The sequence below is a fragment of the Pistacia vera genome, unplaced genomic scaffold, assembly GCF_008641045.1.
Source record: "Pistacia vera cultivar Batoury unplaced genomic scaffold, PisVer_v2 Contig395, whole genome shotgun sequence".
NCBI classification, from domain to species: domain Eukaryota; kingdom Viridiplantae; phylum Streptophyta; class Magnoliopsida; order Sapindales; family Anacardiaceae; genus Pistacia; species Pistacia vera.
In genome coordinates, this window is record NW_022196218.1 from 110,054 (window position 1) to 254,232 (window position 144,179).

Consider the following 144,179-nt stretch of genomic DNA (forward strand, 5'->3'; position numbering starts at 1 on the left):
CCTTTTCAAAATAAAATAACTTTCTTTAAATAGTAGCCTAAAACCTTAGGACAAATAGCCAACAAAAGCAAAACGTGTCGTTTACAAAACTGATTTTTTCTAGTTTCGCTGTGGTGAAGTTAGTTAAAATCGTGACACTTAAACATTCCAAGGGAAACTTTGCTGTGGCAAAGTAAAAACCTTGCCATAGAGAAGTTCTGTCTTTGAGGCCTGAAATCATTGAACTGCCCTCCGCTTGTCTTTTCACTTGAATCTTCACTCTTCTTGGTCTCCGGTCAAATCAAGCTTCAAGAGTGCTTCCAATCAACCTCAGAACTTCTCCAACCTTCTGAACAACGATCAAAACTGGGTCAATGAGCTAAATTTGTGATGTTTCTCTACAGTTTAGGATTTAGGCCTGAAACATAAAATAGACTAAATTAAGTAACAATTCAGGCCAGAATCCGATGAGAAGTATTAAAAATCCTACTAAAATCATAAGAAAAACAATATAATCTTAGGATTATCAGTAAGATATTTGGGAGTTCCTCTGATTACCTCCTGTCTACATCACATCGACTATATGCCTCTTTAAGAGAAAGTTGATCATCATCTTGACACTTGGAAGAATAAATTTCTATCCTATGTTGGTCGTCTTCCATGCATGTGTATTGGGCCTCCATCTTTGTGCTACCCTCTTCAGTGACTAAAGCTATGGCAAAAAAAAAAAAAAAAAGATGAGAGCCTTCCTCTAGTCAGGTGGTGATTTGGTAAAAGGTCAAGTTAAAGTTGCTTGGAAGGATGTATGCAGGCCTAAATCCAATTGAGGGCTTAGACTGCTCTCCATTTGGAATGTCTCTTTGATGGTGTTCCATGCTTGGTCGATTGTTTCAAGGAGAGAATCCCTTTTGGTGAAATGGATTCACTCTTATCAGTTACAAGGTCATAGTTTTTGGACTGTTGTTTTTTGGTGGAGCTCATGTCTAGGTATGTTGTTTTTTGGTCAAAGAAGTTTTATGAGTGGCTGCTTTTTAAGCTGGCAAGGTTGGTATTGCTTTTTAACTCTTCAAATTTTGGATGTCGCCAAGTCTTTTCCTCTAAGGGAGCTATTGCATTCTTGCTTACTTATTTGAGTGTGCTGGGCGAGTCTTACTGTTTGGTCTGTAGTTACTTCCCTGTTGAAGTCCTAGAGGCTAGGAAGAAGGCTTTTATTGTCGCTAACTATAACATTTTTTGGAGTTGTTTTCAATTGGGAATTATTTATAGATTGCAGGCTATTGCTCCATCCTTTTCTTCTTATTTTGGTTGTGCAAATAAGCAGGATTTTAGTAGTTGTTGTGCAGGCTTTTGTATATCAAAGTCCAACATCGTTTTTATGTTGCTGGTCATTTTGTATAGTCCTCTTTGGGGCTTGCTTGGTGGTTTTTATGGATTGTAAATCCATGCCACCTCTTTTATTTTCTTTGGATTGGTTGGTTGGGCTTGTCCAAGGAACTTCACTTTGTAGGGGTCCTTACTTGTAAAAACTCAAAAAAGAAAGAAAAAAATTGTACTCTAAATTCTTCTCAAAGGAAAAAACCATACCCTAAAACCTCAATTCATTGATTCCCGTAAAAAACTCAAATCCATAATCGAAAAGCTAGCCTTACCCCCTTTTTTGATTGACCCAAATGACCTATATTTCTTACACAACACTATCGGCAAGATCCAGCCAGTAGTGTGCCATTATACCAAATTCCGACCACCTTCCAGAATCTGGCAAATGTGGGTGGGTGAAGGTGTTTTTGTTAATTTTTAAACTTTTTTCTAGGGGTGTTTAACTAAATTAATAAACTTAAGGGGTCTAAAAGAATTGAATAAAATATAATAGTATTTCCTAAATAGGATTGGAAATAGGGTAGAAAATAGTAGACCAAACAGACCCGTCATTGTTCTCAGATACCTCAAACAACTAATAACAACCCTAAGAACAGTACTTTTAGGCATCATTTAAATCCCATCTATTCCATTTTATTACTTGTCTGTAAGCCATTCAGCATACAAATTTACCATAATCATGTGCTTCTAATCAATTCACTTAAAACGGTTCCCTTGCTAGTAAAGGGTTTTCCTAACAATTATGACATCAGTACTCTTTAGAATGAGTTGCCTGAAGCGGCAACTAAAAGACAGCTACACAAACTTTCAAACAAATATGAGAATATACACATCATGAAGACAAATAACAACTGTGAACTTTTACCCAAAAAAAAAAAAAAGAAGTTGAAGTTTCAAACAGAATTATAACAAAGAATTGTAATATATATTAGTCCTAGGTCATTATAAATGGGATAATTTTAAGGCAATCTGGAGGTTTATAAATTCCTAAAATGGCTTTTACATTTAAATCATGGCTTCAATATAAATTTTTGTGTGGGCATCCACTATGTAAACCCAATCCACAATATTCATACTTAGAAATAGTTGTGTCAATATTGTTTGAGTGCACTTTCCCTAAATTATAGGAAAACCATCCTCTTAAAATATCTTCGATTTTAACAAATACTCACAAGAAACATTACTCTAGATCTAAAATTTAGAATCTACAAGTTTGATTTCATTAAACTGCGTTGAAATTTCTCTCTAATTCCTAAGGGAGACTTCAAACATAAAAAAGTAAACCAATAGAAACCTCTGTATGGTCAATGAAATCATCCCAATTCGATGAATCAAATTACCCTAACGCAACACTTCCTATAAATTAACATACTTCAATCAACAATAAAAAATTAAAACAAACAAATTTAACACATAAAAATAAGAAATTTAGTGAGGTCCAAGTTTGGTTATCAACCAAAACTTTTTCACAACTAACCTCAGAGCTAGACTGTAATTGTTTCTATGTCAAGTCAAGCTTCCCTTTCTCTAACGTAACCGCACCAACTGCATCGTACTATCCACCCCTCATAACTGGACCAAATTCAACATCGAACTTGATGGCAAAGCATTGGGCGCAGTACACTACTAGAAAAAACCTCATCCTTGACAAAATAATTTGACAGATTTTCTTGACCATTCCCAAAACTGTCAAGAATTTGAAATATTCCTTGACATTATAAATGATCTTTGACATTAACTGTAAAGGATTTGGTAAAAAATAAATTTTACGAATTTTATTCTTGACAGTTTAGTCTCAATCCTTGATAGTTTTTAACGGTCAAGGATTAAGTTGAAAAATAAATAAATAAAAGAACCCTTAAACATTTGCTTACCCGATAGTGAAGCAAAAGTTTCCCACAAACTCACTTTTTATTCCTACCATTTTTTCCCTAAAACTTTTGCTTACCTGTTATTTCACTCATTTGTGCAAACTCTCACAGTCAACCTACTTTCGGCAATGGAAATATTATCTCTCTCTCTTTTTTTTTTCTTTTTTTTTTTTTGGGTGAGGAAAATTAGTTTTTGTTGGTTCCATGTGTTGAAAATTAGTTTTTGTTGGTTCCATGTGTTTACTGATAGTAAGTATATGTTCGTTCACAATATTGGTTTGTTAGTTTCTTATGACCTTTCATCTTCTCTATAAATTATTATATTCTCAATCTTATTAGTTATTATGTCTATCTGCTAATGGGATGATGGGAAAAGTTGAAATGATTTTGAGATAGTTCAGTGCTCTGGAGTGCCATGAATAGTTGTTTCATGGATTGGACTTGTCAACTGTGTTCACTTAAGAGCTATTTGCTTGCAGATAGCCTCCACTATAGCAGAAGTTGAATTATCTCCTACCTTTCCCATCTAACTTGGTTTGGCCTTAAACTACTTAGTCTTCTGTTATGAAATTATGAACTCTGTTGAAAGGTACACAAACTATTATCTTTTGTTTGTATTAAGGTGAAAGACTGTAATAAACAGAAACTGAAAATAAAGAAAGGTAAAACACTATCTTCGAGGGTCAGTTCCTCCTATACAAATTCCCCACTAATTTTCCATAATCCCTCACTACTCTCCTGCTCTCTGTTTATTCTCACTCAAGATTCCCTTGTCTAACAAACTCTAACCATTTCATCACACTCGTTGTGCCAAATTGCCATATGTTAACCTTTCATTGTGCCATTTTGCTTCCTTGCCACCTATCAAGCCTTGTCACGCCTTCCCTTTCCTTTTCTGCACTTTTTTGTTATACCATTTGATTACCAGGTCTCCATCATTACCCTCCCCATGGAGTGCCACCTGTCCTCAAGGTGGAAAGAAGGAAACTGGTGGCAAATAGCATCGTAGGCTTCCCACATGTTATCACAGGCTGGCAAAGTCTTCCACTTAATTAATACTTCATAACTGCCATCTAACAGATATTGTTTTTTAATGGCATGCTTGGGCTCTACTTAGAGCATTAGGTTACAGTCAAGGATGTTTGGAACGGGTTGTGCCAGAATGGGATGGGAGGTGGCTTTCTTGAGTTGTGAAACATGGAAGATGTCATCAATATGGGCTGTAGGGGGAAGATTTAGCTTGTCAACAACTTGACCCACTTTTTCTAGAATCATATAAGGACCACAAACCCTGGGACTAAGCTTCTCATTGACTCTCTATGCCAAGGATTTGAGACAATAGGGCTGAATCTTTAAATAGACAAAATCCCCCACGGCATAGTGAACTTCTCGTCTTTTCCCATCTGCATAAAGCTTCATGTTATCTTGAGCCTTAGCCAAGTTGGCCTTCAATTTTTCCAAAATGAAGTTTCTTTTAGTCAATTGTCAATCGACGTCATCCACAACAGAGTTGTTCTCACTATAATTGAGGATAACTGTTGGATCTCGACATAAAAGGCTCAAATGGGGGTTATGCCTGAAGAAAAATTGTACATGGTGTTAAACCAGTCCTCAGCCCATGCTAGCCACTTAGGCCAATGTTGTGGTTGGTGTCCCACTAAGTAATGCAAGTAAGTCTCCACACATCGGTTCATGACTTTCGATTGCCCACTAGACTATAGATAGTAGGCACTACTCATATGAAGTTGTGTACCCGATTGTTTGAACATTTCTCCACAAAAAATACTCATGAAGACTCGGTCCCGGTCAGAAACTATGGTGCGAGGGAACCCATGTAGCTTAACTACCTCCTTAAGAAAAAGGTTAGCTACGTCTTTAGTTATGTAGGGGTGCCTCAAAGGGAGAAAATGACTGTATTTTATGAGACAATCAACCACCACTAAGATAGTGTCTACCCGATGAGCTTTTGGAAGGCCGATTATGAAGTCCATTGAAATATCTTTCCAGACTTGAGATAGGATAGGTGTTGTAATAGTCTGGCAAGTTGTGGTGCCTCATATTTATTTTATTGGTAGGTTAGGCAAGCTTTCACAAATGCTTGAATGTCTTGTTTCATCCCTTCCTAATAAACCATATGTGCTAGTCTTTTGTTGGTCCAAAAAAACCTAAAGTGACCCCCTAAAGGAGAGGAATGAAATTCCCACAGAAGTTGCTAAACTTGTGAAGACTTAGGGAAGACCAAACAATCATCATAGTACAATTGATGGCCGACTAACCTAAAATGTGGATGACTGTGAGGATCCGTGATTAAATCTTGGTAAATCTTCTTCAACTTGACATCTTGTCGAATAGCCTCTTCCCACTCATCTCTTTTTGGTAAAATAGCATATGGATATGGCATTGTACTCTGTTGTTTCATCTCGTCTGGACAAGGCATCTACTATTTTGTTTTCTAACCCTGGTTTATATTGTATTTCATAATCCAAACCCATTAACTTGATAATCCATTTCTATTGTTCCTCCCCTTGCAACCTCTACTCATTCAAATAGTGTAAGCTACGTTGATCAGTCTTAATGATGAAGTGCTTACCTAATAGATAGTGTCACCACTTTTGGACAACTAAAATGATGGCCATCAATTCTCTTTCATAGACTGACCTTAACCGAGATTGTGTAGAGAGTCCCTGACTAAGAAATGCTAGCGGTCTACCGTCTGGCATTAGAATAGCTCTGATTCCCTACCTCGATGTGTCATCTCAATGATAACTGTCTTAGAGAAATTGAGCATTGCTATGATAGGTACCATGGTCATGACTCGTTTAACTTCCTCAAATGCTTTATAAGATGATTCTGTCCACATGAAGGCATCCTTGCATAAAAGATTGGTCAAGGGTGATGTAGTCTTGCCATACCTATTTACAAACTTTCTGTAATACCCAGTCAAACCCAGAAAACCATGAAGCGCCTTGACATTTTTTTGGAATTGGCCATTTTAAAATGCAGTCTACCTTGAAGGGATCAACCGCAATTCCTGGGGCAAAAATTATATGGCCTAAATATTCCAATTAAACCTAAGCAAGTTTGCATTTCTTATATTTACCACCAATTGATGTTCCATCAATACCTAAAAGGTGATTCGAAGATGATGTAAATGTGTCTCCAAGTTTGAACCATAGATCAAAATATCGTCAAAAAGGACCAAGATGAACTTCCGTAAGTAAGATTTAAATATGTCATTCATAAGAGCTTGGAAGGTTGATGGAGCATTTGATAACCCAAAGGGCATGACGAGGAACTCATAGTGTCCTTCATGAGTCCAAAATGATGTCTTGTGGGTGTCCTCTTCTCTAACCCTTATCTGATGATACCCTGATTTGAGGTCTAATTTTGAGAATATGGTAGCTCCTCCCTACTCATCAAATAACTCATCTACAGTTGGGATAGGGAATTTATCGATGACAGTGATCTTATTGAGTGCCCGGTAATCCACACAAAAGCGCCATCCTTTATCGTTTTTCCTTACTAATAATACCGGATTGGAAAACGGACTAACACTTGGTTTAATAATCCCAAAAGCCATCATCTCCCTCACAATCTTCTCTATCTCATTTTTTTTATAGTACAAATACCGGTAAGGCCGAATATTATGGACTAGAGTACCTGGTTCAAGCCTAATGGCATGGTCATGTGCCTTGGCAGGTGGGAGTCCTGGTAGAGGTTCAAACAAAGCCTCATGATCTCGTAACAGTTATGTGATGCAACTATCTTCCACTACGCTACTTTCTTCCTGTAACTACTAGTTCCTAAACTCAACCAAATATCCTTGCCCCTTGGTCCACAATGTCTTAAGCATCCGTTTTAATGATACCATCATTTTACACAGTGAAGGATCCCTAACAAGAGTCACCATTTCTTCAAACACGTTGAATTTCAATACTGACCTTTTCCAATCGATTGTGGTTTCCCCTAATGTTTCCAGCCATGCAATCCCCAAAATAACGTTGGCACTGCTCATATCATAGGGAAAGAATTTCTAAACCCGAGTGATATTTTACAGCTTCACGACACTCTCCCTGGCACCTCGCATTATATCCATCTCTAACTCTGACTACAAAGGACCTTGTCTGCATTACTAGAATATTTAATTCCTCCACAATCTCCCTATTGATGAAATTATGGTAGGCTTTACTGTCAATTAACACAGTGACCTTGCTGTCAATTAACACATTGACCCTATTTCCCCCCTCAATTTCAGTGTTTTTGGCCCTGCTTAACCCAACTACATAACTGATTTAGAGTTCGACCATGTTTGGAGCTTCTTCTTCGGTCGTATCTTCCTCTGTGACTATTTCGTTCACCTCTAGGTCATCTTCATCAACCAACAACACCTGAAATAGCTTATCTTCACATTAGTGGCCAAGCGAATATTTGGCGTCACACTGAAAACATAAACCCTTCTCCCTCTTCCTTTGGATCTCGCTTTCTGTCATCTTCTTAAAAAGGTAGTCTCACCGAAAAAAGCTTGGCTTGAAGTTGATAAAGGACAACGAGTTAGGCCTGAGTTGGGTTTCGATTGGGGTTTAATGGGTGTTAGGTAGGTTTGCAGTTGTAGATCTGGTTGATTCAATTAGGGTTGGGCTTGGGCTTGGGCTTGGGCTTGGTTTAGTGTCATTAGGTTAGGTCAAGTATATGTGTAAGCTCGTGGCCTAGCATTTGGAATGGCCCATTTACTCTGTCGGCCTAGCCAATACCTAGCCTCTTCAATAACCTAATTCCTCTCTTCCACCCTTTGGACTAAGTTTGTCACTTCGGTAAGTGAATTGGGTTGGGTCAGCAAATTGGGTTGTTGGAGTTTGATTTCGGCCCGAATCTCTGGTTTCAACCCATTCAAAAACACTGCCTTCAAGACTTCCTCTCTTTCCCTTGATGTCAACGCGGCAACCTCCTCAAACTAGCGACAATACTCTAGCACTGTCCCACTTTGCTTCATCGCCATTAATAACTCCAGCAACCTCACCTCTTGGGTTCCACTAAATCGCTGGAACAGAGAGACCTCAAACTCCAGCTAGGTGGTCAACGCCATTCGTGTCTCCATCCATTGATACCAACGGAGGGCTTCCCCTTCCATGTATAATGCCATCATCAACACCCTTTGTTCCTCATTGATCTGGTTAATAGCGAAATAATGTTCCACCAGAAAGATCTAACCATGTGGTTCTTCACCGGAAAAGATCGGCAACTCCAGTTTCCGACCACCTCATTCATTGTGGTTCCAACCTTCTCCATTGTGGTTCCATCTGTCTCTGCCATGCTTTCAAATATCTCGATGAAACTTGTGTGACCTCCACCGTCCCTATGAAACTCCTGCTCAGTTAAACCTCCACCATCGATTCCTCTTTGGCCTCTAGTTTCTTCATGATGCTCCTATTCATTTTGGCCTTCCCTACCTCGACTTGAATTCCTAACTAAGTTTCTTCTATATTCTTCTCCTTCTTTTTCATCTTTTTTGTGCATCCAATTCTGCATATCCATCAATATTCTCTCATCGAATTTACTGTCTCTGACACTTTAGCAACATCTTTCTCAACATTGTCCATCATGCTTTCCATCCTTGTACCAACCATACCTTGTAATCGCCAAGCTCTGATACCATTTTGATGAAAACCATGCTCCCAGACTCACGTTTAAAAAATAGACAATATGTAAAACACAAATTATCAAACCACAGAGTATTCACCAAGCAAAAATGGAAGTTGTATTAAGGAAAAGACTATAATAAATAGAAAATGAAAATAAAGAACAGGTAACACACTGATCTTCGAGGGTTAGTTCCTCCTATACAAATTCCCCACTAATTTCCCATAATCCCCCACTACTCTCCTGCTCTCTTGTTATTCTCACTCAAGATTCCCTTCTCTAACAAACTCTTAACAATTTCATCACGCTTGTGCCAAATTGCCATCTGTTAACCCTTCATTGTGCCATTTTGCTTCCTTGCCACTTGTCACGCCTTCCCTTTCCCTTTCCCTTTTTGCCCTTTTCTATTATACCATTTGGTTACTAGGTGTCCATCAGAATCTCGTTATATATATTTTAACTTTTCCTTTAGGGCATGTCACCTTGCAAAGCAAGCTTTTGATGAAGCTATTGCGGAATTGGATACATTGAGTGAGGAATCTTACAAAGACAGCATATTGATTATGTAGCTATTAAGAGACAATGTCACTTTGTGGACTTCTGACATTCCAGAGGATGGAGGTAACTCATTCTTTTCTCCTGAAGAAATAGTATTCCAGCACTTTTACCTCTTGATAGATACGTCAAGACTTCTTGCATTAAAAATTAGTTTATTTACTATCAATTCTCCTCTAAGCCCAATATCACCGTATTTCAATAGTCAAATACTGCTGAATTTCTCAAATTCAAAATTTATAATTTAAGCACATTAGTGATCATGTACGGTCAACTTTTGGGAAGTTTGATTGGATTACTATCCTGGAATTTTTCTTAGGGCTACTTGTTGATATTATAGAATTTTCCTTTTGTAGTTTTTATGGGATAGATCTACATTTGAAAAATTAAGTTGTTGGATATGATTTCATGTTTTAGCATTTGTATCTGGCAATTACAATGAACATTTATTCTTTCAAGTGTTTGCCTAAAGTATAGCATTCTCTAGTGCTCATGAGCTTGATAAGTGATTGGTATCACTGAATGGTGCAAGTGAATTAGGAATGTGCTAGGTTCATAAATGAGTTTAGGTATGGTTTGGATATCTAGAATATTGGCCAGTGATTATTCAAATGTACTTGAACGTTAGTGTCGAATTTATTTCTTCTAAATCTTTGTCCTTGTGCTCCATCTCGTATATTTGATTTCATTACCAGAATTATCTACAAAAGTAGCTATGCCCTTGATGATTGTGTTCTTTCAAATTCTAGTCCATGTGCATTATTAATGCTCTATCTCGTATATTCCAATCAATTTTCTCATTAATGAGGTATCTTCTTTTACCGGATCTTTATCTATGCTTGGGATTCGCTTATCTTTGTTTTTCTTTTATACAAATTTTTAGTTAGTGATTCCATTGTTTATCTGATTGTTCAAATGGTGGAAGAGGCCTGGAAGATGGACATCTCTAAATCTGGTGAAGGCCTAGAGTTAAAAAACAAAGGTTGGTTATTCTTATCTAGCCACACTGTGCAAGCTGTGTGGGTCATTTTACATTTTGATGGGATAACGAAGTGTGGTTTCATTTATTTCATTTGTAGCTCTTTTGTGTCCTTGGTGAACCAGCTAGTGACTTGGTACCTATAGCATGATAGCAAAGAAGTTGCAATGCCTCCATAACTCCCAGATGTTCTTGCTTAGTTTTCAAGAGACAACATTCAAGTGTGCTTGTCCTATTTCTGTTATGTGGGTTTTGAGAATATCAGACATGAATGTTGAAACACATATCTATTACATGTCTTTAGCATAAGCATAAAGTATGCTTAGGCTTGTAGTGGAGAAAATAATTATTGTTATGTGTTTGTAAAGATAATGAATCAAATGCAATCTAAATGATAAAAAATTGTTATTCAATTTTATTATTATTATTTTTTATTTTTTATTTTTGTGAAAAACTTCGAAAAATAAAACCAAGTCCTTGACAATTCGAAAACTGTCAAGGATTTACAGTTTTTGAACTGTCATGACCCTCCCTTGATAGGGGCTTCCTTAATAGTTAATAACAGTCAAGAATCAGGGTTTTTCTTGTAGTGGTATAACACCTCTCCAAGCCAGTCACTGAACTCTCTCTGCCATCAACAACCGATGCTAACACATCATGTTTCAAATGTCTACGACCATTAAGAATATTTTGTTGGAGTTGTCAACTACTTCAGCATTAATGGGTTATGTAGACGCATTCAGGGGTCTTGCTAAAGGATTTCTTTAAGTTATTAATTCCTTATTAGGTTGGGCTTAGGAATAGGAATCCTTGTAAAACTAGGTTTTGTCACTTAAACTTAGTATATAAACATATTTTTCTCTTATTATGAGTGTGATAGCAAATCATAGGGTAATTCATTCATTGTAAACGAGAGAGATGTGAGAAAATACTGCAATAATATTGACTCGGCTAAACGTAGCCCATCTTGGGTGAATCAGGATAAATCGCGCGTGTTATTTTCTCTGTGTTTATTATCTGTGATTTGCTTTATTGTTGTTTTGTTCTTGCTGCTGTCTCTATTTCATTCATATTTGTGGTTTATGATGAGTTATAACTAGCAACTGGATGGCATATTTCTATGATTCATTCAGGCTAAAAAATGACTAACATATGTAAATAACATTTATGATTTCAAACAAAGATGGCATTGTGTATGAGATTATGAGTGTATTGGCTATTGCGGCTATAGAAAATCATAGTCAGAGTAAAATAATAAATTGTTAGGATTAATTCCAGTTGGATAGGTGAATGCACATGCACAGATCATGAACAGATTGATTTTTAAACTAAAAAATATTTGGTTTTGAAATCCTAGCGTAGATTAGGGTGTCGAATGAAATTGAAAAAGGGATTTAGAATTTTTTATTTTAGGAATTGAGTTAAGCCAGTTTTGGCACAAAATCGGTTGGACCAGTGGTTCGCTACAATAACCCCGGTCCAATCGCGGGTTATACAAAGTTAACTGCAATTCCTGGTGTTATATCTCAACTTACCCGACTCAGCCACCAGTTCCCGGTTTGATCGGTTGAACTGGCCGGGTTTTAAAACCTTGATTCAACCCCTCAATATCCGAATTATTTTAAACATTTTGGCAGACAGAATCCCTTTGATATAATACACAAGAGCCACTATGTGGATAACAATATAAACATGTAGATAAATGACACAAGGAAAATATCTTGTATTCAGAAGATTCAAAAGATTCCTACTTTCATTTACGTCCTTGTTTTCCAGGTTTACAATACCAGTAACACCATTGAATACAACTTTCTAACAAGAATTCCCGTAAAAGGCATCACCACCATAAAACATAAAATTTATAAGGCAAACCAACAATAAGAAGAAAATAAAAAATTATTGATAAATCTCATGCACCAAAAATGATGCAAAATGTTTTGATGTCACGACTGACCCTGTACATGTATTTTTACTACATGCTTAATTGATGACAAGGACATGTAAAGGGCCATCAATGCAATAACCAACAAGCTCAACAACATTTTCTTTTTTAAGTCTTGATACCATAGAAACCTATAAAATCATGAAGGAATAAATATTTATTGCAACACAATAGAAGAACTGAAGATAATGGACAATAATAAGCCAAACATGTGCTAGCAATTCCAGGTCTGGTTGCTTACTGGAATCTAATTTCTTGACGGTTGCAGATTGCCCACTTCTCAAAACATCTTCTAAGCACTTCAAAATTCTAAATAAACTCAAATTAAAATAGATTAAAGTACTCAACTACCCTGTTTTAACATGCTGCCCCAGCTGATATTACTAATTTTATCGTTTTTTTTTTAATTTTAAATCAGTAAAAAAAAAAAAAAAAAAAAAAAGAGGGTCATTATACACTAAAATTATTGAAAAAAAACATATTTCAATGGCAATTTGAAATCCCACATCGACCAAATCTCCATTAAAAATCGTTACAGCAACTGCATATGTAACACCAGACCATATTTTTCTTGACTACAATGTTGTCATTTCAACTGTTCCAACAGGTAGATCCCATTGACTGGCCCTTATTTGCCTCCATATTCTTTAAGATATTATAGTGAAAAACCTACTCTAATGCTCTTTTTGCTTTGTCTTCATCAACTACCGTTGAAAGAGCACATGCTCGTGCATAACTACATTAGAGACATGCCTGGTAAGTTCTTGTCTTATCAGATTTAAACTAAAAAAGAATATATATTGAGAAACAGAAACATGTGGAACACTATAAATAAATCAAGATTTATCATGCCTGGATAATTGAGAATATCAATGAATGAAGTTAATAAATTGCAACATACCATTGTCCAGTAAACTGATTAGCTTGAATAGATGAACTTGAGTGGCTACCATTATTGTCGTAGTTGAAGTAAGAACCATTCCACAATTCCTCATATACAACTTTTGCTTACTGAAATTTACACCAAAAATAATCCTCAAACCCTTAAGATCTACTACATGTGCAAATCCCAACGCAACCTGCAATGCTGCCACCTTCAATTTATGTACTTATAACAGAGACAGACCACGTATCGTATGTCTCATAAGGTAAGCTACCATTCTCGATCATCCTTATCACCATTCCTATCAAATTCGAATAGATAAAAGTGTTTACTAAACCTTCTGCTTACCATAACCAATATAGAGCATTTGGGCAGCTGGATGAACTTTTTCAGGATTCTGCTCTAAGAAAAAGTTTAATACTCACTAAAGTTTTATCTAGTAAACTTCAATTTCAATTTTTGACCGGAAATTGAGGAAGCTCATTCAAACATTAACTATAATTTTTGGCCTTCATTAGTAACTGCATGACTAAGGACATTGTACATTCAATTGGCTTCACATTTCTCTCCACCATCTTATGAAGGAGTTCAACAACTTTTGTTATCTCATTATTCCTGAGGAAACCAAACATAAGCATAGTAAATGTGACCACATTTGGAGCACAACCACTTTCCTCCATATATGACAACAACTCATTTGCCATTTCTAGTTTTCCATTTCTACACAGCCCGTTGATCCAAAGGCTATATGTTACAACGTTTGGCACCAGGTTTCCATGAAGAGAAAATTTCTGAAATAGGTCCCAAGCAGTTTCGAATCTCCCTATTTTACATAATCCATCAATGAGGGAATTCAAACCTTCAATGCTAACTGCAAACTCATTAATTACTAGAGTATTAAACATTTCCAATGCTTCCAACACGCATCCATTCTTGCAAAGTCCATCAATGAAAATGTTACATGTCTAGGAAGTAGGGAAAACATTGTTAAGTTGCGTCTCACCAACTAATTTTCGTGCATCTTTCACCTTAGCTATAAGAAAAAAGCCAGTTAACAAGGTGTTATATGTAATCACACTAGGCCTAATTCCTTGTGAAATTATCTCCCGATAAAGACTAAGAGCTTCATTGACTTCTTTATTCTTGCAATACCAATTGATTAAAGTAGTGTAGCAAACAACATCAAGTCATACCCCTTTCTAGTTATAAAATCAAACAACTAATTTGCATCACCAATTCTATCTGCCAAGCAATAACCGTTCCTTAAAATGCTGTAGATATAAATGTCAGGAACCACACCACTCTGAATCATATGTTCCAAAAATAATTGTCTAGCCTTCTTAACCAATCCAGCCTTACAAAGACCATCAATTATAGTACTATAAGTAACAACATCTGGCCTACAAATAACACCAGATTCTTTATTCCACGTCCTACTCCAGAGAGAGATAGAGCTGATGCCCCTGCTAATAGAGAAGTGAGAAATAAGAAAACGTTTCAACCCAAGAAGAACAGGGGGGATTGGCAGAATGAAAAATAGAGAACTAGTGAAGTTCCCCAGTGCCAGAAGTGTGGAAGAAATCATTTTGGGGAGTGTCTTAGAGATTTAGGCCGAAATGTATGCTATAGATGCCGGCAGCCAGGGCATATGATGAAAGATTGTAAAGCCCTTCCTACACCTGCAGCGCAAGCACCTAGAGGTACCAATGCTCGAGTATTTACAGTAGCCTAAAGTGAAGCTGAAGCTAGCCCATCCGCAGTTACTGGTTAGTTATTATTTCATTCAGTTCCCCTTTATGCATTAATTGATTCTAGAGCCACACATTCATTTATTACACATGGGATTTTAGAGAGATTAGGTTTAATACCTATTAGAGTGGATTGTCCCATTAAGATAGAGTTACCAGATGGTGTAAGTGTAGTAACTCAAGAGATGCTTCTAGGGGAGTCCGTAGTGATCCGTGGAAGGGAGTTGCCAGTGGATTTGATAGTGTTTGATATGCCTGATTTTGATGTTATTTTAGGCATGGATTTCCTGTGGAGATTTGGAGTAGAGATTGATTGTTGGAGAAAGAAAGCAAGATTTAATCTTGATGATGGAGATAAGTTTAATTTTGGCGAGGGTCACTAGCTTAGTATGTTAATCAGCAGTGTAAAGGCTAGAAAGATGCTAAGAAAAGGGTGCTCAGGGTATATTGCTCATGTAGTGCACAGTAGTGATGTCCCACAACCAAAGATTCAGAATGTGCCAGTAGTTCGAGAGTTTTTAGATGTATTTTCAGAAGATTTGCAAGGTTTACCTCCAGAAAGAAAAGTAGAATTCAGTATTGAACTAGCACCAGAGACTGCACCAATTTCTAAAGCCCCTTATCGGATGGCCCCAACCGAGCTTTAGGAATTGAAAAAGCAGCTTCAGGAACTCTTAGACAATGGTTTTATTTGACCTAGTCATTCTCCCTGGCGTGCACCAATTTTGTTTGTGAAAAAGAAAGATGGATCTCTACGGATGTGTATAGATTACAAAGAGCTAAATAAAGTGACAGTGAAGAATAAATACCCGTTACCCCGCATAGATGATTTGTTTGATCAGCTGAAAGGAGCATCAGTGTTTTCAAAGATTGATTTGATGTCGGGTTATCACCAAGTAAGGGTTACAGAGCAGGATATTGCCAAGACTGCTTTTCAGACCAGTTATAGGCATTATGAGCAGGATATTGCCAAGACCGCTTTTCATATTAGACCAGGTAAAAGCAATTCTGGAATGGCAGCAGCCAAAGAAAGTAAAGGAAGTTAGAAGTTTCTTAGGGTTAGAAGGCTATTATAGGCGAATTGTAACAAGGTTTTCTTAGTTGGCTAAACCGCTTATAGGTCTCACTAAACAAAAAACTCCTTTCATTTGTTGAATGCCTGTGAAGAAAGTTTTCAAGAGCTAAATAAAAGATTGACCACAGCTTCTATTCTTGTGTTACCACATGAGGGTTTAGATTATGACATTTATACAGATGCCTCATTTCAAGGACTTGGTGTAGTATTGATGCAGTTGGGTTGTAATGCTTTCTTTCTAGCTAGTATACTCGTAAAATAATCACTAAAACTCATTAAAAATATATATAAGAAAATACACACACACACACACACACACACACACACATACGAGTAATAAAGTATGGGCCCATATTTAATTTTTCTTTATATACAAATGTTTAAAAAAATATTCTCAAAAATAGCAACTTGACAGTGTAGCCCGACCCTTCCATTGTGTGACGTTCCGAGCGACCGCAACTCACCTATTACCTGCAAAACATTAAAAACAACGGAGTGAGCACTAATGGCTCAGTAAGTAAACCCACTATGTTACCCTTCTCTCTCTCCATTGCTTAAAATTTTGAATTTTCTTTCCTTACATCACATTTCCCGATTATTCTCTATTCTTTCCCTGTTCTTCTCTCTGTTCTTTCTCTATTCTTTCTCTATTTTGCTCTCTATTTTTCTCTCTGTTCTCTAAATTTTTCACTACCCATGATAATAAGCATGGTATTATGCATATTCATGATGCAAATGCACAAATGCATAAATTATGCATTTTCTTTTCTATTTTTTCTTATTCTGTTTTCTGTTTCTTTTTCTTTATTTCTTTCTTTCTTTTCTAGTCTTTCTTTCTGTTCTTTTTTCTATTTTTTTCTTTCTTTTCTATTCTTTCTATTCTTGCCGATTGGACTCGGTTGAGGCATGGATTTGGAGCCTTGGCCGTGTGAGTGAATTCTCTAATTCTGGGTACAGTCCTGATCCACACACACTTCTAACGGACTGTACATTTCTTCTTTCTGAATTCTGAGGCCGATCACTAAAGGCGGCGTGCATGTGGGACTATGTCACTCACAACTCCCCATCGCAACAAACTTCTCTTCTTTTTATTTTTTATTTTTTATTTTTTACCCTTCTTTAAGAAGAATTCAGATTTGAATATCTTTAATATTCTCATTTCTTTCTATTTTCTCTTTAATATATTTTAGGGCATTTTCATGCTCTTATGAATATGTAATGCATGTAGATGGTTCATGCTTATAATTCTTTCTAAATTCACATATTTAAATGCAATTATGCATTATGGAATGCAAACATGTCCTTCTCTACCATCTACACACATCCCAAGGTAACACATAATCCTACTCATACATGCACTTCTCCTTGGCATTTCATCAACAATTCATGTGCACAAATCACATAATTTGGCTACACTTGTATCTCTATTTTAGGCCACCAAAAATTTGGAATAAATCCTCCAAATTAACACCAAATCTGCCCAAAATACCCACTTCAAAATTTTCACTTCAATTCTTCCAAATCTCATCCAAACATTCATCAATAACAACTACACCAACACAACTTCTCATGGATAGTTCTAATCATTATTCAACACTAAATCCATTAACAATTCTACATATACACATATATATCATAAAGAAAGTTCTCTACACACCATAACTTAATCATACTTAGGGTAGGATTTACTTACCTATGATATGACAAATTCAACCCTTTAAGAATCTCCTTTGATCAAACTCTCTTCCTCTTAAATCCTATAGCATAAACCATCAAATCAACACTTTAAAAACTAAAATTATGTAACGCCCCACTTAGGTACGTAGCTAACGTTTCTTCTTTTGCTCTTTTTGAGTTGGTTTATTAGTATTATTGTTTGGTTGACCTTTGATTGAGTGGTGTGTTGAATACTTGCCCTGAACTTGGTTGAAATAGAAGAAGTTCAGTGTTCTAGGCTTCGCCGGGGCAAAGAAGAATCTTCGCTGTTTCCCCTGTTTTTTCTTTTTTAAATGGCTTTGTAAATGATGCTCTTTGTGTATAAAAGACTTATTACAATTAAAAAGAAAAGTTTTGGCCCATTTTCTATTGCTATATGCATTCATTGTACTAGTTTCACAGTATTTGTTACATTTTTGGTATCAGAGCAAAGATTTTGGGATTGAACAGGTACTATTCTATCGCCACAACGTCTTATAACGATTGTGTGAGTTAATTCTTTCCTTACAGTATTTTTTCTCGAGTTCATTGGTGTGATTATTTTGTGAAGCATAGTTTCAATCGTGGTAAGGTGTTGGTGAATGAAGGAGAACCTTCTAACCCACCAGAGTCTACGCCCCCTCGTTGGATAAGCTAGATTTCGTGGAATTATACAGCAAGTCATGGCAGAAACCCAAGGGAGATTGAAACCCCCATACAGGTACCGCCAGTTGCGCATGTCGAAAGAGGACAACCGGTACCTCCCCCATACAGAGCAGAGTTGAACTGATTATTGTCTTTCCAGTCACATCAACCCTCAGAGTTTAAGGTACTACGATCCAGTAATAGCAGAAGAGTGGTTTGGGTCGGTAGAACACCACGGTTTTTTTCCCATATCAGACGGGGAGAAGATCCGGTATGCAGTTTCTTGTTTCGGGTAATGCCCGAATTGGTAGGATTAATGGAAGAAACTCATGATGTGACAGCAATGACTTGGGAAGAGTTCAGGCAAGAGTTTGAGGCCGAGTATAGAACAGAGGACCAAGTTCATGAGAAGGTCCAAGAATTTATCAGCTTACAGCAAGGGACTAGTGCCGTGAAGGAGTACTCGGTGAAATTCAATTCTCTTGCAAGGTTTGCACCCGGAATAGTTAGTACTCCAGCTTTGAGAAGAGATAAGTTTGTGCACGGATTGAAGCCAGAGATAGCCCGGGATATAATGACAAGTTCCAACCCTCCTCGAAATTATAGTGAGGCTTTCAGGCGGGCAATGAAGGCGGAGATTTTTGAGAATAAAATTTCCCCAGTAGGTTCCTCGACAGGAGGACCAAGTGAGCCACCCTCCGCCCCCTAGAGAGAGAAACATGAGGGTGTAAAGGTAAAGACATGAAGAATCAGAAGAAGAAGTTTTAGTATAGACAGAACAGAAGAGAGTGGAAGAATAAGCGGCCCCGGACAGAAGGGTTTCCTCTTTGCCCTAAATGTGGGAGGAATCACCCAGGAGAATGTCTGAGGGACCAGGGAGTGTGTTATAGGTGCCGACAGCTAGGGCACATGATGAGAGATTGTAAAGCTCCTCTTCCACCAACTACACAGAGTTTAGGAGGTACTGCGAATGCCAGAGTGTTTACTGTGGCACAAGGGGAAGTAGAGGCCAGTCCATCAGCAGTTACTGGTCAGTTATTATTTCATTCAGTTCCCTTATATGCTTTAGTTGATTCAGGCGCCACTCATTCGTTTATATCATATGGGATGATTGAGAGATTAGGTTTGAAACCTATCAAAGTGACTCAACCCATTAAGATAAAGTTACCCGATGGGGTTAGTGTTCTGACTCAAGAGATTTTGTTAAGAGAGTCCATGGTGATCCAGGGTAAAGAGTTAACAGTTGACTTAATAGTTTTTGATATGCCCGACTTTGATGTGATATTGGGCATGGATTTCCTATAGAGATATGGAGTAGAGATTGACTGTCAGAAAAAGAAGGCTAGATTTAATCTCGATAGTGGAGATAAGTTTGGTTTTGGAGAGGGCCATCAGTTGAGCATGCTGATTAATAGTGTGAAAGCTAGGAAGATGTTGAGAAAGGGGTGTTCGGGTTATATTGCCCATGTAGTGCAGAGTGGTGATGTTCCACAGCTAGAGATTCAGAGGGTGCCAGTAGTTCGAGACTTTCTAGATGTGTTTCTAGAAGAGTTACCGGGTTTGCCTCCAGAAAGGGAGGTAGAATTTAGTATCGAACTAGCACCAGGGACACACCTTTGGAGCACAACCACTTTCCATATATGACAACAACTCATTTGCCATTCTAGTTTTCCATTTTACACAGCCGTTGATCCAAAGGCTATATGTTAAAACGTTGGCACCAGTTTTCATGAAGAGAAAATTTCTGAAATAGGTCCCAAGCAGTTTCGAATCTCCCTTTTACATAATCCATCAATGAGGGAATTCAAACCTTCAATGCTAACTGCAAACTCATTAATTACTAGAGTATAAACATTTCCAATGCTCCAACAATCCATTCTTGCAAAGTCCATCAATGAAAATGTTACATGTCTAGGAGTAGGGAAAACATTGTTAAGTTGCGTCTCACCAACTAATTTGTGCATCTTTACCTTAGCTATAAGAAAAAAGCCAGTTAACAGGTGTTATATGTAATCACACTAGGCCTAATTCCTTGTGAAATATCTCCCGATAAAGACTAAGAGTTCATTGACTTCTTTATTCTTGCAATACCAATTGATTAAAGTAGTGTAGCAAACAACATCAAGTCATACCCCTTTCTAGTTATAAAATCAAACAACTAATTGCATCACCAATTCTATCGCCAAGCAATAACGTCCTTAAAATGCTGAGATATAAATGTCAGGAACCACACCACTCTGAATCATATGTTCCAAAAATATGTCTAGCCTTCTAACCAATCCAGCCTACAAAGACCTCAATTAAGTACTATAAGTAACAACATCTGGCCTACAAATAACACCAGATTCTTTATTCCACGTCTACTCCAGAGAGAGATAGAGCTGATGCCCCTGCTAAGAGAAGTGAGAAATAAGAAAACGTTTCAACCCAAGAAGAACAGGGGGGATTGGCAGAATGAAAAATAGAGAACTAGTGAAGTTCCCCAGTGCCAGAAGTGTGGAAGAAATATTTGGGGAGTGTCTTAGAGATTTAGGCCGAAATGTATGCTATAGATGCCGGCAGCCAGGGCATATGATGAAAGATTGTAAAGCCCTTCCTACACCTGCAGCGCAAGCACCTAGAGGTACCATGCTCGAGTATTTACAGTAGCCTAAAGTGAAGCTGAAGCTAGCCATCGCAGTTACTGGTTAGTTATATTTCATTCAGTTCCCCTTTAGCATAATTGATTCTAGAGCCCACATCATTTATTACACATGGGATTTTGAGAGATAGGTTTAATACCTATTAGAGTGGATTGTCCCATTAAGATAGAGTTACCAGATGGTGTAAGTGTAGTAACTCAAGAGATGCTTCTAGGGGAGTCCGTAGTGATCCGTGGAAGGGAGTTGCAGTGGATTTGATAGTGTTTGATATGCCTGATTGAGTTATTTAGGCATGGATTCCTGTGGGATTTGGAGTAGAGATTGATGTTGGAGAAGAAAGCAAGATTAATTCTGATGATGGAGATAAGTTTAATTTTGGCGAGGGTCACTAGCTAGTATGTTATCAGCAGTGTAAAGGCTAGAAAGATGCTAAGAAAAGGGGTGCTCAGGGTATATTGCTCATGTAGTGCACAGTAGTGAGTCCCACAAACAAAGATTCAGAATGTGCCAGAGTTCGAGAGTTTTTAGATGTATTTTCAGAGATTTGCAAGGTTTACCTCCAGAAGAAAAGTAGAATTCAGTATTGAACTAGACCAGAGACTGCACCAATTTCTAAAGCCCCTATCGGATGGCCCCAACCGAGCTTTAGGAATTGAAAAAGCAGCTTCAGGAACTCTTAGACAATGGTTTATTTGACCTAGTCATTCTCCCTGGCGTGCACCAATTTGTTTGTGAAAAAGAAAGATGGATCTCTACGGATGTGTTAGATTACAAAGAGCTAAATAAAGTGACAGTGAAGAATAAATACCCGTTACCCGCATAGATGATTGTGTTGATCAGTGGAAGGAGCAACAGTGTTTTCAAAGATTGATTTATGTCGGGTTATCACCAAGTAAGGGTTACAGAGGCAGGATATTGCCAAGACTGCTTTCAGACCAGTTATAGGCATTATGAGCAGGATATTGCCAAGACCGCTTTTCATATTAGACCAGGTAAAAGCAATTCTGGAAAGCAGCAGCCAAAGAAGTAAAGGAAGTTAGAAGTTTCTTAGGGTTAGAAGGCTTTATAGGCGAATTGTAACAAGGTTTTCTTAGTTGGCTAAACCGCTTATGGCTCACTAAACAAAAAACTCCTTTCATTTGTTGAATGCCTGTGAAGAAAGTTTCAAGAGCTAAAATAAAGATGACCACAGCTTCTATTCTTGTGTTACCACATGAGGGTTTAGATTATGACATTTAACAGATGCCCATTTCAAGGACTTGGTGTAGTATTGATGCAGTTGGGTTGTAATGCTTTCTTTCTGCAGTTTACTCGTAAAATAATCACTAAAACTCATTAAAAATATATATAAGAAAATACACACACACACACACACAACACCACACACATACGAGTAATAAAGTATGGGCCCATATTAATTTTTCTTTATATACAAATGTTTAAAAAAAATTCTCAAAAATAGCAACTTGACAGTGTAGCCCGACCCTTCCTTGTGTGACGTTCCGAGGACGCACACTCACCTATTACCTGCAAAACATTAAAAACAACGGAGTGAGCACTAATGGCTCAGTAAGTAAACCACTATGTTACCTTCTCTCTCTCCATTGCTTAAAATTTTGAATTTTCTTTCCTTACATCACATTTCCCGATTATTCTCTATTCTTTCCCTTCTTCTCTGTTCTTTCTCTATTCTTTCTCTATTTTGCTCTCTATTTTTTCTCTTGTTCTCTAAATTTTTCACTACCCATGATAATAAGCATGGTATATGCATATTATGATGCAAATGCACAAATGCATAAATTATGCATTTTCTTTCTATTTTTTCTATTCTGTTTTCTGTTTCTTTTTTTTTATTTCTTTCTTTTTTTTATACTTTCTTTCTGTCTTTTTTTCTATTTTTTTCTTCTTTTCTATTCTTTCTATTCTGCCGATGGACTCGGTTGAGGTAGGATTTGGAGCCTTGGCGTGTGAGTGATTCTCTAATTCTGGGTACAGTCCTGATCCACACACACTTCTAACGGACTGTACATTTCTTCTTCTTGAATTCTGGGCCGATCATAAAGGCGGCGTGCATGTGGGACTATGTCACTCACAACTCCCCATCGCAACAAACTTCTCTTCTTTTTTTTTTTATTTTTTATTTTTTACCCTTCTTAAGAGAATTCAGATTGAAATCTTTAATATTTATTTCTTTCTATTTCTCTTTAATATATTTAGGGCATTTCATGCTCTTATGAAATGTATGTAGATGGTTTCATGTTATAATTTTTCTAAATTCACATATTAAATGCAATTATGCATTATGGAATGCAAACATGTCCTTCTCTACCATCTACAAACACATCCAAGGTAACACATAATCCTACTACATGCACTTCTCCTTGGCATTCATCAAACAATCATGTGCACAAATCAACATAATTTGGCTACACTTGTATCTCTATTTTAGGCCACCAAAAATTTGGAATAAACTCCTCCATAATTAACACCAAATCTGCCCCAAAACACACTTCAAAATTTTCACTTCAATTCTTCCAAATTCATCCAAACAATCATCAAAAACAACACACCAACACAACTTCTCATGGTAGGTTCTAATCATTATTCAACACTAAATCCATTAACAATTCTACATATAACACATATATATGCATAAAGAAAGTTCTCTACACACCATAACTTAAATCATACTTAGGGTAGGATTTACTTACCATGATATGAGCAAATTCAACCCTTTAAGAACTCCTTTGATCAAACTCTCTCCTCTTAAATCCTAGAGCATAAACCATCAAAATCAACACTTTAAAAACTAAAATTATGTAAGCCACTTGAGGTACGTAGCTACGTTTCTTCTTTGCTCTATTTGAGTTGGTTTATTAGATTATTGTTTGGTTGACCTTTGATTGAGTGGTGTGTTGAATACTTCCCTGAACTGGTTGAAATAGAAGAAGTTCAGTGTTCTAGGCTTCGCCGGGGCAAAGAAGAATCTTCGCTGTTTCCCCTGTTTTTGTCTTTTAAATGGCTTTTTGTAAATGATGCTTTTGTGTATAAAAGACTTATTACTATAATAAAAAGAAAAGTTTTGGGCCCATTTTCTATTGCTATTATGCATTCATTGTTAGTTTACAGTAGTTGTTACATTTTTGGTATCAGAGCAAAGATTTGGGATTGAACAGTGTACTATTCTATCGCCACGACGTCTTATAACCGATTGTGTGAGTTAATTCTTTCCTACAGTAATTTTTTCTCGAGTTCATTGGGGGGATTATTTTGTAGATGAAGCATAGTTATCAAAATCGTGGTAAGGGTGTGGTGAATGAAGGAGAACCTTCTAACCCACCAAGTCTACGCCCCTCTTGTTGGATGAAGCTAGAATTCGTGGAATTATACAGCAAGTCATGGCAGAAACCCAAGGGAGAGTTGAAACCCCCATACAGGTACCGCAGTTGCGCATGTCGAAAGAGGACAACCGGTACCTCCCCCAGTACAGAGCAGAGTTGAACTGATTTATTGTCTTTCCAGTCAACATCAACCCTCAGGTTTAAGGGTACTACGGATCCAGTAATAGAGAAGAGTGGTTTGGGTCTGTAGAACGAGCCGGGTTTATTTCCCATATCAGACTGGGAGAAGATCCGGTATGCGAGTTTCTTGTTTCGGGGGGTAATAGATTAAAGTTCTCAATTACCCCATTTTAACATGCTGCCCTAGCTGATATTACTAATTTTATCGTTTTTTTTTAATCTAAAATTAGTAAAAAACAAAAAAAGGGAGGGTCATTATACACTAAAATTATTGAATCAAGAATATATATTATTACACATTGTTACAACTTAAGACCTTAATTCAATTATCACACCAACATAAAACATATGTATAGTAGAAAACAGATTTCAATGGCAATTTGAAATCCCACATCGACTAAATCTCCATTAAAAATCGTTACAGCAACTGCATATGTAACACCAAACCATATTTTTCTTGACTGCAATGTTGTCATTTTAACTGTTCCAACAGGTAGATCCCATTGACCGGCCCCTATTGTGCATCCATATTCTTTAAGATATTATAGTGAAAAACCTTCTCTAATGCTCTTTTTGCTTTGTCTTCATCAACTATCGCTGAAAGAGCACATGCTCATGCATAACTACACTAGAGACACACCTGGTAAGTTGTAGTCTTATCAGATCTAAACTAAAAATGAATATATATTGAGAAACAGAAACATGTGAAACGCTATAAATAAATCAAGATTTATCAGGCCTGCATAATTGAGAATATCAATGAATGAAGTTAATCAATTGCAACATACCATTGTCTAGTAAACTGATTAGCTTGAATAGATGAATTTGAGCGGCTACCATTATTTTCGTAGTTGAAGTAAGAACCCTTCCACAATTCCTCATATACAACCTTTGCTCAGGGAAATTTACAACAAAAATAATCCTCAAACCCTTAAGATCTACTACATGTGCAAATCCAAACGCAACCTGCAATGTTACTACCTCCAATATATGTACTTACAATAGAGACAGATCACGTATTGTATGTCTGATCAGGAAAGCTATCATTCTCAATCATCCCTATCACCATCCCTATCAAATTTGAACAGATGAAAGTGTTGACTAAGCCTTCTGCTTACCGTAACCAATATAGAGCATTTGGGCAACTAGATGAACTTTTGCAGGATTTTGCTCTGAAAAAAAGTTTAATACTCGCTAAAGTTTTATCACGTAAACTTCAGTTTTGCTTTTGGACCAGAAATTGAGGAAGCTCATTCAAACATTTACTATAATTTTTGGCCTTCATTAGTAACTGCATGACTAAGGACATTGTACATTCAGTCGGCTTCACATTTCTCTCCGCCATCTTTGGAAGGAGTTCAACAACTTTTGGTATCTCATTATTCTTGAGGAAACCAAACATAAGCGTATTAAATGTGACTACATCTTTGAAAGAATACGCAACTTCATTTTTGGAGCTTGAAGATGTGAGGTTGTGTAAGTGAGCTAACAAAAATAAAACATTAACTTTTGAAAATGGGTTTTGAGAGAATGAAGACGAATGAAATGGGGATCTGGATCTCAAAGCCATGTATGAAGAGTGTTTTTGTGGATCTTTTTTTCTGAAGTAAGGTCATTGCAAAAGGCAAATTCATTAAAGAGAAATGTTTTGACAAATTTCACAAACAACCGTTAAGGTTTTCAAAATTGCAAACTTATGTCAAGTATCGATCTTTCCTATTCAAACCACCTTTATGATTTCGAAAATTGTTCACTTGAAGGTTAAAAATGTAAATCCATGTTCAGGCATTTTTCGGTTTGAGGTGGTTTTCTACTAAATCCAAAATTATCCAGTTGATCAAACAAACTGATTTATATAAGTATTCAATTTTACCCCTTTTTTTAATAAAATTATAAGATTTAAATAAATCATGCTATTGAAATTTGTATTTAATTTCATTGTTTTAAAACCTGGCCTAGCTCGGCCCGGCCTGGTTGGTTTAACTATTTGAATTGGGACCCGGAAGCTTAAACGAGTCGGGTTTATGTTTTTCCTATTCACCAAAAACCCTAAGATTTGGGAGAATGATCTGCAAACAATTGCCGACCGAGATGTTAGGGATTTTGAAGAGAAATTGCAGGTGAAAGCAGTGGTGGTGACGGCGTTGATTTTCGGTGAGTAAATTGACTAGAAATCGAACAAAACAAGCAGCGACAACCACCAGCTTTTGCCTGCGATTGGCAAGGATAACGGGGGTGGCGTGAGGTGGGTTTTAGTTGGGAGGAAAAGGGGAGTAATTTATGGGTGACAGGGAGGGTTGTCGACGTTGGCGTCAATTAGATCTAGCTTGGAATGCCGACGTCGGCATTAGTGAGATTTGGTCGAAATCGAACCTATTTCGGCCAAACCTTAGGTATATTTTAAGGGGAATGGGCTCAAGGGACGATTGGGGTTGCATCAGGGGTGTCGCCGCCACCAACCAATCGCCGGCCGATTTGTATTTGGGGTGTGTTTGCTAAATTTCAAACGTATATGGATGTAACTGTAATTTTTAGGGGTGTATTTGCTAAATTTTAAAAGTTTTTGTCAACCGGTCAACCTGGGACCCGACAACCTGCAATTTTTAATTTACAATGATGTATAATTTTTTTTTTTCTATTTGTTCTTCAAACTTTTAAATATACCAAAATCAATATTTCACATAATCGAATGTGATATATTAAAAATTCAAGGGATATTGTTTTTTACTTTTTAGAAGTTACATGAATAATATTTCGTTATCATGTTAATAAGATTATTACGCTAATTATATTGCTGAAATATCTATATTACTAAAATAATAGTACGTATAGTTTAATATAATTACTAGTTTTGTATTATACAATAGAGTTATATTGACATCCTTGAGGTTTAATATAATAAAAATAATCAAATTTATAAAATAATAAAAATCTCTACTGTTAAATTATAAGAGTTAAAATAATAGAATCAATGCAATTTAATAAATATTTATTAATTTTATAGATATATGTTCTAGCGGACTAATAGTTTATTAATAACGAGGGAAATTTTATTATTTCAAAAACCTTAAGTGAATTTATGTAATTATAGTGAAGCTCAAAGGAGTTGATTTGACGTCCTTAACACTTTATGATACTATTGTAATGTTCTATATTACCTTATCCACAACTTGCACTATACATTAACATATATGATCAGCACATATCAAGTGATTAGACAGTCGTACATACATAGATCTCAGCAAAGAGCTTTTGGTATGAGTGTGTTTCTTATAACATTGTAATCTCTATTATGACCCCAATTGCTTGTAAAATTTGGAAATAGTGGTATCCATCAAAACTAAATTCTAAAAACAGTTACGAAATTTCTGACAACAATGTTTGGCACTAGGCTTTCAATGAGAGGAATTTCTAAAATAGCTACAGAGCAGTTTCAGATATCCCTGTTTTACATAATCCATCAAAGAGGGAATTCAAGCTTTCAAGGTCAACTGCAAACTTATTATTTAATAAAAGTATGAAACATTTCCACTTCTTCTAAAACAAATCCATTCTTGCAAAGTCTTGGTAGCCCAGAAATCAGTAGATCGACGTGATCTCAAGGTCATGGAATCTTGAAGTCTGACTCAGTATAACCTCGTCGCTACCATCCAATACAGATGTTCGATAGACTAAGGGATAAGCCTTATCTCAAACATCTCAGGAGGGATAAGAACAAATCAATATCTGTGCGATCCCAACGCACAATCACTAAAATCACGAAATCACTAGCCAAGTCTGATGGCAATCCCAAATTTCTTTCTACTTCCTTTGGTGTAAACTTGTATAAATACCCCTTCCAAATATGAGAAAGGGGTTAGCAAATTCCAAATATGAGACTCATGGGCGTGAAGTTAGAAGACAAGATGATTCCAGGAGGCGACATGAGAAAGAGCCCATGGGGGAACAAGTTAATAATGGTCACCGGGGGGAATCTCGCACTTAGTGACTTAGTACATATAAGAAACAAAAAATGAAACATAATTCATAGATCACTTAAACACTCTCAAGTGCTCGCTTAAAATTAAGAAGGAATATCATACAAATACCATGGAATAACGTTTAATCCTATTCATGGGGATTGTGTAAATATTCTATTCCGAAAATAGAAAGTGAAACAATTAGATCTTTTTTGAAGATTGGTACTAATTCATGATCTAACATGTACAAAGCGAAAACTTCACTCTCGATTCTACGAGAAATTTTATGAAAGCATCCAATAGAATCATGAAGAGTCTAAGTGAAACAAATATAATCATATGAGACATGGATATTCATTCAAAACAGACAATAAAAATGAATATATGTGTGTGGAAATTTTAATTAGGTGAGCATATAGATGATATTCTTCACATTCTTCCTCAGACATTTTCCAAACCAAAGACATTTTTTCACATTTTCCACAAGTATGAGATGCAAGGCCACTGCTGTTTCAGTAACAAACTCAATAGTGCTCTAGTGGTCCATCTTTCTACATTAGGATTTTCATCTACAAAAAATAGTAAAATGGATTCTCCGCTAGAATAGAATCAATAGGTATAGAAAAGCAAGGAACCTAACAGTTGCACTATGAGTATTCAATGTAATTTTAGACCAAGAATAGACCACCAACCCATAATAGTTTTCATGATCTTGTTAGATCCTATACCATTGGTCATTTGTCACATAAAAAGGAACTTGATCGCCATCTAATTGGCTAAAATTTCTCTAAATCTTAGGGTAAGGTATTGAGGCTATCCTCATCACAAATGGGATGAAATATATGTTCCACAGGAAACATATTAGAACTTTACCCTTTTGAATAAAATGGGTATAAACTTTGACATATTTGGAAGAAAATTTACAAGTACTGATATAGATTGATCTCAATACCACATATATTTTTCGTCCTCAAACAGGTATCTTTTGTCATAACTATGTTTACAGAAACATATTAAGGCAAAACCTTACGTTTTTTATAAGAAAGAGAAGTTTGTCAATTACTGTGCGATTCTAGTTAACATCTAACATGTAACCCCAGGAACAAACCTCACTTCTTAATAAACATTTCTCTGAACTCATTATTTGACTTCGGCTTCTCATCTTCCACTTCCCTGGCTTTTGGATTCATTGAAAGGACACCAACTGCTCTGACGTTCCTTGGCATTGCAAATGTGTTCCTCCCCTTCAGCTGAATGCTATCACTACGTTTATTAGTAGCACAGTGTGGCGTTCTAGACTCCCTGAAAGTGTGATTACTACTTTGCGCTACCGTTTAACCCAAAAGAGTAAGAAAATAAAAGGTAAAAGTGGGAAACACAAATGTGTAAACGTCTGTAGACTGCATTACACACAAACAAACAAGCACAAGTAATAACAAAGATAAAACATAATTCCACTTAGCCTACCATGTTCTCCAGAGGCCCCATGACCAGCAGAATCCTTTCTTTTTTGCTTCGAATTTGATTTGCAATGCTTATCTTCTTCCAAACAAACATTTTTTTTTTTTTTTTGTTCTTTCCTACACTGCAACAAGATGTGCATCTTGGCAAAATCCACATATGCGAGGCCCTTCAAAAATCAATTAGAGGATATTATAAATTAGTATGCAACGGTCCCATACATATGCTCTACAATTTAAAGGCAAGCTGGAATATGGGTAAATCTGTATGGGACTATGGTTGAGTCTCCTAAGCATATCACTTGCTAGCAAAATGAAAAAAATATGCTCTTAGACGGTTAGACTCTTTATACTTAGAAAATTAAGCAATTTTACTATAATTATGGAACTCAACACTTCTGCCGGTTTATTTGAGACTGCATAATCGTCTCTTTAAAGAACATTCATCTTAAAACCAAAAGTGTAAGAACTAAATGATTTATTGACTACATGAAAGGAAGAAATCAAATTGAAGTTTCAGTAAGCACCGTTGAGAAATTTGATCAAAGAGAATGGATTGCAATTAGTAGTTTCAATCTCCCTAAAGCATCAGCCATTCTTGTTTGCCCTTAGTTAAGCTTATTTTATGCTTGCCCTTAGAAATCAAATTGAAGTTTCATTGAGCACCCTTGAGAAATTTTATGTGGGCGTTATAATGGGGGAGAATTGTAACGCCCACATTGAGGTACGTAACTTATTTTATGCTTGTTTGCTCTTAGTTAAGCTTATATGCTCTTAGTGTTGTTTGGTTGCCCTAGGTTTTGCTTGTTTCAAGGTGGAAGATTGGTGATGTTGGAAATTTTAGACTTCGCTACGACCAAGAAGAAAGTTCGACGTGGTGACGTATGCTCTAGAATTTTTCATCGAGGTGAAGAAAAAGCTTCGCTGGGGCAAAGAGCTGGTTGAAATCTTTGAGAAGATTCTAGAGAAAATTTCATTAAGGGATAAATGACCATTCTACCCCTAATTAGTTGTAATTGTGGGTAATGAAAAGTAAGGAAATTTCATGGAGAATGCAATGAAGGTGAGGGCGTTCTTGTAAATGACTAAAGGGTAAAAGATGGAATTTCTAAGAAATTGTAAGGGCCAAATGGGAAAGTATGGATATTATATGAGATATTAAGGGTTCAAGACCACAAACTCTATCATTCTCTACTCCCTCACACGCCACCTTTACTCTCAAATTCTCTCAATTCCTTTATCAATTTCCAAGGAGATTTAGAAGACTTTTGGTTGGATTTTGAGTAGATATTCATTCCTAAGTATCCCAAGGTAAGAATTCTTGTGAATAGATGTGAGATTAATTTTTTTTAAGTATTGAGTTCTTATAATTTATATGCTTAGGATTTTAGAGAAAGAGGAAGTCTACCAAAGAGAGAGATTCTAGTGGAATTATTCAAGTTCAAGGTAAGTAAATCCAACCCTAATCCTTTATTGAGCAATAAAAGTGTAGAGATTCTCTTATATGGATTTATATGCTTGAGATTTGTTAATGGAATTGTGGTTAGTTTGTTGATGATCCATGATTGGATTTGCACCATGAGAAGGGATGGTTTTGTCAATAGAAATTGATGGAAGTTTGGTTGAATTTAGAAAGAGTTTGAGTATAATTTATGGAGCGTATTTCCTGGCCAGGTTTAATATTGCTTTAAGGGAGTTTTACTCCAAATATTGGTGGTTTGAAAAAGAATTAGAAGCATAGCTAAATTAGAATTTGAGTATGCATGCATTATGTTTGATGAAATGTCCAAGAGAAGTGTATGCATGAGTGTATTTATTTGTGATCTTAACATGAGCTTGTAGATGATAGAGAAAGACTTATTTTTATGCTACATGGCATTCTTGCATTAGATATTTACATATAGAAAGAATAATAACATGAATCATCTACCTGCAATCATATGCACATGTATGAGAACTTAAAGAATAAAGAGAAAGAAAGAAAATCACTAAAGAACAAAAAGAAAGAAAGAAAGAAGAGTGCTAAAAAATAGAAAAGAAAGGTTGTTGTGATGAGGAACCCGTGGGTGACAAGAAGAAGAATATTCCCACACGCACGCTGCCTTCAGTGAGCTGCCTAAGAATAAGAAGAAGAATTTGTACGGTCTGTAAGAGTGCATGTGGATAAGGGCTGTACCCAGAAGAATATACCTATATGCACGCCACCTTAAATGAGTGGCCTAAGAAGAAAAGAATTCGTATAGTCTGTAAGAGTGCATGTAGATGAGGACTGTATTCACTCATACGGCCAGGGTTCCGAATCCATGCATCAACTAAGTCCAATCGGCAAAGAATAAGAAAGAATAAGAAAAGAAAAGAAAGAATAGAAAAGAAAAGAAGAAGAAGAAGAAGAAGAATAGAAAAGAAAGAAAGAAAAGAGAGAAAGAAAGAAGAGAAAAGAAAGAAGAGAAATAGAAAAAAAGAAATATAGAAAAGAAACAGAAAAGCAGAATAAGAAATAGAAAAGTCAAAAGAAATGCATCTCCATGCATTTGTGCATTTGCATCACACCTATGCATGATACCATGATTTCTATCATGGGTAGTGAGAAATTAGAATAAAGAAAGAAAGAACAGAGAGAACTAGAAAGAAAGAACAAAAAAACTGAGAACGAAAGAACAGTGAGAACTATAAAATAGTGAAAGAAAAGAGAAAGAACAAAGAAAGAATCAAGAGGAAGAAAAAGAGTAATGTAAGGAAGAATTCAAAATATGAGCAATGGAGATAGAAGAATAGTGTAGCGGATTTACTTACTGAGCAACTAGTGCTCACCCCATTGTTTCTAAATGTTTTTGTAGGAAATAGGTGAAAAGCGATCGGATGGACGTCGAGAAGCAGAGAGAAATCGCACTACTGTCCATTGTTTTTAAGTTATTGTATATAATTTTTTTGTTATGTAAAGAAGTTAATATATAAATAAAGAAAATTTTCGGGCCCATTATTTTTCACTTATATGCTTATGTGTTATATTATATTATATTTCCCAAGTATACTAGCTAGAAAGAGATACTACAGCTGAACAACCACAATCACAACCATAAATATAATATAAATACATATACAAGTTTTAAATAGTGTTTTATTTTCGAAAACAAGGAATAATAGGAATTTTATAAAAATAGTTTTTATTAAAATATGTTGAAATATTTTAAAAAACAATGTTTTTCCATATAATCCTAAAAATTAGTGTAAAATTAGAAAACAAGAAAAATATCATTTCTTAGTCTTTATATAGTTTTTAACTTCAAAATTTTTTTTTAATACTAGATATATTTTCAAACATTTAAAATATAGAGATAAGGCTTTTAAAATTTTTAATTTTAACTTGGTTTTTTAAAATTATTTTTTAATCACAAACTAAACTGGCCCAAATCTCACAGAGAGATTTAAAATACAAAATATATTTTCAAGGTGATCATATTCTAATCTAGAAATCCTACACTCCCTCTCAAGCCAGTGAATAGGTATTTATCATTCCCAGCTTGGAAACTAGATTAACAAACAACTGTCTAGGAAGTCCTTTTGTAAGAATATATGTTGTCTACTGACTTGTAGGCAAGTAGGTAACACATAACAACTTATCTTCTATCTTCTCTTTGATGAAATGTCTATCTATTTCAACATGCTTAGTCCTGTCACGATGCACTGGATTGTGTGCTATCCCAATCACAACCTTGTTGTCATAGTACAACCTCACAGGCTCTGCAACTTTGATTTCAAGCTCTCCTGAGATTCTTCTTAGCCATATTAGTTCACAAATCCCATGAACCACAACACGAAACTCAACCTCAACACTACTTCTAGCTACCACGTTATGCTTCTTACTTCTCCAAGTTACTAAATTTCCCCAAACAAAAGTGCAATAACCTAAGGTCGATCTTTTATCATCCACAGAACCAGCCCAGTCCGCATCCTTGAATGCTTCTAATTTCCTTTCATTCTTTTCACCAAAAAATAGCCCCTTCCCAAGGGTCATTTTAAGGTACCTTAGAATCCTACTCACAGCCTCATAATGCTTCTCTTGTGGGTTATGCATATGCTGACTCACTACGCTCACCGGAAAGGCTATGTCAGGTCTAGTGTTAGATAGGTATATCAACTTCCTAACCAGCCTTTGATGCCCACCTTTATCAACCAGAGCATCACAACTCATTTTCTCAAATTTCAGATTTGGTTCAATGGGAGTCTCAACTGGCTTACAACCTAGCATACCTATCTCCTTCAGTAAATCCAACACATATTTTCTTTGTGAAACTGAAATTCTCTTTTTACGCCTAGCACTCTCCATACCAAGAAAATACCTCAACTGCCCCAAGTCTTTCAATTCAAAATCCTAAGCAAGAACCTTCTTAATAGCCTCCATTTCTTCAAAACTATCTCCAGTAATAATAATATCATCTACATAAACAATTAGAATATTAATCTTACCTTTATAGGTTTTAAGGAATAATGTACGATCAGTCTTCCCCCGAGTAAAACCATACCTCTTAACAGCCTTTGTGAATTTTTCAAACCAGGCCCGTGGAGACTGTTTTAGGCCATATAATGATTTCTTCAATTTGCACACTTTTATATCCTTTCCACTCCCTTCAAACCCTGGTGGCATTTCCATGTATACCTCTTTTGCATGTTCACCATTCAGAAATGCGTTTTTTTCACATCTAGTTACTGTAGAGGCCAGTCTAGATTTGTTGAAAGAGACGAGCACCCTGATAGTGTTCAACTTAGCCACTGGAGCAAAGGTCACCTCATAGTCTACTCCATAGGTTTGCCTAAATCCCCTTGCCGCCAGCCTTGCCTTACACCTTTCAACTGTTCCATCTGCCTAGTACTTAATAGTAAACACCCATTTGCAGCTCACAGTTGTTTTCCCTTCAAGTAAACTCACCAACTCCCAAGTCTTGTTTTTTTCTCAAGAGCCTCCATCTCCTCTATAATAGTCTTCCTTCACTTTTCATCCCCTAATGCCTCATGTACTAGTGCTGGAACCTTCACAGCTGAGAGATTAGTGGTGAATTCTCAAAAAATCATCTGCCAACTTATCGTATGCCATATACTTAGCAATATGATGAAATAGTACAGGATCTAACACCCTTCCTTAGTGTAATAAGTAAATGTAAATCATCATGCCCTGATTTAGACTTATCAGAAGATAGTTCTTCCTTACCTTGTGACTGCAAATCACTGGTTTCTTCTAGTTGGGACGATTGCTCGTGCAGATCATTAGGTTTCCTTCCACTTTGATAGTCGGTTCTTCGAGAATAACATTAGAGACCTGGCTGATTTAATCTCTCTAGACTTCCCCCTGGTTCTAATCTTTCCTGAGTTTGGTTTATCAACATTGGGCTATATAGTTAGAGTAGGACCTAAATTGGTAGGCTGACTATGAGACTGACTCATCCTTATGGGACTAGCTGACCTATAGGAACCTAACCTGAACTAGGCTGACTAGGAGATTGACTCATTCTTATAGGACTAGGTTGACCTATAGGAAACTAGGTGACTTTGAACTTTGAGCTAGACTGGGAGACTATTGAGACTGACTCAAGTGTGGTTGTAAGGGTAACACTACTTCCCACAAATGACCTTCACAATCTCTCAAATTCTCCCCTAAAGGGAAGTGGGAAAGAATGGACGTGACTAAAAAAATGTGACATCATAGAGACATATAATTTTCTCTTTACATGACAATACCACTAATAGTCTTTCTATGTGGGAGAATATCCAAGGAAGATACATTTAATGGCCCTAGAGTCTAGCTTTCCTCTATTAGGATACATAACATGTACAAAAGTAGTACATCCAAACACCTTTAAGGGTAAAGTATTTAGGATCCTGTAACTAGGAAAGATCTTTAGCAAAGTCTTAAGAGGTGTATGATCAAGAATTCTAGTAGATAATCTATTTATCAAATATGCAGCTATTAAAATCGCATGACTCTAAAAATACTTAGGTATGGTAAACATTAAGACTCTGGCTACCTCTAATAGGTGTATATTCTTTCTTTTAGCTATCCCATTTTGTTGAGGGGTATTAACACAAGAGCTTTGATGTACAATCCTGTGATGTAATAGGTAGTTTCCTAGGATAAAGTGAAAATATTCCTTATCATTATTAGTCCGTAAAACCTAGATTTTTTCTCGAAATTGAGTTTCAACCATTGAATGAAAGTTTTTGAACAATTGACTTGCTTCAAACTTGTTTTTCATCATGTATACCCAACATACTCTAGTGTGATCATCAATAAACGTAATGAACCACTTAGACCCTACAATATTTGTAACTCTAGATGGCCCCCAAATATCACTATGAATTATTAAAAAAGCCCAGAACTCTTATATTGATGAGCTAGATAAATAGACTTGCTGTATTTTGCAAGTTGACAAGTTTCACACTTAAAAGAAAATAAACTTTTATTTTTGAATAACAATGGGTACAATTTTCGTAAATAAGGAAACCTAGGGTGTCCTAGTCTACTCTTATATCAGCCTATTGGGTTTCAAAAAATACTCCACTATCTATGGTTTAAATGTGATTGCTTCTTGTATGCCATAATTTCATCACAGTATCAGTAAATCCAAAGTTTAAGGTTAAAAAAATAAACGTCATGGATTTTCGACTAGCATGACCCCTAGAGTACCATTTACGTAAGATTTGGAAAAATTATTCAAAATGACATATTAAACCATTGTGATTCTGGTGCTCGAGTAACAGGTTGACCTATTGCAAGGCTACACTCTAAAAATATTCTTAGCTGCAGAGCATGATTCTATATTAAGAGTTCAAAAGATCTCCATAAATTGCCCTACTTGATAAAAAACATTTTAACAACCTTGACTTAAGCCATTTGTCTGGTTTCAACTTCCATCAGCTGCAAAAAGAGAAAAAGAAAGAAATGTTTGCATTGCAGATGACAAATATCAATTGATTAAATAAAGCTGCATCGTATACTACTAAAAGCAACAATTTTCAAAAAAAAAAAATAATAAGGAAAAAACCAGTTAAGAAACATTCAAATTCAAATTATGTCCATAAATAAATCTAATAAAATTGAAAGCAAGTAATATAAAAGAATTATACCTCTGAAGCTGTCCCACTAAATCTTTTACTGTAGCATCTCCTATAGATGGGCCTAGCTTCATTTAAATGTCCCAGTTCAATTTACATAGCCATATAACCTTGCCCGGCTTCCAACATTGACTGCTGCACAGACAAAAAGCAAGTTATATGGAAAAAATACAAAGATGAATCATAAATCAATCATATTGAACTATACAGGATAAGAAAGATGAAATGATGAATAGGCCAAAGTAGATCTTAACCAGGCTATCGCAAACACCCAGAGCAGCAGCCAAATTTAGCTCCAAACAAGCCCAATAACCATACAAATGTAGCAAACCATCTGTATTCTTCATCTGCTGAGATAAGCATACAAATGCGCGTTGAAAGGAGGGAACTACACAGTTAAGTATTCAAGTATATATAATACATCCAATCATACAGACCCTGCAATTTCGATGGTACACTAAAGAGACATCAGGCTAATTGTTTATAAACACAAATATTGAAGATAGCCATTATACAACAACAATGTACCAGTTGAATATGACATGCAAATTTTATAAATTCACAGATCCATAAAGATATCTTCCGTGCATGCAACTCCAATGCTGATTCCATGACAAAACAATTAACAAAGGTAACAATCTAGCAATTAGCAAAAGCCATCTTGGAGTACCGAGAGCTATGCACTGTAATTTCTACATAAAGTGGTCATAATGGTACTATAAGAACACACTAAATGAAGTAAATTAATAGATTTTTCTTCAGAGTCTAAGGATAGAAGCACTTGATACACATTCGTAAGAGATCTATGCCTGGACCCTGAAAGAGTAGACTAGCTACAAGGTCCACATTTTCTTCATCCAAAGTTCACCATGAATAGAGCATCTACAAATGTCTTAAGAAGCTTCAAGTTCTTAACATCGAGTAAAAACAATTTTAACAAGGAAAAATGAACAGTATACATATGCGATTCCCTTATCAATGGAAAATTCAGTTCATCCTCTTTTGCTCCAGGCAAAAGGATTCTTTTGAAGTTTAAAGGTCAGGCAATGTTAAATAACGATTTGACTGTAAGACTGATGTGCACATGGAAGGTCCAGTGGATAGCTTCCCCTTTTTCATTTGAAGCATAAAGCACAAAGAACATTGACAAATAATGAATGAGAGAAAGAGAGTCATACCCTTGACTTTTTGGTGAACTTGTCCTGCAGAATTCGAACAGATTCAAACCCACCAACATTACTAAAGAATCTTTTCAGATCTTCAGAAGTTGTCTGAAAAAAATTTAAAACCATAAGAATTATCTCCCTGTATTTTCCTATTCAGTGTTAAAAAACAATAAAAAGCAATCTCTCTCTGAAGTGCGAGAGAATCTCCACTTGCCCTAAGTTAAGGTTTGATAAAAATGTAGTACACTCGTCAGTGTATACTTTGGCTCTTCCACTGGTGGAGTCTTTGATGTGTCGGTCATTTGGATGCTCTTCAAACTTGGGTTTTGCTTTTTCTACTTTGTTTTCTTCAGCTAAGTTCTGTGCTCATCCCTTTTCTTTCCCATGCACTTTGTTAGGGTTTTAGGTAATATTTTTCTGCCGCTTAGCTGGAGACTGTTTGTTAGTCATGTTTGAATCTGCTTTTCTCTTTCCATTAACACTTTTCTTATGCGTGCAAGCAGGTTGTCCATAAAAGCAATGACAAGAGGGAACTCAAAATCTATAGACAAACGAAATATCAGACAACCGCAAATTATCGAAAACTAACCACCCAAGTCTACCATCACTGCTTCCTAGTTGCAACATATGAAAAAAAAAAAAAAATAGAAAGGAAGAAAGCTCAAAACTTCATTTCTTTTACTCAATTAAGTCGACATTTGAGCTAAGGCTCAGTAGATAGAAGTCACATAAACTTTAATTCAACATCGTTTTCACCATTTTAACCCTAAAAGATAAACACTTCCTCCTTTCAGACGAATCCATTTAATTTTTCTCTTTATACTTTCTCTCGTTAACCATAAACCCTAAGCGATCAAAATTTAATCATGAAATCAATAACAAGAACACAAAATGAAAAAACTAAAACATACCCTGTTGAAATAGAAGCTTCATCTCGAACCCATTCTTGCCACATAACAGGAGTCAATGGAAAAATCTCATTCATATCTTCTCTTGCTTGTCTCAGCTTCTTAATCTCAACCATCTTCCTCAAAACCCTTATATACTAAAACCACCAACAAAAACAATAAAAAAGCAAAACAATAATATTACCAAAAACAAAAATTCAAGAACTGGGTATTGAAATTCATATTCAAATTGATATAAAAACGTACTTGAATATGGACTTCATAGTTGGAGGGTTCATTGGCGAGCTGGGACTCGATGTCTTGAAGCTCCAATTTTTGTTGTGCTTCATATTCTGAGTCTAAGTCTAAGTCACTTCAGTCTCTCGAGTCTGGAGACTTGGGCTCTGCTGCTTCTGGGTTTTCATTAGTATCTACCATAGCTATGTCTGTGTCTTCGTCTTCTCGAGTTTTTGGCGCTAGGGCTTGATCTTCTGGATCAATTCTTCTGCTTCGTTTGCTCTGTGTTTCTCTCAAGTGTACTGAAGGGTTGGGTTTATTGCAACGATACCCAGAGATTTGGCATGAAATTTCCCTAATTTTTTAAAATCACACTTCACCCCTATATATATATATATATATATATTCTAATTTTAATAGGGAAGATTTCCTACTAGTAATTATATTCCTTTGATATAAGGAAAAAAATAGAGAAAACAAATAAAATAAAATAAGAAAATAAACTAAACTAAAATCTTAAATTTATCAAGAACATTATCTTACATAGTATCCATTTTGAAAAGAAGACAAATTATTTTGGTATTATTGTATTTCTCGGATGTAAAAAAGGCTAACTGCTTATTCAGAATGTCTTTCTTATCCTTTACACGATCATTAATTGGAACAAAACTCCATTAGGGGTAGAATTGTTAGTTTCCAAACCTTAGAGGTGACAGGGTACTAAACCACAAATTGTCTAATTATTTAAAAAAATTAAATATATATTTATTAATTAGGACTTATTTTTGTTGACAAATATATAATAACAAAAATATAAACATGACAACCGGTAGATAGATTTTTCTTTTATGTTATAATTATTCATTTTATTATACTATTTCATATTTTTCTTTGAAAGAAAACTCTTTATTACCAAATCTTTTTTCTGAAAACAAAATAGTGCATATCATAAATTCAGATGGAAATATGCATATAATAAGTCTATGGGTGATAACTCTCATGCAGTCTACATCATTATATGTAGCATGACATGCAAAATGAAGTTGTCGCATGGACCGAACTCGAGCGAAAATCACTACTCAGCGCGATTCCTGTGTTGACCTAAAAATACTCAATGAATAAACTAGAGATATATTATATATTTTCTCTGATTCTATATTTTTAATGTCTAGTATGTAGTACTGAAACTATTATTATTAACTGTTTACTTTATTAGTTCATTTATGATACATTAAAACTAATAACTGATAAATGAACTGATACCATAAACTAATAATTGTTCTAATATTATATAACGAAAAATTGATCTGATACTATAAAACTAATAACTGATATTGAACCGATCATAAATGTTAACAGATACATTAACAGATATGATCATCACATATCAAGTGATTAAACAGTCAAACATACACCCATCTCAATAAAGAACTTTTGTTATGAATGTGCTTCCTAGTTCATATAACGTTGTAATCTCGGTTATTACCTTTATTTCTTGAAAAATTTGGAAACAATGGTACCCATCAAAACTAAATTCTAAAAATAGTTACAAGAATCGGATGACTAATAGTTGAACAATATAATTTACATAAGCATTTCAAATGTTTTCCTTTAAAATACAACTCATTAACTGTACATAAAATTGCATGATAGTAATAAGTCACAAGAACCAATCAATTATGGAAACATCTTCTTGCAAGTGTAATACAAGAGTGACTGTAAAAAACCTTTAAGTGTTTTCTCATTTGATGCCTTTAAAAGATAAGCAACTTTGCAGAATCCTGCATCATATCTATACAGACATTCTTCATTTATTGTTGGCCTTGAAAGAGTCCATTGCCCATATGGCCAACGAATGCATGTAATTTTGCGCTCTAAAACAATCAATGGTGGTCCAAGCTTTAGGAGTTTAGAAAGAATAACTATGTAGAAAACAGCAATGAGTCAGTCAATTATCTGGAACAAATAGTTTTGGAGCTAATATTTTTCAGTGTAAATTATGCAGAATGTAAAGTTTCCAATTGTAGTCGGCAAAAATTTATCCTAAAGGTAGTAACCTGACAATGCAGGATGTAAAGGAAGGATGCAAATGGGTATTTAGTCCTTATCTTCTACATTTTAGGATCGAGTATTTGAGTCCTTGGTATCCCTTTCTTGATTTCTCCTCTTAACCTATTAATTTCTCTCTATCACCCTATATAGAATCCTATATTATCAATCTATGATATTCTTCTCCCCCTCCATCACCTAAGGAGCAAAAATATTATCTACTAGACATTATAACTACCGGAGTTTTGTCCAACATTTCACAACATCAAGAATCTACTAGAAAATGGTTAAACGGTACATCCACCAAAAAAAATAAATGAACTGACAAAACAGATGATGAAATGAAATCTATACAGATTTGAGATAGATTTAGATCTAAAAAACACAAACTCATACCTTAGTTAACAGCCTATTAACTAAGCTATAAGATAACAGCTTTAAATAAACTTAGGGGTTCTTACACGAGTGCATTTTCAGACCATGCTGCTTCATAGATTTCAATGGCAATTTGAAATCCCATATCGACCAAATCCCCACGATCATCGTTACAGCAACTGCATATGAAACACCAGACCATATTTTTCTTGACCACAATGTTGTCATTTTAACTGTTCCAACAGGTAGATCCCACTGACTGGCCCCTGTTGTGCATCCATATTCTTTAAGATATTCTAGTGAAAAACCTTCTCTAATGCTCTTTTTGCTTTGTCTTCATCAACTATCGCTGAAAGAGCACATGCTCGTGCATAACTACATTAGAGACACACTTGGTAAGTTCTAGTCTTATCAGATCTAAACTAAAAAAGAATATATATTGAGAAACAGAAACATGTGAAACACTATAAATAAATCAAGATTTATCAGGCCTGGATAATTGAGAATATCAATGAATGAAGTTAATCAGTTGCAACATACCATTGTTCAGTAAACTGATTAGCTTGAATAGATGAACTTGAGCGGCTACCGCTATTGTCGTAGTTGAAGTAAGAACCATTCCACAATTCCTCATATACAACTTTTGCTTACTGAAATTTACAACAAAAATAATCCTCAAACCCTTAAGATCTACTACATGTGCAAATCCAAATGCAACCTGCAATGCTGCCACCTCCAATATATGTACTTACAACAGAGACAGATCACGTATTGTATGTCTGATCAGGAAAGCTATCATTCTCAATGTAATGACTCTCTTACTAGCTAGTATACCTGTAAAATAACAGTAAAAACACATTAAATACATATAAAGAAATAAATAAACGAGTATCAAAGTATGGGCCCATATTTAATTTTCTTTATACACAAAACTTTACATAATACAATTAAGTCTCAAAATATTAGCTTGACAGTTTTTGCCCAACCTTTTTCACTGCGTGATGTTCCATATGACCGCATTTCACCTATTACCTGCAAAAACATTGAAAACAACGGGGTGAGCACTAATTACTCAGTAAGTAAACCCGCTATGCTACCCTTCTCTTTCCTTTGCCTAAATTCTGAATTTCTTTCCTTACTTCTCATTTCCCCATTCTTCTCTATTCTTTCTCTACTCTTACTTTGTTTTTCTCTCTGTTCTTTCTCTTTTCTTTCTCTATTCTAATTTCTCACTACTCAGATAATGGGCATGATATTATGCATAAATAAAATGCAAATGCACAATTGTATAAAAGGTGCATTTTCTTTTTTGTTTTTCTTTCTTCTCGGTTCTTATTCTGTTTTTCTTTCTTTCTTATTCTTTCTCATTCTTTTCTTTTCTTTACTTTCTTATTCTTTTCTCTTCTTTCTTATTCTTTTCTTTTCTTATTCTTTTCTTTTCTTTTTTTTTATTCTTTTGCCGATCAGACTCGGTTGAGGCATGGATTTGGAACCTTGACCGTGTAAGTGTATTCTTCTTTCTTGGGTAAAGCCCTCATCCACATGCACTCTTACGGACTGTACCAATTCTTCTTTCTTCTTCTTAGGCTGCTCACTAAAGGCGGCGTGCATGTGGGAAAAATTCTTCTTGTCACTTACGGTTCCCCATCGCAACAACCTTTTCTTCTTTTTATCTTTTTACACTTCTTTAACTAAAATTCAGATTTGGAACTTTTTAACATTGTCATTTCTTTCTATTTAATCTTTGACATTCTTAAGTGTTTTTTCATGCTCTTATGAATATGTATGCATGTAGATGGTTTCATGCTTATATTTCTTTCTAAATTTACATTTTTAAATGCAATTATGCAATATGGAATGCAAACATGTCATTCTCTACCATCTACAAACTCATCTCAATATAACACATACTCATACTCAAACAAACACTTCTGTTTAACATTTTATCAAACAACTTAGGTGCATAAAGGAACCCTAATTTGGCTACATTTCTATCTCTTTTCTTTGACATCGAGTAAAAACAATTTTAACAAGGAAAAATGAATAGTATACATATGCGAACCTGAAACGTTTCCCATATCAATGGAAAATTCAGTTCATCCTCTTCTACTCCAGGCAAAAGGATTTTTCGTCTCAAACCATCCACTCAAGCGAGGAATAAGTTTAGGTACCGATACAAAGAGGCCCAATTAACAAAGATCTTTAATGCATAAAATGTAGATGAAACAATAACAAGTTACAAACAGTAGTAAGTCAAGCCTGCAAATTAGAGAAAAGAATATCTTTACCTCCTCAATGGTCGAAAAAGTCCATAGAAGGGACTTCTCAAAGACCTGAATATGATATGGAAATCTTTTTAAACAACAAGAGTAAACCTCTATATTTGTAAAAGGAGTAGAATGAAATTCCAACACTAAAGTTTGTGAAACTTCTTTGCTCTTAAGCTACTTACTTAAGCTACTTATAACAATCTCTCATAATTCGCAACAGATGAAGGGTTACAATTGAAACTTACAGTAGATATCCCTTTCTTAGGTGCATGGCAACGTTCCAAAGCAAGCAAAGATCGAACCCAAAGATCACCAACCCAAGAAAATTTTTTCCTAGCTCTGGAATGAACATCTCGCACAATATTTCCCACCTGAAGGGAAAAAGAGATGATTAATCGCTAAAATTACAAATACTTGAAACATACAGAATTGAAAAGAGAAATCATGAGTGAAACCTTTAAAGTTTTATCCAAATAGCGAGTATAATCAAACCAGAGATCACTTAATACAGGAAACTCAGTAATAGCACGTTCATAGAGAAGTTGAACATGGGTTGGATCTCCAGAAGACTGTTCAAACTTCAAGTAGATTAGCAAAAATTCAAATTAAAATAATAATATTAACACTTTAAAGAAGGAAAAAAAAAAAAAAAATAACCTATTGCCACATTGCAAGTTCTTATGCAACCCCCCCCACCCTCAAGAAAAAGAAGAAAAAGAAGAGAAGATCTAAAGTTTACAGAAACTGATTACTTATATGATCCAAAGTTTATATAAGGAATTTTCTTAGCAGTTGATGCTTTTCTGATTTTAGGATGGTATATTTTACAGGTAAGATCGATCCTCTACACTTTAACAAAGCTCGAAAATAATTAAAAAAGTAATCTTAATGACTTTACATTTGAAATTTTAGCAGGCATTAATCAGAAAGTACCCATCAGTGCTAATTATTGTGTCTTACCAATCCTTCTTTACTGCCATCATATCTATAGTATTTTCTCTGATTCTTGTTAAGGACACAAGTGCTTGGAAGCTAAGACTTGATATGGGATTGATCGTTATCTTGTACTGAGTAAGCATATACCAAATTCTTCCTTTTTTTTTTTTTTAATTTCAATATTTTAGAAAGCTAACATAATGTTTGAATGGTTATTTTTAATATGCAGGTGATAATTGAGTCTGGGCTTCGAGTTTGTTTGGTGACATGGTGCTTGTCACGTGTTGGACTTCTCCATGTCTCGATGTTCAAGCCCTTGGCTATTGTTTTCTCTATTATCATGGATATCACCTTCCTGGGAGAGCCTCTTTGTCTTGGAAGGTATAATTGACCAAGTTCATTTCAATTGCCTTGTACGCTTTTACTCATATTGCTTCTTATCTTGCTTTTGAAACCCAATTTAAAACTTGTTGAGTTTGATTGAAGCAATTATAATTGTAGCAAGATTTTATTCTGTGATGTGGGGAAACCTTACAGAAGAAAATACTATCGATCATCACGATGCCCTGTGGAATTCAAATTCATCCAGCCAAAAGAAATTATATATGGCGGTGAAGTGTGATTTTAAAAAATAACACTTCACCCCAATATATATATATAGTTCTAATAGAGAAGATTTCCTACTAGTAATTATATTCCTTTGATATAAGGAAAAAAAATAGAGATAACAAAAAAAAATAAAATAAGAAAATAAACTAAACTAAAATCTTAAATTTATCAAGAAAATTATCTTATATAGTATCCATTTTGAAAAGAAAACAAATTATTTTGGTATTATTGTATTTCGCAGATGTAAAAAAGGTTAACCGTTTATTCGAAATGTCTTTCTTATCCTTTACACGATCATTAATTAGAACAAAACTCCATTAGGGGTAGAATTGTTAGTTTCCAGACTTTAGAGGTGATAGGGTAATAAACCACAAATTGTCTAATTATTTAAAAAAAATTAAATAATATTTATTAATTAGGACTTATTTTTCTTGACAAATATATAATAACAAAAATAGATACAAGGCAAAAGGTAAATAGATTTTTCTTTTATGTTATAGTTATTCATTTTATTATATTATTTCATATTTTTCTTTAAAAGAAAACTCTTTATTACCAAATCCTTTTTCTGAAAACAAAATAGTGCATATCATAAATTCATATGGAAATATGCATATAATAAGTCTATGGGTGATAACCCTCATGCATTATATATCATTATATGTGGCATGACATGCAAAATGAAGCTATCACGTGGACCCAACCTCGAGCGAAAATCACTACTCAGCACCAATGTTTTAAAAACCGGACTGGATGTTGACTCGGTCAAGAGTCCGGTTCCCGATTTGACTGGTCCAACCGGTTTAACCAATCGGTTGGACCGTTGACATCATTAAAAAAAAAATTATTGAATTTCAATCTTTTTCACTTTCTCCTTCTCTCTCCTTTTCTTCACCATTCCTCTCTCTTTAATTAATTTCTTCTCGTTGCATATTCCCAAATCCCAACACTTTTTCAATTTCAAATCTTCATTCTCTGGCCGCCTCTTTCATCAGCAAAACGCCTCTTCTTTTTCTCTCTCCTTTTCTCCACCACTCCTTCTTCTTCTCTCTCATTAATTAATTTCTTCCTTTTCATATCCCAACACATTTCAATTTCAAATATCCAAGCTTTCTGTTTTATCTATAAGTAAAAATAAAGAAAGCAACAATTGTCAATTCATTTTCATGAGGAAGAATGAAGAACAAAGAGGGAAGTGGGGAGAAATGAATAAAATCCATGGGAGAAGGAAGCCAAGGGAGGCGCATGGATAAAAAGGTGAGGGGAAAGTTAGGGTTCATTTTACAGATTTGATGGCTTCTCTTTTATCAATCAATAAAAACAAAAAAAACATCAATTAGTTCTCACGCGGAAGACTGAAAGCAGCGAACGGAGTGGGAAGTGAGGAAGAAATGAAAATAGAATTCATGGGAGAAAGAAGCTAGGGGAGGTGTGTGGATAAAAGGGTGAGGGGAAAGTTGGAGGCCATTTTACAGATTTAGCGAAAATTTTCATGGGGAAGACTAAAATGGATAAGGTTTGAGAATTGGAGAGAGTTAGGAGTGAAGATGAAGATGAAGGTAGGTATTTTCTTAGTGACCCGGTTTTTCTACTGGACTGGTTGGACCGGTTGTTCGACACTATTCCTCCGGTCCAATCCGAGCTAAATGGTATAAACGGTTTTGATTATGTCTTAGATTGGATAGAGGACCGGTCGACTGTCCAACTGGCTGGTCCGGTCTGGTTTTTAAAACACAGCTCAGCACAGTTCCTGTGTTGACCTAAAAATACTTAATGAATAGAGGATTTTGTAAAACCTTTTTTCTTTACTTATACTTTTCTGAAAATATTGTCTCTATAATTATGGTACAATTATCTGAATTATTTCTTATAAACTGATATTAATAAACTAGAGATATATTATATATTTTCTCTAAATCTGTATTTTTAATGTCTAGTATCTAGTATTGAAACTATTATTATTAACTGTTTACTTTATAAGTTCATTTCTAATATATTAAAACTAATAACTGATAAATGAACTGATATCATAAACTAATAATTGTTCTAATATTGTAAACGGAAAATTGATATGATACCCAAAAACTAATAATTGATACTGAACTTATCATAAATGTAAACTGATACATTAACAGATATGATCAGCACATATCAAGGGATTAAACAGTCAAACATACACCCATCTTAATAAAGAACTTTTGTTATGAATGTGCTTCCTAGTTCCTATAACGTTGTAATCTCTATTATGACCTTTATTTCTTGAAAAATTTGGAAACAATGGTACCCATCAAAACTAAATTATGAAAATAGTTACAAGAATCAGATGATTAATAGTTGAACAATATAATTTACATAAGCATTTCAAATGTTTTCTTTTAAAATAAAACTCATTAATTGTACATAAAATTGCATGACAGTAATAAGTCACAAGAACCAATCAATTAGGGAAACATCCTCTTGCAAGTTTAATACAAGAGTGACTGTAAAAAACCTTTAAGTGTTTTCTCATCCGATACCTTTAGAAGTTGAGCAACTTTGCAGAATCCTGCATGATATCTATGCATACATTCTTCATTTATTGTTGGTTTCATCCCATTCCTACAAGGTTTTGGCCTTGTAAGAGTCCATTGTCCATATGGCCAACGAATGCATGTAATTTAGCACTTTAAAACAATCAAGGGTGGTCCAAGCTCCAAGAGTTTAGAAAGAATAACTATGCAGAAAACAACAATGAGTCAGTCAATTATAAGGAACAAATAGTTCTGGAGCAGATATTTTTCAATGTAAATTATGCAGAATGTAAAGTTTCCAATTGTAGTCGGTAGAAATTTATCCTAAAAGCGGTAACCTGACGATGCGGGACGTAAAGGAAGGATGGAAATGGGTATTTAGTCCTTATCTTCTACATTTTAGGATCGAGTATTTGAGTCCTTGGAATCCCTTTCTTGATTTCTCCTCTTAACCTCTTAATTTCTCTCTATCACCCTATATAGAATCCTATATTATCTATCTATGATATTCTTCTCCCCATTCATCACTGAAGGAGCAAAAATATTATCTACTAGACAATATAACTACCGTAGTTTTGTCCAACATTTCACAACGTCAAGAATCTACAAGAAAATGGTTAAACGGTACATCCACCAAAAAAAATAAATGAACTGACAAAACAGATGATGAAATGAAATCTATACAGATTTGAGATAGATTTATATTTAAAAAACACAAACTCATACCTTAGTTAACAACCTATTAACTAAGCTATAAGATAATAGCTTTAAATAACCTTAGGGGTTCTTACATGAGTGCATTTTTAGACCATGCTGCTCATAGATTTCAATGGCAATTTGAAATCCCATATCGACCAAATCACCACGATCATCATTACAGCAACTGCACATGTAACACTAGACCATATTTTTCTTGACTGCACTATTGTCATTTTAACTGTTCCAATAGGTAGAACCCATTGACCGACCCCTGTTGTGCATCCATATTCCTTAAGTTATTCTAGTGAAAAACCTTCTCTAATGCTCTTTTTGCTTTGTCTTCATCAACTATCATTGAAAGAGCACACGCTCGTGCATAACTACATTAGAGACACACCTAGTAAGTTCTAGTCTCATCAGATTTGAACTAAAAAAGAATATATATTGAGAAATAGAAACATGTGAAACACTATAAATAAATCAAGATTTATCAGGCCTAGATAATTGAGAATATCAATGAATGAAGTTAATCAGTTGCAACATACCATTGTCCAGTAAACTAATTAGCTTGAATAGATGAACTTGAGCAGCTACATTATTGTCCTAGTTGAAGTAAGAACCATTCCACAATTCCTCATATACAACTTTTCCTTACTGAAAGTTACACCAAAAATAATCCTCAAACCCTTAAGATCTACTACATGTGTAAATCCAAACGCAACCTGCAATGCTGCCACCTCCAATATATGTACTTACAATGGAGACAGATCACGTATCGTATGTCTGATCAGGAAAGCTATCAGTCTCAATCATCCCCATCACCATCCCTATCAAATTCGAAATGATAAAAGTGTTTCCTGAACCTTCTGCTTACTGTAACCAATATAGAGCATTTAGGCAGCTAGATGAACTTTTGTAGGATTCTATTCCGAAAAAAAGTTTAATATTCAATAAAGTTTTATCACGTAAACTTCAATTTTTCTTTTGGACCAAAAATTTAGGAAGCTCATTCAAACATTCACTATAATTTTTGGCCTTCGTTAGTAACTGCATGACTAAGGACATTGTACATTCAGTCGGCTTCACATTTCTACCACCATTTTATAAAGGAGTTCAACAACATTTGGTATCTCATTATTCTTGAGGAAACCAAACATAAGCGTATTAAATTTGACTACATTTGGAGCACAACCTTTTTCCTCCATATATGACAACAACTTATTTGCCATTTCTAGTTGTCCATTTTTACACAACCCATTGATCAAAATGTTGTATGTTACAACATCTGGCACTAGGTTTCCATGAAGAGAAAATTTCTGAAATAGGTCCCAAGCAGTTCCCAACCTCTTTGTTTTACATAATCCATCAATGAGACAATTCAAACCTTCAATGCTAACAGCAAACTTATTATTTACTAGAGCATTAAATGTTTCCACCGCTTCCAAAACATATCCATTTTTGCAAAGTCCATTAATGAAAATGTTATATGTCCAAGACTCAGGAAAAGCATCATAAGTCGCATCTCACCAACTAAATTCCGTGCATCTTTCACCTTTGCTAAAAGAAAAAAGCCAGTTAACAAGGTGTTATATGTAATCACATCACGCCTAATTCCTTCTAAAATCATCTCTCGATAAAGACTAAGAGCTTCATTGACTTCATTATTCTTGCAATACCAATTGATTAAATTATTGTAGCAAACAACATCAGGTCTATACCCCTTCCTAGTTATAGAGTCAAACAACTCCTTTGCATCACCAATTCTATTGGCCAAGCAATAACTGTTCATTAAAATGCTGTAGGTATAAATGTCAGGAACCACACCCCTCTGAATCATATGTTCCAAAAATAATTGTCTAGCCTTCTCAACATCTAGCCTTACAAAGACCATCAATTATAGTAGTATAAACAACATCTGGCCTACAAATAACACCAGATTCTTTATTCCCATTAACCATCTCTACAAGCAACTTAATGGCAACACTTATCTTCCCTGTTTTACACAATCCACCAATCAAAGTGTCGCAAGTGATCACATCAGCCCTACAACCAACAGCAATCATTTTCTTAAACAATTCCATTGATTCCATAATATTTCTCTTTGCACACAGACCTTTAATCAACAAGTAAATGTCACGTATCTGGGCTAAAACCCAACTTCAAATCGCCCCAAAAACGCATAACCATCAGAACCCCTTCAATATACACAAGCAATTGATCAAAATATTCAAGACATAAATCTAGACAACCCATTGAATTCAACAGCTTATATAGCAAAATCACTTCATAATAATGATTCTTCTTAGCTAGTTGTAATGACTTCTTTTATAGTATTCTTTATAACATATACAATAAACATACATGCTTATATATGAAAATAGTTGGGCCCAAATTTTTCTTTACTTACAAAACATAATTCTTTACATATATCAAATACAAGTGCAAAAAACTTAGCATAACGGACATAATGCCAATCCTTCCGCTTGTCGAGTCTTCCGACCGCTGCTCACCTATTCTTGCAAAAATATGGAAAAACAACGGGTGAGCAAAAAATCCAGTATTAAATCCCTTAACTCTTCTCCTTCTTAGGTTCTTCCTTCCTAGTTCTCTCTTTCTTTCGTTTGTTCTTTTCTTTTTCTTACTCTCACTGTTCTTTTCTTTCTTTTCTACTTCCTCTGTCTTTCTTTCTTTCTATACTTCTACCTGTAATCATGCATGCATGAATAAAATGCATATGCAATAATGCATAAAATGCTTTTTCTTTCTTATTTCTATTTCTTTTCTTTTCTTCTTTCTTTTTCTTTGGCTTATCAAGCCTTCTTCTCTCTTCTTTTTCTTTTCTCTCTCTCTTATTTTCTTTCTTTTTCTTTTCTTTCTTTGCCGTTCGGACTCGGTTGATGCATGGATTTGGAACCTTGGCCGTGTGAGTGGTACAGTCCTCATCTACATGCACTCTTGCGGACCGTACAACTTCTTCTTTCTTCTTGGCCACTCATTAGTGGCGTGCATGTAGGATTCTTCTTGGTACAACCCTCATCCACATACACTCTTATGGGTCGTACAATTCTTCTCTCTTCTTATCCACTCAATTAAGGTGGCTTGTATGTGGGATTTCTTCTTAACACTCACGGTTCCCCATCACAACAACCTATTCTTTTCTCTTCTTTACCACTCCTTAATTCTTTAATGCTTATTCTTCCTTTCTTTTATTCTTAAGTTTTTATTATTTTTCTTCATTCTTCATTCTTTATTTTATTCTTTCTAAGTTTCTACTATACACAATTATATGCATATGAGGGCTCATGCTTAAAATTTCTTCTTAAATGCATTATGAAATGCATATTGCAATGTTGCATAAAAGTAAGTTTCTACCAAACTTATCCTTCTCTTAGGCATTTCTCAAACAATACTTGTGCATAAACAAACCCTACTTTAATTATCATTATTTGTTTCTTAACCATCCAATGAGAAATCTCTCTTGTAGCATCACCATACCTACACGGCAAACACACTCCAAAAATTTCTCCAATTTTTCCAATTTCAACCATCATCAACCATCATATACACTTCTCATATCAAATATATCCAACACAAGCATAATTCATCACAATCTCATCTCAATTTCTCAAGAATCATAACATATGCTACTTAAAAGAAATCTCTATCACTTGAATTCTTAAACTTTAACTTGAGTTAGATTTTAGTGGAATTTACTTACCTATGCTTGAGTAGTCTCTCCTAAGCTCTCTCACTTTTGTTGTAAATCTCTCTTTAACCTAAGCATAAACTTCATAAGAACTCAACTTTTACATAAAAAATCATAGATAAAATAAACTCTTACCTTTTGATCTAAATCAAAACCCATAAAAATCACCAAAAACCCTCAAAATCCTTGGAGGAGTGAATGAAATTTGAGAGAAAATGAGGAGTAGTGTGGCGTGGAATGAAGGAAATAAGGGTTACAAACCCTTATCATCTTATTTTATAAACTCACTTTCCCATTTTTCCATTACACTTTGTGAAAATTCCATCCTTGTCCCTTAGTCAATTACCATAATGCCTCATTTTTATTGTATTCTTTATAATTCTCTATCTTTTCACTCCCCACTTTTCAACTAATTTTTAGTGAAAACATCTGAAAACCATACTCTAATATAAAATTAACAAGGCTATAAACATAATTAAATCTGTACCTCCATGTGGCATTACTAGTGCACTAAACAAAGTAGTGAATGATGAAATTAAAGAAAGGGTTTCGAATTAATCATGCAATAAAAAAAGTGCAATGCTTCATTCAGAGTAAACCTACCTGATCGACAATTTTCTTCGAGGAATTTAGCAAGTGAGGATCGTTCAAGGGTTTGTTGAAAGAATACGAAACTTCATTTTTGGAGCTTGAAGATGTGAGGTTTTGTAAGTGAGATAACAAAAATAAAACATTACTTTCGAAGATGGGTTTTGAAGATTGAAGACAACGAAATGGGATCTGAATCTCAAAGCATGTATGAAGAGTGTTTTTGTGGGTTTTTTTTTTCAAGGTTTGCAAAAGGCAAATGCATTAAGAGAAATGTTTTGACAAACTTCACAACAACCTTTAGGTTTTCAAAATTGCAAACTTATTGTCAAGTATCGATCTTTCCTATTCAAACCACCTTTATGATCAAAAATTGTCACTTGAAGGTTAAAAATGTAAATCCATTTTCAGGTGTTTTTGTTTGAGGTGGTTTTCTACTAAATCCAAAATTATCTAGTTGATCAAACAAACCAATTTATATAAGTATTCAATTTTACTTTTTTTCTTTTAATAAAATTATAAGATTTAAATAAATCATGCTATTAACTTGTATTTAATTTACAATGATATATAATTTTTTTTTTTTCTATTTGTTCTTCAAACTTTTAAATATACCTAAATCGATATTTCACATAATCAAATGTGATATATTAAAAATTCAAGGGATATTTTTTTGCTTTTTAGAAGTTACATGAATAATTTTTGTTATCATGTTAAAAGATTTTAGCTAATAATATTGCTGAAATATCTATTACTAAAATAATAGTACGTATAGTTTAATATAATTCTAGTTTATAAAATATTTATTAATTTTATAGATATATTTTCTAGCGGACTAATAGTTTAAAATTGAATATATGTGTGTGGAAATTTTAATCGGGTGAGCATAAGATGATATTCTTCATATTCTTCCTCAGTTATTTCCAGACTGAAGACATTTTTTCACATTTTCCACAAGCTGAGATGCAGGCCATTGTTGTTCAGTACAAACTCAATAGTGCTCTAGTGGCCATCTTTCTGCATTAGGATTTCATCTATGACAAATAGTAAAATGGATTCTCCACTAGAATAGAATCAATAGGTACAGAAAAGCAAAGAACGCCTAACAGTTGCACTTGAGTATTCAACGTTATTTTAGACCAAGAATAGACCACCAACCCATAATAGTTTTCATCATCTTGTTGGATACTATACCATTGGTCATTTGTCACATAAAAAGAACTTGATGCCATCTAATTGGCTAAAATTTCCTGAATCTTGGGGTAAGGGAGTGGCTATCCTCATCACATGGATGAAAGATATGTTCCACAAGAAACATATTAGAACTTTACCCTTTTGATAAAATGGGTATAAACTTTGAAATACTGAGAAGAAATTTACAAGAAGGTATTGATATAGATTGATCTCAATAGTATATTTTTCGTCCTCAAAAAGGTATCTTTTGTCATAACTGTGTTTACAAACATATTAAGGCAAAACCTGTGTTTTTTATAAGAAAAGAAGTTTGTCAATTATGTGCTATTCTAGTTAACATGTAACTGTAACCCCAGGACAAACCTCACTTCATAAGAATATTTTCTAAACTCATTATTTGACTTGGCTTTCATCTTCCACTTCCCCAGCTTTTGGATTGTCGAGGGACACAAGTATCCGACGTTCCTTGCATGTAAATGTGTTCCTCCCCTTCAACTGATGCTATCACTACATTTATTAGCAACACAGTGTGGGCTCGAGCTCCCTGAAGTTTTATTACACTTTGCACTGCCTTTAACCCAAATCAAACATCTATAGGCTGCATTGCACACAACAAACACACCATAAGATAACAAACATTTGCCTTGGTTGATCTTGCAATGCTTACTTCTTCCCAACAAACATTTTTTTGTTCTTTCCTACAGCTCAACAAAGTGTGCATCAGCGGCAAAATCCACAATGCGAGACCCTAAAAATCATCAGAGGATATTTAAATAGTATGCAACAGTCCATACAGATGCTCTACAGTTTAAAGGCAAGCTGAATATGGGTAAATCTGTATGGACTATGGTTGATCTCCTAAGCATATCACTTGCTAGCAAAATGAAAAAATATGCTCTTAGACAGTTAACTCTTATACTTAGAAATTAAGCAATTTACCATATTATGGAATCAATGCTTCTGTAGTTTATTTGAGATGCATATCGTCTCTGGAAAGACATTCTCTTAAAAAACCAAAGTGAAAACTAAATGATATTGACTGCATAAAGGAAGAAATCAAATGAGAGTTTCAGTGAGCACCCTTGAGAATTGATCAAAGAAATGGACTGCAATAGCAGTTCTATTCCCTGAAGCATAGCCATGCTGATCTCCCTGAAGCATAAAATTATTTCAGGGCAATTTCTTGGTACAGTCCACATATGCATACATATGTTGAAGTTTAAAGGTCAGGCAATGTTAAATAGGATTTGAGTGTAAGACTGATGTGCACATGGAAGGTCCAGTGGTCGCTTCCCCTTTTCTTTCGAAGCATAACACAAAGAACATTGACAATAATGAATGAGAGAAAGGGAGTCATACCCTGACTTTCTGTAATTTGCTATAGAATTCAACAGATTCAACCCTATCCACTGCTAAAGAATTTTTTCAGATCTTCAGAAGTCGCCTGAAAAAAATTTAAAACCATAGAATTATCTTCTATATTGCCTGTCCACGTTAAAAAAAATAAAAAGCATCTCTATCTAAAGTGCCAGAGAATCTCTACTTGCCCTGAATTAAGGTTTGATAAAAATGCAGTACACTCATCAGTGTATGCTTTGGCTCTTCCAGTGGCGGAGTCTTTGATGTGCTGGTCATTTGGATGCTCTTCAAACTTGGGTTTTGCTTCTTCTATTTTGTTTCTTTAGCTTTGTTCTGTGTCTCCCTTTTCTTTCCCATGCACTTTGTTTGGGTTTTTGGTAGGATTTTTCGGCCGCTTAGCTAAAATTGTTGTCAATCTGTTTGAATCTGTTTTACTCTTTCCACCTAACACTTTTCTTATGCACTTCTCTTTTTGATCTATTAGTTCAGGAACAAATTTGGCTTCCTGCTATAACCTAAATATTTACAGCTCTTCCAATATGGTGTAATCTAAGAAGGGAACAAAGAAGCATCTCTAGCAATGAGTTAAAATAGCAAGGATTGTATACATTCACTAAATACCAAGCAGATGTATCATAATTCAGTAACACTTTAACAATGCACGTAACAACTTGACTTAAAAGCTTATATGATAGTTCACGTAAAACCAACTACTTAAAGTTTAACACAATCTCATAGCTGAACAGCCACAATCACAACCATGAATATAACATAAATACATATAAAAGTAATAATCTAATAAGAGCTTATTTGTTATAAATTTTAAATAGTGTTTTATTTTCGAAAACAGGAATAGTGGAATTTTATGAAATCAGTTTTTATTAAAATAAGTTATGTTTTTGCATAAATCCTAAAAGTATGTAAAATTAGAAAACAAGAATATCATTTCTCAGTCTTTATATAGTTTTTAACTTCAAAAACAATTTTTAATACCGATATATTTTCAAATATTTAAAATAATAGAGCTTTTAAAATTTTCAATTGTAACTTAGTTTTTTAAATTATTTTTGACACACACCAAACTACCCAAATCTCATAAAGAGATTTAAATACAAATATATTTTCAAATACTTAATTTGAGATAAAACTTTAAAATTTTTAATTGTAACTTAGTTTTTCAATTATTTTGAATTACAAACCAAACTGCCCAAATCTCATATAGAGGATTTAACATGAAATCAGGAGAAACAAATCCTGATAATCTTTTTATTACATCTCTTAAACTAGATAAGACTTAGATAACTCTAAAATTGATCATATTCTAATCTAGAAATCCTACACTCCCTCTCAACCGATGAATGATATTTCATTCCCAGCTTGGAAACTAGATTAACAATAACTGTCTAGGCAGTCCTTTTGTAAGAATATATGCTTTTTGCTAACTTGTAGGGAAGTAGGTACACACAACAGCTTATCTTTTATCTTCCTTTGATGAAATCTCTATCTATTCAACATGTTAGTCCTATTATGATGCACTGGATTGTGTGTTATCCAATCGCAACCTTGTTGTCGCAATATAACCTCATAGCTCTGACTTTTGATTTCAAGCTCTCCCGAGATTTCTCTTAGCCATTTAGTTTACAAATCCTGATTCACAGGCGAAACTCACCTAAGCACTACTTCTAGCTACCACGTTCTGCTTCTTACTATTCCGCTCAGTGAATGCTTCTATTTCCTTTCATTCTTTTACCAAAAAACAGCCCATTCCTAGCGGTCAAGGTACCTTAGAATCCTACTCCAGCCTCAAAATGCTTCTCTTTGGGTTATGCATATATGACTCCATACACTCACCGGAATGGTTATGTCATTCTAGTAGAGATAGGTATATCAACTTCCCAACCAGCCTTTGATACCTACCTTTATATACAGAGCATCACAACTTATTTTCTCAAATTTCAGATTTGGTTCAATGGGTCTCAACTGGCTTGCAACCTAGCATACCATCTCTTTATAAATCCAGCACATATTCTCTTGGTGAAACTGAATTCTTTTTTACTCTAACAATCTCCATACCAAGAAAATACTCAACTGCCCCAAGTCTTTCAATTCAAAATCCCGAGCAAGAACCTTTTGAAGCCTCCATTTCTCAAAACTATCTCTATTAATAATAAATCACTACATAAAACATTAGAATAGTAATCTTACCTACAGAGGTTTTAGAATAATGCATGATCACTGCCCCCGAGTAAAACCATACCTCTAACAGCCTTTGTGAATTTTTCAAACCAAGCCTATGGAGACTGTTTTAGACCATATAATGATTTCTTCAATTTGTACACTTTTCCGTCCTTTCCACTCTCTTCAAACCCTAGTGGCATTTCCTATATACCCCTTTGCAAGTCACCATAAAAATGCATTTTCACATCTAGTTTTTAGAGGCCAGTCTAGATTTGTTGCAAGAGACGAGACACCCTGATATGTTCAACTTAGCCACCGACAAGGTCACCTCATAGTCTACTCCATAGGTTTGCTAAATCTCCTGCTTCTAGCCTTGCCTTATACCTTTCAATGTTCCATCTGCAACACCCACTTGCGCTCACAGTTGTTTTTCCTTCAGGTAACTCACCAGCTCCAAGTCTTGTTTTTCCTCAAGAGCCTCCATCTCCTCTATCATAGTCTTCCTCCACTTTTCATCCCCTAATGCCTCATGTACCGTGCTGAACCTTCACAGCTAAAAGATTAGTGGTGAATGCCAAAAAAATCAATTGCTAACTTATCGTATGCCACATACTTAGCAAGAGGATGCAATGTACAAGACCTAACCCCCTTCCTATGCAATAGGTAAATGTAAATCATCATGCCCTGATTTAGACTCATCGAAGATAGTTCTTCCTTACCTGTGACTACCGAATCACTGTTTCTTCCAATTGGGATGATTGCTCATGCAAATTATGGTTTCCTTCCACTTTGATAGTCAGTTTTGAGAATAACATTGAGACCCACGATTTAATCTCCAACCTCCCCCTTTGCCAATCTTTCCTGAGAGTTTAGTTTATCAAGATGGGCTATATTGTTAGAGTATGACTAAATTGGTAGGCTCTACGAACTCACTCATCCCTTGGGACTAGCTGACCTATAGGAACCTAACCTAAACTAGACTACTAGGAGACGGACTCATTCTTATGGACTAGGACCTATAGGAAACTAGGTGACTTTGAACTTTGACTGGACTGGAGACTACTGAGACTGACTCATGTGGTTGTAGGGTAACACTACTTCCCACGAATGACCTTCACAATCTCTCAAATCCTCCCTGAAGGAAGTGGGAAAGAAGGATGTGACTAAAAAAAAATGTAACATCACTAGAGAGACATATAATTTTCGCTTTACAGGACAATACACTAATAGTCTTTCTGTGGGAGAATATCCAAGGAAGATACATTTAATGGCCCTAGAGTCTACTTTCCTCTTTGGGTGAATAACATTACAAAAACAATACATCACACACCATTAAGGGTAAAGTACTTAGGATCCTACAACTAGGAAAGATCTTTAGCAAAGTCTCAGAGTTATGAAAATCCAAATTCTAGTATAATCTATTTACAAATATGCAGTGTTAAAATGCATGACTCCAAAAATACTTAGGTACATTCATGGTAAACATTAAGCTCTAGCTACCTCTAATAGGTGTCTATTCTTCTTTCAGCTTCCCTTTTTTAGGGTATTAACACAAGCTTTTGTACAATCTGAGTAATAGGTAGTTTTCCTAGGATAGAGTGAAAATATTCCTTACCATTATCAGTCTGTAAAACCTAGATTTTTTCTCGAACTGAGTTTCACCATTGAATGAAATTTTTTGAACAATTGACCTGCTTCAAACTTGTTTTTCATCAGTATACCAACATACTCTAGTGTGATCATCAATAACGTAATGAACCACTTAGACCCTACAATATTTGTAACTTAGATGGCCCCCAAATATCACTATAATTATAAAAAAGCCGGAACTCTTATATTTATAGCTAGATAAATAGACTGGGGGTATTTTGCAAGTTGACAATTTTCACACTTAAAAGAAAATAAACTTTTTATTCTAAATAACAATGGTTACAATTTCATAATAAGGAAAGCTAGGGTGTCCTAGTCTACTCTTATCAGCCTATTGTGTTTCAAAAACAACTACACTACCTATGTTTAAATGTGATTGCTCATTTATGCCATAATTTATCAGAGTATCAGTAACTCCAAAGTTTAAAGTTAAAAAACTAAAGTCATGGATTTTCAACTAGCATGACCCCTAAGATACTATCATATATCATTACGTATGATTTGGAAAAATTTTCAAAAGACATATGAAACCATTGTGATTCTGGTGCCCAAGTAAAGGTTGACCTATTGCAAGGCTACTCTCTAAAAATATTCAGCTGCAAAGCATGATTCTATATTAAGATTCAAAAGATCTCCATAAATTGCCCTACTTGATAAACAACATTTTAACAACCTGACTTAAGCCATTTGTCTAGTTCAACTTCCATCAGTTGAAAAAGAGATTGAAGAAAGAAATGTTTGCATTGCAATGACAAATCCATTGATTAAATAAAGCTCACTCGTATACTACTAAAACAACAATTTTCAAAAAAAAAAAAAAAAAAAGGAAAAACCAGTTAGAAAACTTTCAAATTCAAATTCTTCCATAAATCAATATATAATTGAAGCAAGTAATGTAAGGATATTCCTCTGAAGTTGTCCCACTAAATTTTTACTGTAGCATCTCCTGTAGATGGACCTAGCTCATTTAAATGTCCCAATTCAATTTCCATAGCTATAAACCTTGCCAGGCTTCAACATTACCCCCTCACAGACAAAAAGCATTTATATGGAAAAAATACAAAGATATATAAATCAATCATATTGAACTATACAGGATAGAAAGAGAAAAGGATGAATGGGCCAACCAGTCTTAACTAGGCTCTCCTAAACACCCAGAGCTCAACAAATTTAGCTCCAAATACCTAACCATAAAGAATTGAAAAGAGAAAATATGAGTGAACCTTCAATGCTAACTGCAAACTTATTATTACTAGAGTATTAAACATTTCTAGCTTCCAAAACACAGTCCTTTCTTGCAAAGTCCATCAATGAAATGTTATATGTAAAGGAAAGGGAAACGTCGTTAAGTCGCATCTCCCCAACTAAATTCCGTGCATCTTTACCTTAGCTTTAAGAAAAAGGTCAGTTAACAAGGTGTTATATGTATCACATCACCTAATTCCTTCTGAATCATCTCTCGATAAAGACTAAGAGCTTATTGACTTCTTTATTCTTGCAATACCAATTGATTAAAGAGTGTAGCACCAACATTAGGCCTATACCCCTTTCTAGTTATAGAATCACAACATCCCTTGCATCACCAATCTATCTGCCACAATAACCATTCATCAATGGTGAAACTATAAATTTTAGGAACCACCCCTCTCTGAATCATATGTTCCAACAATAGTTGTCTAGCCTTTTCAACCAATCCAGCCTTAAAAGACCATCAATTATAGTATTATAGTAACAACATCTGGCCATAATAACACACCAAATTCTTTATTCCCTTAACCATCTCTTCATGAGACTAATGGCAACACTTATTTTCTCTGTTTTACACAATCCACCAATCAAAGTGTTGCAAGTGATCACATTAGGCCTACAACCAACAACATCATTTTCTTAAACAATTCCATTGATTCCATAATCTTTCTCTCTACACACAGACCTTTAATTAAACAAGTAAATGTCACGGTATTTGGGCTAAAACCCAACTTCAAAATCGTCCCAAGAACCGCATAACCATCAGAAACCCTTTCAATATTACAGAAGCAATTTATCAAAATATTCAAAGATATAAAATCTGGAGACAACCCAGTTGAATTCAATAGCTTATATAGCGAAATCACTTCATAATAATGCTTCTTCTTAGCTAGTGCACTAAACAAAGTAGTGAATGATGAAATTGGAGAAATGGGTTTCGAATTAATCATGTAATAAAAAAAGTACAATGCTTCATTTAGAGTAAAGCTACTTGATTGACAATTTTCTTTGAGGAATTTAGCAAGTGAGGATCATTCCAGGGGTTTTTCCAAAGAATACAAAACTTCATTTTGGGAGCTTGAAGACGTGAGGTTGTGTAAGTGAGCTAACAAAAATAAAACATTAACTTTTAAAAATGGGTTTTGAGAGATTGAAGACGAACGAAATAGGGATCTCAAAGCCATGTATGAAGACTTTTTTTTTAGGGTCATTTTTCCAAAGTAAGTTTATTGCAAAATGCAAATGCATTAAACTTATTAAAGAGAAATGTTTTGACAAATTTCATAAACAACCTTCATGATTACAAAAACTGTTCACTTAGCACCCTAAAGGTTAAAAATGTAAATGCACATTCAGCCTTCAAGTGCTCTTTGGTTTGATTTTTGAGCTGGTTTTCTACTGAATCCAAAATTATCCAGTCGATCAAACAAAATGCAACCGATCAATTGGAATTTTATTTATAAATTATAAGATTTAAATAAATATTCTATTGAAGTTTGGATTTAATTTACAATGAAATTAAAAATATCTTTCTTTTTTCTATTTTTTCTTAGAACTTTTAAATATACCAAAATCGATATTTCACATAATCAAATGTGATATATTAAAAATTCAAAGGGATATTGTTTTTTACTTTTTAGAAGTTACATGAATAATGTTTCGTTATCATATTATATTGTTGAAATATTTATACTGCTAAAATAATATATGTATAGTTTAATATGATTACTAATTCTATATTATATAATAGAGTTATAGTGATAGCCTTGAGGTTTATTATAATAAAGATAATCAAATTTATGAATAATAAAAATCTGTACTGTTAAATTATATGGGTTAAAATAATAGAATGAAAGCAATTTAATAAATATTTATTAATCTATAGATATATGTTCTAACGGACTAATAGTTTATTAAAAATAAGGGAAATTTTATTATTTAAAAAATCTTAAGTGAATTTTTGTAATTATAGTAAACCTCAGAGGAGTTGACTTGATTATGATACTACACACACACACACACATATAGTCTTGAGGCATAGGCTATATGATAGCCATTTTGAAGAGGTAGAATTCCTTTATTTTGACACGTAGATAGATTGTCCAATGCGTGGCTGCATTTGATTGGTGATGATGTGGATTCTTTACATTTGGTTGTATGGTATTGGTGATGATGTGATGATTTGGATTCTTTGTTACATGTGGCTTATTAATGACACATATTAATAACTTTAATCATTGATGTTTCACATTCACATTAAATATTTTCATTTATATATAAATAAATTTATGTGAATGTAAAGGGATTTATACGATATATGTGTTTGATATTAATGTAAAGGGTTAGAGATATTCATGTGAATATGAAGGGTTTGATAAGTTTTACTTTTGATGCATTGTATGTGTTATGTGTTTTTGTTTATGTGGAATCAATACAAAGGCTTAGAGATATTAATGAGAAAATATTGATATTAGAAAGTTTGGCATATGAAAGAAGTAATTAAATCTTTATCAATTAATTGCAAACTTTTTACATTCACTTTTAAATCTATATATATTTATTTATGTGAGGATTGGTACCATAATGCAGAGATGAGAAAGAAAAACAAATATTCCATTTGTCAGTGCTCAATTTCCAATTTGCAACTTGCCTAATTTGTCAGAACCCAGAACATGGAGATCAGATGCAAATTATCAAGAACAATGAAGATCAAGTTAGCTCATTGTTCTCGCCAAAAGAAGATGGGAGTTTAGGTGTTCTAGCAGCATCAAAGTTTGAGATATTTTCTCCACTGTCAAGTATACAATATTGTTATTATAATGTTTACAAATATCAAGTGATGTTGGATATTTAACTGTAGTTGTGCTTTTTTTTTTTTTTTTTGACAGTTTTGTAATGTTGTTGCATGATATTTAATTGTATTTTCTTTGTTTATTTTAGAATTTTTCTTTTTTCAATGGAATTGTCCTTTAATTATTATCTCCATCTTTTTTATCTTCATTTTCATCTATTTCAGGAAAATCAAGTGATGATGACTTGCAAGGATTTGTGCCATAAAAACGAATTCAATTTTACTGATAAGAAAGTAAAACAAATATTGATATGTAGCTTTAATTGTAATTGTTATATTTCTTTTTGTTGATANAATAACTGTCTAGGCAGTCCTTTTGTAAGAATATATGCTTTTTGCTAACTTGTAGGGAAGTAGGTAACACACAACAGCTTATCTTTTATCTTCTCTTTGATGAAATCTCTATCTATTTCAACATGGTTAGTCCTATTATGATGCACTGGATTGTGTGTTATCCCAATCGCAACCTTGTTGTCGCAATATAACCTCATAGGCTTCGTACTTTTGATTTCAAGCTCTCCCGAGATTCTTCTTAGCCATATTAGTTTACAAATCCCATGAGTCATAGTGCGAAACTCAGCCTTAGCACTACTTCTAGCTACCACGTTCTGCTTCTTACTTATTCCGCTTCAGTGAATGCTTCTATTTTCCTTTCATTCTTTTTACCAAAAAACAGCCCATTCCTAGCGGTCAAGGTACCTTAGAATCCTACTCACAGCCTCAAAATGCTTCTCTTATGGGTTATGCATATATTGACTCACTACACTCACCGGAATGGTTATGTCAAGTCTAGTATGAGATAGGTATATCAACTTCCCAACCAGCCTTTGATACCTACCTTTATATACCAGAGCATCACAACTTATTTTCTCAAATTTCAGATTTGGTTCAATGTGAGTCTCAACTGGCTTGCAACCTAGCATACCCATCTTCTTCAGTAAATCCAGCACATATTCTCTTTGTGAAACTGAAATTCCTTTTTGACTCCTAACAATCTCCATACCAAGAAAATACATCAACTGCCCCAAGTCTTTCAATTCAAAATCCCGAGCAAGAACCTTTTTGAAAGCCTCTATTTCTTCAAAACTATCTCTAGTAATAATAATATCATCTACATAAACAATTAGAATAGTAATCTTACCTACAGAGGTTTTAAGGAATAATACATGATCAGTCTGCCCCCGAGTAAAACCATATCTCTTAACAGCCTTTGTGAATTTTTCAAACCAAGCCTATGGAGACTGTTTTAGACCATATAATGATTTCTTCAATTTGTACACTTTTCCGTCCTTTCCACTCTCTTCAAACCCTAGTGGCATTTCCATGTATACACCCTTTGCAAGTTCACCATTAAAAAATGCATTTTTTCACATCTAGTTATTATAGAGGCCAGTCTAGATTTGTTGCAAGAGACGAGCACCCTGATATTGTTCAACTTAGCCACCGGAGCAAAGGTCACCTCATAGTCTACTCCATAGGTTTGCATAAATCTCCTTGCTTCTAGCCTTGCCTTATACCTTTCAATTGTTCCATCTGCAACACCCACTTGCAGCTCACAGTTGTTTTTCCTTCAGGTAAACTCACCAGCTCCCAAGTCTTGTTTTTCCTCAAGAGCCTCCATCTCCTCTATCATAGTCTTCCTCCACTTTTCATCCCCTAATGCCTCATGTACCGGTGCTAGAACCTTCACAGCTAAAAGATTAGTGGTGAATGCCAAAAAAATCAACTGCTAACTTATCGTATGCCACATACTAGCAAGAGGATGCAATGTACAAGACCTAACACCTTCCTTAGTGCAATAGGTAAATGTAAATCATCATGCCCTGATTTAGACTCATCCGAAGATAGTTCTTCCTTACCTGGTGACTGCGAATCACTAGTTTCTCAATTGGGATGATTGCTCATGCAAATTATTTGGTTTCCTTCCACTTTGATAGTCAGTTCTTTGAGAATAACTTGGAGACCCTACTGATTTAATCTCTCCAAACCTCCCCCTTGTGCCAATCTTTCCTGAGGTTTAGTTTATCAAGAAGGGCTATATTGTTAGAGTATGACCTAAATTGGTACTGGCTACGAGACTCACTCATCCCTATGGGACTAGGCTGACCTATAAACCTAACCTAAACTAGACTAACTAGGAGACTGAGTCATTCTTATAGGACTAGCTGACCTATAGGAAACCTAGGTGACTTTGAACTTTGACCTGGACTGGGAGACTACTGAGACTGACTCAAGTGGGGTTGTAAGGGTAACACTACTTCCCACGAATGACCTTCACAATCTCTCAAATCCTCCCTGAAGGGAAGTGGGAAAGAATGGTGTGACTAAAAAAAAATGTAACATCACTAGAAGACATATAATTTTCGCTTTACAGGACAATAGCACTAATAGTCTTTCTATGTGGGAGAATATCCAAGGAAGATACATTTAATGGCCCTAGAGTCTAGCTTTCCTCTGTTGGGTGACTAAAACATGTACAAAAACAATACATCCAAACACCATTAAGGGTAAAGTACTTAATCCTACAACTAGAAAGATCTTTAGCAAATCTCAGAGGTGTATGAAAATCCAGAATTCTAGTAGGTAATCTATTTATCAATATGCAGCTGTTAAAATAGCATGACTCAAAAATACTTAGGTACATTCATGGTAAACATTAAGACTCTAGCTACCTCTAATAGGTGTCTATTCTTTCTTTCAGCTATCCCATTTTGTTGAGGGTATTAACACAAGAGCTTTGATTTACAATCCTGTGACGTAATAGGTAGTTTCCTAGGATAGAGTGAAAATATTCCTTACCATTATCAGTCTGTAAAACCTAGATTTTTTCTCGAAACTGAGTTTCAACATTGAATGAAATTTTTTGAACAATTGACCTGCTTCAAACTTTTTTTCATCAAGTATACCGACATACTCTAGTGTGATCATCAATAAACGTAATGAACCACTTAGACCCTACAATATTTGTAACTTTAGATGGCCCCCAAATATCACTATGAATTATTAAAAAGCCTGGAACTCTTATATTTATAAGCTAGATAAATAGACTTGGGGTATTTTGCAAGTTGACAAGTCTCACACTTAAAAGAAAATAAACTTTATTTCTAAATAACAATGGGTACAATTTTCATAAATAAGGAAAGCTAGGGTGTCCTAGTCTACTCTTGCATCAGCCTATTGTGTTTCAAAACAACTACACTACCTATGTTTTAATGTGATTGCTCATATAGCCATAATTTCATCAGAGTATCAGTAACCCAAAGTTTAAAGTTAAAAAACTAATGTCATGGATTTTCAACTAGCATGACCCCTAGAGATACTTCATATATCATTTACGTATGATTTGGAAAAATTATTCAAAATGACATATGAAACCATTGTGATCTGGTGCCCAAGTAATAGGTTGACCTATTGCAAGGCTACTCTCTAAAAATATATCAGCTGCAAAGCATGATTCTATATTAGAGTTCAAAAGATCTCCATAAATTGCCCTACTTGATAAACAATTTTAACAACCTGACTTAAGCCATTTGTCTAGTTTCAACTTCCATCAGTTGCAAAAAGATTGAAGAAAGAAATGTTTGCATTGCAAATGACAAATATCCATTGATTAAATAAAGCTACATCGTATACTACTAAAAGCAACAATTTTCAAAAAAAAAAAAAAAAAAAAAAAAAGGAAAAACCAGTTTAGAAACATTCAAATTCAATTCTATCCATAAATCAATATAGATAATTGAAAGCAAGTAATGTAAAAGGATTATACCTCTGAAGTTGTCCCTAAATATTTTACTGTAGCATCTCCTGTAGATGGACCTAGCTTCATTTAAATGTCCCAATTCAATTTCCATAGCTATATAACCTTGTCAGGCTTCCAACATTAAACCGCTGCACAGACAAAAAGCAGTTATATGGAAAATACAAAGATGAATATAATCAATCATATTGAACTATACAGGATAAGAAAGAGAAAAGGATGAATGGGCCAAACCAGATCTTAACTAGGCTCTCCTAAACACCCAGAGCTGCAACCAAATTTAGCTCCAAATACCTAAAACATAAAGATTGAAAAGAGAAAATATGAGTGAAACCTTCAATGCTAACTGCAAACTTATTAATTACTAGAGTATTAAACATTCTAATGCTTCCAAAACAGATCCATTCTTGCAAAGTCCATCAATGAAATGTTATATGTAAAGGATAAGGGAAAACGTCGTTAAGTCGCATCTCACCAACTAAATTCCGTGCATCTTTTACCTTAGCTTTAAGAAAAGGTCAGTTAACAAGGTGTTATATGTATCACATCAGGCCTAATTCCTTCTGAAATCATCTCTCGATAAAGACTAAGAGCTTTATTGACTTCTTTTTCTTGCAATACCAATTGATTAAAGTAGTGTAGCAAACAACATTAGGCCTATACCCCTTTCTAGTTATAGAATCAAACAACTCCCTTGCATCACCAATTCTATCTGCCAAGCATAACCATTCATCAAAATGGTGAACTATAAATTTTAGGAACCACACCTCTCTGAATCTATGTTCCAACAATAGTTGTCTAGCCTTTTCAACCAATCCAGCCTTAAAAACCATCAATTTATATTATAAGTAACAACATCTGGCCTACAAATAACACCAAATTCTTTATTCCCTTAACCATCTCTTCATGAGACTTAATGGCAACACTTATTTTCTCTGTTTTACACAATCCACCAATCAAAGTGTTGCAAGTGATCACATTAGGCCTACAACCAACATCAATCATTTTCTTAAACAATTCCATTGATTCCATAATCTTTCTCTCTACACAGACCTTTATTAAACAAGTAAATGTCACGGTATTGGGCTAAAACCCACTTCAAAATCGTCCCAAAGAACCGCATAACCATCAGAAACCCTTTCAATATTACAGAAGCAATTTATCAAAATATTCAAAGATATAAATCTGGAGACAACCCAGTTAATTCAATAGCTTATAAAGCGAAATCACTTCATAATAATGCTTCTTCTTAGCTAGTGCACTAAACAAAGTAGTGAATGATGAAATTGGAGAAATGGTTTCGAATTATCATGTAAATAAAAAGTACAATGCTTCATTTAGAGTAAAGCTACTTGATTGACATTTCTTTGAGGAATTTAGCAAGTGAGGATCATTCCAGGGGTTTTTCCAAAGAATACAAAACTTCATTTTGGGAGCTTGAAGACGTGAGGTTGTGAAGAGACTAACAAAATAAAATTAACTTTAAAAATGGGTTTTGAGAGATTGAAGACGAACGAAATAGGGATCTCAAAGCCATGTATGAAGACTTTTTTTTTAGGGTCATTTTTCCAAAGTAAGTTTATTGCAAAATGCAAATGCATTAAACTGATTAAGAGAAAGTTTTGACAAATTTCATAAACAACCTTCATGATTACAAAACTGTTCACTTAGCACCCTAAAGGTTAAAATGTAATGCACATTCAGCCTTCAGGTGCTCTTCGGTTGATTTTTGAGCTAGTTTTCTACTGATCCAAAATTATCCAGTCGATCAAACAAAATCACCGATCAATTGGAATTTTATTTATAAATTATAAGATTTAAATAAATATTCTATTGAAGTTTGGATTTAATTTACAATGAAATTAAAAATATCTTTCTTTTTTTTTTTCTATTTTTTCTTAGAACTTTTAAATATACCAAAATCGATATTTCCATAATCAAATGTGATAATTAAAAATTCAAAGGGATATTGTTTTTTACTTTTTAGAAGTTACATAATAATGTTTCGTTATCATATTATTTGTTAATATTTAACTGCTAAAATAATATATGTATAGTTTAATAGATTACTAATTCTATATTATATAATAGAGTTATAGTGATAGCCTTGAGGTTTATTATAATAAAGATAATCAAATTTATGAATAATAAAAATCTGTACTGTTAAATTATATGGGTTAAAATAATGAATGAAAGCATTTAATAAATATTTTTTATCTATAGAATATGTTAACACTAATAGTTTATTAAAAAAGGGAAATTTTATTATTTAAAAAATCTTAAGTGAATTTTTGTAATTATAGTAAACCTCAGAGGGTTGACTTGATTATGATACTACACACACACACACCATATAGTCTTGAGGCATAGGCTATATGATAGCCTTTTGAAGAGTAGAATTCCTTTATTTGACACGTAGATAGATTGTCCAATGCGTGGCTGCATTTGATTGGTGATGATGTGGATTCTTTACATTTGGTCGTATGGTATTGGTGATGATGTGATGATTTGGATTCTTTGTTACATGTGGCTTATTAATGACACATATTAAAACTTTATCATTGATGTTTCACATTCACATTAATTTTTCATTTATTATAAATAAATTTATGTGAATGTAAAGGGATTTAACGATGTATGTGTTTGATATTAATGTAAGGGTAGAGATATCATGTGAATATGAAGGGTTTGATAAGTTTTGCTTTTGATGCATTGTATGTGTTATGTGTTTTTGTTTATGTGAATCAATGCAAAGGGTTAGAGATATGAATGAGAAAATATTGATATTAGAAAGTTTGCATATGAAAGAAGTTAAATCTTTTCAATTAATTGCAAACTTTTTACATTCACTTTTAAATCTATATATATTTATTATGTGAGGATTGGTACCATAATGCAGAGATGAGAAAGAAAAACAAATATTCCATTTGTCAGTGCTCAATTTCCAATTTGCAACTTGCCTAATTTGTCAGAACCCAGAACATGGAGATCAGATGCAAATTATCAAGAACAATGAAGATCAAGTTGCTCATTGTTCTCGCCAAAAGAAGATGGGAGTTTAGGTGTTCTAGCAGCATCAAGATTGAGATATTTTCTCCACTGTCAAGTATACAATATTGTTATTATAATGTTTACAATATCAAGTGATGTTGTTTTAACTGTAGTTGTGCTTTTTTTTTTTTTTTGACAGTTTTGTAATGTTGTTGCATGATATTAATTGTATTTTCTTTGTTTATTTAGAATTTTTCTTTTTTCAATGGAATTGTCCTTTAATTATTATCTCCATCTTTTTCTTCATTTTCATCTATTTCAGGAAAATCAAGTGATGATACTTGCAAGGATTTGTGCCATAAAAACGAATTCAATTTTACTGATAAGAAAGTAAAAAAACAATATTATATGTAGCTTTAATTGTAATTGTTATATTTCTTTTTGTTGATATTTTTATGTTACATGCATATTCATGAAAAGAGGTTATCATTGAATTAAAACATTTATTTGTTTAACAAATATCAACTGATGTTGATGTCAACCATGTAACTTTAGTAAACCTTTGTAATATACCGAACCATTTTTATTATCTTTAAAAAAGATGGAATCATTGTTATTATCTTTTAAAAAATCCACCATTTAAATTACTATTGGAAATTCAAAAAATATGCTTAACAATGTTTAATTTAAATATTGCCTATTTAAATTATTATTGCCTATTCAAAAAAATTTCAAACCATTGTAATATGCCGAATAATTTGTATATGACCATTGTAATATGTCTAACCATTGTTATTATCTTTAAAAAAATTCACCATTAAATTACTATTGCCTTTTCAAATATATGTTGAACATATTTAATTTTTATCATCACACACTTTCGGTTTTCCTTGTTTTTGGTTTCCACCGAACAGTCAGTAGTAGTAAATTGGTCATAGCTTGCTCAATAAAAATCCAATGGATGGCGATTTGCATATTGGAAACTATATAGATAGGGCTTTAATTTGATATATTATACGCTGAATTTGGATAATTGTAGACCCGCTTCCGAACATTCTTTCATAATCACGCATAATTGTCGATCACAACTATTTATCATATGGCTCAAATGGGCTGGGCTTCATCAAATGGATCAATGGTTACCATGGGCTCTATCTTCCACAAGGCAAGCCCAAATTTTATTGGACTATTGCAAACGCCGAAATCACAATCAGGATCACTGTTGGAAGCTTCATGGGCGCTCCACTAAGGACAAAAATGGCACACAAGTGTTCCACAATTCTCAGGATCATGTCTCAACACCCTGATCAGTGACAACACCCTTCAACATCAAAATTCTCCTAGCAGGTACATCTTACTATCTTAATCTTAATCACAAATGATGCTTGGATAATTGATTCAAGAGCTAGTGACCACATAATTTGCAATCCAAAATTTTTCCATACACATACCGTAAATACCACTGGTACTTCCGTCCGTATGCCAAATGGCAACATTGCCCCTGCCACCCACATAGGCATTGTTTATTTAACTGACCATTTAGTACTTAAAAATGTACTATGTGTCCCGACATTTCATTCCAACCTTATTTTTGTGTCTAAACTCTATCAGGATAATAACTGTCATTTACATTTTCTACCTTCAAAATGTGAATTTCAGGACTCTTTGACTAGGAAATCGATGGGCTTGGGTAGGGTCAATAATGGTCTTTACTATTGGACTCCTAATGTCTCTTTTACTCTTTTTCTTATCTATCCAAATGTATTACACCCAATAAAAATTCTCGTAATACAAATATTAATAAAAGTTCTTTTTATTTTACATCAAAGTTTGGGTCACAATGCTTCCATTCCACAGCCAAAGTGTCCCATTTTCCCTTTAGCCAAATAATCCTGAAACACATTTCCCATTAGCACCACTACAACCAAACGTCCTTTTGCACTCATAAACTTAGACATTTAGGGCCCATATCACACACCAAACCATGATGGGGCTAGGTATTTCCTTACTATTTTTGATGATTTTTCCTACAGTACATGGGTCTTTCTCATGCAAAACAAAACCCAATCTATCACTCACATTAGGGATTTTCTAGCCATGGTCAAAACTCAATTTTGTACATTTGTTCAAAGGATTTGATCTAACAATGGGAGAGAATTCTTTGGTCATAATTGTTCCTCTCTCTTTTTATCCATTGGCATTTTACATGAGAGTTTATGTACCTATACTCCTCAACAAAACGGAGTCGATGAATGCAAACACTAACACTAACTAGAAGTAGCCCATGCCCTTAAACACCAAGCCAACCTACCCTTTTTCCTTTTGAGGCGAATGTGTGGTCACAACTACTTACCTGATCAATCGTATGCCATCCAAAGTACCTCACGGTAAGACACCCTTTGAGATTCTCTTTGGCAAAACACTGGACCTTAACCATCTTCGTGTGTTTGGCTGCTTATTTTACTCCAAAATTGTTCGGACTTCTAAAAAATTTGGGGCTAGAGCTACTCCTTGAATCTTCATGGGATATCCTATGCTCCAAAAGGGGTACCGTCTTGATGATCTTGCCACTCAAACCTTCCTCGTCCCTCAGGATGTTATTTTTAATAAAGATTTTTTTTATATAAAAATGCCTTTCCCAACTCTACCCAGACACATATACATATATTCCTTGAAGATGATCTCCTTCCCACATATCCAAACTTTGTCCTCATTCCTACACCTACTACAATACCAACAACTCTAGATTACTCTTTAACCACAAAATCTCTAGAAATTGATAACCCTCCATCAGAACACTCTCTTGACAATACCACCACAGTGCCCCCACAAACATCACCTCACCTAAACTCGGATCCTCCTACATGATGATCTTCCCGTCGTACAAGGCCACCAATTTGGACAGCAAATTATAAATGTCCCACCACACAGAGAACATGTACTTTTTATCCTACATCAAATTATGCCAGTTATGATAGACTATCTCTTACACATAGAATTTGAGTCTGTCACATTTCTTTAGACCGAGAACCGTCATGTTACTCTGAAGCTGTCTCTCACACTTAGTGGCACCAAGCTATGGCTGAGGAACTTAATGCTCTAGCTCAAAATAATACATGGGATCTGGTGCCTAGGCCTTCACACAGAAAACCAATTAGGTGCAAGTGGGTATACAAGATCAAACACCGTTCTGATGGGTTTATTTAATGATACAACGCTTGATGAGTTGCTAAAGGCTTCACTTAGCGTGAAGGCTTTGACTATCAAGAGACATTTTCTCCTATTGCCAAATATGTCACTGTTCGGGCTTTTCTTTCAGTCGCATCTGCTAGCAACTAGTCCTTACATCAAATGGATGTCCATAACACCCTTCTTCATGGCGGCCTTAATGAAGAAATTTATATGGATCTTCCTCTAAGACTTCAACGACAGGGGGAGAATACTGTATGTCGTCTACGAAAGCCCCTATATGGATTGAAACAGACATCTAGACAATGGAATGAAAAATTCACAAAGGCACTTATAAGCACCAGTTTCCTCTAATCAAAACATGATTATGTGTTCTTCTTAAGATGCAAAGGTAATTCCTTCATTGCCTTCATTATATACGTTGATGACATCCTGATTACAAGAAATGATGAAACTGCCATTAGAAACCTCAAAGAACATCTCAATAAACATTTTTGCATAAAAGATCGAGGGGTACCAAAATATTTCCTAGTGATTGAAATTACAAGATCTCCAGCATGAATATCTCTCAACCAAAGGAAATATTTTCTTGAACCTTTATCAGATTTTGGATTGTCAGGATGCAAGCCAATTGTCATTCCTGTTAAACAGAATTCAAAACTCACCACTCAAGAGTATGATAAAGTGGCATCATCAACAAAAATAGACCCACCGTTAGAAGATGCATCTCATTATCAAAGACTTGTGGGACATCTCATTTATCTCACTATGACACAGACAGATATCAGCCACGCTATACATATCCTCAGCTAATTCATGCATGGACCAAAATAGCCTTACATGAATGCAGCAATAAAGGTAATAAAAGTATTTAAAAGGTTGTCCTAGCCTTGGACTTATTTTACTAGGAAACGCTGATTTAGAGATCACAGCCTATTGTGATTCTGACTGGGCCACGTGTCCAATGACAATAAAATCTCGTACTGGCTTTTGCATAAAACTTGGGGGTGCTCTCATCTCCTGGAAGACAAAGAGACAGTCTACAATATCCTTTTCGTCAGCAGAAGCTGAATACAGATCTATGGCTAAAACTACATGTGAGATCTGTTGGATCCTCAGATTATTAAGAGATTTGGAGGTACAAGTCAAAAGACTTTTTCAGTTGTGTTGTGATAATAAGGCAGCAAATGATATTGCAGCACATCCAATTTTCCATGAGAGAAAAAAACATATAAAGATTGACTGCCACTTCATTAGAGGGAAAATACAAGAAGGGATGATCAAAACAATGCACATTAGAACTTCGGAACAGCTAGCCGACATTTTTACAAAACCATTATGCAGCAGACACATTCATATCTTTTACGCAAGCTTGGCGTTTATGACATATACAAACCACAAGCTTGAGGGCGAGTGTAAAGATATGAATATTGTTAGTTAGGAAAACTGATATTTATCATTATGGCAAATATTGTGTTATTATTACATAGTAGATTTCATGCTAATCACATCCCTAATTATGTGAGATTATAGCATTAAGGCATAATATATGTTTGCCTTTTACAGATTCTTATACTTTAATTAGACTTCACCTTTAAACTACCAACCGACACCACTACAAACTTATTAGCTTATATCTACAAATGTTATCCACCCAATTTCAATTGTTCGACTGCTCTTACTTGTAATATTTAGGAAACATATCAAGTTGAGTTCTATAGAGAGACATTTACATTTACATGCCATGAGCTATATCTATTATAAGAATATAACAGTGGTTAATATTACAGAAGGAGATTGTGTAGTGGAATCAAACATCAAAATTAATACAATATATATAAATAAAATCATACAATACAAAAGAGACAAGTATTTGGTGTGGTTTGACATGACCCATCTTTGTCATTCTACCACTAGCTAGTAATGTTAACACAGATAGAGGTGGAAAAAATGGGCCGGGTTAGACGGCTCAGCCCTAACCCGACCCGATTGAACCAGGGAATAGACTGGCCCAGATATCCTGGGTTAATCTTATTTAAAAAAAAAAAAAAAAACTGTTAGGCTCCCTAACCAAAGGGGAAATAAAAAGAAAAATTAATTTTTTTTGTGGGCTAGCCTAGCCCGGCCCCCACAAAAACCCATCGAGTTAGGGTTACTAGGTTAGGTTGGGTTGGCCCTTTTGAAAAAGAGGCAAGCCTAACCCTACCCGCACTTGCTGGCGGGCTGGATTAGGCTCAACTCGCAAATTGCCCAAGCTACTTTTCCACCTTTAGACACAGATTTATTCTCAGTGTTTAACCTACCCCTTTATGTCTCATATCTTTTGTTGTTCACCCTTCTCTCAAAAACCTGCAATTAGTACTTTCATCATCCTCCTTTTTATGGGTAATAATATAATATAAGAAATTTCATTTTAATAAACTTTAGTACTCTTATTTCTATTTTTAATAGTATTTTTATTTTCATCTACAATTCAATAAAACCAACCCATTTCATAATCAACTAATTGTGTTTGAGAAAATATGTCAAATACATGAGAATGAGTGTTGGTGTCAATTCAAAAATCGAAGCTTAGGCAAGTCCATTTCAAGAATGATAGAACAAAATAATTAAATGTAATTTGACATTGGTTAGCATGTGACAGCTTTCTGGCTTTGGGACCCTCTCCCTCATCATAGATTTACAGAATTTTCATTTTCTTTCGAAACAAAATGCAAAGACAATAGGAGCTAGCCATTGGGAACATTCCCACCACCACTATAAAACTTTTGTCTTGTTTTATAACCAAACCCTTAAAGCCTTAAAGATCACACACATACAAATAAATAACTATAAATATAAATAAAAATTAATAATAAAAATAAATAGGACCCCATTCAATTTATTTATTCACCAACTCAAAAGAACATTCTCCAAAGCATGAGATTCAAAGCAAAAGATTGAAAGTTAACCTTTCCTTTTACACAATCTGTTAGCATCTATATCTCTCTCTTGTCTAGTTACTTATTCATCATTGAGAGAATTTGGTACATTTTTTATAATGAAATTATAAAAAAAAATTTATGTGTGTAACACTTGCTCTCTACTATTATTCATATAATGCATAATAAGCAAATTATAGATATACATAGCATATGGAAGATAGTGGGCTCAAACTTTTCTTTACTCATAAAATATAATTCTTCACATATACAAAATACTCTATATTAAAAACTTTCTACTTAATACAAAATATCATAACTGGTGGACAGTAGTGCCAATACTCTCCGTCCTCGACGTCCATCCGACCGCTGCTCCTAATTCCTGCAAAACAAGGAAGAACAGAGGGGTGAGCACAACAATGCTCAGTAAGTAAATTCTCTACTACCTGTCCCCACAACTCACTCTTTAGTTCTTTCCTTACTCTACCGTTCTTCTATTTCTAATTCTCACTGATTTTCTCTTTCTTGCTAATACTTTTATTCTCCTCTAACTCGGTTCTGCTCTTTTTATTCTTTCTTTCTCTCTGTTCTCATTCTCTTTTCTTTTTCTCTTATGCTTACTCACCATGAAGGAAAATCATGGTTCTCTCTTATTCTCATCTGTAACACCTGCTTTCTACTACTATTCATATAATGCATACTATGCAAATTATAGATATACATAGTGTATGGAAGATAGTGGACTCAAACTTTTCTTTACTCATAAAATATAATTTTCTACATATAAAAAGTACTCTATATTAAAAACTTTCTACTTAATGCAAAATATCATAACTGGTGGACAGTAGTGCCAATGCTCTCCGCTCCTCGATGTCCATCCGACCGTTACTCCTAATTCCTGCAAAACAAAGAAGAACAGTGGGGTGAGCACAACAATGCTCAGTAAGTAAATCCTCTACTACCTGTCACCACAACTCACTCTTTGGTTCTTTCCTTACTCTACCGTTCTTCTATTTCTAATTCTCACTATTTTTCTCTTTCTTGCTAATACTTTTATTCTCCTTTAACTCTGTTCTGCTCTTTTTATTCTTTCTTTCTCTCTGTTCTCATTCTCTTTTCTTCTTCTCTTATGCTTACTCACCATGAAGGAAAATCATGGTTCTCTCTTGTGCTCATTATACTCTCACTAACCATGGAAGAAATCATGATGCATGCATGTATGAGATGTATATGCAATTAAGGCAAAAGAACTGCATGTTTCTTTCTTCTACTCTCTATTCTTACTAGCTCAAAACCTCTCATTCTTTCTCATACTCTCTCTCTCTATCTCATTCTTTCTCAAGCTTTCTCATTCTCTCTACTATCTCATTCTCATTTCTCATAATTCATTTCTACTAACTCGCTCTTTGAATGTCACGGCCCCATCTTACCGGAGGCACGGCTAGGACTTCTCCCGCTCTACGTGACTTCTACTGATTCTCTTTCTGTCTCTCTTTCTCATGCTCTTTTCTATACACTCTCTGGTGTATGTCACAGCCTCATCTTACCGGAGGCACGGCTGGGGACTCATCCCACTCTTCGTGACTCTACTCATTTTCTCTTTCTATTCTTTCTATTTCTCTGTTTTCTCATTCTTACTCATTTGAATGTCACGGCCTCATCTGATCGAAGGCACGGCTGGGCGCTACCACTCTACGTGACTTTTACTCATTTCTTTACCGATCGGACTCGGTTATGCATGGATTCGGAACCCTTGGCCATGTGAGTGTATATTCTTTCTCTTTATCTCTCGAATGTCACGGCCCCTTCTTACCGGAGGCATGGCTGGGGATCACAAAGCACCCACTCTCGTGACGGTCACGGCCCCATCTTACCAGAGGCACGACTGGGGATCACAAAGCACCCACTCTCATGACTTTACTCATTACTCACAGGTTCCCCATCGCACAACCTACTCTATTCTCTTCTTTTGTTTTTCTCTTTACTTTTAGAGTAGTTCATTCACAAAGTTCCCTACTCTTTCTCAAGCTATACTCTTAGAGTATTTTATGTACACAGTTCTCCACTCTATCTCAAGCTAGTACTCATAATGCAGCTCATATTCAACATTCTCTACTCTTAAGCTAGTACTCATAATGTAGCTCATATTCAACATTCTCTACTCTTAAGCTAGTACTCATAATGTAGCTCATACTCAACATTCTCTACTCTTTCTCAAGCTACTTCTCAATGCTCAATTAATGCATATGGATGGTTCATGCTCATTAATGCACTTTTGAAATGCCAAATGCAATATTGCATCAAAATAGTCATTCTGTGCAGGTCACACTCAAGAAGGCATAACTTGAGTTATACACCTCGGATTGCTACGGTTTTGGTCTCGTTTTAAATCTTAGAGAAAGGGCTACAACTTTGATGTTTTGGTCTCAGTCGAGTTCAATCTGTAAGATGCCCAAAAATCACTCAGAAAGTCAAGGCTGTGACAGGGCAGTTTTCACTTAGGCATTTCATCAAACAACTCATGTGCATTCCAAAGCTCTAATTATCTATAACTCTACTCTTCTCTTTAACCATAAAAAATGGGAGGAAAACTCCCTCATACACTCTAAATTCCTGTCAAGGAAAAACACTCCCATAGGGTTTGCTCAAAACTCCCTCCAACTTCATTCAAACTCAACTCATCATCATTCAATGACAACACTTCTCATAACTCAATTATATTCAATATCGACATAGATAAATGCTCATAACATCTCAATCTCTCAGCAAGCATAATACATACATATACATACACAATCTCTACTCAAATGAATTCTTAAAGCTCAATTTAGTTTGGATTTACTTACCTCATACTTGAGTAGTCTTCACCAAAGCTCTCTACTCTTGTTGGACCTTAGCTTTCCCTTATTTCCTAAGCATAAATTTAGTAAGGACTTAGCCTTTACATAAATAAAACTCATATCTAGAGTAGGGATTCTTACCTCTTCTTGCTTAGGATCCATTCTTTGCCAAATTCCAACTCAAAACTCTCAAAAATCCCTTGGAAGATTGAGTGAGGAATTGAGAGAAAATGAGGGATGAAGAGGCGGTAGAAGAAGGGAAAAATGAAGGGGTTTAGAGAACTAAACTCTTATTAGCTCATATAATATACACTCTTTCCCATTTTGCCCTTACTCTTTCTTAAAAATTCCACCTTTATCCTTTAATTCTTTACAAAGTCACCCCCATTCTATACTATTCTCCATGAAATTTCCTTGCATTTTACTCTCCACTTTTCCTACTAATTAGGGGTGAAAATACCATTTTACCCTTAATGCAAGTTTAAGGCATTTTCTTCACATTTTTCTCAAAATAACTTTAACAAAAATTCATCTAAGGGCCAACCAACCAATATTAACAATATACAAACTCATTTAGGAGCAATTCAGTAAACCTTTAGGCCATACCATAAACAATAGCTACGTATCTCAAGTGGGGCGTTACAATGTGAAAAGGAGTTGGGTAGAAAGCAAATTAGGGATTTGAAAAAATATTTGTTTATGATAAGAAATGGTACATGTTTATATATATATGAACGAAATAGAGATAAATACGAAACCAATATAATAGACAAACACACAAATCACAAACAGTAAAACAAAAAAAGAGATACGCATGATTTAATATTCATACTATATATGTTGTATGTTGAATTTAATTAATGACTGAGGTATTAAGTTGATGATAGAAGACAATTCACGGAATATTATATAGGTTCTATTAATTACATCTTCACTTGAAAATTTTTGTATAGACATTTCTTTCAATTCTCAAGAGTGAAGTATAATTAAAACCAAACACACTAGTGGCACCAAGCTATGGCTGAGGAACTTAATGCTCTAGCTCAAAATAATACATGGGATGGTGCCTAGGCCTTCACACAGAAAACCAATTAGGTGCAAGTGGGTATACAAGATCAAACACCGTTCTGATGGGTTTATTTATGATACAACGCTTGATGAGTTGCTAAAGGCTTCACTTAGCGTGAAGGCTTTGACTATCAAGAGAACATTTCTCCTATTGCCAAATATGTCACTGCTGGGGCTTTTCTTTAGCGCTCTGCTCGCAACTAGTCCTTACATCAAATGGATGTCCATAACACCCTTCTTCATGGCGGCCTTAATGAAGAAATTATTTGGATCTTCCTCCAAGACTTTAACGACAGAGGGAGAATACTGTATGTCTCTCAACGAAGTCCCTATATGGATTGAAACAGACATCAGACAATGGAATGAAAAATTCACAAAGGCACTTACAAGCACGGTTTCCTCTAATCAAAACATGATTATGTGTTCTTCTTAAGACGCAAAGGTAATTCCTTCATTGCCTTCATTATATATGTTGATGACATCCTGATTACAGAAATGATGAAACTGCCATTAGAAACTCAAAGAATATCTCAATAACATTTTCGCATAAAAGATCGAGGGGGACCAAAATATTTCCTAGTGATTGAAATTACAAGATCCCTAGCAGGAATATCTCTCAACCAAAGGAAAATATTTTCTTGAACCTTTATCAGATTTTGGATTGTCAGGATGCAAGCAAGTGTCATTCCTGTCAAACAGAATTCAAAACTCACCACTCAAGAGTATGCTAAAGTGGCATCATCAACAGAAATAGACCCACCGTTAGAAGATGCATCTCATTATCAGAGACTTGTGGGACGTCTCATTTATCTCACTATACACAGACAGATATCACCACACTATACATATCCTCAGCTAATTCATGCATGGACCAAAATAGCCTCACATGAATGCAGCAATAAAGGTAATAAAGTATTTAAAAGGTTGTCCCAGCCTGGACTTATTTTACTAGGAAACGCTGATTTAGATATCACAGCCTATTGTGATTCTGACTAGGCCACGTGTCCAATGACAATAAACCTTGTACTGCTTTGCATAAAACTTGGGGTTGCTCTCATCTCCTGGAAGACAAAGAGACAGTCTACAATATCCTTTTCGTCAGCAGAAGCTGAATACAGATCTATGGCTAAAACTACATGTGAGATCTGTTGGATCCTCAGATTATTAAGAGATTTGGAGGTACAAGTCAAAGACTTTTTCAGTTGTGTTGTGATAATAAGGCAGCAAATGATATTGCAGCACATCCAATTTTCCATGAGAGAAAAAAACATATAAGATTGACTGCCACTTCATTAGAGGGAAAATACAAGAAGGGATGATCAAAAACATGCACATTAGAACTTCGGAACAGCTAGCCACATTTTTACAAAACCATTATGCAGCAGACACATTCATATCTTTTACGCAAGCTTGGCGTTTATGACATATACAAACCACAAGCTTGAGGGCGAGTGTAAAGATATGAATATTGTTAGTTAGGAAAACTGATATTTATCATTATGGCAATATTTGGTTATTATTACATAGTGATTTCATGCTAATCACATCCCTAATTATGTGAGATTATAGCATTAAGGCTAATATATGTTTGCCTTTTACAGATTCTTATACTTTATTAGACTTCACCTTTAAACTACCAACCGACACCACTACAAACTTATTAGCTATATCTACAAATGTTATCCACCCAATTCAATTGTTCGACTGCTCTTACTTGTAATATGAGAAAATATCAAGTGGATTTCTATAGAGAGCACATTACATTTACATGCCATGAGCTATATCATTATAGAATATACAGTGGTAATATTACAGAAGGAGATTGTGTAGTGGAATCAAACATCAAAATTAATACATATATATAATAAAATCATACAATACAAAAGAGACAAGTATTTGGTGTGGTTGACATGACCCTCTTTGTCATTCTACCACTAGCTAGTAATGTTACCAGATAGAGGTGGAAAAAATGGGCCGGGTTGACGGCTCAGCCCTAACCCGACCCGATTGAAACCAGGGAATAGACTGGCCCAGATATCCTGGGTTAATCTTATTTAAAAAAAAAAAAAAAAACTGTTAGGCTCCCTAACCAAAGGGGAAATAAAAAGAAAAATTAATTTTTTTTGTGGGCTAGCCTAGCCCGGCCCCCCAAAAACCCATCGAGTTAGGGTTACTAGGTTAGGTTGGGTGGCCCTTTGAAAAGAGGCAAGCCTAACCCTACCGCACTGCTGGCGGGCTGGATTAGGCTCAACTCGCAATTGCCCAAGCTACTTTTCCACCTTTAGACACAGATTTATTCTCAGTGTTTAACCTACCCCTTTATGTCTCATATCTTTTGTTGTTCACCTTCTCTCAAAACCTGCAATTAGTACTTTCATCATCCTCCTTTTTATGGGTAATATATAATATAAGAAATTTCATTTTAATAAACTTTAGTACTCTTATTTCTATTTTTAATAGTATTTTTATTTTCATCTACAATTCAATAAAACCAACCCATTTCATAATCAACTAATTGTGTTTGAGAAAATATGTCAAAACATGAGAATGAGTGTTGGTGTCAATTCAAAATCGAAGCTTAGGCAATCCATTTCAAGAATGATAGAACAAAATATAATGTAATTTGACATTGGTTAGCATGTGACAGCTTTCTGGCTTTGGGACCCTCTCCCTCATCATAGATTTACAGAATTTTCATTTTCTTTCGAAACAAAATGCAAAGACAATAGGAGCTGCCATTGGGAACATTCCCACCACCACTATAAACTTTTGTCTTGTTTTATAAACCAAACCCTTAAAGCCTTAAAGATCACACCATACAATAAATCATAAATATAAATAAAATTAATAATAAAATAAATAGGACCCCATTCAATTTATTTATTCACCAACTCAAAAGAACATTCTCCAAACATGAGATTCAAAGCAAAAGATTGAAAGTTAACCTTCCTTTTACACAATCTGTTAGCATCTATATCCTCTCTTGTCTAGTTACTTATTCATCATTGAGAGAATTTGGTACATTTTTATAATGAAATTATAAAAAAAAATTTATGTGTGTAACACTTGCTCTCTACTATATTCATATATGCATAAAAAGCAAATTATAGATATACATAGCATATGGAAGATAGTGGGCTCAAACTTTTCTTACTCATAAAATATAATCTTCACTACAAAATACTCTATATTAAAAACTTTCTACTTAACAAAATATCATAACTGGTGGACAGTAGTGCCAATACTCTCCGTCCTCGACGTCCATCCGACCGCTGCTCCTAATTCCTGCAAAACAAGGAAGAACAGAGGGGTGAGCACAACAATGCTCAGTAAGTAAATTCTCTACTACCTGTCCCCACAACTCACTCTTTAGTTCTTTCCTTACTCTACCGTTCTTCTATTTCTAATTCTCACTGATTTTCTCTTTCTTGCTAATACTTTTATTCTCCTCTACCTCGGTTCTGCTCTTTTATTCTTTCTTTCTCTCTGTTCTCATTCTCTTTTCTTTTTCTCTTATGCTTACTCACCATGAAGGAAAATCATGGTTCTCTCTTATTCTCATCTGTAACACCTGCTTTCTACTACTATTCTATAATGCATACTATGCAAATTATAGATATACATAGTGTATGGAGATAGTGGACTCAAACTTTCTTTACTCATAAAATATAATTTTCTACATATAAAAAGTCCTCTATATTAAAAACTTTCTACTTAATGCAAAATACATAACTGGTGGACAGTAGTGCCAATGCCTCTCGCTCCTCGATGTCCATCCGACGTTACTCCTAATTCCTGCAACAAAAGAAGAACAGTGGGGTGAGCACAACAATGCTCAGTAAGTAAATCCTCTCACTCCTGTCACCACAACTCACTCTTTGTTCTTTCCTTACTCTACCGTTCTTCATTTCTAATTCTCACATTTTCTCTTTCTTGCTAATACTTTTATTCTCCTTTAACTCTGTTTCGCTCTTTTTCTTTCTTTCTCTCTGTTCTCATTCTCTTTTCTTCTTCTCTTATGCTTACTCACCATGAAGGAAAATCATGGTTCTCTCTTATTCTCATCATACTCACCATGAAGGAAAATCATGGTTCTCTCTTATGCTCATCATACTCACCATAAAGAAAAATCATGGTTCTCTCTTATGCTCATCTACTCTTAGTATCCATGGAAGAAATCATGGTGCATGCATGTATGAGATTATGCAATTAATGCAAGAGAACTGCATGTTTCTTTCTTCTACTCTCTATTTCTTACTAGCTCAAAACCTCTTATTCTATCTCATTCTTCTCAAGCTTTCGCAAGCTTTCTCATCCTTTAATTCTCTCTATTATCTCTTTCTCATTTCTCATATTCTTTTCTACTAGCTCTTTCTTTAAATGTCACGCCCCATCTTACCGAAGGCACGGCTAGAACCTCATTATCCACTCTTCGTGACGGTCTGGCCCCATCTTACCGGAGGCAACTTCCAAAGTGTCCCATTTTCCCTCTAGCCAAACAATCCCGAAACACATTTCCCATTAGCACCACTACAACCAAACATCCTTTTGCACTCATAAACTTAGACATTTGGGGCACATATCACACACCAAACCATGATGGGGTTAGGTACCTTCCTTACTATTGAAGATGATTTTTCCTGCGGTACATGGGTTTTTCTCATGCAAAACAAAACCCAATACACCACTCACATTAGGGACTTTTTAGCCATGGTCAAAACTCAATTTTGTTCATCTGTTCAAAGGATTTGATCTAACAATGGGAAAGAATTCTTTAGTCATAATTGTTCCTCTCTCTTTTTATCCCTTGGCATTTTACATGAGAGTTCCTGTACTTATACTCCTCAACAAAACGGAGTCGTTGAACGCAAACACCGACACTAATTAGAAGTAGCTCATGCCTTTAAACACCAAGCTAACCTACCCTTTTCCTTTTGGGGCGAATGTGTGGTCACAACTACTTACCTGATCAATCGTATGCCATCCAAGGGACCTCATGGTAAGACACCCTTTGAGAATCTCTTTAGCAAAACACTAGACCTTAACCATCTCTATGTGTTTGGTTGCTTATGTTACTCCAAAATTGTTGGGACTTCTGACAAATTTGGGGCTAGAGCTACTCCTTGCATCTTCATGGGATATCCTATGCTTCAAAAGGGGTATCGTCTCTATGATCTTGCCACTCAAACATTCCTGGTCTCTTGGCATGTTATTTTTCATAAAGATATTTTTCCATATAAAGATGCCATTCCCAACTCTACCTAGACACATATACATAGATTCCTTGAAGATGATCTCCTTCCCACGGATCCACACGTTATCTTCATTCTTACACCTACTACAATACCAACAGCTCTAGATTACCCTTTAACCACATAATCTCCACAAATTGATAACCCTCCATCAGAACACTCTCTTGACAATACCACCACAGAGCCCCCACAAACATCACCTCACCCAAACTCGAATCCTCCTGCATGATGATCTTCCCGTTGTACAAGGCCACCAACTTGGACAGTAGATTATGAATGTCCCACCATACAAAGAACATGTACTCTTTATCCTACATCAAATTATGCCAGTTATGATAGACTATCTCCTACACATAGAATTTGAGTCAGTCACATTTCTGCAGATCGAGAACATCCTTTTACTCTGAAGCTGTCTCTCACATTTCTGCATTAAGGCATAATATATGTTTGCCTTTTACATATTCTTATACTTTTATAAATAGCCTCTTTGTACAGAACATTATACATAATACAAAATACACAGAATTTATATTTTGTTTCTCTTCTTTTCTCTTAGGCTATCTCTAGCAGATTATACTGCTTCACATTCTTTACTGCTTCTTCACCTTCTAGCTTCTTCTTCACCTTCTTCACTGCTTCTTCTTCTTTAGCTTATGACAAATGTATTAAAAATTTATATCTAATTAGACTTCACCTTTAAACTACCAACCGACACCACTACAAATTTATTACCTTAAATCTACAAACGTTATCCACCCAATTTCAATTGTTCGACTGCACTTACTTGTAATATTTAGGAAACATATCAAGTTGAGTTCTATGGAGAGACATTTACATTTACATGCCATGGGCTATATCAATTATAAGAATATAATAGTGGTTAATATTACAAAAGGAGGTTGCGTAGTGGAATCAAACATCAAAATTAATACAATATACATAAATAAAATCATACAATACAAAAGAGACAAGTATTTGACGTGGTTTGACATGGCCCATCTTGTCATTCTACCACCACTAGCTAGTAATGTTAACATAGATAGAGGTGGAAAAAATGGGTCGGGTTAGGCGGGTTATCCCTAACCCAACTTGATTGAACCTGGGAACAGCCTGGCCCGGATATTTTGGGTTAATCTTTTTTTTTAAAAAAAAAAAAAAAAAACTGCCGAGCCCTCTAACCAAAGTAGAAATAAAAAGAAAAATTAATTTTTTTGTGGGCTGGCCCAGCCTGGCCCCCATAAAAACCCGTCGGGTTAGGGTGACTAGGCCAGGTTGGGTTGGCCCTTTTGAGAAAGAGGCAAGCCTAACCAAAAACTTGATGCGTTGTTACTACAACATGCAAACGATAGCAAATGCACTAGTCACACAAAGTAATAAAGTGATGAGTGAGTATTGTTCCCACGAGGATTGGTTGTTAAGCACTAAATTTCCTATCTGTTTTCAAGTTGGAGGAACTGAATGTGTTTGGATTAATGGGAGCAAATTGTAATTGAAAGAAACTAAAAATAAAATTTAACAAAGAATTAATATTTGCAAAGGAAAGCAATGAAACACAGAGATTAATTTTTGCAAAGGAAAGCAAATGAAACACAGATATCAATTTAAGTAAAACGTAGGGTTTTGACTTCTTGGATTTTTATGGGTTAACCTAGAGTTACACTATTTTCACATTCACGTGCAATGGTTGTAAATCGGATTCGCTATTATGATAACATACCTCTCGGGCTATGTTTTCCTATTCATTATTACATTCGCACCCAACAAATTGAAGGTAATAATTCTAAATCATGAAGCACAAGAATCCTAATTGATTTCATTAATTCTTGAATTTATCTCTAGCATCCAATACTATAATGGTTATTACCCAAGAAGCTTAACATGAATTATTTCTCAATCTCATCTTGTTCATCACATACAGCATTTAATTGCAGAGTAACACACAACCAAGCTCATTCACATGGAAATAACTCAATCAAATACTTAACCCATTTCAAATCCAAACTACAATCAAACCCTAACCCTAGAAGATTAGTTCATAGCTAAATAACAATACAAAAACGAAAAATAGAAGTAAGCAAGTTAACATAATGAAACTGATATTAAAGAATAGAAATCTCCCCAAAAGATGAATCTTCTAGTCAAAATCTGAATCTTCCCTCTTAATCTGAAAAACTCAAGCTTTTTCTCTAAGGAAAATGTAAAAGACGGCTAACCCAACAGCTCCAGCTCTCCCGTAAAAAGTTCATCTTTTTCTTTTATACCTGGTCCTAAAAACCCAGTCAAAAACACGCACACACGAAACTGTGCATTTACAAAACTGAAAACTTTGATTGTCGCCCGCGCGAAGAACGGAAATTCCCAATTCGTTTCTGGCCTACTTCGCCGCGGCGAAGACAATTTCTTCGCCGGGCGAAGCTCCTTCAAGGGTTCTGAAATTTACAGAACTGCCACTCTGCTTGCTCTTCGTTCGATTCTTCGATTTTCGGCTCTCTTCCTTGGAGACAAGCTTCATCGTGCGTTGTCCTGCTCCGAACTCTCCTATCTTCTGAAATCTACTCAATTCTGAGTCAAAATTATCCAGTTTTTGTCTTTATTCGCTCAAAAAGTCCATTTTAACCTGAACATGAAAATAAAGAATTAGCACAGTCAGGTAAAAATGCACTGGAAAGTACCTGAAATCCGACAAAAAGATCAAATGAAAACTGTATAATTTACGGATTATCAATAAGTGAGATAAATCCAGGATAACGATCATATTTGGTGTATATCTCGCAATTTACGTGATTGTGCACCAAAATCGGGCTGAATGGATATTGGCATTATCTCCTCTGAGATATTAGGAGATATAACTTATCTTCTAGTCTGTCGAACAGTTGTTAAGTAGCTCGCAACAAGCTTCCTTTTGATCAAGGTATATCTTCTTACAAGCTTTATACTATGTGAGCTATCAACATCTTTGAGCTTACAGTAAATTCACGCACAATAATAATAAAAGACAATTTGCGGTATATTAGATAGGTTGCATACTCATTCTTATTAAATTAAACTGAATCTATAGGAGTAATTACTTCCCTTGAAAAATTTTGTATAAACATTTCTTTCGTTTCTCAGGAGTGAAGTAATTAACTCCAAACTCATGATGAGCATACACCTTTAGCCTCCTTATATCTACCCGATAGGGGTACAGTGTGGCTAGGCACACTGATTGCATTGCGTTGTAATACAACTTTCCTACAGTGCAGCTTTTGTCAGAAAATGTTAATGTTATATGCTTCGTTGGAAAATGTTAATGTTATATGCTTCGTTGGAAAATGTTAATGTTATATGCTTAGTGACACTTTATAATATTGGTGTTTGTGACATGTTCCAATGACATTAGGTCCTATTGAAACAGGCGTTGTTGGTAAAGTACAATTTTCTTACGTTGATCAGTACTTAAAAATTCTTACATATACGTATACATATATAAATGCACATGTATATGTGAAGTTAATTAGCTTGTGTTAACTAATTTGAAGATTTATATTTTCTTATGGTGCAAACATAGATATGTAAAAATTAATTAAATTACATCTACAACTAAAATATTTATATATACGTATTAATGTTGACTACTTTTATGGAATTATAGATTTGGATTCATATTTTCTTTCTGTATGTACACATTTATATGAGAGAATGACTAATATATAATGTCAACTAAGCATATCTTATCACCGATAAATAAGCAAAAATCAACGGTTCACAAAGGGTAGTTAGCTTGTGTCTCATTTTAAGTCAGTAATTTGTATTACAATGGTCTTATCCATATCTATATATGTTTATGTATATTGTCATTATATATGTCATGTGAAATACAACTCCTCATATATATGTTATCATTCATTGAATAAACTTTAATTTGAGAAATTAAAGATTAAGAGAAAACAAGAGAGAAGTTGAGTTGGCTGGTGGAGTTTATTTATTGTCGTTGCTTAAATATAAATAGAATAATGCAAAACATGATGAAGCTGAAGATGAAGATTATAAATAAGATTTGAAGATTCTAATCTCTCTCTTTCTCTCTGCAATTGCGTGATCCCATAAAGACAAAGAGAACAAACGCATGCTTAAACATACACATGAATTGCCTTTGTCTCTCTCTCTTTCTCTCTCTCTCTCTCTCTCTCTCTCTTTCTTCTAAATTCTAAAAAATTTGTCATTATAAAAGAAGAGATTATCTTACTGTGCAAGACCTAAATACTAGCAATACTTTCTATAGTACTTAGTTTGATACATATCCATCCATGGGGGAAACCTCTCTGCAACTTAGAAAATGACTAAAATTTTGGTTTTAGTGCTTCTTTTGTTTCATGCAAAACCCTGCAAATGCCAAAAGTTATTGCATATTTATAGATGATAAGTGTTTTTTCCCACTGTTTAGTCACATGAGTAGAGACAGCATATTTATAGAAGGTATTGTTGGTCATAATTGTGTTTACAGAAATATATTAAGGCAAAACCTTATGTTTTTTTATAAGAAAGAGAAATTTGTTAAGTAACCTTAGGAACAAACCTCCTGAAGTATCATTTCTCTGAACTCATTATTTGACTTCGACTTCGCATCTTCCACTTCCATGGCTTTTGAATTTGTTGAGGGGACACCAAGTGGTATGACATTCCTTGGCATTGCAAATGTGTTGCTCCCCTTCAACTGAATGTTATCATTACATTTATTAGCAGTAGAGTGTGGCGCTCTAGACTCCCTAAAAGTCTGATTACTACTTTGCACTGCCATTTAACCTAAAGGAGTAAGAAAATAAAATGTAGAAGTGGGAAACACAAACATACAAATGTCTATAGACTGCATTGCCCACAAACACACACACAAGTAATAACAAAGATAAAACCTAATTCCATTTAGCCTACCACATTCTCCAAAGGCCCCATGACTAGTAGAATCCTTTCTCTTTTGCTTTAGATTTGATCTTGCAATGCTTATCTTCTTCCCAAGAAACATTTGTTTGTTCTTTCCTATAGCTGCAGTAACGTGTGCATCATAGGCAAAATACACATATGCCAGGCCCTTCAAAAATCGACCAGAGGATATTATAAATTAGTATGCAATAGTCCCAAACAAATGCTCTATAGTTTAAAGGCAAGCTGGAATATGGGTAAATCTGTATGGGACTATGGTTGAGTCTCCTAAGCATATCACTTGCTATCAAAAAGAAAAAATATGCTTTTTGACAGTTAGACTCTTTATACTTAGAAAATTAAGCAATTTTACCGTAATTATGGAATTCAACACTCTGTAGGTTTATTTGAGATTGTGTAAACGTCTCTGGCAAGGACATTCATCTTAAAACCAAAAGCGTAAGAACTAAATGATTTATTGACAGCATGAAAGGAAGAAATCAAATTGAAGTTTCAGTGAGCATCCTTGAGAAATTTGATCAAAGGGAATTGACTGCATTTAGCAGTTTCTATCTCCCTGAAGCATCAGCCATGCTAATCTCCTAGTAATTAGTTTCTTAAAGCTAATTTCTGTTGTACAGTCCACATTATGCATACATATGTTGAAGTTTAAAGGTCAGGCAATGTTAAATAAGGATTTGACTGTAAGACTGATGTGCACATGGAAGGTCCAATGGATAAGTTCCCCTTTTTCATTTGAAGCATAAAGCACAAAGAACATTGGCAAATAATGAATGACAGAAAGAAAGTCATACCCTTGCCTTTCCGGTGAACTTGTCCAGCAGAATTCGAACAGATTCAACCTCACCAACATTGCTGAAGAATTTTTTCAAATCTTCAGAAGTTGCCTAAAAAAAATTTAAGAGCATCAAAACCATCTCTCTATATTTGCCTATCCAACATTAAAAAGGAATAAAAAGCAATCTCTCTCTGAAGTGCGAGAGAATCTCTACTTGCCCTAAAGTTAAGGTTTGATAAAAATGCAGTACACTTGTCAGTGTATCCTTTCGCTCTTCCAGTGGTGGAGTCCTCTATGTGTTGGTCATTTGGATGCTCTTCAAACTTGGCTTTTGCTTATATTTCGTTTTCTTCAGCTAAGTTCTGTGCTCGTCCCTTTTCTTTCCCATGCACTTTGTTTTAGTTTTGGGCAATATTTTTCCGTCGCTTAGCTGGAGACTATTCGTCAGTCATGTTCGAATCTGTTTTTACAACTTGACTTAAAAGCTTAAATTGATAGTTAAGCATCTAACAACCATACTTAAAATTTAACATAATCTCGTGTGCTGAACAACCACAATCACTACCATAAATATAACATAAATACAAATACATATTTATAATCTAAATAAGAGCCTATTTGATATAAATTTTAAATAGTGTTTTATTTTTGAAAACAAGGAATATAAGGAATTTTATGAAAATACGTTTTTATTAAAATAAGTTGAAATGTTTTCAAAACAATGTTTTTGCATATAATCCTAAAAATTAGTGTAAAATTAGAAAACAAGAAAAATATCATTTCTCAGTCTTTATATAGTTTTTAACTTCAAAAATAATTTTTGAATACCAAATATATTTTCAAATATTTAAAATATTGAGATAAAACTGTTAGGAAACGATCCATTTACGCACCGGAAAGCAAAAACTTTTAACAATACGGATCGTTCTATAGAACCAAGCTCAGGGCACAAATTTACATTTTATATCAAAATAAGAATCTGCAGAAAATTAGTATAGAGTTTAAGAAATCATACGCACGTTTGGAGGCTTCTCCAACTTTGTCTCTGAATGTATTTTGCTACCGACCCAAATGTAGGATCCAACCGACGTAGTCCACACGAAGATAATCGCAAGGAACTAAAGAAGGATTTGCTAGATCCCTCTTTAGCCTTAAGAACAAAGAAGAAAATTAAGAGTATTTGATTTTCAATCAAAAAATAAAACTGGCATGGGAGAGAGTGTCTTGGGGCTGTGGGGTTTTTCTTTTCAATGAATAGAATGAATTAAAAATCTGACTTATTCACAAACAAACCTCTACTTTTATGGTGATATTTTAATTGCCCTATTCCCTTATGGAATAGGCTTGGGCTCTAACCCAAACACCCCTTGTTTCCAAACACTCTCAATTATATATTTATTTTATTTCATCGTTATCTCAATTAAAATCAATTAATATATATTAACATTTAACAATAATGATAATTTATTTAAATATATGCGAACACTTATTTAAACGTAATTTCACTTATTTAATTTTTCTAACAAATTAAATAAAGGCTATGACCTCAGCAAATTTAATTGCACTATGAAATTACCAAAATACCCTTTCGTCTAAAAAGACGAAAATGCCCTTCTTTCTTCTTGGCTCTTAAATTATCTTCTATATGTGTGACTCATAGGCTCCTCATCATATCGGTAGTGTGCAGTATCGTGATTAACGCCAATTAATCATCTCACTATACACAGACTAAGATAAATTCGGATTCAGCAAAGTAGCTACCTATCAACGATATGGTTATTGTACAATTTGATCCTTTCATCATCCGTTATCTCGACGAGACGAAGGCATAGAAATAGTGTCAACCTTTGATTACTCTCGATATTATGTATTCAGATTCTAGAACAATGACTTGTATTATAAACTGGACAGAGCAACAACTCAATCCCACTGTGGCCACAGTTTTAGTGTTATTACCATATACTGAATTGCACCGTGAGATAACTTCTCCAATACCCGAAAGTGATGAATCCTCTGTCTATCCACCATAGTCTTGATACACTCCTTGATGCAGCCAATCACTATTGTATTGACAGCTCTGAATAGAACTGCGTTAGGCTAGTGTCAAACTACACCAATCGGTGCACAAGGCACTCTGGTGATCGCAAGTCTAAGGATCACATGCACCACCATTCGTTAGAGGATTTGTTCCATAGACACTGGGGTTACCATCCATATGGAATCCTCTGGTGGGTCAGTCAAGTGAACTTGTTGTGGTGTATTCGCCTATAGCAAGCACCCATGTGTTGCACTAGGTTGTCACCAAAAAACCTTGACAAGTGAGATTAGTCACTGCTTTTTGACAGGGTCATTCAACACTATGATAGCGTTACCGTATTATCTGTGCCCTTACTTCAGAATAATACTGGGGCTACGAACATTTCTAGAATGGCCACCATATGTGCTCATAGGGTTCTCACTATCAAGATTTGAAACACTTGATACCCTCGTTACGATTCTACCATTCTAAGGACATATATCAATACATGTTGCAATAATAATGGTTTACGTGATATAGAATAAAATGCCTTTTATTGATTAATGAACATTATTACAAAGATGTTAGTAAACGGTCCCGTATACGCAGCGGAAACAAAAAAATTAATATAACAGGAGGTTTACATGAGCCAAGATCAAGGGTATAATTTACAATTTTATCATATAAGCATCTGCAAAAATATCAACATGAGTTAAGAGAAACAAACACACGTTTTGAGGCTCCACCAGATTGTCTTTGAACGTTTTGCTACCGATCCAAGTATAGGATCGAACCCACATAGTCCACACGAAGACAATCTCAAAAGAACCAAAGGGGTATTTGCTAGATCCTCTTTGGCTTCAAGATTAAGAAGAAAAGAAAGAAAAGAAATCATGAATTGATTTAGGCCAAAGAAAGGTTTCTGCCGTGAGAGTGTTAAATGGGCGTTGTGTGTTTTGTTTTTCAAAGAAAAATCTCCATAATTTAATAACACACTTTTCTTTTTATAGTAAAAACAATTTGCCTAATCCATACGGAATAGGCTTGGGCTTCAACCCAAACGCCCATGTTGCCAACACTCCCAATTTGATTTTATTTATTTTCCATCATTATCTCAATTAAATCAATTAATATATATTAACATTTAACAATAATGTAATATATTTAAATATGAGCAAACACACATTTAAACGTAATTTCACTTATTTTTTCTAACAAATTAAATAAGGTACGCAGTCAGCAAATTTAATTGCACTGTGAATACCAAAATACCCTTTCTTAAAAGACAAAAACGCCCCTCTTCTTCTTGGATCTTAAATTGTCTTCTATGTGTGGACCCATAGGCTCCTCATCATAACGGCAGTGTATAGTATCGCAATTAACACCAATTAATCATTTCACAATACACAGACCAAGATTGGCCCCTAGAAGGCATCATGGCCACCGATAGATTCAGATTCAGCAAAATAGCTACCTGTCAACGATATGATTACTGTGCAATTCGATCCTTTCATCATACTTATATCGACGAGACGAAGGCATAGAAATAGTGTCAACCTTCTGTTACTCTCAATATTATTTATTCAGTTTCTGGAACAATGAAGTATTATAACTCGGATAATGCAACAACTCAATCCCACTGTGGCCAGTTTAGTGTCATTGCCATATACTGAATTGCGCCGTGAGATAACTTTCTCCCATACCCGAGAGTGATGAATCTCTCGTCAATCCACCATAGTCTTGATACACCCTTAATGTAGCCAATCACTACCGTATTGACAGCTCTGAAAAGAACCGCGTTAGGCTAGTGTCAAACTACACCAATCAGTGCACAAGGCGCTTCGGTGATCTCAAGTCTAAGGATCACTGCACACCATTGTTAGAGGATTTGTTCCATAGACACTAGGGTTACCACCATATGGAATCTCTGGTGGGTGAGTCCATGGAACTTGCTGCGATGTAATACTACAGCAAGACTCAGTGTTTGAATAGGTTGTACCAAACAACTGACAAGTGAGATCAGTCAATGCCTTTCGACAGGGGTCGTCAACACCTGATAGCCTACCTATTATCTGTGCCCTACTTCAAAATAATACTAGGGCTACGAACGTTTCTAGAATGGCCACCATATGGCTATAGGGTTCTCACTATCAAGATTTGAAACACTTGATACCCTCATCACTGTTCTACCATTCTACGAACGTTTGTAATAATAATGATTTACGCGATATAGAATAAAATGCCTTTTATTGATTAATGAACATTATTACAAGATTCAATTACAATAATTGATTCGCTCTAGGGCATCTACTCTGCAAAAGAGCAATTCTGTAATAATTGATTGGCTCTAGGGCATCTACTTAACGAAAACTTTAAAAAATTTTAATTGTAACTTTGTTTTCAAAATTATTTTGAATCACAAACCAAACTAGCAAATTCATAAAGAGATTTAAAATAAAAAATATCTTTTCATATTTAAAATACAGAGATTAAACTTAAAATTTTTAATTGTAACTTGGTTTTTCAAAATTATTTTTGAATCACAAACCAAACTGACCCAAATCTCATAGGAGATTACAACACAAGACTGTGTGGACCACCTCACTACAACACTCTATTAAGTTATCACTTAAACTAGAAATTTAAACAGATAGGCAATGATCCACAACTAGTATTTAAGCTCTGACAAGAGAGAGGCAAAGAGTTCAAATATGTACAGAGGCAGATAAAGATAACTCATTTACAAGCACATCATTTGAGGTCATCAAAGACAACTGCTAACGTGGCACATTTTAGTCAAACACAATGGGTACTAGATAAGGCGAACATCGTAACCAGCTAAAATATCATTAGTTAAAACTTCAATTGTTTTTTTAATAAATCTATACATACTATGTACCAGTTGAATATGACATGCAAATTTATAAATTCATAGGTCCATAAAGTATCTTCCGTGCATGCAACTCCAATGCTGAATGAGGATTTTTTAGCAAAGGACACTATTCCATGACAAAACAATTAACAAAGGTAACAATCTACAATTAGCAAAAGCACCTGGAGTATCGAGAGTTATGCGTTGTAACTTCTACATAAAGTGGTCATAATGGTACTAACAGCACACTAAATGAAGTAAATTAAAAGACTTTTCTTCTGAGTCTAAGAGTAGAAGCTGATACACATTCGTAAGAGATCTATGCTTGGACCCTGAAAGAGTAGACTAGCTACAAGGTCCACATTTTCTTCATCAAAATTCACCATGAATAAAGCATCTACTATGTCTTTGAGAAGCTTCAAATTCTTGACATTGGTAAAAACAATTTAACAAGGAAAAATGAACAGTATACATATGCGAACCTGAAACGTTCCCTTATCAATGAAAAATTCAATGCATCCTCTTCTCCTCAGGCAAAAGGATAATTCGTCTCAGACCACCACTCGAGTGAGGAATAAGTTTAGGTACTGAAACAAAAGGATCCAATTAACAAGTCTTTAATGCATAAAACATAGTGAAACAATAACAAGTTGCAAAGAGTAGTAAGTCAAGCCTGGAAATTAGAGAAAAGATATCTTTACCTCCTCAATGGTGAAAAGTGCATCGAGGGATTTCTCAAAGACGAATATGATATAAAAATCTTCTTAAATAAGAGTAACCTCTATATTTGTAAAAGGAGCATAATGAAATTCCAACACTAAAGTTTGTGAAACTTCATTGCTCTTAAGCAACTTCTAACAATCTCTCATAATTCTCAACAGATGAAGGGTAACAACTGAAACTTACAGTAGATGTCTGTTTCTCAGGTGCATAGCAACGTTCCAAAGCAAGCAAAGATCAAACCCAAAGATCATCAACCCAAAGACATTTTTCCTAGCCTGGATTAAACATCTCGCACAATATTCCTACCTGAAGGAAAAAGAGATGATTAATTGCGAAAATTACAAATACCTGGAACATAAAGAATTGAAAAGAGAAAATATGAGTGAAACCTTCATGGTTTTAGCTAGAGATCACTTGATATAGGAAACTCGACAATAGCATGTTCATAGAGAAGTTGAACTGGGTTGGATCTCCAGAAGACTGTTAAACTTCAAGTTGATCTGCAAAAATTTCAAATTAAAATATAGCATTAACACTTTATTCAAGGAAAAAAAAAAAAAAAAGGTAACCTATTGCACATTGCAAGTTCTTAACAACCCTTCAGCCTTAGGAAAAGAAGAAGAAGAAGAGAAGATCTAAAGTTTACATAAACTGATTGCTTATATTAGAAGCAAGAAAGACCATAAGAAATTGAAATTATAATGAAATTTCAATAGCAACTTTGTTGATAAACAACTGACCTAAAAGCTTAAGCTTGAAAAGGTAAGGGCATAACAATGATATTCAGCTTTGTAACAGGCAACTTCACATGTTACATAAACAAGCCCAAATTTAGACAGAAGACCAACCCAAATATAGCAGGATGTAATAGATGGGAGACTTAATCATGACCTATACACTTTAATATCTATAAGTTACCAGTTAACCTAAATTCTTAAGGTATCACATAAGAACCCAGCATTATCATTTAGCTATCTAAAAAATATCCGATAGTAAATGCCATGTACGTGAATTGTTGAAATTTTGGGAGTTAGATTATCTGCCTTGCAATTTGTTCTCAAAATCAGCTCTAGCATTATACATCTCTAATGCCTTTTGGTACGCTGAGGCAATAGTAGAAGGAATCCATCTAAATCACCTGATTCAATATCTAGAGCAGTCCCCAGTTCCACCTCCCAAGACTTGTAGCAAGAAGGATTGACCTTAGTTAGCAAGGGGAACATACAACTAACGGTGAAATATACTTTGGATGCACTGAACGTGTTTTTCTTTTTCCTGTAAAAGAGCAGATTTTCCAAATGTAAATTTTGAAAACAGATACTTTTTCTTGGTACATAGCACTTCATAGGGAAATGAAAGAACAAAATTTATGAACTATACATAGATGACAAAAGGAAGAAAAAAAAGTTTCTAAAATAAACAGGGCGTGCAACTTCAGCTATGGTTTTAGGAAATATAAAGGAAGACCCACAAAAGCATTATTAATTATAATACCAAACCAGTAGGATGGAATAAGACTTTAAATAATCAAGTAAATTGATAATAGAATGCATCCCCTTAGGCACATTTTCTAAAAAGTTTCTAATATACATATACATTATAAATTCTCACCTTAATGTTGATCTCATCTATGGTATGGAGAATGGCTTGCTCAAATTCCTTGTATGCTTCCCATATTTTACTGCCTTTAGCAACATGCAAACCAGCAGCAGTTATAGCATGCTCAAAGAGATTTCTTGCCTTTGCAATACCATCAAGTAAAAATTCACATATAGATGGATCATATTCTTGCATAAATCTCAAGCAATCACACCAAAGTGAGACAAACTGCATCAGAACAAGTTCTAGTAATTCAATTTTACAAAATTACTTAGATAAAGGAACTCCAAAGAACGAAATTAATGTTTTTATCCCCTGATTCCACATATATGCAAAATCTGACTGAAAGTAGCAAGAACTTAATTTTCCACAAAAAGTAGGGAAAAAGATGACAACATGCAATTAAAACTTCGAAAATGTATTGCCACTTAAAAAAATAGATTTATGGTAGAAACCCAGAACTTCAATCACTCAATACAGATAAACACTTCAATGAACAAAGGATTTCTAAATAATACTGATATCTTCTATATTGATTTGACTTTGAAAATGGAAATACAAACTTCTCAGGGAAAAGTGTAAAGATATGACGAAAAGAAATATATGATAGCCTAGCAAATCGAGGAGCTAAAGACCTCCCAACAATTCACACTAAATCATATTCTGCCCTCTTTCCTTCATTTGCCCAAGTTTATACTAACTAATCACAATATTCTCACCACTATCTCCACGTGCTTAAACTAACAAACTCTCACAGCCTAACCACTAATTACCCCTTTTATCCCTTCTCCTGTATGGCATTGGTGGTGCTCTATCAATTTCCCCTCCCCAGAAGTTTGAAAAAGTTTTATCCTATCGCCCAATTTGGTAGAAGAATTTGATGATGCATCAAAAAGGAATCATATGTCTTTAAACACCATCACAAATGCAAGAATATTGATATCTATTATGAATTGCAAGGCCTACAATCATCTCTACCATACAAATGAAACTAATGAGCCATTTTGTTATTAATAATTACTTATTGGAAAAATTCATCCATTCAAAAGTCATATATCTTTCAAGCTGAATTTTTTTATCAGAAAATTATTTTTAGGAAAATAACTAAAAATACCACAAGTGAGAATTCTTAAGATCACTATGTTTTAATCCATAAATCAATGCATAAAGTAATTCAAAATCCATAATGATAACAAAAACCTACCAGGTAATTAGAAACTCCTCTTTCATAAATCTTCTCAATCCCCAGAAATGCCTCAGGTTTGCAAAGTTGAAGCAGAGAATCAGCAAGAAACTACCTTCAGCTAGACGGAGCAATAAAATCTTAAAGTATACCCAAAGCTTTAGTGTCAGTCATGTAGAACAAGAAAAGATCAAAATCTTAAAAATTTAGCTTACCACCTTTTTATTTTTTTTGCTTTGGGGGTAACTATCATTAGGAGGTACACTTATTGATTTTCAACATTGAGCTTCATGTTTTGGAGATATTAATATACTTATACTAAGAGAAATGAGTTTTACAAGAGGGCAAGCAGGCTGTCCATAAAAGCAATGACAAGAGGGAACTCGAAATCTATAAACAAACAAAATATCAGACAGTCGCAAATTATCGAAAACTAACCTCCCAACTCAACCATCACTGCTTCCTTGTTGCAATATACAAAAAATAAATAAATAAATAGAAAGGAAGAAAGCTCAAAACTTCATTTCTTTTACTTAATTAAGCCGACATTTGAGCTAAGGCTGAGTAGATAGAAGTCACATAAACTTGAATTCAACATCGTTTTCACCATTTAAACCCCAAAAGATAATCACTTCCTCCTTTCAAACGAATCCATTTAATTTTTCTCTTTATACTTTCTCTCGTTAACCATAAACCCTAAGCGATCAAAATTTGATCATGAAACCAATAACAAGAACACAAAATGCAAAAATTAAAACATACCCAGTTGAAATAGAACCTTTATCTTGAGCCCACTCTTGCCACATAATAGGAGTCAATGGAAAAAATCTCATTCATAGCTTCTCTTGCTTGTCTCAGCTTCTCAATCTCACCCATCTTTCTCAAAACCCTTATGTACTAAAACCACCAACAAAAACAATAAAAAAACACAACAATGTTATTACTAAAAACAAAAATCCAAGAACTAGGTATTGGAATTCATATTCAAATTGATATAAAAACGTACTTTAACATGGACTTCATAGTTGGAGGGCTTGTTGGCAAGCTAGGCCTCAATAGTTTTTGTTGTGCTTTATCTTCTGAGTCTGAGTCTGAGTCTGAGTCACTTGACTCTCTCGAATCTGGAGAGTTAGGCTTTGTTGCTTCTGCATTTTCATTAGTATCTGCCAGAGCCATGTTTGTGTCTTCTTCTTCTGGGGTTTTTGGTGCTAGGGTTTGATCTTCTAGTTCCACCTTCTACTTCGTTTGCTCTGTGTTTCTCTCAAGTGTACTGAAGAGTTGGGTTTATTGCATTGCTACCTAGAGGTTTGCCGTAAAAACTCTCTCTCTCTCTCTCTCTCTCTATACTATATATATAGGTATATATATATCTATATATAATACATCTATATTACATATATTCTATCTGTTTTTGGGATAATTAAAAATAAAAATAAATTTCACATTATAATAAGTTATAATTTTTCTAATTCTTGTCTTAAGAAAAGTTGCCTCCACATACTAATAACTATCTGTATATTGTAAAAAGAAATATGTTATGTTTCATTAAAGGTTTAAGATGAAATAAAATATTTATCTAAAATTATTTGGCACAATAATTTATGCTTTAGATTTGATATTACATCTTTTAACTTACGATACATTACTCACTAGCATGGACATCTTTTTGTTGAAGCCAAAAGTATTTCTAGCGTCTCGAGTATGTTTAGAGCTTCTTGGCATGAAATTTTTAGTATCTCCATACTATCATACTCATGATTATTTCCTTTCTATTCTTATCTAATTGTAGTAATGATTTCTTCTTCAAATAAAACATGTATGACTTGTTCATTTAGATGATTGAGAAAGATATTAATATCCATTCAATTAGTGTAGTGAAGTTATCAAATATAATCACTCAATTCTACTATGACTCTTTGATTCTCCTCCTCCACTTAATTTATAACTTGCAATTCATCGACATCGAGGGTCCTAATCTTGCAATGTTTAAAACAATTAATAATTGTTTGTGGCTTCACATCAATTGACCATGTAGCAACCACATTTACAATTTCAGCAAGAACACTTATATTTGCTAGTTTCAAGGCATAATCTTCTAGTTCCATTCTTCTGCTTCGTTTGCTCTATGTTTCTCTCAAGTGTACTGAAGGGTTGGGTTTATTGCAATGATACCCAAAGATTTGGTGTGAAATTTCCCTAATTTTTTAAAATCACACTTGACCCCCATATATATATATATATATATATATATATATATATCTATATTCTAATTCTAATAGGGAAGATTTCCTACTAGTAATTATATTCCTTTGATATAAGGAAAAAATAGAGAAATAAAATAAAATAAAATAAGAAAATAAAATAAAACAAAATCTTAAATTTATCAAGAAAATTATCTTACATAGTATCCATTTTGAAAAGAAGACAAATTATTTTGGTATTATTGTTTTTCTCCGATGTAAAAAAGGCTAATCGTTTATTCAAAATGTCTTTCTTATCCTTTACATGATCATTAATTGGAACAAAACTCCATTAAGGGTATAATTGTTAGTTTCTAGACCTTAGAGGTGACAGGGTAATAAACCAGAAATTGTCTAATTATTTAAAAAAATTAAATATATATTTATTGATTAGGACTTATTTTTTTTGACAAATATATAATAACAAAAATAGAAACAAGACAAAAGGTAAATGGATTTTTCTTTTATGTTATAATTATTCATTTTATTATACTATTTCATATTTTTCTTTGAAAGAAAACTCTTTATTACCAAATCCTTTTTCTGAAAAAAAAAATAGTGCATATCGTAAATTCATAGGGAAATATGCATATAATAAGTCTATGGGTGATAACCCTCATGCAGTACACATCATTACACGTGGCATGACATGCAAAATGAAGCTATCACGTGGACCCAACTAAATCACTACTCAGCACGATTCTTGTGTTGACCTAAAAATACTTAATGAATAGATGATTTTGTAGAACATTTTTTCTTTACTCTTATGAAAATATTGTCTCTGTAATTATGGTACAATTATTTGAATTATTTCTTATAAAATGATATTAATAAACTAGATATATATTATATATTTTCTCTGATTCTATATTTTTAATGTCTAGTATCTAGTATTGAAACTATTATTATTAACTGTTTACTTTATTAGTTCATTTCTGTAACGCCCCACTTGAGATACGTAGTTAAAATTTGTTGTATGGCTTGAATGTTCATTGATTTATCCTCAGTTGAGTTTGTATGTTGTTATTTTTGGTTGGTTGGCCTTTGGTTGAAATGGTATGTTGAGTTGGTTGAGTGTTTGCCCTAAAATTGTTTAAGACTTGGCGAATTTTGGAATTACAGTCTTCACCGCGGCGACGTACACTCTGTAATTCTTCGTCGAGATGATGGAAAGTTCTTTGCCATGGCGATGGGCCATTTGAAAAGTCTAATGAAGTTTCTAGAGAATTTTTCATAGGGGAAAAATGACCATTCTACCCCTAATTAGTAGGAAAAGTGGGGAGTGAAATGTAAGGAAATTTCATGGAGAATATTTTAGTGTGGGGGTGTGATTGTAATGAATCAAAGGACAAGGATGGAATTTCCAAGAAAGAACAAGGGCAAAAAAGGGAATGCTTGTATGTAAATTGAGCTAATAAGGGATTAAGGGTAGTAAACCCTTCATTTCACCCATTTCCACCACCATACCCATTCTCTATTTTCTTTCAATCCTCCACTCAATCTTCCAAGAATTTCTAAGGAGTTTTAGGGAGGTTTTGGGTAATTTTTGGTAGAGATTTCATCTAAAGCATCCTAAGGTAAATATTCTTGCTTTAGATGTGAATTTGCTTATAGTTTGTTGAAGTCTTATGTTGTTATTGTTTAAAGTTGTGGAGAGAAAACAAGCTACAAAAGGGAAGGAGAAGTGTTAGAGAAGTCACTTACTCACAAGTTAAGTAAATCCAGCACAAGCTAAGTTTTTTAAGAATTCCTTTGAGTAGATATCTCTTTATGCATGTATGTATGATGTTTGTTGAGGAATTGAGATGAGTAGTTATTCATGACTATTGAATATACTTGAGTATGAGAATTGTTGAGATTTTATGATGTTGCGTTGAGTTTGCTTGGAGTTGAAGGGAGTTTGAGTAAACCCTATAGAAACATTTCTTTCATTGACAGGAATTTAGATTGTATGAGGGAGTTTTCTCCCATTTTGAATTTGTTGAGGGGACACCAAGTGGTCTAACGTTCCTTGGCACTGCAAATGTGTTCCTCCCTTTCAGCTAAATGTTATCACTACGTTTATTAGCAGCAGAGTGTGGCGCTCTAGACTCCTTGAAAGTCTGATTAATACTTTGCACTGCCATTTAAACCAAAGGAGTAAGAAAATAAAGTGTAAAAGTTGGAAACACAAACATGCAAATGTCTATAGACTGCATTGGACACAAACAAACACACACAAGTAATAACAAAGATAAAACCTAATTCCACTTAGCCTACCACTAGCAGAATCCTTTCTCTTTTGTTTCAGATTTGATCTTGCAATGCTTATCTTCTTCCCAAGAAACATTTGTTTGTTCTTTCCTACAGCTGCAGCAAGGTGTGCATCATCGGCAAAATCCACATATGCCAAGCCCTTCAAAAATCAATCAGAGGATATTATAAATTAGTATGCAACGGTCCCAAATAGATGCTCTACAGTTAAAAGCAAGCTGGAATATGGGTAAATCTGTATGAGACTATGGTTGAGTCTCCTAAGCATATCACTTGCTATAAAAATGAAAAAAATATGCTCTTAGACAGTTAGACTCTTTATACTTAGAAAATTCAGCAATTTTACCATAATTATTGAATTCAACCCTTCTACAAGTTTATTTGAGACTGAATAATCGTCTCTTGAAAGGACATTCATTTTAAAACCAAAAGCATAAGAACTAAATAATTTATTGACTGCATGGAAGAAAGAAATCAAATTGAAGTTTCAGTGAGCACCCTTGAGAAATTTGATCAAAGAGAATGGACTGCAATTAGCAATTTTATCTCCCTAAACCATTAAAATTAGTTCTTAGGCTTAATTTCTGTGGAATAGTCCACATTATGCATACATATGTTGAAGTTTAAATGTCAGGCAATGTTAAATAAGGATTTGACTGTAAGACTAATGTGCACATGGAGGTCCAGTGGATAGCTTCCACTTTTTCATTTGAAGCATAAAGCACAAAGAACATTGACAAATAATGAATGAAAGAAAGAGAGTCATACCCTTGACTTTTCGAAGAACTTGTCCTGCAGAATTCGAACAGATTCAACCCCACCAACATCGCTAAAGAATTTTTTTAGATCTTAGGAGTTGCCTAAAAAAAATTTTAAACCATCAAAATTATCTCTCTGTATTTGCCTATTCAGCATTAAAAAGGAATAAAAAGCAATCTCTCTCTGAAGTGCAAGAGAATCTTTACTTTCCCTGAAGTTAAGGTTTGATAAAAATACAGTACACTTGTCAGTGTATCCTTTGGCTCTTCCACTGGTGGAGTCTTTGTTGTGCTGGTCATTCGGATGCTATTCAAACTTGGGTTTCGCTTCTATTTCGTTTTCTTTAGCTAAGTTTTGTGCTCGTCCCTTTTCTTTCCCATGCACTTTGTTTGTGTTTTGGGTAGTATTTTTCTGCCGCTTAGCTGGAGACTGTCCGTCAGTCATGTTCGAATCTATTTTTTCTCTTTCCGTTAACACTTTTCTTATGTGACTTCTCTTTCTGATCTATTAGTTCAGGAACAGATTTGGCTTCCTGCTGTCACCTAAATAATTGCAGCTCTTCCAGGGGTGGTGCAACCAGAGAAAGGGAACAAAGACAAGCATCTTTACACATTGAGTTAAAATAGCAAGGATTGCATACATTCAATAAATATTAAGCAAATGTATCATAATTCAATGACATCTTTAACAATGTTACGTAACAACTTGACTTAAAGCTTAAATTGATAGTTAATCATCCAACAACCATACTTAAAATTTAACACAATCTCGTGCGCTGAACACTCATAATCACAACCATAACCAAGGTAATTTACAATGAAGCCTAAGGTGAAGGGGGGGTTACCAGGGATAATCCATGGTGTGCCGTGATGGACTGAAAAAAAGTGAAACTCAAGCGAGAACAGAACCGACTGGATAACTCATAAAGGCTTAATCAAAAGAGTACGAGATTAAGCTCGGGTATAAAAGATGTGGACGGTAAAACCTGTCGGAAACATGCATAAACGAGGTACGTCTAGACAATTGAAGAAAGCCACAAAAATCGGGGGGGGGGTTTTTGACCGAAGCCGCGAAGGCGCGGTGGCCCAGAAGCGGCGGCGACGGGATCGGAAGCCGGGGAGGAATCTGGAAATCCCACACAGCAGACCGCCAGCGACATCAAGACACGTGCAACGACTAGGGGAGAACGGAAGCGCGGAACAGCGCGGAGGAGAAGAACGAAGTAAGATGGCCGCAACGCCGAGAGCGCAGCCGAATCCAAGCGCGGCCAGGGGAGGCAATCCCAAGGGCGCTCGGGCCGGGAGTGGAAACTGGTAGAAGACCCCGGCCAGAGGAAAAGGGGTGCCCATCCATATGAGACTCAAGGGGCGTGAAGGAGAAGACGCTAGGCAGACGCAGGGAAAGAGCCCATGGGAAACAGGTAAGAAGTCACCAGGGGAAGCCCCACGTCGTGACGGAGTACATAAAAGAAACAAAAATGGACACATAGCAGAGATCGAACCCTCTCATATACGTGCTGACAATGAAGAAGAATAGCAACCAATACGAGAATAACGTTGAACCGATTCTAGGGGAGTAGGGAAAGATGCCAGTCCAAAAAGAGAAAGTTACAAGGAGAGCGGGGTGAGATGTGGGACGAGCAAGCTAACAGGTCTAAACAAAAACCCCACGCGACTGCTACGAGAATGGGATAAAGTACACATAGAATCATGAAGGAAGGGAGTTCTGAAGTGAAACAAACAGAAATATCGATGAGATCATATGATGGCGCAAAGAACATAAAAATGAAATGATGTTGCGGGATAATTTTCATGGGGAGCATACAGGAGATGCGCTAGATGTGGGTCCTGAGAGTGGCCAACCAAAGACATTGGCAACATTGTGCCACAACACGATGCAAGGCCAGGTGGCGGAGCCCCAGAACAACGCATATGCTTAGTGGCCACTTTCAGCAGCATTAGGATTTGAAGCTAGGACAAATCGAAAATGGATTGCTCCACATAGAAGAAGCAATAGGTACAAAAGCAAAGAACAACAGTTGCAGTTAGTATTGCAAGGTGATGGGTAGCCCAGAAGAACACCAACCATACGGTGTTAGAGATTTTGGGACCGATCCATTGGTCATTGGCCATGAAAAGGAACTTGATGGCGCCAGCTAATTGACCGAAAATTTGCTCGAACTTGGGGTAGTATGGAGCTACCGCATCACAATTGGATGAAAAAGTGCTCACCACATCGAAAATATTAGAACTGTACCTCTTGGAATAAAATGGGTATATCAACATGACATAGCCAGAAGAAAATTTCAAGAAGGTACTGATATATATTTTTTCGTCCTCAAACAGGTTCGATGTATAATTAGTTGTAAAAAACATATTACGGCACAAACCTAGTTTTTTTAGTAAAAAAAAAGTTCAATACTGTGCTAATCAAGTGAACAGGACATGTACCGAAAACAACCTCATCTTGTAAGGATCATTCCGGACTCTGATTTGACTCGGCGCCATCGTCCATCCGTCCAGTCTTGGGAAGTTGGAGGGGACACCAAGGCCGTATTCCTGGCGGACAAAGGTTCCTCACCTTCACTAAGTGTATCACTATGTTGTTGTGCAGCAAGTGTGGTGCTAGAATCCCCCAAGTTTGAGACTATTGCACTGCCAACCCAGAGGAGGAGAAAGGAATGTAGTAGCGTAATCATACAAACGTGTGAGCCGAATTGGACACACAACAAACACACACAAGTGAATGAACAAAGAACAATAAGTCCCGACTACCTCCAATGGGCTACCAGAGCCCCATGACTAGCAGAGCCGTGCTGGCTTTGCCAGTGGATGCAAGGCTTAGCCGGGCTGCGGCCAAAGAACACATGTTGTGGGGTTTCCTACACTGCAAAGGTGGGTGCATAGTCAGCAAAAGCCAAAAGCCAGGCCCTGGCAAAAATGATCAGAGGATGTATGAAAATGAGTAGGACAGTCCCAGACAAGGTGCTTAACATAAAGGCAAGCTGAGATATGGGTAACTATGATGGGACGATGTCGAGCCCTAAGCAATCAATGCATCAAAAGGAAAAAAATATGCTGCTCAGAATAGTGTAGACCTTTTAGACTTAGAAAAGAGCAATTGGACCCTAATAATGGAATTCAACCCTTGTACAGGGTTGTGGTGGACTGGCATAATGCATCGCGGAAAAAATTCATCGGAAAAGCAAAAGTTCAGAACAAAAATGATTCTTCGCGTTGGCTGAAAGAAGAAATAAATGAAGCGGGATTGCAAGAGAAGATACTGCTTTAGCAGTTTGCAATCTCCTTGAAACACTGCCTAGGCTGATACTCCCAGTCTCATTAAAATAGTTTCATAGGGCTAAGTGAGTGGTACAGTCCATATGAGGCATACATATGTTGAAGTTTAAAGTCAGGCAAGTTAAATAAGATTTGACGTAAGACTAATGTGCACAGGAGGGTCCAGGGATGAGCTTGCCCCTTCATTGAAGAAAAGCACAAAGAACATTGACAAATAATGAATGAGACGAAAGAGTCATACCCTTGACTAGGTCGGGGAGTGCTTGCAGAAGCGAACAGTCAGACCCCACCACATGGCTAAGAAGGGGTGCGACTTCAGAAGGTGCGGGAAAAAAGGGAAACCATCAAATTAGCGCGCAGCGGTGGTAACGGCCCCGCCGAGTACATGTGATGTGGTTAAAGGTTTGTTGAGGTTATTGCCCTAAAAGTGGGTAATAGAAGAAGTGAGGATTTTCGGTCTGCAATCACCGGGCGAAAAGAATCTGCGCCGCGGCTAAGAGGTGTTGGAAGCCACGGGGCTGCTGCTGGACTTTCGCCCGCACAGAAGGTTTCTTCGCCGCGCGCAGGCCGAATAAAGGGTGATGGAGTGTGAGGAGCATTTTCTTCCTTAAGACACGTTGACCTTTCGACCCCCTATTACGAACAGGGGAGTATTGTAGAATAGTCATGAGAATAGTTAAGATGGGGTATTTGTAATGAATCAGATTGGATGGGAATTCCCAACGAAAGTGAAGGCAAATGGAATGAGTGCTGTGAGAGGGTCATTAAAAGGCAAGTAGAAGCAAAGAAACCACCTCAGGTTCTTCTTCTCACGGACTCTCATTCGTCGCCTCTCAACTCCTTTTCGTGCTCAAGAGTTTCAGGGTTTTGGAGGGGATTTTGGATAGAAAAGCCACTAAGCTTCGAAGGGGATGTCGCTTAATTGGTGATTTGGGAGTTTTAACCCACTTGAAGGGGGGGTGTCATGCTTTGTGGTGCAGAGTAGAGAGAATTCAACTAAACAACCAGGAAGGAAGAGTTGGTGAAGGCTCCTCCTTACAAGTACTAAAACCAACCCAAGGTGAGAGGGAGGAAGGGGCGTTGATTAGGTGGGGGAGAAATGATTAGGGATGTATGTTCATGGGATAATACATGTATAAGAGGAAAGAGAGATTGTCTATCGTGGGATTGCTTCGACCTTGACAATTTGAAGAAAGGGGTGTTGGGGTGGAGAAGGGAGGTGGAGATGGAATTGAGGGGTAATATGATCCCCGTGGGGGAAGTGTTTCTCGATGGCAGGTTGTGGCTTTGGGCAGGGGCGTCCCCCAGTTGGGACTGGGTCAAGAAAAGTTTTTAGAATCATGGCTAGGAAGATGGTTCGAGTGGCACATGATTTGTTTATGAAATGCCTAATAAGTTTGAGTGATGACGTAAGGAACCTTAAGTTCTGCCACATTTGGCATCGTGACTCTATGCAAGTGACGGTCGAAGATGAACCTCCATAGCACTAGTGGACAGGAAAATGACCGAAGAACGTGTAAGAACTGGTTTTGCACTTACCTATTAGTAGAGAGCTTAGTGTGTAAAATCCCTCTAACTTTAGGAGCATGTAAAAATGCTCAATAGCTGAATTAGAAGAGTATATATTGGATATGCTTTGTGGATCAGCACCCCCGACCGTTATGGGTAGCGGCTTTGAGACTTGGTGATCATCATCCGAATAGCCGTAGAGTGAGGTCGATGCTTGTGACGTCACCCGATTAGTATTAGAAATGGGTGCGCTTTTGACCGCTTACCGACGGTTATGATAATAAGTGTTGATGCTATTGGATCTCCTCGCATTTAGTATAAACTTTTGGATGCTTTGGACGCTACCCATATGACTAGAGACGGTTAAATGCTGGTGATCGTTACCCCAAAATGCGATTAGGACCTTTTAGGACGCTAGTTGATCTCCACCGATAGTTAAACCGCGTTGGTGCTTTTGTGACCCTCACTCGGGAGTCACTAACACGGTTTGGGACTGTGTGAACTTCCACCCGATAGCCCTAAGAGTAGAATGGTGGCTGTGGGAACGCCATCCGGCCAGTACCTCCGGTAAGATGGAGGCCAGATTTATTTAGAACAAATAGAATCAGAGATAGCATAAAAATATTAGATTATTCATACTGGGACATTCAGAGAGAAGTTTACCTTACGACCTATTTGTCTCACCCCGTATTTTCCTTGGGATGCGTTCTGTGTGTTGCGGTCGAATGGCGTCGGCCAGTCATGAGGAATACTACCTGTTGCCTCCCCCGTTTTGTCTTTTAAAAATCCATTTGTTGTAAACAGTACTCCTTTTGTTCTACAAACACATGACTTGTAATGACAAGAAAACTTGGGCCAACTTTCTAGGGTATTCTGCATGCTATTGTACACAGTTTTACAGGAATGTCAATCTTTGCCTATCCATCTCAAAATAATAAAAAGAATCCTCTCTCTAAAGTGCGAGAGAAATCTCAGACTGGTAATTATGACTATTGAATGGTTTTGCTAGTATTTAGTGTAGTAATTATGTTTATATCTCATAATGCTATAAATATGTCCATGTTATTATGGAGTATATATGTTTGTGTTAATAAAGGAAATCAAATTGCTAGTAAATTTTGTAAAAGTGTTTATGTTCTTGTAAGTACTACTATAGATTTCAAATGTACTCCAAGAAAGGAAACTATATTTTTTTGACTTGTACAATGAACTTATTATAGTTTAAAAATTAAATTAAATTAAAAATATATATACTTTTAAACTACAGGTTTATCCTTTAAATAGGATTTTAAAATAAACTTCTTTCCTAGGTGTGCGTTTTCTAGGTTCTCAATGGCCAATGGATACTTAGGAAATACCCGGCTAGGGAGGGGTTTTACACATGAGCTGTTCGTTCGATTATGTTAGTGAACATTATACGTTGGACTGATCCATCAGTTCACGAACAATCTGTTCCATTGTTCGTTCGTTTATGTTCGAAAAACATAGTATGCATTATTATAATTTATATTTTTCTTTTTTCTTTTTTATATTATATTTGGTTTAGTTTGGATGAATTTTTTTTTAATGATAATCAATAATAAAATATTATGATACTTTTGTTTTTCTTATATATATAATATATTTGGATTTTTTTTTTCCAAATGTCATCAATAATTAAATATATAAGTATATAGCATTTTAATTAAAAAGTAATAAATTATTACGATACATAGCATGACAAATTTAAGAGTAATACTACACTTATAAAGAGATTTTACAAAAATCTTCATACAAAGTGATGTGGCAAAAAATGAATGGAAGAGTGAATTTAATGAGTTTGACTTTTTGTTTCACTCTTCTATTTATTTTTTGCCACCTCACTTTGTGTGAAAATCTTTGTAAGATTTCTTTGTAACTATAGTGTTATTACAAATTTAATAACATAATAGATTGTATAATCAAGTGATATATAATATAGTAAATCCAACAACATAATTGCTTCATATTTTTCCAAATGTAATTAATAATTAAATATTATAAGATAGCATTTCAATTAACAAATAATAAATATAATATGGTAAATTGATGAACATAGCATATTGTATAATCAAGTGATGTATAGCATAACAAATTTAATAATATAATAGTTTAGTTAAATATAATATGATAAATTGATGAACATAACATATTTTATAATTAAGTGAAATATAGCATGACAAATTTAATAATATAATAGCTTAATTAAATATAATATGACAAATTTATGAACGTAACATATTGTATAATTAAGTGACATATAGCATGACAAATTTAATAATATAATAGCTTAATTAAATATAACATGACAAATTTATGAACATAATATATTGTACAATCAAGTGATATAGAGCATGAAAAATTTAGTAATATAATAGCTTAGTTAAACCTAAATTAATCACACATTTGTATTGATCATATATTACAATAAACCCTTGTACCACTATGAATTTATACGTGTTGATACAAAATATATATGTAGCATTTATTCGAACAAGTTGGTGTATATTTTTTATTCGAATAGGTATTCGAACGAGTTATTCAAACATGTATTTACAAGTTATCGAATGAGTTATTCAAACAGGTACTTACGAGTTAGTCGAATGAACACGAACTGGCCTTTTGTTAATTGAATGAACACAAACAGTCATCCTGTGTTCGTTCGAGTTCGAACACGAAATCAAGCAATCGAACATGCTAATCGAACAAGTTTCAAACGGGGCTATTCGTTTGTGTTCGGTTCGATTGCAGGCCTAGCTATAAGACTTTTCTATTTTAATTTTTCAATGCATTATATTATGCGAGAGAATTAATGAAATATGAGACAAAATCTTGAACTTTTCTCTCAATGTTTTGACATGCTAATTCTTTCAATTAATTTCTCTTATTCAATGGTAGTAGATGGATTATTATGTATTTATTTAACATTCTTTTTTTTTTTTATTGATTAAAGTTTCCATCTTCTCCTCTTTGTTTTTATGTTAATCCTATGAATCACAAATTTTATGAGATAATTTTAGTAATGTTTAATCACGATACTCATAAAAGCCAAGTTAATTNCCTATCATTACTAACAAAAATCATCACAGCCCTAGGATTGAAGAAATTATTACACCTAGGCCTTCACCAGCACCTTCAACAAGAAAATTAGTAGGGGTAAATTATTCCCCACCTGTACCAAAACCTGCATATGAAAACACATCAAGTCCACCCAGTTCACCAACACAATCAGAAGTATTAGGAAATTATAGTCAAATCAACACAATAACAAAACCCTTTGAAATTAACAAAGAATTATTAAAACAAGAATTCTTATAAAATTATAATGAAGAAAAACAACAAAGATTCTTTACAACATTTAAACCAGAAGAATTAATATATATATATCTGTGTGTGTGTGTGTGTGTGTGTATACGTGTGTATATATATATATATGCGTGTGTGTGTGTGTGTGTGTGTGTTATATGCACACGTATACACACACACACACACAGAGAGAGAGATATATATATATTTTGTGTGTGTGTGTGTGTGTGTGTATATACGTGTGCATATATATATATGCATATCTTATCACCGATAAATAAGCAAAAATCAACGGTTCAAAAAGAGTAGTTAGCCTGTGTCTCATTTTAAGTCAGTAATTTGTATTACAATAGTCTTATCCATATCTATCTATATTATTTATCTATGTTGTCATTATATATGTCGTGTGAAATACAACTTCTCATATATATGTTATCATTAATTGAATAAACTTTAATTTGAGAAATTAAAGATTAAGAGAAAACAAGAGAGAAGTTGAGTTGGGTGGTGGAGTTTATTTATTGTCATTGCTTAAATATAAATAGAATAATGCAAAACATGATGAAGCTGAAGCTGGAGATGAAGATGAAGATTAAAATTAAAAAAGAGATGGAGAAACGAGTGAGTTAATTAAGGTTTAAAGATTTTGATCTCTCTTTCTCTCTGCAATTGCGTGATCCCATAAAGACAAAGAGAACAAACGCACGAACTGCCTTTCTCTCTCTCTCTCTCTTTTTCTTCCAAATTCTATTTGCTTTCAGGTTCACCCACTCCACTCCACCCCTCCAACATTCTTTTTAATATATACATACACACACACACAACCAATCTAAAATAGTTGTATCATATTATTCATACCCTCATTTAACAATATACAAAAAAAAAAAAAAAAAATTATTGGGCATATAAATGAAGTGATATGCTCTTCCGTGAAACAATTGTATCACATTATTCATACCCTCATTTAACAATATCATGAAGATCACATCATATGTACACCTATTCAACATCAAAAAGAAAAAGTGTCCTAATACATAAAGGAAACGAAAAATGAAACATAATTCATAGATCAATTAAACCCTCTTAAGGACTTGCTTAAAACAATTAGATATTTTTTGAAGATTGGTACTAATTCATGATCTAACATGTACAAAGCGAAAACCTCATTCTAGATTCTACGAGAAATTTTATGAAAGCATCCAATAGAATCATGAAGAGTTTTAAGTGAAACAAACATAATCATATGAGATATGGATATTCATTCAAAACAGACAATAAAAGTGAATACACATGTGCGAAAATTTTAATCGGGCGAGCATACAAATGGTATTCTTCATATTTGTCCTCAGACATTTTCCAGACCAAAGACATTTTTTCATATTTTCCACAAGCATGAGATGCAAGGCCATTGCTGTTTCAGTACACAAACTCAATAGTGCTCTAGTGGTCCATCTTTCTGCATTAGGATTTTCATCTATGACAAATAGTAAAATGGATTCTCCATTAGAATAGAATCAATAGGTACAAAAAAGCAAAGAACCTAACAATTGCACTATGAGTATTCAATTTTATTTTAGACCAATAATAGACCACCAACCCATAATAGTTGTCATGATCTTGTTGGATCCTATACCATTGGTCATTTGTCACATAAAAAGGAACTTGATCGCCATCTAATTGACTAAAATTTCTCTAAATCTTGGGGTAAGGTATTGAGGCTATCCTCATCACAAATTGGATGAAATATATGTTCCACAATAAACATATTAGAACTTTACCCTTTTTGAATAAAATGGGTATAAACTTGACATATCTGGAAGAAAATTTACAAGAAGGGTACTGATATATACTTTTCATCCTCAAACAGGTATCATTTGTCATAATTGTGTTTATAGAAATATATTAAGGCAAAACCTTATGTTTTTTCATAAGAAAGAGAAGTTTGTCAATTACTGTGCTATTCTAGTTAACATGTAACATGTAACCTCAGGAACAAACCTCACTTCTTAATGATCATTTCTCTGAACTCATTATTTGACTTCGGCTTCTCATCTTCCACTTCCCTAGCTTTTGAATTTGTCCAGGGGACACCAAGTGGTCTGACGTTCCTTGGCACTGCAAATGTGTTCCTCCCCTTCAGCTAAATGTTATCACTACGTTTATTAGCAGCAGAGTGTGGCGCTCTAGACTCCTTGAAAGTCTGATTAATACTTTGCACTGCCATTTAAACCAAAGGAGTAAGAAAATAAAATGTAAAAGCAGGAAACACAAACATGCAAATGTCTATAGACTGCATTGGACACAAACAAACACACACAAGTAATAACAAAGATAAAACCTAATTCCACTTAGCCTACCACTAGCAGAATCCTTTCTCTTTTGTTTCGGATTTGATCTTGCAATGCTTATCTTCTTCCCAAGAAACATTTGTTTGTTCTTTCCTACAGCTGCAGCAAGGTGTGCATCATCGGCAAAATCCACATATGCCAAGCCCTTCAAAAATCAATCAGAGGATATTATAAATTAGTATGCAACGGTCCCAAACAGATGCTCTACAATTAAAGGCAGGCTGGAATATGGATAAATTTGTATGAGACTATGGTTGAGTCTCCTAAGCATATCACTTGCTATCTAAATGAAAAAAATATGCTCTTAGACAGTTAGACTCTTTATACTTAGAAAATTCAGCAATTTTACCATAATTATTAAATTCAACCCTTCTGCAGGTTTATTTGAGAGTGAATCATCGTCTCTTGAAAGGACATTCATTTTAAAACCAAAAGCATAAGAACTAAATAATTTATTGACTGCATGGAAGAAAGAAATCAAATTGAAGTTTCAGTGAGCACCCTCGAGAAATTCGATCAAAGAGAATGGACTGCAATTAGCAATTTTATCTCCCTAAAGCATCAGCCATGCTGATCTCCCTGAACCATTAAAATTAGTTTCTTAGGCTTAATTTCTGTGGAATAGTCCACATTATGCATACATATGTTGAAGTTTAAATGTCAGGCAATGTTAAATAAGGATTTGACTATAAGACTGATGTGCACATGGAGGTCCAGTGGATAGCTTCCCCTTTTTCATTTGAAGCATAAAGCACAAAGAACATTGACAAATAATGAATTATAGAAATAGAGTCATACCCTTGACTTTTCGTTGAACTTGTCCTGCAGAATTCGAACAGATTCAACCCCACCAACATCGCTAAAGAATTTTTTCAGATCTCAGGAGTTGCCTAAAAAAATTTAAAACCATCAAAATTATCTCTCTGTATTTGCCTATTTAGCATTAAAATGAATAAAAAGAAATCTCTCTCTGAAGTGCAAGAGAATCTTTACTGTCCCTGAAGTTAAGGTTTGATAAAAATGCAGTACACTTGTCAGTGTATCCTTTGGCTCTTCCACTGGTGGAGTCTTTGTTGTGCTGGTCATTCAGATGCTATTTAAACTTGGGTTTCGCTTCTATTTCGTTTTCTTCAGCTAAGTTCTATGCTCGTCCCTTTTCTTTCCCATGCACTTGTTTGTGTTTTGGGTAGTATTTTTCTGCCGCTTAGCTGGAGACTGTCTGTCAGTCATGTTCGAATCTATTTTTCTCTTTCCGTTAACGCTTTTCTTATGTGACTTCTCTTTCTGATCTATTAGTTCAGGAATAGATTTGGCTTCCTGCTGTACCTAAATAATTGCAGCTCCTCCAGGCGTGGTGCAACCAGAGAAAGGGAACAAAGACAAGCATCTTTACACATTGAGTTAAAATAGCAAGGATTGCATACATTCAATAAATATTAAACAGATGTATCATAATTCAATGACATCTTTAACAATGTTACGTAACAACTTGACTTAAAGCTTAAATTGATAGTTAATCATCCAACAACCATACTTAAAATTTAACACAATCTCGTGTGCTGAACACTCATAATCACAACCATAAATATAACATAAAAAGAGCCTGTTTGATATAAATTTTAAATAGTGTTTTATTTTCGAAAACATGGAATATAAGGAATTTTATGAAAAGACATTTTCATTAAAATAAGTTGAAATGTTTTCAAAACAATGTTTTTGCATATAATCCTAAAAATTATTGTAAAATTAGAAAACAAGAAAAATATCATTTATTAGGCTTTATATAGTTTTTAACTTCAAAAACAGTTTTTAAATTCCAAATATATTTTCAAATATTTAAAATATTGAGATAAAACTTTTAAAATTTTTAATTGTAACTTAGTTTTTGATAGATCACACACAATGCAGGTCTACAATAGGCAGGGGAAAAGTAGTAGAGGATCACAAGCTGGGCTGGCAAAACAGTACAGGATAGATGGCAACATGACAGAGGACAATCAGCACAAGACAAGCGACAATATGGGAGAGGTGCAGTACAACATTCTGTTATTGGAATACTAGACAGATGGCAATATGGAAGAGGAGTAGTACAGTATTCTGTTATATTGAGGCATCAAACAGATGGCAATATGGGAGAGGAGCAGTATAGTATTCGGTTATACTAAGGCATTACAAAAAAGGGGCAGATCATCAGGGAAAGGGCAAGAGAGGACAAGGAAATTTGGGAGGAAGCTGGCCCTCAAAGCTCAGTAGTGTTTATTTTTCTTTGAATCTGTTGAGTGTTTTTTGAGTCTTTCATATTGAGTACGCAGTGAACTTATTATCTAGGTTATTTTTGCAATTCCAAAAGTGTAATACACAATCTGATTCCTTTGAATACAACTTTCTATCTTAAATATTATGTTAACATTTTCTCTTTTAACTGTTTCATTTCGTTATTTGGTTGTTTAGTTGCTGAATCCTATCAATTGGTATCAGAGCGAGGTTGTTCGTTGGGGTATGGTCAGTACTATAATGGAAAATAGAATGGACATTGTTGAAAAGAAATTTATTGGGGTGAAGAGAGACATTTCAAAGTTGATAGAAATAGTGGTGTCCATGAGGGAGATAATGATGGATGTACAAAACTGGATGAGGCGTAAGAACTAACAAGAAGAAGCTCACCATAGAGCAAAAGAAGAAAGACGACTAAAAACTGAGGACGAGGCTCACTAGAGGGTGGTGGGGCAGGAAGAAGACAACAACTCAGGCATGAGGAACCACCGTGATGAAGACCACCGCAGGGGAAATGACCCACCACCACTGCCTGCTTACCAAGGAGGCTATCACCACTACAGAGGAAGATACCGACGAAAGTGGGGAGACCAAAAATTAGAGCTTCTACTTTTTTCCAGTGAAGATCCGTATGGCTGGATTTTTCGCTTGGAAAGATACTTCGCCCTTAACCAGGTTGCCAATGGAAGCAAAGTTCTCTCCACGGCGCTGTGCATGGAAGGAGAGACCCTCCATTGGTATCAATGGAGCGAATCAAGGATGTCGGGACTGACGTGGCCTATGTTCAAGGTTGTTTTTCTGTAGAGATTTAGCAGAGCACAAGAAATCAACCCGCTGGAACTCCTTATGTCGACAAGGTAGACGGGAGCTGTTCTGGACTACCGCTGGTGGTTTGAAGAAATTGTGGCAATGACAGAGGGAGAAAGGGAGGACGTGCTTTCTGTAGCATTCTTGAACGGGTTACGACCCGAGATCCATGCAGAGGTAAAGCTCCAACAACGGGACATTTTGGGCCAGCCAAATTCTTTAACTCAAATTACAATTCTGGCCTAGAGAGTGGAAGAAAGGAATGCAATATTGGAAGAGGCCAGAAGAGAATTGGGCCGACAAGGAAACTTTGGGGGAATTAGTAATGGCCCACGTTTCAACTTAAACCCAATTAGAATGGAAGAGCAAAATAAAGCACAAACACACATGACCCAAACCCACATAACCTAACCTAGCACCACCCAAACACATTCAACATTCTACATGAAAATTCAGCCCCAAAACACAAATTTGAAGCATGCTTCCACCGAGAACAACTCCAGTTATGCGTCTACTCTAGCAGAAACCTACAGATCTTCCAAATTTCGGTGAGATTTTCCCTTCCGAAGGTTAATAGAATCCGAGATCCAGAGAAAGAGAGAAAAGGGATTATGTTATAGATGTGATGCAAAATTTTCACCTGGGCATAGGTGTAGTGAGAAACAATTTCAGATTCTCTTGCTTAAGGGAGAAGATGAGGATCCAGAGCTGTAGGAAGAAGAGCAAAATGAGGAAGTTACAGTTGAACAAAATCAAAGCCATATGGAGCTATCCATCAACTCGATGGTGGGAATACAAAGGCCAAAAACTATGAAGCTTAAAGGGAGTGTCCACGCTAAGGAATTAATTGTATTGATTGATAGTAGGGCTTCCCACATTTCATTGGTTTGGAGGCAGTGAGTAGGTCGAAATTAGCAGTGGTTACGACCCTATCATTTAGAGTCAGAGTGGGAGATGGTTATCGTGTGACATTTTAGGAGGAATGTAAAGCGGTTCCACTGGAATTACAAGGAATCGTTGTGGTTCAAGATTTTTTTCGTTTGAAATGGGGAGCATGGATGTAGTACTCGAGATGGCTTGGTTGGAGACTTTAGGAGAGACAGTAATTAATTGGAAGAAGCAGACTATGAAGTTTAGATCAAGAGAACAAATGGTACAGCTACGATGGGATCCTTCCTTAAGCAAAATAGTAGTGTCCCTGAAGGCCATGATTAAGACTGTACAGAGGGAATGATAGGGAGTGTTAATCGAGTTTGGGGAGACTCAGAGACAAACGGAAAATGAAGAGAGAATTGAAAAAAAGTTGGTAGAGGTGCTGGATAAGTTTGGACAGGTGTTTGAACCCTTGGCCGAATTACCACCCATTAGGACTCAAGACCATTCAATTCAATTAGTGCTAGGAACCCAACCCCCAAATCTTCGACCGTATAAATACCTATCCTATCAAAAGAATGAGATAGAGCACATTGTTAAAGAGATGATGGCTTCTGGGATCATCAAACCTAATGTGAGTCTGTTTTCAAGTTCGGTGCTACTAGTGAAGAAGAAAGATGGTGGATAGAGATTTTGTGTTAACTACAAGGCTGTGAATAAAATTACCAGTACTAGATAAGTTTCAGATTCCGATAATTAATGAATTGTTTGATGAGCTAGGAAGAGTATTGGTATTCTTTAAACTTGATTTGAAGTCAGGCTATCACCAGATATGAGTCCACCTTGAAGACACCCATAAGATGGCATTTTGGACTCACGAAGGACATTATGAATTTTTGGTTATGCCCTTTGGATTAACAAACGCACCTTTCACTTTTCAGGCGTTATGAATGAAATTTTCAGGCCACACTTGCGTAGGTTTATACTTGTTTTCTTCGATGACATACTCATCTATAGCAAGGGGATGAATGAGCACTCATTACATTTGGCAATTGTCCTTCAGATTCTACTGGAACATCAATTGATCGTGAACAGAAAAAAATGTTTGTTCGGGCAGTAACAGATAGAGTATTTGGGGCATGTCATCTCAATCGAAGGCATAGCCATCGATCCATCCAAGATAGAAAGCATCATCAAGTGGCCGGTACTAAAGAATGTGAGAGCACTCCACAGGTTTCTTGGTTTAACAGGCTACTATCAGCGTTTTGTCCAAGACTATGATAAGATCGCAACACCCTTAACAACTTTACTTAGGAACGATGCTTTCAGATGGAACGAAGCAGCCCAAACATTGTTTGAAGAGTTGAAGAGAATTATGACTAGCATTCTGGTTCTAGCGATGCCTGATTTCTCCAAAGAGTTTGTGATAGAAACAGATGCTTCAGGTAATGGATTAGGGGCAGTTTTGATGCAAGAGGGATGACCACTCACATACCTAAGTAAGGGGTTGTCGAAGAAGTCTCAGTTAAAGTCAGTCTATGAACGGGAACTCATGGCAGTGGTTCTAGCCACTCAAAAGTGGCATCACTACCTCCCGGGATGGAAATTTGTTATCCGAACAGACCAATGGAGCCTGCAATTTCTGACCGACCAAAAATTGTTGAGTGAAAGTCAACAAAAATGGGGCACCAAGCTGCTGGGATTGAATTTTGTCATACAGTATCGATCGGGAGTAGAAAATAAGGCTACCGACGCACTGTCTCACATGGAAGAAGAGGCGGAACATAATGCCATAACCGTGGGTTGTTTTGCAAGTATGAAGGACTTAGAATAGGCTATTCAGAAGGATGAGAAACTTCGTCACATTATTCAACAGCTTTTGATCGAGCCAAATGGTCGACCTCCTTTCCAACTTGTAGGCCATCATTTACTCTATCAGGGCAGGTTAGTAGTCCTCAAAATAGCCCCTCACATACAAAACCTTCTACATGAGCTTCATTCTTCACCTATGGGAGGGCATTCCGGGTTTTTTTGAACTTACAAACGCATTGGCAATGTGGTTTATTGGGAGGCGATGAGAAAGGATATCAAGGATTTTGTGGAAGCTTGCGTTGTCTGCCAATAGAACAAATACAAGGCCTTGAGTCCAACGGGATTGTTGCAACCATTACCCATTCTGAATCAAATTTGGGAGGATATATCTATGGACTTCATTTTTGGGCTTCCAAAGGCCTGAAAGGTAGACACTATCCTAATGGTAGTCGATCGACTCTCGAAATATAGCCATTTCATCACATTGTAGCATCCCTACACCGCTAAGGAAGTCGCTGAGGTATTTATTAAGGAGATAGTCCGCCTACATGGGTTTCCATGATCGATTGTTTCTGATCGAGACCGGATCTTTATGAGTCATTTTTTGGGTGAGTTATTTCACCAATCAGGGACCTAACTCCACATGAGTTCTTCTTATCATCCACAAACGGACGGGCAAACAGAGGTGGTAAATCGTTGCTTAGAAACTTATCCTAGGTGTTTTATCAATGGACAGCCGCAACAATGGCCGAAATGGATACCTTGGGCAGAATTCTGGTTCAACACTACATTCAATGTATCGACGGGTATGTGTCCCTTTAAAGCATTGTATAGTCGTGACCCTCCGGTGGTACTAAAATACACAGAGCATTCCTCTTGAGTTGATGAAGTCCATCACCAACTCCTGGACCACAACTACATTCTCCAAGACTTAAAAAACAACCTGGTTCAAGCCCAAAATTGCATGAAAATGTATACGGATAAAAGGAGAAGAGAAGTTGATTTTTAGGTGGGGGACTTAGCATATTTGAAACTTCAGCCATACAGGCTACGCTCTCTAGCACGGTGCCACAATGAAAAGCTTAGTCCACGATTTTATGGTCCATTTGTAATCAAAAATAGAATTCAGGCAGTAGCTTACCAATTAGATCTTCCTCCCTAAGTTCGCATACATGATGTTTTCCATGTGTCTCAATTGAAGAAAGCCATTTTTCCAATTCCCAACTGCCAGCCCCTTCCGAACGACCTCAATGAAAACTTAATTTTGAATGTGGAACCCCAAACAGTTCTTAAAAAATGGAAACTGCTAAATGGGCAATGGAAAGTTCTCATCCACTAGAAAGGACTGCCAGAATTTGAGAGCACTTGGGAGGACTTCTACACCCTCAATACTCAATTCTCCTCTTCCACCTTGAGGACAAGGTGGATCTTCTTGAGGAGGGTAATGATAGATCACACACAATGCAGGTCTACAATAGGCAGGGGAAGAGTAATAGAGGATCACAAGCTGGGCTAGTAAAACAGTACAGGACAGATGGCAACATGACAGAGGACAATCAGCATAAGACAAGCGACAATATGGGAGAGGTGCAGTACAACATTCTGTTATTGGAATACTAGACAGATGGCAATATGGGAGAAGAGTAGTACAGTATTCTATTATACTGAGGCATCAGATAGATGGCAACATGGGAGAGGAGCAGTATAGTATTTGGTTATACTAAGGCATTACAAAAAGGGGGCAGATCGTCAGGGAAAGGGCAAGAGAGGACAAGGAAATTTGGGAGGAAGCTGGCCCTCAAAGCTCAGTAGTGTTTATTTTTCTTTTAATCTGTTGAGTGTTTTTCGAGTCTTTGATATTGAGTACGCAGTGAACTTATTATCTAAGTTATTTTTGCAATTCCAAAAGTGTAATACACAATCTGATTATTCGAATATAGCTTTCTGTCTTAAATATTTTGTTAACATTTTCTCTTTTAACTGTTTCATTTCGTCGTTGGGTTGCTGAGTTGCTGAAACCTATCAGTTTCTCAAAATTATTTTTGAATCACAAACAAAACTAGCCCGAATCTCATAAAGAGATTTAAAATAAAAAATATATTTTCAAATATTTAAAATACAGAGATAAAACTTAAAATTTTTAATTGTAACTTGGTTTTTAAAAATTATTTTTGAACCACAAACAAAACTGGCCCAAATCTCATAGAGAGATTTAAATGCAAGACTGTGTCGACCACCTTGCTACAGTACTCTATTAAGTTATCACTTAAACTAAAAATTTAAATAGATAGGCAATGATCCACCAGTAGTATTTAAGCTCTGACAAGAGAGAAGCAAAGAGTTCATAATATGTATAGAGGCACATAAACACAACTCATTTACAAGCACATCATTTGAGGTCATCAATGACAACTGCTAACATGGCACATTTTTGTCAAACATATATGGTTACTAGATAAGGCCGACATCGTAACCAGCTAAAATATCATTAGTTAAACACTTCAATTGTTTTTTAATAAAAGTATGAGGACTTAGAATACGGCGATCAGAAGGATGAGAAACTTCTGTCAATTATTCAAAGGACATTTTGGGCCAGCCAAATTCTTTAACTCAAATTACAATTCTGGCCTAGAGAGTGGAAGAAAGGAATGCAATATTGGAAGAGGCCAGAGGAGGATTGGGCCGACAAGGAAACTTTGGGGGAATTAGTAATGGCCCACGTTTCAACTTAAACCCAATTAGAATGGAAGAGCAAAATAAAGCCCAAACACACATGACCCAAACCCACATAACCTAACCTAGCACCACCCAAACACATTCAAAATTCTACACGAAAATTCAACCCCAAAACACAAATTTCAAGCATGCTTCCACCGAGAACAACTCCAGTTATGCGTCTACTCTAGCAGAAAACTACAGATCTTCCAACTTTTGGTGAGATTTTCCCTTCCGAAGGTTAATAGAATCCGAGATCCGGAGAAAGAGAGAAAAGGGATTATGTTATAGATATGATTCAAAATTTTCACCTGGGCATAGGTGTAGTGAGAAACAGTTTCAGATTCTCTTGCTTAAGGGAGAAGATGAGGATCCAGAGCTGCAGGAAGAAAAGCAAAAGGAGGAAGTTGCAATTGAACAAAATCAAAGCCATGTGGAGCTATCCATCAGCTCGATGGTGGGAATACAAAGGCCAAAAACTATGAAGCTTAAAGGGAGTGTCCACAGTAAGGAATTAATTGTGTTGATTGATAGTAGGGCTTCCCACAATTTCATTGGTTTGGAGGCAGTGAGTAGGTTGGAATTAGCAGTGGTTACGACCCTATCCTTTAGAGTCAGAATGGGAGATGGTTATCGGGTGACATTTTAGGAGGAATGTAAAGCGGTTCCACTGGAATTACAAGGAATGGTTGGTTCAAGATTTTTTTCCGTTTGAAATGGGAAGCGCGGATGTAGTACTCGAGATGGCTTGGTTGGAGACTTTAGGGGAGACAGTAATTAATTGGAAGAATCAGACTATGAAGTTCAGATCGAGAGAACAAATGGTACAGCTACGACGGGATCCTTCCTTAAGCAAAATACTAGTGTCCCTGAAGGCCATGATTAAGATTGTACAGAGGGAAGGACAGGGAGTGTTAATCGAGTTTGGGGAGACTTAGAGACAAACGGGAAATGAAGAGAGAATTGACGAAAAGTTGGTAGAGGTGCTGGATAAGTTTGGATAGGTGTTTGAACCCTTGGCCAAATTACCACCCATTAGGACTTAAGACCATTCAATTCAATTAGTGCTAGGAACCCAACCCCCAAATCTTCGACCGTATAAATACCCATACTATCAAAAGAATGAGATAGAGCACATTGTTAAAGAGATGATGGCTTCCGGGATCATCAAACCCAATGTGAGTCCGTTTTCAAGTCCGGTGCTACTAGTGAAGAAGAAAGATGGTGGATAGAGATTTTGTGTTAACTACAGGGCTGTGAATAAAATTACTAGTAGCAGATAAGTTTCAGATTCCGATAATTGATGAATTGTTTGATGAGCTAGGAGGAGCATCGGTATTCTCTAAACTTGATTTGAAGCCAGGTTATCACCAGATATGAGTCCACCTTGAAGACACCCATAAGATGGCATTTTGGACTCATGAAGGACATTATGAATTTTTGGTTATGCCCTTTGGATTAACAAACGCACCTTTCACTTTTCAGGCGTTAATGAATGAAATTTTCAGGCCACACTTGCGCAGGTTTATACTTTTTTTCTTCGATGACATACTTATCTATAGCAAGGGGATGAATGAGTACTCATTACATTTGGCAACTGTCCTTCAGATTCTACTGGAACATCAATTGATCGTGAACAGAAAAAAATGTTTGTTCGGGCAGCAACAGATAGAGTATTTGGGGCATGTCATCTCAATCGAAGGCATAGCCGTCGATCCATCCAAGATAGAAAGCATCATCAAGTGGCCGATACTAAAGAATGTGAGAGCACTCCGCAGGTTTCTTGGTTTAGCAGGCTACTATCACCGTTTTGTCCAAGACTATGGTAAGATCGCAACACCCTTAACAGCTTTACTTAAGAAAGATGCTTTCAGATGGAACGAAGCAGCCCAAACATTGTTTGAAGAGTTGAAGAGAATTATGACTAGCATTCCAGTTCTAGCGATGCCTGATTTCTCCAAAGAGTTTGGGATAGAAACAGATGCTTCAGGTAATGGATTAGGGGCAGTTTTGATGCAAGAAGGATGACCACTCGTATACCTAAGTAAGGGGTTGTCGAAGAAGTCTCAATTAAATTTAGTCTATGAACAGGAACTCATGGCAGTGGTTCTAGCCACTCAAAAGTGGTGTCACCACCTCCCGGGATAGAAATTTGTTATTCGAACAGACCAATGGAGCCTGCAATTTCTGACCGACCAAAAATTGTTGAGTGAAAGTCAACAGAAATGGGGCATTAAGCTGCTGGGATTGAATTTTGTCATACAGTATCGATCGGGAGTAGAAAATAAGGCTACCGACGCACTGTCTCGCATGGAAGAAGAGGCGGAATATAATGCCATAACCGTGGGTTGTTTTGCAGGTATGAAGGACTTAGAATAGGCTATTCAGAAGGATGAGAAACTTCGTCACATTATTCAACAGCTTTTGATCGAGCCAAATGGCCGACCTCCTTCCCAACTTGCAGGCCATCATTTACTCTATCAGGGCAGGTTAGTAGTCCTCAAAATAGGCCCTCACATACAAAACCTTCTACATGAGCTTCATTCTTCACCTATGGGAGGGCATTCCGAGTTTTTTCGAACTTACAAACGCATTGGCAATATGGTTTATTGGGAGGCGATGAGAAAAGATATCAAGGATTTTGTGGAAGCTTGCGTTGTCTGCCAATAGAACAAATACAAGGCCTTGAGTCCAACGGGATTGTTGCAACCATTACCCATTCCGAATCAAATTTGGGAGGATATATCTATGGACTTCATTTTTGGGCTTCCAAAGGCCTGAAGGGTAGACACTATCCTAATGGTGGTCGATCGACTCTCAAAATATAGCCATTTCATCACATTGTAGCATCCGTACACCGCTAAAGAAGTCGCTGAGGTATTTATTAAGGAGATAGTCTGCCTACATGGGTTTCCATGATCGATCGTTTTTGATCGAGACCGGATCTTTATGAGTCATTTTTTGGGCAAGTTATTTCACCAATCAGGGACCTAACTCCACATGAGTTCTTCTTATCATCCAAAAACGGACGGGCAAATAGAGGTGGTAAATCGTTGCTTAGAAACTTATCCTAGGTGTTTTGTCAATGGACAGCCACAACAATGGCCGAAATGGATACCTTGGGCAGAATTCTGGTTCAACACCACATTTAATGTATCGGCGGGTATGTGTCCCTTTAAAGCATTGTATAGTCGTGACCTTCCGACGATACTAAAATACACAGACCATTGCTCTTGAGTTGATGAAGTCCATCACCAACTCCTGGACCACAACTATATTCTCCAAAACTTAAAAAACAACCTGGTTCAAGCCCAAAGTTGCATGAAAATGTATACGGATAAAAGGAGAAGAGAAGTCGATTTTTAGGTGGGGGACTCAGCATATTTGAAACTTCAGCCATACAGGTTACGCTCTCTAGCACGGTGCCACAATGAAAAGCTTAGTCCATGATTTTATGGTCCATTTGTAATCAAAAATAGAATTCAGGCAGTAGTTTACCAATTAGATCTTCCTCCCTCAGTTTGCATACATGATGTTTTCCATGTGTCTCAATTGAAGAAAGCCATTTTTCCAATTCCCAACTGCCAGCCCCTTCCGAATAACCTCAATGAAAACTTAATTTTGAATGTGGAACCCCAAACAGTTCTTAAAAAATGGAAACTGCTGAATGGGCAATGGGAAGTTCTCATCCACTAGAAAGGACTGCCAGAATTTGAGAGCACTTGGGAGGACTTCTACACCTTCAATACTCAATTCTCCTCTTCCACCTTGGGGACAAGATGGATCTTCTTGGGGAGGGTAATGATAGATCACACACAATTCAGGTCTACAATAGGCAGGGCAAGAGTAATAGAGGATCAAAAGTTGGGCTGGCAAAACAGTATAGGACAGATGGCAACATGACAGAGGACAATCAGCACAAGACAAGCGACAATATGGGAGAGGTGCAGTACAACATTCTATTATTGGAATACTAGACAGATGACAATATGGGAGAGGAGTAGTATAGTATTCTATTATACTAAGGCATCAGACAGATGGCAATATGGGAGAGAAGCAGTATAGTATTCGGTTATACTAAGGCATTACAAAAAAGGGGCAGATCGTCAGGGAAAGGGCAAGAGAGGACAAGGAAATTTGGGAGGAAGCTGGCCCTCAAAGCTCAGTAGTGTTTATTTTTCTTTTAATCTGTTGAGTGTTTTTCGAGTCTTTGATATTGAGTACGCAGTGAACTTATTATCTAAGTTATTTTTGCAATTCCAAAAGTGTAATACACAATCTAATTCATTCGAATACAGCTTTCTGTCTTAAATATTTTGTTAACATTTTCTCTTTTAACTGTTTCAGTTCGTCGTTGGGTTGTTGAGTTGCTAAAACCTATCAGTTTCTCAAAATTATTTTTGAAACCCAAACAAACTAGCCCCAATCTCATAAAGAGATTTAAATATAAAAATATCTTTTCAAATATTTAAATACAGAGATAAACTTAAAATTTTTAATTGTAACTTGGTTTTTAAAAATTATTTTTGAACCACAACGAAACTGGCCTAAATCTCATAGAGAGATTTAAACGCAAGACTGTGTCGACCACCTTGCTACAGTACTCTATTAGTTTCACTTAACTAAAATTAAAACAGATAGGCAATGATCCCCAGTGTATTAAGCTCTGACAAGAGAGAAGCAAAGAGTTCATATATGTATAGAGGCCATAAACACAACTCATTTACAAACATCATTTGAGGTCAATGACAACTGCTAACATGGCACATTTTAGTCAAACACATATGGTTACTAGATAAGGCTGACATCGCAACCAGCTAAAATATCATAGTTAAACACTTCAATTGTTTTTAATAATCTATACATACTAATCTCAATAGCAATGCAAAGCATCATGTACATTAGACTGAAAAAAGAAATACATGATTAATTGGCACTTAAAACAAATAAATTAAAAAACTGCGCAAGAAGTGTAACATCTATGCAGCGTGGTCAAAATCTTCAAGTGTCCTGTATTCCCTCTCAAAACGCAACTAGTTGTGGCATATGTCCTGAATAACTTTGTTTTTTAGGAAAAGAATATATCAACAAATCCAAAGGTAGCATGACAATTGAAGAAAGTCACCCTGGAGTTGTGGAACCCAAAACAGTATTTTCAATATCATAAAATCAAGAAGTGAGAATTGTCAGTAACTTTAGATGATGTAGTGAGATCATCAAGAGATCATAAATATGATGGGACAGGAGCAGAGAGTTGGGAACAATTTGATTAAATAGTAGTAAGGCAATCAAGATAAGATGAAAAAACAGGTTAACTTTCAAACTAAACCCTAAATTGATCATAAAAAGAGAGAACTTAGATGACTTTAGATAGGTCATATAAATGATTACATCAATAAGTTTTCTTTAACTGATATCTACTTGACATGAAACTCGGAAAGTGAAGCTTGAACTAAGAAACTTTTCTTCAACATATTGGAAAAAATAAGCCAAGTGAAAAGATATCAGCCTATTGTGTTTCCAAAACTACTTGCTACTATGGTTTGATGTGATGCTTCATATATGCCACAATTTCATCAGAGTATCAGTAACTCTAAAGTTTGAAGTTAAAAATAAACGCAAGGATTTTCAACTAGCATGATGCCTAGAGATATTGTAACATACATTTACGTTGATTTGGAAAAATTATTCAAAATGACATATTAACCATTGTGATTCTGGTCTCGAGTACAGAGGTTGACCTATTCAAGGCTACTCTCTAAAAATATTCTACCTGCAAAGGCATTATTTCTATGTAAGAGTTCAAAATCTCTAAATTGCCCTCCTTGATAAACAACATTTTAACAACCTTGCCTTAGCCATTGTCTAGTTTCAACTTCCGTCACAAAAGAAAAAGATAGAAATGTTTGCATTGCAGATGACAAAATAATTGATTAAATAAAGCTGCATCGTATACTACTAAAAGCAACTTTTCCAAAAAAAAAAAAAAAAATGAGAAGGAAGGAGGAAAAAAACCAGTTTAAAAACTTTCAAATTCAAATCCTGTCTATAAATCAATCTAGAATAATTGAAAGCAAGTAATGTAAAAGATTATACCTCTGAACCCTATGCCACTAAATCTTTAACTGTAGCATCTCCTTAATGGACCTAGCTTCATTTAAATGTCCCAATTTTTCCATATACTATATACCTTGCCAGCTTCCAACATTGACCCGCTACACAGACAAAAGCAGTTATACGGAAAAAAATACAAAGATGAATCATAAAAATCATATGAACTATAGGATAAGAAAGAGAAAAAGATGAATGGGCCAAACCAGATCTTAACCATGCTGTCCCAAAAGTCTCGACTGCAGCTTGATCTTTTCCCAAATTTAGCTCCAATGAGCCCAATAGCGTATAAATGTAGCAAACCATCTGTATTCTTCATCTGTTGAGATAAGTAATCAGACGCCTGCTGAAAGGAAGAACTTCACGTTAAGTATTCAAGTATATGTAATACATCCAATCATACAGGCTGTAATTCAATGGTACACATAAAGAGACATATGCTAATTGTTTTTAAACACAATATTGAAAACAGACATTATACAACAACAATGTACCAGTTGGAATATGACATGCAAATTTTATAATTCACAGATCCATAAAGATTCTTTCGTGCATTAACTCCAATGCTGATGAGAATTTTTTTTAGCAAGGACACTATTCCTGACAAAAACATTAATAAAGGTAACAATCTAATAATTAGTAAAAGCCATCTTGGGAGTATCGAGAGTTACGCCTGTAACTCTACATAAAGTGGTCATAATGGTACTATAACATCACGCTAAATGAAGTAAATTAAATGACTTTTTCTCAGAGTCTAAGGGTAGAAACACTTGATACACATTCTTAAGAGATCTATGCTTGACCCTGAAAGAGTAGACTGAGCTACAAGGTCCACATTTTCTTCATCTTAAATTCACCATGAATAGAGCATCTACAAATGTCTTTGAGAAGCTTCAAGTTCTGACATCAAGTAAAAACAATTTTAACAAGGAAAAAAACAGTATACATATGCGAACCTAAAATGTTTCCCTTATCAATGAAAAATTCAGTGCATCCTTTCTGCTCAGGCAAAAGGATTCTTCGTCTCAAACCATCCACTCGAGTGAGGAATAAGTTTAGGTACTGAAACAAAGAGGGCCCGATTAACAAAGATCTTTATGCATAAACATAATGAAACAATAACAAGTTACAAAGAGTAGTAAGTGCAAGCCAGCAAATTAGGAAAAAGATATCTTTACCTCCTAATGGTCGAAAAAGTGCATAGAAAGGACTTCTCAAAGACTTGAATATGATTAAAATATTTTAAACAAGTGTAAACCTTCTATATTTTGAAAAGGAGCATAATGAAATTCCACACTAATTTGTCAAACTTCATTGCTCTTAAGCTACTTATAACAATCTCTCATAATTCTCAACAGATAAGGGTAACAACTGAAACTTATGTAGATATCTCTTTCTTAGGCGCACGACAACGTTCCAAGTGAGCAAAGACGAACCCAAAGATCACCAACCCAAGGACAATTTTCCTAGCTCTAGAATGAACATCCCGCACATATTTCCTACCTGAAGGAAAAAGAAATGATAATTGCTAAAATTACAAATCCTGGAACATAAAGAATTGAAAAGGAAAATATGAGTGAAACCTTCAAGGTTCTATCCAAATGTGAGTATAACCAAGCCAAATCACTTGATACAGGAAACTCGGTATATCATGGTTCATAGAGAAGTTGAACACGGGCTGTATCTCCAGAAGATTGTTCAAACTTTAGTAGATCTGCAAAAATTCAAATTAAATTAAAATAGTAGTATTAACACTTTAACGAGGAGAAAAAAAAAAAAGGTAACCTATTGCCACATTGCAAGTTCTTATACACCCCCCACCCTCAGGAAAAGAAGAAGAAGAAGAAGAGAAGATCTAAAGCTTACTAACTGATTACTTGTATTAGAAGCAAGAAAGACCAAAGAATTTGAATTAATGAAATTTCAATAACAACTTTGTTGATAACAACTTGAACTAAAAGCTTAAGCTTGAAAAGGTAAGGCACAACAATGATATTCAGCTTTGTAACAGGCAACTTCACATGTTACATAAACCAAGCCCAAATTCAAAGAGAAAGGCCACCCCCCATATCAGATGTAATAGATGGGAGACTCAAATCTGACCTCTACACTTTAATATCATTTCAAGTTACCATTTAACCTAAATTCTTAAGGTATCACGTAAGAACCCAACATTATCATTTAGCTGTCTAAAACAATATTGATAGTAAATGCCATATACCGTGAATGTTGAAATTTTTCGGAGTCAGACTATATCCGGCCTTTCAATCTGTTCTTCAAAATCAGCTCGAGCATTATACATCCTCCACTGCCTTTTGGTGTACTGAGGCAACAGTAGAGAGGAATCCCATCTAAATCACCTGATTCATATCTAGAGCAGTCCCGGCCCGTCCTCCCTTCCAAGACTTGTAGGCAATACATAGATGAGTAAGAAATAATGGACCCATACTAATTTTTCTTTATAACAAATCTTTACTAATATATAAAGTCACAAACAGTAACTCGACAGTGTCACCAAAACCCTTTGCTTCTTGAGGCTCCGAGCGACCGCCATTCTCATCTACTACCCCTACAAAAACATTGAAAACAATAGGGTGAGCACTATTGCTCAGTAAGTAAACCTTATCCTACCATTCTATCTCGTTGCTTAAATTTTGAATTCTTTCCTTACATCACACTTCTCTGTGTTTCTCTATTTTTTCTCGTTTTTCCTATTCTTTCTTTGTTTCTTTCTCTATTCTTTCTCCATTCTTTCTCTATTCTTTCTTTATTCTTTCTGTTTTTCTCTATTCTTTCTCTGTTCTTTCCCTATCTTTCCCTATTCTTTCTCTATTTTCTCTGTTCTTTCTCTATTTCTAATTTCTCACTACTCATGATAATAGGCATGGTATCATGCATAGGTATGATGCAATGCACAAATGCAAAAATGTGCATTTTCTTTCTATTTTTTTTTCTTATTCTATACTTTTTCTTTCTTCTTTTAGTATTTCTTTCTTTCTATTCTTTTCTTTCTTTCTATTCTTTCTTTCTTTTTTATTTTCTTCTTTCTTTCTATTCTTTCTTGCCGATCGAACTCAGGTTGAGGCATAAATTTGGAACATTGGCCATGGAGTGTATTCTCTAATTCTAGGTACAGTCCTGATCCACATGCACTTCTAACATACTGTACAATTATTCTTTCTGAATTATGAGGCCGCTCACTAAAGGCACATGCTGGGGCTATGTCACTCACGGGTTCCCCATCGCACACAACCTTCTTCTTTTCATCTTTTTAACACTTCTTTAGATAAAATTTAGATGTGAACTTCTTTAATATTTCTCGTTTCTTTCTATTTATTCTTTAACTTTAATGTTCATTATGCTCTTTAATGCTCTTATGAGTATGTTGCATGTATATGAGCTCATGCTTATATTCTTTCTAAATTCACATGTTTGGATACAATAATGCAATATGGAATGTGCACAGTTCATTCTCTAACCATCTACCAACTCTCAAGTATCAAATAATCATCATGTATGCACGTCTCTTTTGTAACGCCCCGCTTAGGTATGTAGTTAATTATTGTTGCATTGCTTGAATTTATTGATTTGTTTCTCATTTGAGCTGCATGTTGTTATTTTTGGTTGGTTGGCCCTTAGTTGATTTTGTTAAAGTTATTTTGAAAAAAATGTGAGAAAATCCCTTAAACTTCATTAGGGGTAAAATGGTCTTTTCACTCAAATTAGTTTAAACATGTGGAGCTAAAAGATATAGAGTTCATGGAGAATGGTAAGATAAATGAGGCATTTGTAATTGACTAAGGGACATAGATGGAATTTCATAGAAAGTGCAAGGGCAAAATGGGAAACACAATATATATTATGTATTAAGAGTTTCAAGAGTGTAGAAACCCTAGCCTCCTATCCCTCCATTCATGCCATCTCTACTCAAATTCTCTCAAATTTCTTCACTAGATTTCCAAGGAAATTCATAGATTTTGGGTATTTTTGAGTGGTTTTCATCATGAGCATCCAAAGGTAAGATTCTTGCATCACAGATTGGATATTAAATTTTAAAGTTTGAATTCTTATGGTTTATATGCTTTAGGGTTTAAGAGGAAAGGGAATTCTATCAAGAGAGACTATAGTGTTGGAGTTGCTCAAATTCAAGGTAAGTAAATCCAACCCAAGTTATGATTTGAGAAATCAGAGGTGTATAGAATTTTACATATGTGTATATGTTTATGATTTTGAGAATTTTTGATGAAATTGATGAATTATTGAGGAGTTTGATGATATTAATGAGTAGAATTAGCCATGAGAGTGGTTTTGTGTTGTATGATGATTCATTGAAGTTTGGTTTGAAGTTAGAAGAGTTTAGTAGAATGTTTGGGAGTGTTGGTTTTTGGCAGGTTTAGTAGTTGTTTGCTGGAGTTTTACTCCAAATATTGGTGACTTGAGAAAGAGATAGAATGGTAGCCAAATTCGGATTGAGTATGCATGCAATATGTTTGAAGAAATGCCTAAGTGAAAAGCCTAAGTGAAAACTGCCCTGTCACGTCCGTGACTGTCTGAGTGATTTTTGGGTATCTTAGAGATTGAACTAGGTTGAGACCAAAACATAAAAGTTAAAGCCCTGTCTCTAAGCTTTAAAACGAGACAAAACTCGTAGCAATCCAATTGTATATCTCAAGTTATGCCTTCTTGAGTGTGACCTGCGCAGAATGACTGTCTTTAATTCAACATTACATTTGTGCTTTTCATGAGTGCATTAATGAGCATGAATCATCCATATGCATTAATTATGCATTAGAGAAAGAATAGAAAAAGAATAGAGCCCTTTGAGTGTGAGCTTTATTAAGAGAAAAGAGAGAAAAAGAGAATAGAGTAGGTTGTGCGATGGGGAACCTATGAGTAATGGGTAGAGTATTCCCGCATGTACGCCTCATTGAGAGAGCAGCATGAGTATGAGAGAGAGAAGTGGTGTAGCCCGTGAGAGTGCATGCGGATGAGGGCTATACCCAAGAGTACCCGAGAGAGAGATTATATACTCACATGGCCAAGGGTTCAGAAACCATGCATAACCGGGTCCGATCGGCTAAGAACGAGTAGAAGTCATGAAGAGCGGGAGCGAGTCCCGGCTGTGCCCCCGGTAAGATGGGGCCGTGACTTATTAAAGGGAGTTAGTAGAAAAGAGTTCTAAGAAAGAGAAACAGAAAGAGAGAAACAGAAAGAGAGAAACAGAAAGAGAAAACAGAGAGAAGTATAAAAGAGAGGGTAAATGAGAATGGTAAGGAAAGACTTAGAAAGAGAGAGTTACGGGGATGAGAATTGTAAGGAAAGACTTAGAGAGAGAGAGTTACGGGGATAGATGACTAGAAGGTTTACTTACTGAGCATTATTTGTGCTCACCCTGTTGTCTTTCTATGTTTTTGCAGGATTTAGGTGAGGACATGGTCGGATGGACATCGGCACGCGAGGAGGAATGGCTACGCTGTCTACATAGTTTTTGATAGTTTTTGTTTATGATACTAATTCTGTATAAAGAATGTATATGTTTAATAAAAGAAAATTTTGGGCCCAACTACTTATGTTATTATACATGTATTTTATTATGTATATTTTTATGAGTATTTGAGTAAGAAGTAGTTATTACATTTTTTGGTATCAGAGCCGAGATTTTGGGATTTGATAGTGTACCATTCTCATTGCTACGATGTCCGAGAGCCGACTGTGTAAGTTAATTCTTTCCTTACGTTAAGTGTTCTCTTGAATTGATCAAGTATGGTTGTTTTGTAGATGAGGCGTAGTAACAGGAAGAAGGGTAAGAGTGTGATGACGATGGAGAATCCTCTAACCCACCAGAACCAACTCCCCCTACTGTTGATGAGACGAGGATTCGAACCATTGTACAGCAGGTGTTAGCTGAGAGTCAGGGGAGAGCTGTACAAGAAAGAACCGAGACCCCTAGCAGAGTACTGACTGCAAGACAAGAGCGAGAAGGGCCGGTACCTCAGACAGTATGGAGTCGAGTTGATCCGATTCAAGGGCTTGCAAACCAGCACCAGCCGCTAGAGTTTTGGGGTACTAGGGACCCGTTAGAAACAGAAGAGTGGTTTAAGTCCGTAGAGCAGACGACGACACTATTTCCCATGAATGATAGAGAGAGGATCAGATATGCCAGTTTCTTATTTCGGGGAGATGCCCGAATTTGGTGGGAATTAATGGAAGAGACTCATGACATGGCCCCGATGACTTAGGAGGAATTCAGGAGATTGTTTGAGGCCGAGTATCGAACAGAAGATCGAATACATGAGAAGGTCCAAGAATTTATTAATTTGAAGCAGGGGACTTGTAACGCCCCACTTGAGGTACGTAGCTAATGTTTCTTCTGTTGCTCTTGTTTGAGTCGGTTTATTAGTATTATTGTTTGGTTGGCCTTTGATTGAGTGGTATGTTGAATACTTGCTTTGAAATTGGTTGAAAATAGAAGAAGTTTAGTGTTCCAGTCTTCGCCGCGACGAAGAGGTGTTAAAGCCCACGGGGAAGCTGCTGGACAGTTTCGTGGCGGCGACAGAAGCTTCTTCGCCACGGCGACGTGCTGACCAAAATGTTTGTTAAGTTTTAGGTATTTTCTTCCTTAAGGGCAATTTGACCATTCTACCCCTAATTAGTAGGAAAAGTGGGGAGTAAAATGTAAGGAATTTTCTTGGAGAATATGTTAATATGGGGGTGTGTTTGTAATGAATCGAAGGATATAGATGGAATTCCCAGGGATGAGTAAGGGCAAAATGGGAATGCTTGTGCATAAATTGTATTGAAAGGAATTAAGTCATTGCAAACCCTTCATTCTTCTTCTCCACCGCCACTCTCCTTTCTTACTTCCTTTCAATTTCTCTTTCATTTGTTCAAGGATTTTTAGAGGGCTTTTGGAGTGATTTGGGGTAAAAAATCAATCTAAGGCATCCTAAGGTAAGGATTCTTGCTTTAGATGTGAAGTTTTGTGAGATTTTGTGTATATTGGAATATTGAGGTCTTTTGTTTGAATTGTTTAATTGTTTAAAGGGTAAAGAAAAATCAAGCAAACCAAGAGAAAGGAAGTGCTAGTGAGATCTCTCCATCACAAGTAAGTAAATCCCAACCCAAGTAGAGATTTGAGAGCTTTCTTGAATAGAGAGTTAATAGCAATTATGTATGTATGTATATACATGTGATATGCTATGTTATTAAGATTTAAATGGAGATAATTATTGCTTTATGGTTGTTCATACACTTCGATTATGAGAAGTGAGATGTGGGTTGGGAATGTAGTTTGAGATGGAATTGAAGGATATTGAGAAATCTTTTTTTGGAAGTGTTATTCTATGGCAGGATTTATGGCTATGTGAGAGAGTTTTCTCCCATTTTGGATGGTTAGAGAAAGACATAGAATTATTGTTATAGTAGAGTCTTGTTATGCACTTGAGTTGTTTGATGAAATGCCTAATAGAGGTTTGAGTATGAGTATGAGTAGTGAACCTTAATTCTTGCAACATTGCATGTTGACATTTCATAAGTGCATTAGTGGAGATGAACCATCCATATGCATTAATTGTGCATTGAGAAGTGACTTAAGAAAGAGTAGAAAACTTTGTGTATGCACTTGCTCTATGAGTAGAGAACTTTGTGAATGTAACTACTCTAAGGGTAGAGAGAATGAGAAGTGCTAGAGTAGAGTGAATGAGAAGAGTATTAGAAACGGGTTGATGCTTTGTGATCGTCACCCGATAGTTATTAGAAACGGGTTGATGCTTTGTGATCGTCACCCGATAGTTATTAGAAATAGGTTGATGCTTCGTGATTGTCACCCGAAAGTCATGAGAAACGGGTAGGTGCTTTGTGGTCTCCACCCGATAGTTATGAAAACCGGGTAGATGCTTTGTGATCCCCACTCGGTAGTCACTAAAAGCGGGTTGGTGCTGTGTGAACTCCACCCGACAGTCATGAAGAGTGAGATGGTGTTGTGTGAATGCCATCTGGCCGTACCTAGGTAAGATGAGGCCATAACGTTAGTAGAAAACAATAGAAAGAAAGTGTGAGGAAGGAATTAAGAAAACTAGTTACGGGGATAGACAAATAGAGGGTTTACTTACTGAGCATTATTTTGTGCTTACCCCGTCATTTTCTTTTGTAGATGCAGCATCTAGGTGATGATGTAGTCGGAGGGGCGTCGGCAAGCAAGGAGCAATAGCTACACTATTTCCCCTGTTTTTGTCTTTTTAAATGGTATTTTGTAAATAATGCCCTTTGTGTATAAAATACTTATTACATATAATAGAAAGAAAAGTTTTGGGCCCATTTTCTATTATTATTATGCAAGCATTTTACTAGTTTACAGTAGTTGTTACAGGACTAGTACGGTGAAAGAATATTCAATAAGATTCAACTCTCTTGCTCGCTTTGTACCCGGGATAGTGTACACACCGGAGTTAAAGAGGGACAAGTTCGTGCAAGGGTTGAGATCAGATATTGCCCGAGATGTAATGACAGGAGCCGAGCCCCCTTATACCTAGAGTGAAGCTCTAACACGGGCTTTAAGGGCAGAGATCTATGTAAATAAATACATTGCAGAAGGGTTAGCTTCAACAGTATCTAGTGAGCCATCCACCACCTTACAGAGGGAGAGAGTAGATGCCACAAAGAACAAAGAAGTAAGAGCCAAGAAGAAGTTTCAACCCAAGAAGAATAGGAGAGATTGGCAGAACAAATGACCCAGGACAGAAGGGTTTCCCCCTTGTGCTAAATGCGGGAGGAACCATTCAGGAGAGTGTTTGACGGACCGAAACGTGTGTTACAGGTGCCGACAACCAGGGCATCTGATGAGGGATTGTAAAGCTCCTCTCCCACCGATAGCTCAGACTCCTAGAGGTACAAATGGCAGAGTATTTACAGTGGCACAGGGTGAAGCCGAGGCTAGTCCCTCAACCATAACTAGTCAGTTGTTCTTTCATGTTGTTCCTTTATATGCTTTAATTAATTCTGGAGCTACCTATTCTTTTATATCTCATGGAATGATAGAGAGATTAAGTTTGAAACCTACTAGAGTGAGTCATCTATTGGCCCAATTATTTTAATTGTATAACTCATAAGTCCTTAATTCTTCATATAAGGGCATTTTGGTCATTTCACACTAGACATAATTATTACTTAATTAATGCCATTAAATGCAATTAAGCCTACTCATCCTTGACTTTTTCAATGCTTATCCATAGGCAAAATGACCATTTTGCCCCTAAGCCTTTCTATGGATAATTGATTCATACCGTTCCAAATGAATCGACTATTTTGCCCTTAGTTAGATTTTATGCTTTTTAACATAAAATTAACATCTAAATGACTATTTTGAGTTAGGAACATACCTTTCTCATCTTGGGTATTACATCACATCTAGGCACGAGCTGCTGAGTTTTATGGATGCCTACTCTGGGTACAATCAGATTCTGATGCACGCACCAGACGAAGAGCATACTTCCTTTGTCACATATCAAGGGTTGTATTGCTACAAGGTTATACCCTTTGGCCTAAAGAACGCTCGGGCAACTTACTAGTGACTGGTTAACTGGATGTTTTCCAAGCAGATCGGAAAATCAATGGAAGTCTATGTTGATAACCTGCTGGTTAAATCGCATGTCGCTTCAAATCACATAGCACTTCTGGCTGAGATGTTCGGTATACTCCGAAAGTACAGAATGAAGCTCAATCCTCTCAAGTGCTCATTTGAAGTATCCTTAGGAAAATTCCTGGGGTACATGGTTAACCAAAGGGGAATAGAGATCAACCCCGAAAAAATTCAAGCTCTCCTCAATATGAAAAAAAGCCTGAACAACCGAAAGCAGGTTCAAAGTCTCAACAGGCGAATCAGTGCTTGCCATTCTTTAATGTACTCAAGGCCAACAAGAAATTCGAATGAACTCTCGAGTGCGAACAGGCATTCTAGAGCATTAAAGAGCACCTCGGAAAGCCACCTCTCCTGTCCAAGCCTCTCCCTCAAGAAATTTTTCTTTTGTATCTGTCCGTCTCTCAGTATGCGGTTAGTGTAGCTCTAATCCGAGAGGAAGACAGGGTCCAATGGCTAGTATATTATGCAAGTAGGAGTCTGTTGGACACTGAGATGCGGTATCTAGAAATTGAGCGATTAGCCCATGCCTTGCTAATCGCCTCCAGGAAGTTGCAACCTTATTTCCACGCCCACATAATCCATGTGTTGACCAACTATTTGCTCAAACAAGTCCTTTAAAAACTAGAGGCTTCAGGTAAGTTGCTCAAGTAGGCCATGGAACTAAGCCAGTTCGATCTACAGTATAGACCGAAAGCGACCATCAAAGGGCAGGCTATTGCCGATTTCATCTCAAAATTCTCATATCAACCGGTTAAGGAATTTGAGCAACAGGCCTGCGAAGTCACCTAGGAAGCCGTTCAGAATTTGTCGACTTGGAGCCTCTATGTCGATGGATCCTTGAACAAGAAAAGGGCAAGGGCAGGTCTTCTCCTCCTTATTCCCGAAGGGACTCGCGTTCATGGCATTCTTCGATTTGGATTCAAAGCTACCAGCAACGAGGCTGAATATGAAGCTCTGCTCACTGGTCTGCGGTTGGCAAGAGAAATAAGATCAACTGCGATCAGCATTCACAATGACTCCATGCTGGTTTAACCAAATTTTGGGGGAATATCAAGCCATGGAGGAAAACATGATAAGTTATTTGAAGAAAGCTAAGGCTGCACTCGAGCCATTTAAGCACTTCACGATCACGCAGATCCCTAGGGACAATAACTCTATCGTGGATGCCTTGGCAAAGATAGCTTTGTCGCTAGGTTCAGATGCGCCAGAGAGTATTCATGTTCAGTTCATAGAGAGCCTTAATATCAGCTCGCCCGAACAGGTAGTGAATGTGACCAAGTCAGTTTCTTGGATGACCCCAATCATTTAGTATCTCCGAAATGAGACCTTGCCCAATGAAAAGACCGAGGCAAGAACCATGCAAACTCGAGTTGCTCGTTACACACTTATAGGAGATCAATTGTACAAGCGAGGGTTCAGTACCTCTCTCCTCCGATGTGTAACCGACGAAGAAGTAGACTATATCATAAGGGAGATACATAAAGGGATCTGTGGTAATCACAAGGCCACGCGATCTCTCGCCAAAAAAGTTGTTCGTCAAGGGTATTACTGGCCCCTACTCCAAGAAGATACCTTTAACTTTGTGAAAAAGTGTGATAAATGCCAACGGTTCGCGAACATACTGCGGGTTCCTTCCTACCAGCTGATAACCATGACCAGCCCCTGGCCATTCTCCATGTAGGGAATCGATCTCATTGGACCCATGCCAACTAGTAAGGGAGGGGTCAAGTATGCGGTGGTCACAGTGGATTACTTCACCAAGTGGGTCGAGGCCGAACTTTTGGCCGCGATCACCACCAAGAAGCTCAAGGACTTTGTCTTCAAAAACATAGTGTGCCGCTATGGAATTCCTCATACTCTCATCTCTGATAATGGGAAGCAGTTCAATAATAAGGAATTCAAGCAGTTTTACGATGAGTTGGGAATCCACAAAAAATTCGCATCAGTCGCAAGACCAAAAGCAAATGGCCATGTTGAAGCTATCAACAAGACCATCAAGCATACTTTGAAAGCCAAATTTGGCGCTACCATGGGTAATTGGGCCAACGACCTCCTTGAAGTCTTATGGGCATACAGGGTAACTCCGAGAACCTCTATTTCAGAAACGCCCTTCTCACTAGCATATGGCTGCGAGGTGATGATCCCCGTGGAGGTAGGAACTGGTTCACTTCGGAGAGACCTGGTCAATGAGACAGACAATGAAGCGCTTACGCGCGCAAGTCTGGATTTAGTTGAAGAACATCACAGCAAGGCTCAACTAAGGATACTAGCCTACCAACAGCATGCGAAAAGGTTCTTCGACTCTAAAGTTAGAAGAAGAGACTTCCGGGACAGTGACCTTGTTCTGAAAAAAGTCTTTCTCGGTACAAGAGAACCTAGCGCGAGAGTATTAGGGTCGAATTGGGAATGCCCATACCACATTGCTAAATTGATAAGACTGGGACTTATCACCTTAAAAGGCTGAACGATTCCAAAGTACCGTGAGCTTGGAATGCCGAACATCTTCGACCCTATTATCAATAATTCCGGACTCATTTTCCTAATTTCCTTGTAAAGACTTACTTTTTCAAATCTTGTAAATAAGATAAGCTCTTTGTAATATCGTTTCCTACATATGTACCCCTCTATTTGCATAAATATCATTTATACAAATACTGCTGTAAATAGTTAGAAAGCGACCTTGTGTCCACATGTATAATATTTGTGAGGTGCGAAAAATTATAAGTGCTCACTAATAGATAAGGAAACGATCTCTTTATTTATTTGTAAAATAAAAATAAGTACATATTTGCGAGCATAAAAACAGCAATAAAAAGCAGAAGCCATCACTGGCCATCATCCCCAAGGCCCGGAGGTGCGACCTCGGTATCCCTAGGCTGGTCGTCAAACACCTAGTTGGCCGTTGGTTCCTCCAGGATGTACTCGGATGCTCATCTTCCAGATCAGGCCCCTGACCTTCCTTCTCGTCATCAGCCTATGCCATGGAAGCGAGGATCCTTGTAATATCCCACTTGAGGTACGTATTTAAGATTTGTTGTATTAGTTAAAAGTTCATTGTTTCAACTTAAATTGAGTTTGTATGTTGAGTTTGTTGAATTGTTGCCTTGTAATTGGTTGAGTTTTGGTAAAGTTGGAAATCCAATCTTCGCCGGGGCGAAGAAGAAGTTTCGTCGCGGCGAGGAGGAGAAGTTGCACTACGGGTAGGTTCTGCCCTATTTCGCCGAGGCGACGAAAAATGCTTCGCCGCGGCGAAGAGCCTAAAACAAAGATTCTTGAGTTTTCTAGAGAATTCTTCTTTTGGGACACAATGACCATTCTACCCCTAATTAGTAGGAAAAGTGGGGAGTAAAATGAAAGGAAATTTAGTAGAGATTGTGTTTGGATGGGGGTGTATTTGTAAAGAATCAAAGGATATAGATGGAATTTCCAAGGAAGAGCAAGGGCAAAATGGGAAAGGATGCTTATAATATGAACTAAAAAGGGTTAAGTGTAGAGAAACCCTTTATTTCTTCATTCCACCGCCTCTTCCATTTGCCCATTTTCTCTCAATTTCTCCATCCAATCTTCCAAGATTTCTAAGGGATTTAAGAGGGGTTTTGAGTAGAGATTTCATCTAAAGCTTTCTAAGGTAAGAATTCATGCTTTAGATGTGAGTTTTCTTATAAATATAGTGAAGTCTTATTAGGTTGTTGCTGTCCTTGTGGTTGTTTTGAGTTGTAGAGAAGAGACAAGAGCACAAAGGGAAGGAAAAGTACTAAAGAAGTCATCTTTGCACAAGGTAAGTAAATCCAACCAACTTGAGTTTTAAACAAGCTTTTTGGTGTAGAGATGTATGCATGATCAGTATGTAGTATGATTTATGAGAAAATTTAATTGAGATGAGTAGCTATTTTTGTAGTTGTTGGATAGATTCCATGTATGAGAAGTGTTTTAATGTGTATTGAGAATGGAAGTTGAGATGAAGTTTGAGAGATGTTGTGTGAAGCTTTTTGGGAGTGCTTTTCTTGACAGGGATTATGTGTATTTGAGGGAGTTTTTCTCCCAATTTGGATGGCTAGAGAATGAAGTATAGTAGTAATTTTGGTAGAGTGTTTTTATGCACATAAGTTGTTTGAAGAAATGCCTAAGTGAAATCTGCCCTGTCACTGCCGTAACTTTCTAAGTGATTTTTGGGTATCTTACGGTTTGAAATGGGCTGAGACCAAAACATAGAAGTTGTAGCCCTGTTTCTAAGCTTTGAAATGAGACCAAAACCGTAGCAATTCGAGGTATATAACGCAAGTTATGGTCTTTTTAGTGTGACCTGTGCAGAAAACGGTTTTAAGGAAATCTTGTAGTTGGCATTTCATTAGTGCATGAGCTAGCTCTACACAATTGTTTATGTACTTAAATGGTAAGAAGTAGCTTGAGATATAGTAGAGAATGTGAGTATAAGCTACTTTAAGAGTTAAGAGTTAAGAGTTAAGAGTTAAGAGTTAAGAGAATAGAGTAGGTTGTGCGATGGGGAACCCGTGAGTAATGGGT